At 46.9% G+C, this 142,635-nt stretch overlaps 5 protein-coding genes across 6 annotated transcripts; 3 read left to right on the plus strand and 2 right to left on the minus strand.

Moving 5' to 3' along the window:
* Nucleotides 1-24,314: 24,314 nt before the first annotated feature.
* On the plus strand, nucleotides 24,315-69,501 carry LG05H6orf132 (linkage group 05 C6orf132 homolog). The gene is made up of 5 exons (XM_048495791.1): nucleotides 24,315-24,560; nucleotides 39,027-39,142; nucleotides 55,837-55,912; nucleotides 63,539-66,590; nucleotides 68,150-69,501. Exons 1-5 carry the CDS (start codon nucleotides 24,407-24,409, stop codon nucleotides 68,253-68,255), a joined length of 3,504 nt encoding a protein of 1,167 aa, XP_048351748.1. The 5' UTR covers nucleotides 24,315-24,406; the 3' UTR covers nucleotides 68,256-69,501.
* Nucleotides 69,502-78,004: 8,503 nt separating this feature from the next.
* On the minus strand, nucleotides 78,005-90,925 carry WDR77 (WD repeat domain 77). The gene is made up of 10 exons (XM_048496317.1): nucleotides 90,616-90,925; nucleotides 88,463-88,648; nucleotides 87,063-87,204; nucleotides 86,930-86,979; nucleotides 84,131-84,201; nucleotides 83,876-83,930; nucleotides 82,760-82,831; nucleotides 82,549-82,657; nucleotides 81,031-81,099; nucleotides 78,005-80,074 (listed from the first exon to the last, which is right to left on the minus strand). The coding sequence occupies exons 1-10, from the start codon at nucleotides 90,908-90,910 to the stop codon at nucleotides 79,915-79,917; spliced, it is 1,209 nt and encodes a 402-aa protein (XP_048352274.1). The 5' UTR covers nucleotides 90,911-90,925; the 3' UTR covers nucleotides 78,005-79,914.
* A 111-nt stretch (nucleotides 90,926-91,036) lies between these two features.
* On the plus strand, nucleotides 91,037-99,650 carry ATP5PB (ATP synthase peripheral stalk-membrane subunit b). 2 transcript variants are annotated; one of them, XM_048496318.1, is made up of 7 exons: nucleotides 91,037-91,351; nucleotides 91,443-91,485; nucleotides 93,163-93,308; nucleotides 94,101-94,264; nucleotides 96,422-96,547; nucleotides 97,738-97,917; nucleotides 99,515-99,650. In XM_048496318.1, exons 1-7 carry the CDS (start codon nucleotides 91,321-91,323, stop codon nucleotides 99,584-99,586), a joined length of 762 nt encoding a protein of 253 aa, XP_048352275.1. In that variant the 5' UTR covers nucleotides 91,037-91,320; the 3' UTR covers nucleotides 99,587-99,650. The 2 variants fall into 2 exon arrangements, with proteins under 2 accessions (XP_048352275.1, XP_048352276.1); XM_048496319.1 differs by having other exon boundaries at nucleotides 93,163-93,281; nucleotides 94,125-94,264.
* Nucleotides 99,651-104,668: 5,018 nt separating this feature from the next.
* Nucleotides 104,669-107,186, minus strand: LOC125433380 (adenosine receptor A3-like). The gene is made up of 2 exons (XM_048497883.1): nucleotides 106,864-107,186; nucleotides 104,669-105,248 (listed from the first exon to the last, which is right to left on the minus strand). Exons 1-2 carry the CDS (start codon nucleotides 107,184-107,186, stop codon nucleotides 104,669-104,671), a joined length of 903 nt encoding a protein of 300 aa, XP_048353840.1.
* An 11,000-nt stretch (nucleotides 107,187-118,186) lies between these two features.
* On the plus strand, nucleotides 118,187-121,216 carry ADORA3 (adenosine A3 receptor). Its single transcript, XM_048497884.1, has 2 exons — nucleotides 118,187-118,536; nucleotides 120,601-121,216. The coding sequence occupies exons 1-2, from the start codon at nucleotides 118,187-118,189 to the stop codon at nucleotides 121,214-121,216; spliced, it is 966 nt and encodes a 321-aa protein (XP_048353841.1).
* The last annotated feature ends 21,419 nt before the right edge of the window (nucleotides 121,217-142,635 follow it).

Here is a 142,635-nt window from a genome sequence, read left to right on the forward strand (position 1 = left end):
ATTAAACATCAACTATTATAAGCCCTTAGTCTAACAAAGGAATGGTTAGCAACTATATTGATATGAAAAACACCTTAGTCTTCCAAACTTTTGTTTATGTTACATACAAAGGACTTTCCGCTATATTTTTTCCCTATATTTCCCCCTTCAGTTGGGATTTATATATAAAAAAAACAGAGCAAAGATGGTATGCAAGAATTAAACATTATGTATCACTCCCCTGGTCAAAGAGTCAACCCCATACTCCAGAGCTGAATATATTTTTTTTAAACAAAGAGGAAAACCAAATCCCTTTTTGGGGATAATACAGCATCATGTGAAATTTGTAGGGTTACCAATGGTGGCTTGGAAATTTTTTGGATATTTGAGCATGGAACTTGCAGAGGGCAGAATTTTGGGAGGCAGTAGAGCTTAATGAGGATTTTGTCATAGACTCCACCCTCCAAAGTTGTTATTTCTTCCAAGCAAAACTGGTCTCTTAAAAGAACTTCAGTCCCCCACCTGGTTGGTAACCTGAACCACGACCTTGCAGGGCCATTTTCGACTGGGGAGATGACATAGGGCTGATAAAGGGTCCACCCACCCTTTCCCTGACCTGAACCTGGCACCCATGCTACTGCATTAAAAAAAAGATACAAAGAATGAAAGGCCCCTTTGGAATTCTGAATACAAATTCCCCAACATCTGACAATAAAATTATAAAAACACAAGGAATTATGTACAAAGCTATAAAAAGAAGCTAGGGGCATACAAAAATTCAGCAGCTTAAAATTATATCCATCTAACACCGTGGTGGCGAACCTATGGCACGGGTGCCAGAGGTGGCACTCAGAGCCCTCTCTGTGGGCACGCGTGTCGTCATCTCCCCCTCTTCCTTCCCCCCTCATCCCGCCACAGGCTGCTGCCGGCAGACACATTGGGAGTCACGCTGCACAGGCTGGCTGTGTACGAGGAGCTCTGCTGACTGGGGCTGAGCTTTGAGGAAATCCTTTGAGTCGACCTGATTTGCTGCAAGTACCATCTACTGCCCCACAAGAACCCCCTCTCCCCCACAACACTTGGGAGACTGGAGGCTGGCACACTTTTCTTGGCATGTAGCTTTTGGGATCAAACTAAAACTTTGGGGGTAGGGTTAAGAAGTGGCAGCCCGGGCACAGTGGTGGGATTCAGGTGGCACCAATTGGGATGAACCGTTTGTTAAGAGACCCCCTCCCCTGGGAGAGAGAGCAATGGGGCTTTTAGTGCCTGGGAGCACAGGGCGGGGAGGAGAAATCTTTCAAGGTTCTAGGCTCGCAACACTCAGCAAGATCCACAAACTCAGTTTTGAGGGAGATCTCCTGCCCTGCGAAAAAGTCCAGATCTTGCCCGGAGGAGCCCTCCCTGCAAAAGCAAGTCATCTGCTAGGTTCGCTCCAGTGGCTTCCTCTGATCCGTGCCTGTGGAAAGGTGAGGGGGCAGCCAGCCAAGTGGGCAGAGGGCAAGCCTGCCTAGGAAGCGGAACTATGCCTTCACCCTCGGTGCGCTGATCCCAGGAAAAGTGCATCCTCCCTGCACACACACACACACACACAAAGGATCCCCAGGTCCCTCGCTCCTCTGCAGCATGACTTTCAATGCCCAGATTGCAGCAGGTCCAAGTTAGCAGCTTGGTGGTGGTGATGGGGTCTATGGCAGTGGCTTATGCTGCTAACTACTCTGCAATCTGCTTGGGATTCAGGTTGTGGTATCGATTTTGTGGTGCGCTCTTCCATCCTGCCAGTTTGCAGCCTTGCCTACAAGTTTGAAAAGGGTTCAGCTTCGCAGATTTCTGGGGAAAGTGAAAGAAAGAATCTGTGGGGAAAGTCTTCCCTTCTTCCTCCACCCCCAATCGCGCCTGTGGGCTGAGGTGACGCTGTTAGGAAATGGGAAGCTCTTTCAGAGATCGGGAAGAAGGAAGTTGTTTTAAAGGGGCTGATGTTTGGGTCCGTGTTATCTGTGACTGCAACGAGTTATCTCTCTGTGTGTGTGTTGTTTTCTCTCCTTTGCAATCAGTAACGTCTGAAAACTCTCCTTTTGCAGCTGGGTTTGTATGAGGCTGTCAAACTTTAATCCAAAATAAAGAAACTGTAGATATTAACTATACTAGTCTTTATTGGGAATACTAAAGACCAGGAACAGTAATTGAGGATTCTGAAGATCATAAGCAAAGCTTGGGCTTAAATTCCCTTGTCCCCCCTCCCCCCCGCCAAGTGTTGGTACTTTGCAATAAATAAGTGGGTTTTGGGTCACAGTTTGGGCACTCGGTCTCTAAAAGGTTCGCCATCACTGATCTAACAGCTCAGTAAAGGAAGGCTAAGTTCCGTTTGTTTCAGATTAAGCTGCAAAAGAGCTCCATTGTACATCAAAACCAAATCCCTGTAAGTCTATTAAGTTCTCACAAGACCGAGAAACAGTACTCAGGATGGACCTATGCAGATGAAGGGTCAGAGCTACACAGTCAGGATCGTACATTGTTCTCCATGTATCCTGTTAAATTCAGTAAAACAAAGACAAACAGCTAGTAAATTGGTTTGCAGTTGAGGAAGCGGAATTTCCCCAAACTGGGAGATCTCTACATTCATTTCTTTCCTTTATTTCATGTAAGTGAGGGACTGTTAAGTCCCTGGAGGCATCACCATGGCCACGGGGGCGTGTCCCCTGGCCTCTGTACAGCGACGGCAGCCGAGAGGAAGTGAGAGGGGGGGAAAGCGGTGGCCCCTTGCGAAGGCGGCCCCACCGGCCCCTAGGGCACTGGGGCCATTCACAGAATGGGGTGTAAACAGCCCCAGCGAGTACACCGTCTGCAACTATGTTGGTGTACCGCCACTCGCCCGCCCGTGCAGAAAGGACCATGGATAAACATGCTACCAACTCTCACATAGCATCCCGCAAAGAGATACATTAGTAGGTCATCAGGTTGCTAGAGCTGAATGTCCAGGATGACACTGTACTACAGATCTAAGGTGGGATTTCAATGCTAAAATCAGGAAATGGAAAGAGAAGGTTTAGGGCTTAATTTCAAGGAGATCCCATCAGGTCTATGCCCGTTTTCAATAATCCAGTTTGGTCCTGAAGAATGGGAAGCAACAGTGAAAGCGGTACTTGCTCACACAAGTAACCCACAGCCTATCTCAGCATGCCTGGGAACAGACAATAAGGCTTCAGGTAATTCTGAGACCTGACAGCTCTTTATATAAATATTTTGTTGTGCCAATGGATCTTCTATGTAAAAACAAAGGAGGAGGAACAAGCAATCCTTGAATGCCAGTAAGAAAGCAGATTTCTACAAAGAATATATGAAGGAAAACATTCTGACTGATGAGGTACTAGGTACATCTTGGATTTGTACCTAGGAATCAGAATCACATCACAAATACTAAAAATAAGTGCATGAAACAACGAAAGGGAAGATGTAGTAGTAGTCCAGGCTTTATTGCAATAGGGTTACAATCAAGTGCTTTAAAATCAAGCCTGTTCAGTTTCAGTTGATAGAAAACAGCTGTGATACTGAAAGGCAGCACTTTGGTTTTCATAGGTTTCAGTTTTCATCTATTTTTTCAGTGAAAAATTTGTCTCGGTTTCCATAAATTTGCCTCGGTTTTATGTTTCAAATTTATTTATGTTTCAAATTTATTTATGTTTTCAGCGATTTGCAGTAAGATGCAGGGTTTGTGGAGAAAAACCACCCGGACAAAGCTGTTGCAGCCCGTGTCTGCAACTTGTTTAATGACAATGTCTTGCCCCGTTTCAGACAAATCTTAAAGAGGCGTCAGAAAGAGACCTCTTTCGACAACTTTCTGGTGCGACATTGGTCCACTGGCTCTGAAGCTGGTCCTAGTGTTATTGTTTGTTACTGTTTTCAGAATTAAACACGAAGGCCCTTTCCGCACGAACCATAAACGGTGGCTTGGGGATAGCAAAAACGCCGTCCCCAGGCCGCTGTTCGCACAGGGGGTGCAGCCGCGTCGCAGCCGCGCCGTCCTTGAGCCGCCTGCCCGTCCCCACGCCGGCGTTTCCCCAGTGCGCTCGGAAGCGCACTTGTTGAGGAAACGCCAGCTGGAAGCCGCTGCTGTGCGAACGGCAGCGGCTTCCCGGCACTTCCCCCCCCCCCTCGCTCCCTGTACTCACCTTGTCCCCGGGCCTCCGGCGCGTCGCCGAGGCCTGGGGACACGCCCCCCTGCCCTGCGCCGCTGGAGCAGGCGCGCAGGGCCAGGGGGGCATGTCCCCAAGCCTCTGCGACGTGCCGGAGGCCCGGGGACATGCTCTTTCTAGGTCCGTCCATGCGGACCGTCCATGCGGACCGTCCTAGCGTCGTCGACCCGACCGCTTCCGCATTTGTGCGGAAACGGCCGAAGTTTATTCACCAAAAATATGTTTTTGGTATGTTTTTGAGTGCCTAGAATGGATTAATTGTAATTACATTGATTCCTATGGAAAAGGTTTCCTTGGTTTTCATTGGTTTCGGTTTTCATCGATTCTTTTCGGACGGATTATCAACGAAAACCGAAGTTCCACTGTATTTTCATTTTCAAAGAGCTCTTTTCTTGTTATCTAAAGTTATCTAAAAATTATCTAAAGCAAGTCCAACAGCAGCAAAAGTTTAAATCTTGAATGCCTTATTGTTTTCTGCAAACTCCCTCCCCCTTTTTTCCTGATGTCAAATAGCTCAATAGACTAGTCCCTTGCTCCAACATTAGACCTGCAGCATTTAAAAAAAAACACTCAAAAGTCCTCCAGATCATTCAGAAATGGTGCCCAGAAGAGCCCATCTGAGGAGGTGCCTCTCCCCCACTCTTTTTTCCCCTGGCATCTGATGGCCCAATAGACCAGTTCCTTGCTCCTGAGTTAGACTGCAGCATTTAAAAACACAGACCAGAAAAAAACCCCTCTGATCATTCAGAAATGGTGGTCAGAAGAGAGGGGAAACTGTTGGGGGATGAACTGGATAAGGCAAGAATGAACAACCAAACCTGGATAAAGAATTAAGCTTCCTGTTTAGCTATTTTGCTTCATGGGGAAAAATGAAGCAACAGGAAAGATTGTGGTTTGCCAGCATTAGGAAACCACACAGCTTCTCTGCTCTGCAGAAAGGGCAAAAAACTGCATAAAGAAATCTTAACTTCAGGCCACTCCCAACTGCTTTGAGGAACTATATGCTTTCTTTTTTTTACAGCTTTATTTATAACCGTAGCTTCCCTCTGGATTTAGAAACCTGTAAAATATTTCTCACACAAATACCTATTTCATTGACACATCCTCTTGAATATCCTATAGATGGATGTCACAAGAAGGATACAGATCAAACAGAGAAATCAAAATCTTTTGAAAGCTGTTGTGGGTTTTCTGGGCTATGTGGCTGTGGTACTAGACCACAGCCACACAGCCTGGAAACCCCACAACAGCCAGCTGATTCTGGTCATGAAAATCTTTTGGAAGGGTCTGAGTTACAGACCTCTGCTCTCAACCCCATTTAATCATTTTTCATTATGGGGCTGCAGTTTTAAGGGAGAAATAAATGCAGGAAAGAATATGAGATTCTTAACATTTTCTAATTACCAAGCCCAAACTGTTTTTATCCCAGCTGGGGGAAACACATGTGTTTTTCCTAGTAGAGTTAAAAACAAGTGGGAGAGGTAATAAGGGAAGAGCAGCTTCTGTTCCCAGCACAAACTGTAGCCCTAGTGGCTGCATATTATAAAAAGAACCATCCTAGAATTGGAAAAAAATATTTTGAAATCTAGCACTTAATCACTGCACTACATTTGCTTCCAGCCCATTAACCTTCATTCATACTAGTCTATACAACAACAAATACAAAACCTTTAATGGCATATATACTAGTCTATACTTGAAACCATAGAAACGATCTCTGAAAGTATTGTGTTGGGTCTCATAATGTCACCAACCGAGTCATCTTTATCCCCATTTTGCAGATCGGAAACGAAGACCGAGTGCTACTTACTATACATGCCTAAAGCTACTGTACTTGGTGCAAGCCAGGACTTTAAATGGGCTCCATCCAAGACCATGATGAATAAACATATGAAACTGCTTTATACTGAACCAGACCTCTGGTCTACCAGCCTGCTGGTAATCTGTGACTGAGAAAGGTCTTTCCCAACCTCTATGACCTGAGATCTAAGGAGTAAGCAATCCTTTTTACCCCAAGTACCACAAAAAAACAAAAACAGAAAATGAACAACCCTTCTGTGAAGATGATGATGTCCCAGCAAACAAAATAGGGTGCGGGGAGAGAAGTGTTGAACTTGGGAGACTCACTTGGATCAAGCCAAGCCCTACTAGCACTGCTGACTTCTCAAGGATTCACCTTGCATAGATCTGGAAAGTGATAATGTGCGCAAGCCATGCCTGTTGCCTCCTCCTACACCACTGGACCTTGCAGTGCTGCCAGGACTCCACTGCTTGGACAGAGATCTGGGTTCCAAGCAAAATGGTTTGGTATGCTCCTATTGGCACATATGCCAATACTTGGCCACCTTTGATTTAAATGGAGATACCACTTGGTCAATACAAAATTCAGTGACTGTGAAGAAGCAATGGATTAAATGACAACAAAATGGTTGCTGTTGTCATTTATTTCCACACTAGAAGGGTCAGGGCAGGTTGAGGATGTTGTCCCGGGGACATTCTGGTCCGGCTCCGCCCCTCCCTCTTAAGCCCTCCAGCCCAGTCAGCTCCTACCTCCGAGGGAATCCCCCCTGCGGGATTCTCCTGTAACGTCACCCGGTGGCTCCTCCCCCTGGCCTTGTTCCTAGGCTCCCGAGAAAACCCGGCCGGAGGGGAAGGCACGGCTGAAGGCGGCGCGGGGACGCATTGGGACGCGGGTCTGCCTGACTTTCTGGCGCTGCTGAGGGTCTGCGCTGCACTGCCCGGTCCCGCAGGGCTGGCGGGGTCATTGTGACTCGGGGAGGGCGTCAGATGGAGGGGCGCGGCTAAAGGGTGGGGAGTAGCGGGGCGATGGTTTCGGTCGCCGGTTGGGGCCTTCCGCGCGATACTTTCATAAGTTGCAGCCTCTGAGACTCATTCTGCACAGCATACTTCTAACGAGTTGCAATCGTTATGAATGAACTTGTTTCCCCTTTTGGAAAACCCAGAATTCATTTTTAACGATTGCACCTCGTTGTAAATATGGTGTGCGGAATCCACTTGACCTGAACCCGCGCTTTCATGTGCAGGCTAAGGCAATATGACGCCGGTGCATTTGGGCTTTAGGGAAGCCAGGGCTGACACCTGGTTCCAATAACACTGTTGCCAGCCTTTCTCTTAAAAGAGAAACCACGCCCCCTCCTTGGCATTGAAGCTCCTTTAGGACGGAAGGGGGAGCTGGTCAGCGGCGACAAAGGAGGACAACTGGCAGGCAATGTGATCTGACATTCACGTGTTGCTTTTGCCCAGCAGATGGGAAGCAGTTTTTGGAAAGAAAATCTCTCTCATTCCTGCAGCCACTGCCGATCTCCACCCTGGTCAGGGACCACCCTCAAATCCCCTGGGATTTCCCACCCCTGCTCGGATTGGCAATTAACCGATCCTTCCACAGGAGTAATTTTAACCGGAAGTAAAAATCGAATGAGACCAATGAGGCTTGCTGGAAAGTTTGCACAGCGCTACTACAGTCTTAATGAATTCCTTATCTCTTCTTAGAAGCAGTAACAACAACAACCTTGCATCTGGAAGACAGACAGACACAGACTACTGGTATTAAATTAGTATTTTGCATGCCTCTGGCAGCTACTTGCTTTTTCCAGCTAATGAGGCAGTTTCCACTTTCTTTGTGTGACCGCATGAGAACTCGTGAGATATGATGGAATGTGGATGGCTGGTCTGCCGAGACAAGAGATATGTGGTTGGCACCAAACAAATAGCTGACTTTCACTCCATCCCAGAAGGCTGTTATGAGAATAAAACTAGTTAGCACTGCATATGCTGTGCTGAGCACCTTACATTGGGTGTTTGGTGTATAAGAATCTCTGCACTGCGCTCAATATTGCTGTCACCTTTTCACATCATTATAATAAACAAACAGTGATAAGTCTTGTGGAGTGGTTAGGGTTGACCCCATTCACACTCAAATCTCCACTCAGCTATGGGTGATTTTGGACTCCTCAAAATAGCTGTGAGAAAAACATGGAAGAGAGGACTGCTCTCCGCTCCCCAGAAGAAGGGTGGGATAAAAATAGGATAAACAAAGCATTGATCTGTAATTTTCCATAAAGCTCACTTGAACTTGAAAAAGATGGAGCATGTGGGGAGGGGCAATATAGAAAACGAATAAGTAGTAATCATGATAATATGCTTGCCTCTGGGTGGGCTTGAATTGTAATGAAAGGCCAACGACTAGCTAAAGAACTGGCAGCTGTGATAGTAAACAAAATTGAATAATAATAAACAGGTTGCTGTAGGTTTTGAGTTTATTTTTGCTGCAAGTCATGTTTCTAGCTGTGATGTCACAGCGAATGTTAAAGAAGGGTCATACATATCATTCGTTGGTGAACTGGCTATGATAGATTGTCTTAAATGATCTTAAAAAGAGACTGCACCTCTCTGAGCATGCACCATTTTATTAGCATGCCTAGCTGAGTTTCCTGGGAGTTAGCGGCATGAGTAACTTGCATCATGTCATAACAGATACTTCCTGGCATGGGAGTGTTGTGTTTTCATTATATAACCTTCCTGCTATGTTTCTATCCATTTAGCAAATGACAAATCACAAAGAACATTCTGTCCTTCTTATGAAGGGGTGCACGGCAGTATTGTCTTCATTATTTAGACCATGAATTGTTACATACAGACATTTTGCAGATATTTGAGCTGCTTAACCCTATGCACACTAATCCTGTGTACACAGTGGGACTTACTTCTGCATAAACAGAATGGAGCTGGGTATTTTCCTTCCTTAAAACAATTATTCCTGACAGTAACTTCCAAGACACTTTTATGCTATAGTATGGCTTGCCTCATGAGGCAGGTTGGGTAGGGGTGGCCTACAGTGGTGGCCTACAGTGGCTTTCCAAGGCAAGGACTCATTTTTAATTCTCAGATGGCAGTGTGAAGCCGGAAATGATGTGACATCCAAGGTGTATGATGTGACAGGAAGAGGAAGTGTGGAATTATAAATGCTCTTGTATGGAGGGACTGACTGGTGTGGAGTGGTAAGAAAGAGAAGACAAGGGAGAGCGTCTGTGGTCTGAACCTGCCTATGCTAATAAAGAACACCCCCCCCCCCAACACTGAGTGACTGTCCTCACCTTCCTGCTGCTCCCCTGGTTGTGTGGGCAAGGGGAGGCAAGAGACATCTCTGTAGCATGCACCCTATCATCAAGTCATTCCAAAAAGCAGCAAAAAATGGAAGGGGACTCAGCAACCTGAGGATTCAGACCTATGGAACAGAGAGGGCCACTGCCCTGTCATCCTGCTACATTCCCAGTATTTAGACCTTTAAAACACCTTTCTTGCAATGGCGCTGGTTGTGATTCTTGCCAGTTTCTAGGGATTGTGGTGGTATGTGGAAAAGGATAGAACTAAGTATGAGCATGGAATTGCTGCCAAAAAAAAAAGAAACTGTGTGTGTGTCTCTCCTTCTCTCTGCTGCTTCAGAGTGCTGTGCTTACTTTTTGACATGATGGCATCACATTGTGAGCTTCTCTGCCCCACTCCATTCTGTCCCCTACTGTGCTTGTAACAAGGGCCAATTGGGATTTAGCACCAGTCTCTCTGGTCCTTTCTAGAGAATTGACATCTAGAAGTAAATGTGCCATATTTCAAAACATGTCCATTTCATACCCTAAAACGTTAGGAACATGACAAATTTTGTCTAAGGTGGTCAATGAAATCCCAAGTTGGGGTATATTCAGAAACTCTTTATATGACATACTTTCTTATATGTGTATGCTCCGCATGTGGATTGTCTACACGAAATCACTCTAGTGCAAAAAGCCATACGACTGATCTGTGCATGCAAGTCAGAAGAAAGCAGTAGAGTTTTTGTGACAAATTTTTTAAATGCTTTCATTTCTTGTTTGTATTTGTTGGCACTTCAAGTTTTATGGGATGGAGCAGAATCAAAATCATGTACCCATTTTTATTCTGCAATTTCTCCAAAGGGCTCAGTGTGGCACACATGGTTCTTCCCTCTTCCCTTTTTTTCTTACAGTAACCCTGTGAAGTAGGTTAGCAGAGAGAGAGAGAGAGAGAGAGAGAGAGAGAGAGAGAGAGAGAGAGAGACTGGTCCAGAACAACCCCGGTCTTCATGGCTGAGAGAGGATTTGAATCCAGTACTCTTGCTGACTTAGTCTGACTACCTGCATCATTATGTGTATGCTTGTCCCAACAGAAGAAACAGTCGGCTTTTCTTTTGAAGGGAACTGAAAGTTGCTTACAACTTATTCTCCATTTTACCCTCACAACAGCCCTGTGAGGTAGGTTAGGCTCAAGGTCATCCAGTAAACTTCCATGGCAGTGTAGAAAATTTGAATCTTGGTATCTCAATTCTGATAATCTAACTGCTTTGTGAGATGCTATACCACATTGTTGAGAAATTTTCTGAGTCTAGAATGTCTGAGATGTGTTCTGTTTTTGTGTTCCCATGGAAATGTTGTGAAGGGAGAAATGATGCAGTTCACCTGAATCATGGATAGGCGTGGAACTAACGCTAGGCAAAAGATCAGTTGGGACCTAAATAATAGGAATATTTGTCAAATGGCTTGAAATGTTCTGTTCCTTCTGTTGTAATGTTTATGCCATCCTACAATTGTGCATGAATATATGTGGGGGTTGTCTTATCATTGGACCTGGGTCTCAGCGCACTGAAGCATCAAGAAAAATCTTCTGGTTGCAGTGACTTCTGGCTCATGACAAGGCAAACTGGATGCACAGGTTTCACACTGATTCCATTTTTCACATGCCATCACAAAAGTGGTTGTGAGAGCAGGCCTCAAGCAAAATTGTGAATGTTCACAGAACAGATCTGAAATTATAATGTTTACATTGCATGCTATTTATTACTGTGTACAGTAGAACACTTTGGGAAGTTGTAGTTTTATCACAAAATACATGCTGGAGAATTATTCTGCACTTTTGCTACTAATGAATACTGGGTACTTGCAAATAATATGAACAAATTCCAGAATCAGGCAGCATTTTCTCAAAAGACTTTCCCCTTCTGTTTCTGCAAAGCAGTGTCTATGTGGAAAATAAACATTGCAGCCCTTATCTATTGTAGATTAATTTTTCCTTGAAATGTTGTAATAGCTCTTTTAAAAAATCTTTAGGTTGATCCAGATTTGCTGGAATATGTCTACACTGTCAAAATTAATTAACATTTTCCACTTTGAAAATATGTAGAAAAATTACAGAAAGACTTAATTTATTTTGCTAAATGAATTTACTAGTATTTGAGTCTGGGAATAAAACTGGGGAATAAAACTGTCTATCTTTTGCTTCAAAAACTAAACAAATGAAGATTTTCGTAGTTTTAAACCAGCTAAATGTTAAACCATGTCATGTAAAGCATGCTAAAATATTTTTTTCAAATAGCTATGAACAGTAAAAAAAAAGATCAGTGCAAATTTGATATGTATAGAACTAAGTCCCAAAGTTTAAGTTAACATCACACTCAGAATTAATTGCATAGTGCTAAGAAGCACTGCCTGTGGCAGGTGATTTCAAAGCTGCATAACGTGAGTAATTGCAGCTGTTGGATTATGGGAAATGTCTGTCAGCAGAATGTCAACAGGTAAGTCCTCAAAGAATGAAGGGGTGTTACCTGTTCAGAACATTCTTCCCTATCCTTTGAGTTTTGTTTTGTTTTGCCGTCAAGTCACAGCTGACTTCCGCATGGGCCAAAAACAGCAGTGTGAAAACAGTGTGAAAATGGCATAAAAGGGTTTAAAATGGTGTAAAAGGGTTTATGCTGTTTTCACACCTTTTTCACACCGCTGTTTTTGGCCCGTGCGGAATCAGCCTCTGTTACTAGGTTGGTCTCAGGAAAGGTCTTCATGATAGTCAGGTTTTGTTTTTGTTTTGATCTGAATTATGGGGAAATTTCTCATGTTTTTACTCCTCAGTGTTCAGAACTCTTGATTATATTTTGCTTGGATTTTCTAGCTCCTGCTTCATATCATTCTGTTCCAGTTAACTTCAGTGATGATGGTACCAGTTGCTTTTGGATGCAGTCTGTTATTGTTTAAATACAATGTGTTTATTTATCTGTAATAAAATATATGTGGAGACAAGTGCCCAGATGTTGGGTGTGTGTATTGAAATAATATTTTCACTCCTGTTTTTAGGTCTAGTGATGTATTTGCTTTTTCAACACTCGCGGTGGGAAATGGACTGCATTTGAATAATGATATCTTACATAGAATTTACAATGAGTCCTGAACTAGTAATAGCAACACATACAATTATATAGGTAGGTTGCTATATTTTGTTATATCAAATTCTGCAGGTGGAAATTGTGCTGACTTTTGAACTACACAGAACTCTTCCATCAGGCAGAACAGAAAGGAAGTTTGGGTCTTTGTTGTCTACCAGGGTTACTTTCAGTTTGAAATACATGTAACATCAATCTGACATATGCTATGTGCACTGTAAATATCTGGGATCTGCACAGCAATGCTATAATAAAACAAGTAAATTTTGCTATTTCCATTTACCTTGATTTAAATGTATGTGGGTAGTAATTATTCAGGAGACTCGCTGTGGCCAGTTGTTAATTTCAACTTCAGAATTTCTGGAAAGTGCATCCTATGATGCACTATGGAGACCCTTTAACTATATTCAGTTGTGACAGGTAAGGGTTTTGGCTTCTCATATGTAATGAGGGCACACTCTGCTGATCCTTGGGTGTACTGTTCCCTTGACTACTGTAGTGGAGCATAGGAGCTGCTGTGGAGTGAGTTTAAAGAAACTTCATGCATGAGCCAGTGGTGGGATTCAGCAGGTTCGCACCACTTCGGCAGAACCAGTTGTTAAAATGGTGCTTGTAAACAAACAGTTGTTAAATTATTTGAATCCCACCACCAGAATCGGTTGTTACATTATTTGAATCCCACCACTGGCATGACCCCCATCACCTTTGGAGAACAAACTATTTCTGGCTCTACGTGACTGCCCCAAAACAGCCCTTGATTTTGAGCAGCCAGAACGTGGGCATGCATGACACAGAATGCCCCTTCCCTGCCTTTCACAAGAATGTAAGTATATCCTACTGGATCAGATCAGTGATCCATCTAGTCCAGAATGCTATTTCGCACAGTAGTCATTCAGTTGCCCTGAAGGGTCAACAGATGACATAGAGGCCAGATGCTGCCTCTTGGCACTAATATTCAGAGATTTGCTGCCTCTATATATGGAGACTTTTACGCACCATGACTAGTAGCCATTGATTAACCTGTCCTGGAGATAAAGAAGTGTAAGTAGAGAGGCTCCTGTAAGTAGCTTAGCAGGAAGAAGGCTCTAGGGGTTGCAAGCTAATTTAAAAAACCTTATTGTAAGCATGTACGGATAGACAAGTGATGCAATAGGAAAGTGAAAAATAGAAAATAGTTCGGTTTCTAGGTAGCTCAAAATTTACAAGGACGCTGTGGTGTTTATGCCTTCCTTGCAAGGTGACCAATATATTCCAAAGTTTCCACTAGAAAACTGACCACAACCTTTCTGGCCCAGTTTTTGTTTTCATGACCAGTTAGAAAGGGGGATGCTGGATTATGCAAATATTCCTGAACGAAGGTCCAGCCCTTCCTCCCCCTAGAATCACTAGGTTTTGCACTCAGCTCTTTTGGGATTGTGTGCAGAGTTAGGAGTGGAAAACAAACGCAGCTAAGAATCTTGCAGTATTAGCCAGTCCTATAGCTGAACAGGAAAAGGGGTTTCATTGACTACCATTACGACCTGCTTGAAATGGAGTCCTAGCATTAAAAACAGGCTCCTGGACTGAGCCCTGGCAAGTTCTGGTTCAGATTTATTGTATGCTATCTGGAAAATCAACTCCTCAGAGGTGGGATTTAAATGCTTTAAATAATAAATATTATTTAGGCTTGGTTAAAGCACTGAGCGTGGGCAAAGTCTGCCATGTGCTACTTAATTGTTGACCTTGGTGCCTTGTGATTTGGCTTTGTTCAGGGTTAATCATAGGGGCTTGAAGGAGAGTTTGATTGCACAGCCGTTGCATATAGTAGACAAAACTCCATTGATGGGAAATATGAAACAAATACTTGTTTAAAAGGTGGTGGAATTGTTACATGTGGATGTAGACTTCTGAATTATTTTTTAAAAGGCTGGGAGAGACTCTAAGATGAAAATGGAAAGCCATACGTCCTTCCTCAGGGTGAAACCTAAAGGATAATCAAATATACAATTAGAAGATGTGCTTTCAACAGCATGTTCCACATTAGATGATCATGCTCTTGGCAAAGTGTGCCCATTTGGAATGTGGAAAATATCCCTTGAAAATGCAAGTCCTTTCCCCCTGGTACATTCCTGCCCTAGCTATGGGAAGTACAGACTGATGCCCAACCCACACCTCGATTGGGAGCCATTACAATGTGAAGCTCCTCATATGTGTGGGCTGTGACCTGTGGAATTTGGAAGCTTTTCTCAAAGGCTTACGGTCTCCACAAAAAGTACCATCCATTTCCATTAGTACCACCAGGGAGCACTCACAAGCAGTAGTAGTTGGAAGCTCCCCCACTTTATTCAGTGAGGCTCACTCTCAAGGAAGTGTTCTAGGATTGTAGCCACAAAGTACTCATGGCCACAAAGTACTCATGGTACCAAAGGATAGTTTGCTGCATATTTGGTAGTACTAATTCCTTTAATGGAGTTAGTAGAAAAAATATGCAGCAACCCAAAATGGTATACATGAGATATGGTAGGGTAGTATCAATGCTGATGCACCCCACACTCCCTTACTACTGGTTATATTCAGAACGAAGTAACATAGTGATGTGAATGCATTTATTTCAGACAGTGTTATGATCTCATTGCCGACATCCCATCACCTGACTCTTCAATAATACTCATATTATTATATGAAAGAAAAAGGGGGATGGTACCAGGTCAGTTTCTGAAGGCAGGTTCAAAGAAGTCTCAGTACAAGAATCCCATTCAAGAATGGTGTGGGAACCCTGCTGGCACAAGTGCAGCTTCCCAATCCTCCTTGAAGCAAAACCCAGCATTTCTGATTCTGGGAACGTTGGTGTATATTTCTTGGACTTTCACCATTAGAATGAGAATTTTGTCCCCCAGTGATTCTAGCGAGATGATCAAAAGCTTTACTCCATCCTGTCCAAAACTTCATAGCAAAGCAGGTCTGATAAAGACTGGAGAAAAGCTGGGGAGACCCTGAAAAGTGCATGCATGTCCCACAGTGAGTGTCCCATGATATGGGGATGGGGACGATTCCCAGGGCAGCTCACCCTTGTGGAAAGATGTCACCTGGCCCTAAAATGAGGATGGCCAGAAAGGATGTGGAACCTGAAGCAGATCCAGGGCACAAAAAGCAGCGGGGGGTGGAGGGTGGGGATTGTACTGGCCAACCCTGCAACTGTGGCAAGTGGACGCCCTGTGCTGCATCCAAGCAGCAAGCTCAGGGAATTGCCTAGGGAAGAGCCAGAATGGCTAAATGGCCCATCCATATGCAAAGGCAGTGTGCACTGGAACCTCTTCTAGCTCTGCTCAGAGAGGCTAGCACCTGAGGGAACTTTTCTTTGATTGGATCTAGACAGGATCTGGATCCATTTGGAGTGGGAGCACATCCCCCTATCAGCCTAAGGAGGGGCCCTAGAGCAGAGGTGGGATCCAACCAGTTCTCACCACTTCTCTAGAAGTGGTTACTAATTTTTCTGAGTGCCGAGAAGGGGTTACTAAAGCAACCTCACTGCCCAATAGAGACTGGAGGTACGTGTGTGCGGCAGCGCCACTGTTTGAATCCCACCACCATCGGAACCTGTTATTAAAATTTTTGGATCCCACCACTGCCCTAGAGGGAAAACAGAGCAAATTCAATTCAGTACATAAAATAATTATGACGACTATGGCTAAACCCACTTAGTGTCTCTCAACCAATCAGAGTTCCTAGGATTGCCATACTAAACCCTGGGAACCAATCATTATGTTTCGATCTAATGGTGTTAGGTACTCTGGTAGCTGGGGTGACTGCAGGGGCGAATCTAGGCAAACTGGAGCCCGGGGACAAAATTTGAGTTTGGTGCCACCCCACCCCATGTATGGACGACCACCCTCCCCCACAACGACCAAACAATGATTTTTTGCACCAGCTCACAAAACACCTCCCACCACCAGCAAAACATACATGGCTTTCTCCCCACCAACTCTTTTTCCTAATTGTGTCCTCACACTAACCCTATGAGGTAGGTTGTTAGCCTCAGAAAGAGCTCCAAGCCAGTGCAAGTGGGAATTAACTTTTAAGCATTTAAATCTCTCACAAGTCACCCCCCATCTGAAGGTTTACCAAGCAAACATCAGCATCATCTCTCACAAATCACCTCCTTACCCACAGTGCAAAACATAGCATGGCTCCTCCCCTCTACCACTTTCCTGTAATTGTGTCCTCACACCAACTCCTGTGGGAGGGTGGTAGGCTGCTAGCCTGAGAACCAGCTCCAAGCCAGTGCAAGTCGGCATTACCTTCTAAGCATGTAAATCTCACTGCCAAGTCAGCCACCCCCCATCTGGAAGGCTGGGCTCTTCTACCAAGCAAGCATCGGCATCATCTCTCACAAATTCACCTCCTGCCCCCAGCTAAACATACATGGCTCCCTCCCCACCCACTTTCCTAATTGTGTCCCTACACCAATCCCTGTGGAGGTAGTGGCTAGCTGCTAGGCCTTGAGAAAGTCAGCTCAAGCCCAGTGCAAGTGGGAATTAACTTCTAACATGTAAAATCTCACAAGTCACTCTCCCCATCTGAAGGTTTACCATTAAGCAAAGCGCCAGCATCATCTTCTAGTTCTGCTGCTGCTTCTGGGCTCCTTTCTTGCTCAGCTTGCCTTTTCCTGTGCCTGCCGCCCGGCTGCCAGGGAGAAGGCTTCTGAGAAATGCCACACTTAATTTAAAGCGAATAAGGCATGCTGGGTTAGAGGGAGGGGAGGCGGAGCTCCCCAGTCCTGCTCCTGGGAGCCCAGTGGGACTTCTCCCCCGCCCCCTGGACACTCCAGGCCACCGTACAGAGTGGGTGGGGCTACGACAGGCACTGGGAGCAGTTGGCTGCTTCAGTGCCTGCTTTCTAGGGCTTACTCAATCCCTCGCTGTGTAGGAGGATGTTTTGGCGCCCCCCACGTGACCTCAATCGATGCGCCCGGGGACAAGGGGTACCCCATGTCCCTAGGCAGGAACGCCAGTGGGTGACTGCAGGTAGCAGCAACTTTATAGCTGCATGTGCACATCTTATCTTACTATATATAATTGTCTAAGGGTTTGACCATCCAATGATGAAGCCAGCCAATCACTGTGCAGGATGCATACCTGCCCAAGCCAAGGACGTAGGTAAGGGGGGGGGGTTTCTTGGGTTCAAACCTCCCCATTGCATGTCCGAAGCTCCGCACCCCGTTTGTGTGGTTTGTGTATTTTTTAGTGTTTTTTTGGTTTTTGGCCTGCAGGGGGTGCATTTTTAGGCTAGCAACACCAAAATTTCAGGGATTTGTTGGGGGACTCTCCTGATGATACTACCCAGGTTTGGTGATGTTTGGTTCAGGGGGTGCCCCCATCTCCCATTGTTTCCAATGGGAGCTAATAGAAGATGGGGGCTACACCTTTGAGGGTCCATAACTTTGGACCCCCTGAACCAAACTTCACCACACCTGGGATGTATTATCAGGAGATTCTCTTATTGATACCACCTGGGTTAGGTGAAGTTTGGTCCAGGGGGTCCAAAGATATGGACTCCAGGGGTGCCCCATCCCCCATTGTTTCCAATGGGTGCTAATAGAAGATGGGGCTAAACCTTTGAGGGTCCATAACTCTTTGGGAGTCCCTGAAACCAAACTTTCACCAAACCTAATGATGGTATCATTAGGAAGAATCTCCTAAAAAATACTCCTAAAATTCCTTGGTGCTGCTAGCTTACAACAATACTGCACCCCTGTCGAAGCAGGCACTCCTCCAAATTTCCCCTTAGATTCTCCTTTTAAATCCACCCCCCTAGGCATGGATTTAAAGGGAGAATCTGAGGTCCCCAGTTTAAACATTGAAAGTGATGCTGTTTCAGGGGTGGGGAGAATCCATCCCAAAACAGCATCACTTTCAATGTTGTTTTAACTGGGGACCCCAGATTCTCCCTTGCAGGGGGATTTAAAAGGAGAATTTGGGCTTTCTAGTTTAAACACCATTGAAAGTGATACTGTTTGGCATGGATTCCAGCATCAAAGTGGCCACCCGGGGGGGGGGGGGGCACAAAACTCAGATTTTGCACTGGGCTACATTTTTCCTAGCTATGCCTCTGCCCAGAAGGGGCTGCTGGCTGGGAGTCCAGCTGGTGGGGGGCGGGGGAGGGCAGGGCAGGGGAATCTGCCATCCCTGGCCTTGGAGAGCTGCCTTTATAAGCACTGAGGCTGGGGGCGGAGCTTGGGGAGGCATGGCCATGCCCCCAGGAATGGGTGGGTGCCTGGCCCCACCCCCTGAACCCCCCTATAAAAATCTATACCTACATCCCTGGCCCAAGCTCTGTGTTTGCTGCACACCCCTTGGCCCTCACTCAGTCTGATCTCTCCCAAACCTACCTGCCCCGGTCGAAGACTCGCCATCCCCCCCCCCCACCAAAAACAGCATGCCAGCCTCTGGGCCAGTGCCTGGGAAGCTGCCACTGCCCTAGAGCCTGGTCCAGGCTGCCCCAATTCCCCTCAACCCAAACGGCATACCAGACTCTGCCCTGGAGTTCACTCCACTCCTCCAAGATCCACCCTCCCTGCCCCGAATCCCCCCATCCTCTCCCACCCTGCAGAACAACTGAGCACCCTCCCCAAATGCCCCATCTCGAATCATGTGACCTGCTGAGAAACACCCTTCTCAATTCCCTGCATACATTTTCCCCTCCCAACCCTTACACCAAGCGAACAGCCACTCAAACTCTCAGCAAGCCCCTTGCAAGATAAATCCCTTTACAAGATAAACAACCTGCCCTGTTGAGGAACAGCCTCCCCAATCCCCTGCACATGCTCCCTCCTCACAATCCCCAAAACAAGCAACCAACCTCTCAAAACCCCAGCATCGGCTACCCCTCCCCAAAATAACAACACCCAGGCCACCCAACAACAGCCTCCCCAACTGCCCCATGCTTGCCCCTTCCATCCCTGGACCAAACAACAACCCTCCTGAAAACCCAGCACGCCCTCCCCACAAACAACCCCCTTGGCCAACTGAGGAAGAGCCTCCCAGATCCCCTGCCCATGCTCCCCCCCTCGGTAACAAACAGACAACAACCCCTCCCCTCATATCAACGTCCTCCTTAACACTCACCAAGGGATACTTCTCTTCAGCAACGCAGCCACCCAGGGAACAAAGTGGTGAGTTGGGCCCACCCTCTTCCCCCCTTTACTAGAGCCCATTTTATTTGAAACTAAAATGGGCTTTAGTGCTAGTTATTGAATATTTTGCTATTGTTATGCTATAGAAACAATTCACTCATGGATATTCCTCCATGGACAAGGCAATCCATGAGTTGAATGACTGCAGTAGTCCAGTGATTGGAAGTTTTGCCATCTTTAGTAAATGTGTGGGCACCACCAGTCCTGCTGGTAGAACAGTTCAAGTCCTTGCTGGATTTCCCTATGCTTGTTTGTGATCAGTGCAGTTTCCCAGCAGAAAAACCCCATTATCATGGCATCCGGGGGAAGTGTTTTGCTGCCTTCTTTATTCATACCATGCAAATTTTGTAGATGTGGAAACACCCACAGGCAACACATCATGGTGACAGCACAAACCTCGGGCAGGAGAACGCAGTTTGCAAGGAAATATGGTACCCCTGCATTGAGTCCTACAATACACGCTACTTGCCTCACATGAAAGGGAGGCGATTTAATGGCGACAAAGGGTGGAATAAAATGTGTGTGAGCAATTGGTCTGTATATGTCCTTCTTGAAATCTGCATGAAAGGCAAAAAAGAAGATGGAAATAACAGTTAATATTAAATTTATATGTTAATTAACAGCCTCATCTTATTACTCAGAAATAGATTCCAATGACTTCAATTTTAACTGAAATATTTAAATTACTTCTGGCAATGGTATCTTCGTGGAAACTCATGAGCATACCACGCAGCTTTCAACATAGCTTAAACAGGAGGGAATGTTTCATACACTGAAAGTAGTTCAAATAATTGGCTTAAGTTTTTTGAATCCAGCAGGACAGCATATTTGAGTAAACAGGCAGCTAGGCAGGTTCACTTTCTGGTGATGGAAACTACATATGGCATGGTTTCCTTTTTAAAGACACCTAGATTCCTCATGATCCAATCTGTTTTACTTTTACAAAGCCAGGTATAGAGCTTATTAAGAGTGAACTAATCTGTGTTAAGTAGTTGTTCTTTCTTGAATTCATAAAAAGTGCCTAGTGAGATCACACCAACGTCCATCTCACACAGCAAGTTCAGGGGGGCAGGAGATGTTCTGTGTGGACTTTACTTGGGATCCTCAAGCAAATGGCGGAGGATCTTATTACCCTTATGACACAAAATGTTTCAGTATATGTTTCAATTTATATGTTACCACTTCCTGCCTTAACTTGCTGTATGCTGTTTTCCTGAAAAATTTTCTCCCAGTCCAACTGATTTCCTTTATCAGAACTTGGCAGGGAAGATAATGTTGCAAAGATCCAAGGAAGATGTGAGGTGGGACAGGGTTAATCTCCACTGAATAGTGTGCTCTCGTTTTATTAAAAAATAAACTCTCATCCTGGCTTTACATGTGTATGGTTGGACTTGCCTGTATTGCCCCCCTGCTGAGCAACCAGTGCATTTGTGTCAAGCAGAGGTGTACTGCCTATGGAGACAGCTGGAAGGCCGTCATCCCCCTCACTCACTCTTTACTTTCTCAACAGGCTCTGAGGCTCGGCTTCAAGGAAGCTGCCACTCGGGCAGCCTGTCTCTATGACTTTCTTGAAAGGGCAATGCTCCAAAGATGGTTGGAGGTCACCACAACATGAGGAACTGTATCAAAGGGTCGCTGCATAAGGAAGATTGAGAACCACTGGGCTAAATCATTTTATGTGAAATTACAGATATTAAAAGATCTCAGATTCTAGATCCACAGTTCTCTCTCCTATAGATGCTCTGATCCTTCCTTATCACTGATTTCTTACATTTTGACTGGTAGGATGTATGTGTTTTTACTGTTGGGGGAGGGCAAGTTTCTGCCATCTTCAGGAAACTGCACAGAGAGTGTATTATATATGTATATTAAATACATAAATTTATTTCACTTGCTTATCATTGAATGGAGAGGCCTCTATTCTCCCCTGTCTTTGCACTCCTGCCTGCTTGTCAAACAAAGTTTGTATCTTTGTCCTATGCAGGACCAGCTAGCACTGTCTACCAGATGTATGTGTAAGTGGATGACTTTTGTTCTTCTGTCTCTTGCCTGTATTTATCCTGCTGTCTTCTACAGAGTGCAAGCAAAGCATTTTCTTTAGTTCCCTGCATGTTTGTGAACTGGTTAGTGCTGCCTGCCTATTTCACAGGGAGAAATTCAGTGGCTACAATCAGAGCTTTCTCCTGCCTACCTGTCCAGCATATGCTGCAGCCTCAGATAATGGAATAGCTCAATCAACCAGTTCCTGTGGATCTGTACAATCAGGAAGCCTCCCAAAACCAGTGAGATAGTGCAATAATTGCTGGAAAGTGGAAATGCCAAGCAAAAAATACCAGTCAGGATGATCCTGTTTTCAATATCTTGATCATACATATCTGCTGATGGCAAGTCACTCTTGACTGAATTTCTACTTCCCTCATCAAATAGGCAGTAGAAAAAATAATAAAGGCTTTAATTCACTCTTGTATCAGCAGAAATAATTCAGACGTGGAATATTTACTATATTTCTGAACAGGTGAATTCAGCTCAGATGTTGATTAGTAAGTTTTCAACAGCATATCTCTAATAGCCGGAATATGTGGTTATCCAGATGTTGCTATTTAAAATATGAATTTGCAAATTTATAGCACTGTTTATAAATGGTAATATTAATTCACAAAATATAGCATATTGGATTAGCTTGTTCAGAGGTGAAATCCTGGATTTTCCTATGCTGTTTTCCTTTGTTTTACCTCTTCTTTTTACCACTATGTGGCATTCAGTTCCTGGTGCTGCTACAGGTGTCTGTCATAAAAGTGTTCTGCCTCCTTGTGATACAGGGCCATTCCACACCAGATAAATGGATTTCTGAGGAAAGAAAATAACCCATTTGTTGGGAAGGTAGGATATGCTAACTGATGTTAAATGTTACAGTGGAGATGGGATAATGTAAGCAGTTAGATCCCTCCTCCCACTAAGGAGTTCTACAAAGGCACAGGGAAAAGACTGGCGTAAGAGCAAGACTCTGCTCTCCACAAAATGGTTGCCTCTCAGAGAGTTTTGGGATCCATCTTGTGTGTCAAGCCTGGGCAGGAAAATGGTTGGCTGTTGAACTTTTCCCCTGTTCCTAAGGTGTGCCTGACTGGACAATGGGGCCAGCTAATCTCCATTGTGTCACCCTAAGGTTATTAAATCAGTGTTCAGAGCAACCATTAATTATCCTATATGCACCCATCCCAGCAATCAATCAGTATTCCAGAGGATAGTCCAGCAATTTCTTGGGTCCTAATGACTCATCAAGCCTCTGCTATCTTCTGGTGGAATCCCAGAAAAGCAATCAATTCTTTGTATCTGGCTTTTCTGCCAGTTTACCTCATATTGCCTCGCCTCGGGACTCATTTTGAGGTGTAAATATTGGTCCTTTGGCCATTCACTGTGTATGTGTCTGTATGTATTTATTTATTTTATCAAATTTATATGCCGCTCTCCCTCATAAGGCTCAGAGCGGCTTACAATCAGGATGAAACAAAATACATTAATAAAATACATTAAGATACAGATTAAAACAAATACAATACAATACCATAAAATACATTAATAAAATACATTAAATACATTAAAATAAATTACATTAAATACATTAAAATAAATTACATTAACCTGAATCCGGCAGCATTCCTCACAATGCTGTTTGTAGGTGAGTTGGATCTATGCATGCACCCTTACTTGTGTGTTGGCTCTTTCCTTTGCTCTTGGAAATTGTGGTTGTTTTCCTGAATAGACCGTCAAGAATGGCAACTATCACCCATCCCTGAAACTTATTCAACTTCCTCTCTTTTTCTTTGAGTCAGCTCTTGAATGCTTGGGGGCATATATTCAATGCTTAAAATATACATTTTTGTTTTATTATTTTTTATTCTTTATTCTTTAACAAAACCATATTTCAATTTTACAAGTGCCTTTTCAAAAGTTTTCATCCAGGACTATCCTGGTATACATAGGTTATCAATCCCAGTTAGCCCCTCTCACTCTGTCTCCAGCTAATTCCCCCAGCCAGAGTGGAAACTGTCCACTTAGAGTAGCAATAAGGTCACAATCTCATTAGGGGAAAAAGGACTTTCTTACTGGAAAACTGACCTCTTCCACTCATTATGATCTCAATATTTGCTGGGAGCTGTTTCTTGGAACTACCCTCTATGTCAAGTGTTCTTAATGGCTATTTCCTATCTATGGGGAGGCTCACCAAAGTCCATATCTGCCTTGAAATTTTAGGTGGGTGGAATTCCATGGCTATGTATGAGGAGAATGTTAATTTTAAAATCTGTGTACATATATTTTCTACCTTATATTGAAACATATGTTTTTAGAAATGCTGGTACCTTTTCTGAGCCTTAAACAATGATACATGCTATGAGCTGAAAGAAATCAGGAACTGACATGATAGATTTGGAAATTCATGCAACACACACCAGTGTTTTTTGTTTGACTTTAGCTTTGAAAACCTGGAAAGAGCCTTTTGACCAGGAGCCTTTGTTAGCCTTTGGACGTGGCAGTGCTTTGGGGAAGACCTTCAGAAGTCCCTGGGCTTAAAAAAAAAAGTCTGCTGCTTTTAACAATGGCTTATTGTAGCAACGAGAAAAGAATGTGACCGACAGAGCTGCTGTGGGGTGTGGCTAGGTAACAGAAGCCAGCCCTCTACCTGCTCAGGTGGTTTACTTTTAAAGCAGCTGAAAAGGTAGCTCAGAAGACTAGCACCTGCCGGAGCCTCTGCTGGCTGGTGGTGAGCAAAGTGAAAATATGCCTTGCTAGAGGGACCATTTGGTGACACGAAGAAAGGCAGAAGTCAAAATGAAGAAGCATCACTCTGTGCAGGGGACTATTAGCAGACTCTTTGGGAAAAAACATAGCAGCAGCAGCAACAGTTCCACCACCTCCCTCTACGTCACCAATCCCCCCTGGATCTTCACACAGGAGGTCGCTTCAGACAGCCTGGCACGTTCTGGTCAGTATGGCTTCTCTTTTGTTTCTCCTTTGGCGGCTTGGAAGGGAGGGAAAGGACCACTTGAAGAGATTAGTTGTTTCTTAGTGTTCAGTTTCACCTGATCAGGCTTCAGATGGAAGAACATTCAGCCCCAGAAATAGCTGGAAAACTCAGAAGTGAACAGCAGTGACACTGTTTGGGGTGCTTGTTTTGTACCACTTGAGAGAGCTCTGTGAAGTAGCTGTTACAGCTGGGAAGCTAGAGGAAGTCTTTCATAGGAATGACTGGATTAAACAGAAGCATGTTGGAACCTGTGAAAGTACACTGGGAGCCTGTGATCGGTTCTCTACAAACAAAGCAATGATAAAAGACTAGGAGGAATCCAGCCTAAAGCAGGGAATAGTGGGTTGTGGGTGCAGAGGCCATAGCATATGATGAGAAACAGATCTATCAGACAGTTGAACAGAAATGTCTTCCATGGTTTTGTGAGAGAATAGAGTTGCACTTATATCAGCAGTAGGGAAGCCATAAGGAAGATATTTATCAGGCACTTCTGGTGTTGGGGGCTATAGACTTGTTTATTTTGTGGCTCTAATTCCTGTCCTGTAATTTGTAATTGTGCTGTAAAAGCCCAGGTGTTGAGATGTGGGATGGTGCACTAGGTCAAATGTTGGGCCATCTAAGAGAACAGGAGTTGTTGCAGCAAGTTCAGGGTGCGGGCTACAAGACACAGCTGCTGTTCAACCTCTGCTTGCTTCAGCCTAGGATTGTGTGGGAGTCCCACACAAGTGCTATGGGAACAATCTGGAGTTGTGTCGTAGAGCTCTCCACAGATGGCATTCTTTGTGTTAACACTTAGTTATGTAACATGTGCCTGTGTGTCAGGCTGTGGCGCTGACGGTCTCAGAATTTAGGACAGTGAAATTTTGGATGAAAGGGAAACCCAAGCAGTGAGAGAAGGGGAAAATGTCACTGAGATTAAATGAAATGTGAAGCTATGCCCTTTGGCTTGCTTTTAGTTCAAAAGAATGAGTCAGTTCTTTGCTATGGAAAAATGTTCCTCATTTCTTAATTGCCAAATTTATGCCCCCGTATCTGTTGACACCAGAGTTCTTTTGGCAGTAAAGACAGAAGTAGACCTCCTAGCTTGGCATGATTGGCCCTCTGTTGTTCCCAATTTGTGGGATCTTAAAGTGAATAATCATGATTGTGCTGCTGTTGACTAAGTCTTTGAGGATGCATCTGAAAGCCCCCCTCCCTCCAAGTTCCAGTCTTTTACATTCTCATCTGTACTGTTCATCATGTTTCCTACCCATGCTTTTTGTCTTTTCTCAGTATGGCCTTTCTGGGGCTCAGATGGTGAATAGATCAACAATATATAAAAGCAGTAAATAATGTTGAGTAATCATACTCCAGTATTTACCCATGTCATTAAAAAACTTAATCCATGAGCAAAATGGAAGTAGCTATTTTTCTTTACCCCAGATGTGAAATTGTCTAAGAATAGCACTGTGCTGTACAAGTATACACAGTCATGCTTCCAATAATTTTGCTAGAGTGCAAAAGATGGAGCAACTCCATCTCTGTGGAATTCAGAAGCAGTTGGGACTATGCTATGTGTGCTATGCCAAGTGTCCCTCTCTCCCTGGGGAAAAACCTGTGTAAAGTGGTAGAAAGATGGAAATGTAAATATTTGGCATTGTTTCATCTAAAAAGAAAGAAAACTTCAGTTATGGGGAATGAGGAACAATGTGAGAGGTTACAAGCATAGAAAACCTCAGAGGGTTATATATCCAGATCAAAGTTTGGATATTTTACAAATGAATCGTAAGGAACAGTTTGTGGAGGGGGGTCTTGTTAGTAAAACCGCTCACTCGATCTAACAGTCTGAATGACTTGACAATGCCCTCCACCTCCCAAAAGTATGTTCTTTGTCGAAACTTCCCTATAGTCTGTTTACATATACAGTTGTATCATTTTTTTATGTTGTTCCTCCCATGTATTTCCAACTCAAATTACATCTGTTGCACTCTGGCTGTTTTTAACCAATAAAAACATTAAGCATATACTCTTCTATTTATGTTGTTTTTTATGTGTATATACATCATTCTATTTACATTATATTATATTTGCTTCACCCCCCAGGGTTGAGAAAGATTGTTATGTATACTTGAAGGGGGTGAAGCAAATATAATATAATATACTGTAAATAGAATGATGTATATACACATATAAAAAACAACATAAATAGAAAAATATATGCTTAATATTTTTATTGGTTAAAAACAGCCAGAGTGCAACAGATGTAATTTGAGTTGGAAATAGTTTACGCACTGCTATTCCTCCCATGTATAACACTTTAAGGAGAAATCAGCTGCACATGGGCACCTCATACAGACATAGCTTGCACTAAGCAGCTGTCATTGTTGTGACTGCTGCTGGAATGACTGTTGCAATTTTGGAAATGCCTACAGGTCACCGCCAACCTAGCTTGCATGAGAAAAAAATCCCATATGTGTACCACTGTACAGATATTCCCAAATCAATGTATTTAAAGGTCTATTCAGCTGCTGTAGTCTGACAAATGGTCACTTTACTGTCCATTCTTTCCTTGTGTTCTCACCATTTGCTTCTTGTTCTTTCTTTTATGCTGCATCTTCTTCAGAATAGACAACTTCGCCTTTTTGTATCTTCACATGACATAACATGATCCTGATCTGTGACTGTGACCCTAGGCGCTGCTGTAGAGAAGCTAAACAGAATTAGCCCAAGTCAGCTCTTGCCTGCCTTACTATTGAGAAATACAGCGCTCAGCTTGATGAAATGTGGGAGATCCTGACTCCTTTTTGCTAAAAAGCAGCCACTGGGTAGGTGTGTGATTTGGATTAGGTCCACTGTACTGGGGCAGCTGGGGTTAACTGTTCCCTCTTGCACTGTTTGCCCAAGAGAAACTGGCACTCCTTTGCAGCTTGAGAGCCTGAAAAAGAGAAGAGACAGACAGATTGCTAATTCTGTTGTCCCAAGATATGGTTGGAAGATGTCTGATCCCCAACCATGTAAAAGTTATGCATGTTTTCCTCTGCTAATTACCTGAGTCTGAAATCTCCTGGGAACCCCATGTGCATGGCTTTGATTTCCATGAGGTAAGCATGGCACGATATTAATGTAATAAATAAACATTTGAGGTGTAACACTGAAGATATCCCAGGGTGAATAAGTCTCTCTCCTTGGATATTTGCAGCATATTTCCATGCTGCATGTGCTGGAATACATAAGCTAGTCCCCACCTTAGTTTTGCATCGGATGAATTGCTAAGTAAACACAGGTTACCCAACCTGAAATGGGTGTGGGCTTGTGGGTGTCACTGACTCAGAGATTCTTGAATCCTGTCCCTGGTGCCTCCCTTCCCCCTACACCTCCCTTAAAGCTATGGATGCAGTTAGAATAAGGAGACAGCTACACCTCTCATGAGTAATTAATGACACAACGTTGTTAGAAATGTTTAGAAATCGCTCACTAACAAATCATACAAATTATATCTCAGTGTTTGAGAGGGTAAAATTCAAGCACTGGTGGAGATGCCAGTGAGTGTCTTCATTACACACAGATTTTGGTGTCCTTTCTTTCAATGATGCACTCTTCACTGTTTTAATTATTGTTTATGATTAATGAAATGCTGTTTTTCTTGGGAATAAAAAAAGATTTAGGCTTTCTTTTTCACTTTTAGTCATGGTGACACACTGAAGAAAATCCTTTTTTGGGGGGGGGGGTTCTGCCATTATGATGACTTTAAAAGACAGGTGTTTGTGTGCTAATGACTGTTCAGGAACATGGGCTTTAAAAATCAGAAATATTAGGATATTAATAAATGGCTCTCGACTAACAAGATCTATAAAGAATAATGCCCACCAGGTTCAAATCATTTAAACCAAACATAAGCAGCCTTTCCTAGACCATGTGGTGACTGATTTTTAGGAAAACCATATGTGTATCTGTTGCTCTTCTAGAACCACACAACAATGCCTTCATATCTCACTGGCTCCCTGACTTGTCTGTTATAGAGATAGTGATGCTAGAATAATGTATTGCCATTTTGTAGGGAATAAGCTATTGCCATTTTGTGGGAAGTTGCTTCGCTGACCTCTGACACTTCTGATTTAATGCACAAACATCCAATCCTGAGCCCAAAGTTATCAGCGTCATCACAGGGAGTTCTCAAAGCATGAAGCACCATTTCCTAAGTTAATGGATGCAGCAATCCTCTTTGTCTCTTTCTGAGAGATTCTATTGGATCAAAAGGGAGGAGCTGAATAGGCTATATTGGCTGGCGTATTGATTGGGGGCTACTATGATATCATTTCTTTTTTAAAATGATGGCACTTTAGGTTCTTTTGAGTAGATTTTAGAGCACCCTGTGAATTCACATTGTTTTGAAGCTTTTAAAATATACCGGATATGAGAGGACAGTGGACTTTACTGATCATGCTTATCAATCTACATGCAATTTACACAAGGTTGTATTTTTCAACTCCAATAAGATTCAATTTGCAAAGCTATGCTTAAAACTCTCTGTGTGTTAAGTATCGCCAAGTCACTTCCAACTAATGGTGACCTTATGAATCAATGTCTTCCAAAACATCCTAATTAGCAGCCTTGCTCAGGTGTTGCAAGGAGGGCCATGGCTTCCTTTGTTGAGTCAGTCCATCTCATGTTGGGTCTTCCTTTTTTCCTCCTGCTGCCTTCAACTTTTCCTAGCATTATTGTCTTTTCCAGTGAGTCTTGTTTTTTTCATAATATGACTGAAGAAAAATAGCCTCAGTTTGACCATTTTGGCTTCTAGGGAGAATTCAGATTTGATCTGGTCTGGAATCCACTGATCTGTCCATTTCATGGTCCTTGGTATATATTCAACTCTCCACCAGTGCCACATTTCAGAGGAATGAACTTTGACTGTTCGCTTTCCTCACTGTCCATAGTAACATGTAACAATTTTTCTAGCTCCTTCATAGCTGCCTTCCCCGCTCTGTCTCCTTCTGATTTCTTGATTGTGTTCTCCCTTGTGGTTAATGATTAAGCCAAGGAATAAAACTGTTTTAATTTCTTTATCATCAACCTTAAAGTTGTATAATTCATTACTTTTGTCTTCTTGATATTCAGGTGTAATAAAGCTTTGGCACTTTCTGCTTTAACCTTCATAAATACTCATTTCAAGTTTTCACAGTAATGAGGTGTCATCTACATATCTCAGAATGTTAAAAGTTAATGCTAATACTTAAAATTATATGCCCCGAATCCAGAGGAATTAAATGGGCTCCATGCACTGAAAATGTTTCTGGCACAGGAGACTTTCATGACACCCCAACTTTCTTTTGTTCTGTCCAGTGGATTTGATTTCATGTTTGTAAGGATTCTTTACAATTGAGCCTTATCCTCTGCTGTCCTTACAGGATTCGGTCCTCATAAGAGTCATCTATCAGAAGAATTCAAAGTTTTAAATTGCATCACTGGAGCTAAGGCTGACAAACATTTACTTTTCTTCAATCTGTGGAGAATTTCATTGTTATTCTTGAATAGGAGTGGTAAGAGAACTCTGTGGGGATAGTCAACATTCTCCGCAGTGTTATCAACTGTGTAGTCATCTACCTGTAGGGATCTCAGCCTAAGTATAATCAGACCAAGAGCAAGACAACTGTTTCTCAAGATGGCATGTACAGCTGACTCAACACACCAATCTCAGACATGCCTATATGGATGTCAGTATAGATATCATGCACTTCAGTTCACCAGAGTGCCCTGACTCAGCCTCCCATCTGGTCAGCCTTCTTCACATTCCACACCAGCTGCCTGGCACCAGCCCAGCTTATAATGAAAGATTTATGTATGCATTATGAATTTATACCCAAAAGTAAAATAAAAAATAAAGCATTGGGGCACTCTTGAATACAGTTAGCTGCTAACTTTAATTAGTTTTTTTCACATATCTTGCCTTTTGGTTTCATGGACGGTTAACCTCTATCTATCTTCATTGTTGTCCGGAATGAACAGAGGTTTACTCTGCACACAAGATCACTGATTCTTCAGCATGGAAGTCACATCATTCAATTGCAAGATGAAATACACTTTCTTTATACATGTGAAGCTAGCCAAACTAATGGCATTGACTGCATAACACAGTATATATGGATCAAACTATGTGCCTATCCTGGCTAGTGTGGTGTAGAAGAAAAGAGAAGAAGAGTTTTGGATTTATATCCCCTCTTTCACTCCTGCAGGAGACTCAAAGGGGTTTACAATCTCCTTGCCCTTCCCCCTCACAACAAACACCCTGTGAGGTGGGTGGGACTGTACGTAGGTGAGGTAGGTGTAGGTTAAGAGCAGGTCGATTCTAATCTGGAGAACCAGATTTGATTCCCCACTCCTCTACCAGAGTGACAGAGGCTTATCTGATGAACCAGATGTGTTTCTGCACTCCTACATTCCTGCTGGGTGACCTTGGGCTAGTCATAGTTCTTTGGAACTCTCTCAGGCCATTTCTGCATGGCCAGCTGAGCGGGCGTTCACATGGATGGTCCCCCAGCCTTTGCACAGGCTGTGCTGCTCCCAAATGACTCTTACCTTCTGCCGCCTTCCGTTGTGTTGTGGAGGCCAGGGGACACGCCCCCGTGGCCAGAGCGACAGCTCTGGGGTTGAAGGCCAGGAGACGTGTCCCCTGGCCTCCACAAAGTGACAGAAGGTGGCAGAAGGTAAGAGCTGTTTGAGAGGGCTGTGGGAAAAACACCGACTTCCACCCAGTGCCGTTCGCGAGGTTAAAAAATGCCATTTCAGGGGGAAGAGACAGCCGCTGCATTGATTTGGCAGCAGCACCTGTGCAAAAGTTCCCCCCCCCCCCCAAAAAAAAACCCCAGTGTTTTATCTGGCCGAAATAGTTGATTTTGGCCCTTGTAGAAACAGCCTCAGCCCCACCTACCTCACAAGGTTTCTCTTGTGGGGAAAGGAAGGGAAAGGAGCTTCTAAGCCACCTTGAGTCTCCTTACAGGACAGAGAGGTGGGGATATAAATACAAACTCTTCTTCTTTAAGTATATTTTAAATTTGCCTAAATGTGCTTTTTCAGCAAAGCAATTTGCTGTTGGGAAACTCTGACCCAGTGCGGTTGACGTGCTTCTAGAGACTGAATACCAGGTTACATCAGGGTTTCTCGAGCTCCTCAGTTTCTGGCAGGGGGGGAGCTCTGGCATTGGAGGTGAAGGCATGTTGGTGGATACTGCAGCTGCTTGGCTTTCCCACGGCACCATATACCTGCCTGTGGCAAGCAGTTGCAACATTTCAGCAGTCAAGCCATCTGAAGAGAACCTGTGTGGGCAGAGCACACTGCAGGGGTGGAGAGAGCAGCAACTTGCAGAGAATCTAAAAGAGGAGAGTAACAAAGTTTAGAAGCCTGTGCTCTGACAGGCTATGCTTTATATTTGATTTAAAATGAGCCAGAATAGGCACATAGTGTGATCCATATACACTGTGATGTGAGGTCAATGCCATTAGTTTGGCCAGATTCACCTGTACAATTTTTCAGCACATTTCCTGTTTTGGGCGCATGTGTGTGAAAAACAGAGAGGCACATTCACAAGCTTAATAAACAGATCTTTAAATGGATCTGTATTGGTTTTCTGAACTGATGGGTGGGTGTGGATGCAGATTGATCCACAATTCTATTTCAGCTTCCCAGTACATACCGGTATTTGATTGAGGACCATAAACATTGGCTTTATACCAAGTTAGAACATTTGTTCCTCTGGCTCAGTATTTTCTACCATATCTGATAGCTGGTTTCCAGGGCCTTAGGCAAACAAGGGCCCTTGCCAACACTTGTTATAGAAGATTCGTCAAGTAGAGGTGCTAGCCATTGAACCTGCAGCATTGTGCCGGCAAACCTTGACCACTGAACCATGATCCTGCGTAAATTATGGTATAGTCTCTGGCTGGGATCTCAGAAGGACTTGGACCAGTTTCCATTGTGTTAGAGAGAAAGAAGGAACTTTTTCTATATCACCTGTATTGGTGAGTAGACTTAAATCTAGATTATGCAGGTTGAACACCGAGGATCATTGTCTGGCTTTGGGCATCTCGTTTTTTCTTCTGCCTTAGTTGTTCCTCTATTAAATGAATGGCTAGTAATATATATCCTTCTAGTAATTATCAGGGTAACGCTTGGAAAATACATAGAATAGGTCCCCACCTATTCCACCAAGGCAATTTGACCCCAAGAGTGAAATATCAATCTTGCTGGAGCATCCTTAAAATCCAGACAGCCATTTTTGATGAATAATGGAATCAGCTGCAACGCCCCAGTTGCAGAAGGGCTTGTGGGTAAGTGGTCAAGCTCATACTTTCATTATAGAAGGTTCCACTTTGGTCCTTAGTAACCCTATCTTAAAAGTTCTGAGAAGCAAATGTTAGGAAACAACTATTTGTTAGGAAAGAACTGCTTGGGTCTCTAAAGAGCTGCTGCTGCCTGCTGGTCACAACAAACATACTGAACTAAATCATCAATGGCTTGCCTTTGTATAAGGAAGATTCATGGGTATTGATATCAGTGTAATATTTTCATGCCTATCTTTCTGAGCTATTTGACAGACAGACATCCAAATCACATCTTTTCATCGTCTTGAAAGGCTTTAAAAATGAGTGGAGAATAAAGTGAATTGCACTTTGTCAGACACAGCCAGTTTCTTACGTGGTGGTTTGGGTTGACTTTTTTCTCCTACGTAGTCCATTTTGGGGAACTTTTTAGGGTGTGCTTCAAGTTGTGATGCAGATATTTGTCGAAGCAATTTCACCCACCCACATCAAGGTTAGCCTGATTAACTGCTACTTTATTTAGCTTAATTTTGTCATTAGAGAGAGAATCCAGGCAGAAGAATCACAGATTAGGAGGATAGGTGAGTCTGAGTGTCAGTGGAAGCTCTCAGCACCGTAGACCAGACAACCAAGCATCAAATTGCAGCTACAAGTTGGGTAGCAAAATAAACACGAACTCAAATTAGTATCTCTTTAAGAGCCCAACTAGATGCGATGTTGGAAATCTATGGTAATCTTGCCCATATCTTTAAGTTTCTTCTCTCCCCCTTTCTGCCCAGAACTACTGCTTGCTCTGCTGGGGAAAATGTAGTGGATTATAATATGACTCATCCTTTTGCCTTGTGCTGGTGAGGATTATGTGCTGGATTCTCTGTATCTACCGAAGCTAAGTGGTTCGCAGCTACATTTGCTCTTGAGCTTCTGATTTTTTAAAATCAAGGATGATTTAAGTAACCTTTTCACTCTTTCTTACCTTGAACTAGTAATGAAATGCAATGGATTGAAATGGGTGCGGGCCTTTTCTTGTGGGAATGCATCTTGTTTTATTGCTGGTACTGCATTTTCTGTGCCTGTGCCTTCTTCCTCTGTACTTTGCTTTAATGTTTGCTTTCTCAATAGTAAGTCACTATAGAGCAGCCCTTCAAGCATAGGTGGGGTTTGCAGACTTTGAGTGTCTCTACTGATCATACCTGTTAATTCATTCTGCTCACCTGAGAACCTTATTAAAGTAAATTATAGGCTATGTTCACTGCTAGAAAGGACAACTCAGAGAGGTGTGACCTATTGCAAGAACTTAGGACTGGGAGCTAGGAAGTCCCAGAATTCTATGACCAGTTTTGCCACCGAATTTATCATCCTGCTTCCTTCCTGTCATTTTAACAGTGCTAATAATTATATTTAGCATAAAAAAGACTGCTTGTATCTACAGAAAGGACTGGCATTTCAAATAGTTGCTCTTCTCAAAAAGGCAGGGTCCAGAGGGTGGCATGATTGACAAGGGTTCAACAGCTGTGCTGTTTTCCTGTTGCAGGAAGCACACAGAGCAATCACAGTCAGGGAGCTGAAAGAATCCAAGGGCTAAGCAAGTGAAAAGGGTTGGGAACCTCTGATCAAGAAGGTATTGAATTATAAGTTTACAGTGGGGTCTATTGCTGAAAACACCAAAAGCCACCACTCTGTGGTTCTTTTTGTTCCTAGAAGAATGGAAATAAGTAGATACTATTATGGCCACACCACAACAATCCGTTTAGGGTAGATGTTGGATAGCCAGAGGAAAAATCTGTTTGGCTATGAAATTAATTGGATGGTTTTATAAATCTCCGAGCGTCATCTGCTTTACCTCAAAAAGATATAACTTTTTTTAATGGGCTTTACATTTTAAAAATGTTTTGTAGTAGGTCACTTTGTTATAGGTGAGAAAAAGAGAAAACAGAGAGAATTTTGTTGGAGAATGGATTGATCTTGAATCTATTGTACATGGCCTACGTGAAAACACCATGTAAGAAAAAAGATGGCAAACCATGTATAGATACTGGTTCTGGTGGGTTTTCCAGGCTGTGTGGCCATGGTCTGTTGGATTTTGTTCCTAACATTTCGCCTGCATCTGTGGCTGGCATCTTCAGAGGTGTATCACAGAGTGAAATCTGTTACACACTGTGTCCAGAGAGAAGGAAAACTTCTATATATATACTAGACCACCAGGAACCAACACTGTATAATATGTATAATACTTTTGCCCAATCCTAATGTACTTGCTTTCAATGCATTCTGTAATTGCATAGATATTATTAGAGAGTGGTTGTTGGTATGCCCTGAAGGGGAACCAAAGTCTGCGTAGTGTTGCCCAATCATTAGGCAAGGGAAGATGGTTGGCCTCAAGTAGCAGATCTGGAGTGCCACATATTGGCCTGGATCCAGCCTCATTAAGAAATTTCCAAGTGCCCTTAAGTTTTCTTAAGAAGCAACAGTTTCAGAGAATACCTGTGTTGGTCACCTGTGTAGAGCTGTTAGATCTGAGACCAGTTAGCAGAAACCCACAACATGTTCAGGGTATAAACCTCTGAGAATCAGAGCTCCTTTTACCAAACATGGGTAGGAATGGAGGTCTTGAGTCTTTTTATCCCTGTCATAATGTGGGAGTGGTGTTGTCAAGAAAGTTTTTTTAAAAAAAAATTGGGTTTATAGACCGCCCTCCCCCGAAGGGCTCAGGGCGGTGAACAACATATAACAGAGCACAATAATAAATTAAAATCCAATAAATATAGGTTAATATGGCTCTAATAATAAACCCTATCTTATTAAAAATACAACATTATTAAACTTAGCATTAAACTAACATTAAAACAAGATGGCGCCAGCTTCAGTTCACCCAGAGCCCCAGAGGGGGGATGAGGCGGTGGATCCACTTGATGTTATAATAAAGGAGAGGGAGGAGAAGAGGAGAGGGAGGGGGCCCCTATCAACGGCTAGGCTCCCCAAAGGCCCGGTGGAACAGCTCTGTCTTACAGGCCCTGCGGAACTCAACCAGATCCCGCAGAGCCCGAACAGCTGGTGGGAGAGCGTTCCACCAGGCGGGGGCCAGAGCTGTAAAGGCTCTGGCCCGAGTGGAAGCCAGCCGTATCATTGAGGGGCCAGGAATCACCAGTAGGTTGGCCTCTGCCGAACGCAGAGACCGATTCGGGACATATGGGGTAAGACGGTCCCGCAGGTACGTGGGTCCCAAGCCGCGTAAGGCCTTAAAGGTTAACACCAACACCTTGAAAATGATTCGGTATTCTATTGGCAACCAGTGCAGGCGGCGGAGCACAGGCGTGATGTGTTCTCTCATGGCACCCCCTGTGAGCATACGAGCCGCCGCATTCTGGACCATTTTTAATCTCTGAATCAAACGCAAGGGAAGGCCCGCGTAGAGCGAGTTGCAATAGTCTAGCCTGGAGGTGACCGTTGCATGGACCACAGTGGCCAGGTCAGCTCGGGAGAGGAAGGGGGCCAGCCGTCGGGCCTGACGAAGATGGTAAAACGCGACCCGGGTTATATGGGCCACCTGGGTCTCCATTGAAAGAGACGAATCCAGGTGGACCCCCAGGTCACGAACAGAGGGGGCCGGTGCCAATATAGCCCCCTCCCACACCGGCGGCTGAAAACCCCCCACCTCCCCCTCGCGCCTCAACCAGAGGATCTCCATCTTCGATGGATTCAGTTTCAACCTGCTCTGTCTCAACCAACCAGCCACGCCCTCCAAGCAATGCTGGAGAGCTGCAGGGGCGGCGGTCGCTCCCCCCTCCATCAACAGGATGAGCTGGGTGTCATCAGCATATTGATGACACGTCAGCCCAAAGCTCCGCACCAACTGAGCAAGGGGTCACATGTAGATGTTAAATAACAGCGGGGACAGCAGCGCTCCCTGAGGCACACCACAATGAAGTGAGCACCTCCGGGATGCTTGGTCCCCACACCACACTTGCTGAGTCCGGGCCCGGAGAAACGAAGCAATCCATTCAAGGACAGTGCCTCGCACCCCGGAAGCGGCCAGGCATGATCGAGTTTGTAAAGATGGCGCAGTGATTTTTTGCTGGCTTCACTCTTCCATTGCAGATCTCACTATGTTGTTCCTACTGGTATTCTGGTCACTATCTACCAGGACAAAATGCCATAGGGCTAATTTGCCATACCCCCTTAAGAAAGGAGCATTTAAGTTTTCTTATGTACATGGTTGGATCTAGGCCATTGTGGATTACTTAGTTCATTTTCTATTTTTGCTGTGTTGGAGCCATTTGGATTTTCTGCTTCAAGTGCCAAAAGGCCCTGAAAGAGACAACAGCAGCTTTCTGCTGTGTACCTCCTGGCATCTGGCACCACTGGCGTAGCTCCAACGGGGACATCCGGGGCGTTCCGCCCCGGGCGGGCTCCTGCCAGGTCACGTGGGGGGCGGCAGCGTCGGCTGCTGGCTGCCGGTTATGGCTGGGCTGCTGGGGGCGGATGTGCAGCCCAAGCAGGCCTCCTTGTGGGCGTGCTGAGGTTGCTTGAGACGCGCGGAGTTTGAGGGGGCGGGCCCACAGCTTGAACAGGCACCACATGTGACCTGTGTCTAGCATACGGCTTGAAGAGGAGCAATGGAAAGGCTGCTGTAAAGGGAGCCCTTTCCACTTCTGTGAGTCCCTAAGCGCCTGCCTGCCGGAGCCTGAAGACAAACAACAGGTCAGGTAAGCAGCACGCAGGCACTGGCTGGCAGGCAGCCAGACTGGCCTTGGATTGATCCGGCCGGGCGGGTAGGGGCGGCAACGACTACCCGCTGTTTGGGAGGGTGGGGGCTGTTTGGGAGGGTGGGGGGTGGCCTGGGTGACTCTCTTCCTCCCCTCGGCTGCTCTGGGGGTGTTTGGCGCGCTCCCTGGCCGGCAGGGCCTTTTGCAAGGATTTTTCTCCTGTAAAAGAGCCTGCAAGAAAGTCTCCAGCTCTCTTACAGGAGAAAAATCCTTGCAGAAGGCCCTGCCGGCCATGGAGTGCGCCAAACACCCCCAGAGCAGCCGAGGGCAGCCCCAGCCAGGTCTTGATCCGAGGGGGTGGGGGGGCGGGCGAGCCGCTGTTTGGGAGGGTGGGGGGTGGCCTGGGTGACTTTCTTCCTCCCCTCGGCTGCTCTGGGGGTGTTTGGCGCGCTCCCTGGCCGGCAGGGCCTTTTGCAAGGATTTTTCTCCTGTAAGAGCCTGCAAGAAAGTCTCCAGCCAAAGGCCAAAGTTTGAGTGCCACTGGCAGAGGCTGAGCTAGTGGCAGAATCAGTTTTATATAGGGGTATGATAAGGGTAGAAAGGGAAAGGCTTTCTCACCGAACTTGAAGGAACTTGCTCATGCATTTGCCACAAGTGACTCATCAAAGTTTTGAAAATATGGGATATTCCGAGCTGTACTGGCAGGCCTGCTTCTTATTTTGCTTTTTGTTCCTGAGGACCAACACCTAGTAGGAAAAGTGCTGCATTTCATCTGGAGGTACATGACTTGGAATCTTTGTTCACCTACAGATCCCAGCTCACTGGATGGTACTGGCCAAAAGGATTGTTTTGAGGGTGACCTATGTTAGTTCCAAACTTCCTTGCTGTTGCTTGAGAATAGATACAGCATGCATTGAAAGCAAGTTATTTAGGATTGGGCAAAATTGTACCCATGATAATGTAAAAATTGCAGTCAGAAAAATACACAAAAAGGGACTGTTATTGGCATGGGAAAAGTCGCAATTTAGGTCTGAATATGTCATTTGAAAACAACTTTTACTTTGAATCTTATATTTATAAATTAGGGCAACTGAACACATTATGTTTTAAGTGTACCACCTAAAATGTCCAAGTGTGAAGTATGAACATGGCAAATGCAAGTATCAATCAGATACACTTCTCATGGAGCTGTGATGGTAAAGACCCTGTCAGGGATATACTTGGTAGCAAAATCTATGAAATGTGACCCGGAGTTCTCCAATCCAAAATACTACAAATGCCTCAACATTGTCATACAGTTATTCTCTTGATTTTCATCTTATTCATTAATACTCCCCCCCCCCCGCACCCAAAATACAACTTCACACATTTTGAAGACATGTTTGCATTTGATTATCTTTTATTGCTTACGTGTTCCTGTTTTGGTTTAGGTGATGCAGAAGGCATCTACCATGGGGATAATCGCTTTGGGACAGTAACAGATTCTGGAACAGCAACACTTAAGCCACGGCCAAGAGTCCGACCTCTGCTGACTTTCTTACCACTTGTGAGTATTTTCTGTTTGATTTGGGTAGGGCCTGGATTAAGTTTGCATGATGTGTATGAACCCTTAGTGCCATGTTACTTCTATAAAATGAAACACAAAGTGAGAGGAAGGATAGCATGATACAGACCTGCAGGGCCTGTGAGACAAAGCTGTTCCATTAGGCCTGTGGCTGAGGCAGCAACAGTTTACCATTGAATGGCGTCACTCTCTTTTCCCCATCCCTTTCCCTTCTTGTTTTTCTGCTTATGAAAATAGAAATGTACTCTTTCCTTTGTCCTGAGAGTTTTAGTTGCTAAATAGTTTTTTAGGTAGCTGTAGATTGTGGGTTTTAATGTTTTATTTTATTGTATTTTGTATGTTGGAAGCCACCCTGAGCCTATGAATGAAATTAACAACAACAACATATTTGTACTGACTTTGCCTAGGAGCAATATTCAAAATTCTTCTCTTCACAGAGCTCCAGGGAAAACATCAATAGAACCAGAATTACAGACCTGTATCTTAAAGTACTGTCATAGGGTTGGCAATTCCTGGTTGGCAAATTCCTGAATTTTTGGAGGGTGGATGGGTGGGGGGGGGGGTGGGTGGGGGGGGGGGTGGGTGGGGGGGTGGGGGGGGGGGTGGGTGGGGGGGTGGGTGGGGGGGGGGGGGGGTGGGGGGGTGGGGGGGTGGGGGGGTGGGGGGGTGGATGGGGGGAGGTGGATGGGGGGGGGGGGGGGTGGGGGGGGGGGGGGGTGGGGGGGGGGGGGGGTGGGGGGGGGGGGGGGTGGGGGGGGGGGGGGGTGGGGGGGGGGGGGGGTGGGGGGGGGGGGGGGTGGGGGGGGGGGGGGGTGGGGGGGGGGGGGGGTGGGGGGGGGGGGGGGTGGGGGGGGGGGGGGGTGGGGGGGGGGGGGGGTGGGGGGGGGGGGGGGTGGGGGGGGGGGGGGGTGGGGGGGGGGGGGGGTGGGGGGGGGGGGGGGTGGGGGGGGGGGGGGGTGGGGGGGGGGGGGGGTGGGGGGGGGGGGGGGTGGGGGGGGGGGGGGGTGGGGGGGGGGGGGGGTGGGGGGGGGGGGGGGTGGGGGGGGGGGGGGGTGGGGGGGGGGGGGGGTGGGGGGGGGGGGGGGTGGGGGGGGGGGGGGGTGGGGGGGGGGGGGGGTGGGGGGGGGGGGGGGTGGGGGGGGGGGGGGGTGGGGGGGGGGGGGGGTGGGGGGGGGGGGGGGTGGGGGGGGGGGGGGGTGGGGGGGGGGGGGGGTGGGGGGGGGGGGGGGTGGGGGGGGGGGGGGGTGGGGGGGGGGGGGGGTGGGGGGGGGGGGGGGTGGGGGGGGGGGGGGGTGGGGGGGGGGGGGGGTGGGGGGGGGGGGGGGTGGGGGGGGGGGGGGGTGGGGGGGGGGGGGGGTGGGGGGGGGGGGGGGTGGGGGGGGGGGGGGGTGGGGGGGGGGGGGGGTGGGGGGGGGGGGGGGTGGGGGGGGGGGGGGGTGGGGGGGGGGGGGGGTGGGGGGGGGGGGGGGTGGGGGGGGGGGGGGGTGGGGGGGGGGGGGGGTGGGGGGGGGGGGGGGTGGGGGGGGGGGGGGGTGGGGGGGGGGGGGGGTGGGGGGGGGGGGGGGTGGGGGGGGGGGGGGGTGGGGGGGGGGGGGGGTGGGGGGGGGGGGGGGTGGGGGGGGGGGGGGGTGGGGGGGGGGGGGGGTGGGGGGGGGGGGGGGTGGGGGGGGGGGGGGGTGGGGGGGGGGGGGGGTGGGGGGGGGGGGGGGTGGGGGGGGGGGGGGGTGGGGGGGGGGGGGGGTGGGGGGGGGGGGGGGTGGGGGGGGGGGGGGGTGGGGGGGGGGGGGGGTGGGGGGGGGGGGGGGTGGGGGGGGGGGGGGGTGGGGGGGGGGGGGGGTGGGGGGGGGGGGGGGTGGGGGGGGGGGGGGGTGGGGGGGGGGGGGGGTGGGGGGGGGGGGGGGTGGGGGGGGGGGGGGGTGGGGGGGGGGGGGGGTGGGGGGGGGGGGGGGTGGGGGGGGGGGGGGGTGGGGGGGGGGGGGGGTGGGGGGGGGGGGGGGTGGGGGGGGGGGGGGGTGGGGGGGGGGGGGGGTGGGGGGGGGGGGGGGTGGGGGGGGGGGGGGGTGGGGGGGGGGGGGGGTGGGGGGGGGGGGGGGTGGGGGGGGGGGGGGGTGGGGGGGGGGGGGGGTGGGGGGGGGGGGGGGTGGGGGGGGGGGGGGGTGGGGGGGGGGGGGGGTGGGGGGGGGGGGGGGTGGGGGGGGGGGGGGGTGGGGGGGGGGGGGGGTGGGGGGGGGGGGGGGTGGGGGGGGGGGGGGGTGGGGGGGGGGGGGGGTGGGGGGGGGGGGGGGTGGGGGGGGGGGGGGGTGGGGGGGGGGGGGGGTGGGGGGGGGGGGGGGTGGGGGGGGGGGGGGGTGGGGGGGGGGGGGGGTGGGGGGGGGGGGGGGTGGGGGGGGGGGGGGGTGGGGGGGGGGGGGGGTGGGGGGGGGGGGGGGTGGGGGGGGGGGGGGGTGGGGGGGGGGGGGGGTGGGGGGGGGGGGGGGTGGGGGGGGGGGGGGGTGGGGGGGGGGGGGGGTGGGGGGGGGGGGGGGTGGGGGGGGGGGGGGGTGGGGGGGGGGGGGGGTGGGGGGGGGGGGGGGTGGGGGGGGGGGGGGGTGGGGGGGGGGGGGGGTGGGGGGGGGGGGGGGTGGGGGGGGGGGGGGGTGGGGGGGGGGGGGGGTGGGGGGGGGGGGGGGTGGGGGGGGGGGGGGGTGGGGGGGGGGGGGGGTGGGGGGGGGGGGGGGTGGGGGGGGGGGGGGGTGGGGGGGGGGGGGGGTGGGGGGGGGGGGGGGTGGGGGGGGGGGGGGGTGGGGGGGGGGGGGGGTGGGGGGGGGGGGGGGTGGGGGGGGGGGGGGGTGGGGGGGGGGGGGGGTGGGGGGGGGGGGGGGTGGGGGGGGGGGGGGGTGGGGGGGGGGGGGGGTGGGGGGGGGGGGGGGTGGGGGGGGGGGGGGGTGGGGGGGGGGGGGGGTGGGGGGGGGGGGGGGTGGGGGGGGGGGGGGGTGGGGGGGGGGGGGGGTGGGGGGGGGGGGGGGTGGGGGGGGGGGGGGGTGGGGGGGGGGGGGGGTGGGGGGGGGGGGGGGTGGGGGGGGGGGGGGGTGGGGGGGGGGGGGGGTGGGGGGGGGGGGGGGTGGGGGGGGGGGGGGGTGGGGGGGGGGGGGGGTGGGGGGGGGGGGGGGTGGGGGGGGGGGGGGGTGGGGGGGGGGGGGGGTGGGGGGGGGGGGGGGTGGGGGGGGGGGGGGGTGGGGGGGGGGGGGGGTGGGGGGGGGGGGGGGTGGGGGGGGGGGGGGGTGGGGGGGGGGGGGGGTGGGGGGGGGGGGGGGTGGGGGGGGGGGGGGGTGGGGGGGGGGGGGGGTGGGGGGGGGGGGGGGTGGGGGGGGGGGGGGGTGGGGGGGGGGGGGGGTGGGGGGGGGGGGGGGTGGGGGGGGGGGGGGGTGGGGGGGGGGGGGGGTGGGGGGGGGGGGGGGTGGGGGGGGGGGGGGGTGGGGGGGGGGGGGGGTGGGGGGGGGGGGGGGTGGGGGGGGGGGGGGGTGGGGGGGGGGGGGGGTGGGGGGGGGGGGGGGTGGGGGGGGGGGGGGGTGGGGGGGGGGGGGGGTGGGGGGGGGGGGGGGTGGGGGGGGGGGGGGGTGGGGGGGGGGGGGGGTGGGGGGGGGGGGGGGTGGGGGGGGGGGGGGGTGGGGGGGGGGGGGGGTGGGGGGGGGGGGGGGTGGGGGGGGGGGGGGGTGGGGGGGGGGGGGGGTGGGGGGGGGGGGGGGTGGGGGGGGGGGGGGGTGGGGGGGGGGGGGGGTGGGGGGGGGGGGGGGTGGGGGGGGGGGGGGGTGGGGGGGGGGGGGGGTGGGGGGGGGGGGGGGTGGGGGGGGGGGGGGGTGGGGGGGGGGGGGGGTGGGGGGGGGGGGGGGTGGGGGGGGGGGGGGGTGGGGGGGGGGGGGGGTGGGGGGGGGGGGGGGTGGGGGGGGGGGGGGGTGGGGGGGGGGGGGGGTGGGGGGGGGGGGGGGTGGGGGGGGGGGGGGGTGGGGGGGGGGGGGGGTGGGGGGGGGGGGGGGTGGGGGGGGGGGGGGGTGGGGGGGGGGGGGGGTGGGGGGGGGGGGGGGTGGGGGGGGGGGGGGGTGGGGGGGGGGGGGGGTGGGGGGGGGGGGGGGTGGGGGGGGGGGGGGGTGGGGGGGGGGGGGGGTGGGGGGGGGGGGGGGTGGGGGGGGGGGGGGGTGGGGGGGGGGGGGGGTGGGGGGGGGGGGGGGTGGGGGGGGGGGGGGGTGGGGGGGGGGGGGGGTGGGGGGGGGGGGGGGTGGGGGGGGGGGGGGGTGGGGGGGGGGGGGGGTGGGGGGGGGGGGGGGTGGGGGGGGGGGGGGGTGGGGGGGGGGGGGGGTGGGGGGGGGGGGGGGTGGGGGGGGGGGGGGGTGGGGGGGGGGGGGGGTGGGGGGGGGGGGGGGTGGGGGGGGGGGGGGGTGGGGGGGGGGGGGGGTGGGGGGGGGGGGGGGTGGGGGGGGGGGGGGGTGGGGGGGGGGGGGGGTGGGGGGGGGGGGGGGTGGGGGGGGGGGGGGGTGGGGGGGGGGGGGGGTGGGGGGGGGGGGGGGTGGGGGGGGGGGGGGGTGGGGGGGGGGGGGGGTGGGGGGGGGGGGGGGTGGGGGGGGGGGGGGGTGGGGGGGGGGGGGGGTGGGGGGGGGGGGGGGTGGGGGGGGGGGGGGGTGGGGGGGGGGGGGGGTGGGGGGGGGGGGGGGTGGGGGGGGGGGGGGGTGGGGGGGGGGGGGGGTGGGGGGGGGGGGGGGTGGGGGGGGGGGGGGGTGGGGGGGGGGGGGGGTGGGGGGGGGGGGGGGTGGGGGGGGGGGGGGGTGGGGGGGGGGGGGGGTGGGGGGGGGGGGGGGTGGGGGGGGGGGGGGGTGGGGGGGGGGGGGGGTGGGGGGGGGGGGGGGTGGGGGGGGGGGGGGGTGGGGGGGGGGGGGGGTGGGGGGGGGGGGGGGTGGGGGGGGGGGGGGGTGGGGGGGGGGGGGGGTGGGGGGGGGGGGGGGTGGGGGGGGGGGGGGGTGGGGGGGGGGGGGGGTGGGGGGGGGGGGGGGTGGGGGGGGGGGGGGGTGGGGGGGGGGGGGGGTGGGGGGGGGGGGGGGTGGGGGGGGGGGGGGGTGGGGGGGGGGGGGGGTGGGGGGGGGGGGGGGTGGGGGGGGGGGGGGGTGGGGGGGGGGGGGGGTGGGGGGGGGGGGGGGTGGGGGGGGGGGGGGGTGGGGGGGGGGGGGGGTGGGGGGGGGGGGGGGTGGGGGGGGGGGGGGGTGGGGGGGGGGGGGGGTGGGGGGGGGGGGGGGTGGGGGGGGGGGGGGGTGGGGGGGGGGGGGGGTGGGGGGGGGGGGGGGTGGGGGGGGGGGGGGGTGGGGGGGGGGGGGGGTGGGGGGGGGGGGGGGTGGGGGGGGGGGGGGGTGGGGGGGGGGGGGGGTGGGGGGGGGGGGGGGTGGGGGGGGGGGGGGGTGGGGGGGGGGGGGGGTGGGGGGGGGGGGGGGTGGGGGGGGGGGGGGGTGGGGGGGGGGGGGGGTGGGGGGGGGGGGGGGTGGGGGGGGGGGGGGGTGGGGGGGGGGGGGGGTGGGGGGGGGGGGGGGTGGGGGGGGGGGGGGGTGGGGGGGGGGGGGGGTGGGGGGGGGGGGGGGTGGGGGGGGGGGGGGGTGGGGGGGGGGGGGGGTGGGGGGGGGGGGGGGTGGGGGGGGGGGGGGGTGGGGGGGGGGGGGGGTGGGGGGGGGGGGGGGTGGGGGGGGGGGGGGGTGGGGGGGGGGGGGGGTGGGGGGGGGGGGGGGTGGGGGGGGGGGGGGGTGGGGGGGGGGGGGGGTGGGGGGGGGGGGGGGTGGGGGGGGGGGGGGGTGGGGGGGGGGGGGGGTGGGGGGGGGGGGGGGTGGGGGGGGGGGGGGGTGGGGGGGGGGGGGGGTGGGGGGGGGGGGGGGTGGGGGGGGGGGGGGGTGGGGGGGGGGGGGGGTGGGGGGGGGGGGGGGTGGGGGGGGGGGGGGGTGGGGGGGGGGGGGGGTGGGGGGGGGGGGGGGTGGGGGGGGGGGGGGGTGGGGGGGGGGGGGGGTGGGGGGGGGGGGGGGTGGGGGGGGGGGGGGGTGGGGGGGGGGGGGGGTGGGGGGGGGGGGGGGTGGGGGGGGGGGGGGGTGGGGGGGGGGGGGGGTGGGGGGGGGGGGGGGTGGGGGGGGGGGGGGGTGGGGGGGGGGGGGGGTGGGGGGGGGGGGGGGTGGGGGGGGGGGGGGGTGGGGGGGGGGGGGGGTGGGGGGGGGGGGGGGTGGGGGGGGGGGGGGGTGGGGGGGGGGGGGGGTGGGGGGGGGGGGGGGTGGGGGGGGGGGGGGGTGGGGGGGGGGGGGGGTGGGGGGGGGGGGGGGTGGGGGGGGGGGGGGGTGGGGGGGGGGGGGGGTGGGGGGGGGGGGGGGTGGGGGGGGGGGGGGGTGGGGGGGGGGGGGGGTGGGGGGGGGGGGGGGTGGGGGGGGGGGGGGGTGGGGGGGGGGGGGGGTGGGGGGGGGGGGGGGTGGGGGGGGGGGGGGGTGGGGGGGGGGGGGGGTGGGGGGGGGGGGGGGTGGGGGGGGGGGGGGGTGGGGGGGGGGGGGGGTGGGGGGGGGGGGGGGTGGGGGGGGGGGGGGGTGGGGGGGGGGGGGGGTGGGGGGGGGGGGGGGTGGGGGGGGGGGGGGGTGGGGGGGGGGGGGGGTGGGGGGGGGGGGGGGTGGGGGGGGGGGGGGGTGGGGGGGGGGGGGGGTGGGGGGGGGGGGGGGTGGGGGGGGGGGGGGGTGGGGGGGGGGGGGGGTGGGGGGGGGGGGGGGTGGGGGGGGGGGGGGGTGGGGGGGGGGGGGGGTGGGGGGGGGGGGGGGTGGGGGGGGGGGGGGGTGGGGGGGGGGGGGGGTGGGGGGGGGGGGGGGTGGGGGGGGGGGGGGGTGGGGGGGGGGGGGGGTGGGGGGGGGGGGGGGTGGGGGGGGGGGGGGGTGGGGGGGGGGGGGGGTGGGGGGGGGGGGGGGTGGGGGGGGGGGGGGGTGGGGGGGGGGGGGGGTGGGGGGGGGGGGGGGTGGGGGGGGGGGGGGGTGGGGGGGGGGGGGGGTGGGGGGGGGGGGGGGTGGGGGGGGGGGGGGGTGGGGGGGGGGGGGGGTGGGGGGGGGGGGGGGTGGGGGGGGGGGGGGGTGGGGGGGGGGGGGGGTGGGGGGGGGGGGGGGTGGGGGGGGGGGGGGGTGGGGGGGGGGGGGGGTGGGGGGGGGGGGGGGTGGGGGGGGGGGGGGGTGGGGGGGGGGGGGGGTGGGGGGGGGGGGGGGTGGGGGGGGGGGGGGGTGGGGGGGGGGGGGGGTGGGGGGGGGGGGGGGTGGGGGGGGGGGGGGGTGGGGGGGGGGGGGGGTGGGGGGGGGGGGGGGTGGGGGGGGGGGGGGGTGGGGGGGGGGGGGGGTGGGGGGGGGGGGGGGTGGGGGGGGGGGGGGGTGGGGGGGGGGGGGGGTGGGGGGGGGGGGGGGTGGGGGGGGGGGGGGGTGGGGGGGGGGGGGGGTGGGGGGGGGGGGGGGTGGGGGGGGGGGGGGGTGGGGGGGGGGGGGGGTGGGGGGGGGGGGGGGTGGGGGGGGGGGGGGGTGGGGGGGGGGGGGGGTGGGGGGGGGGGGGGGTGGGGGGGGGGGGGGGTGGGGGGGGGGGGGGGTGGGGGGGGGGGGGGGTGGGGGGGGGGGGGGGTGGGGGGGGGGGGGGGTGGGGGGGGGGGGGGGTGGGGGGGGGGGGGGGTGGGGGGGGGGGGGGGTGGGGGGGGGGGGGGGTGGGGGGGGGGGGGGGTGGGGGGGGGGGGGGGTGGGGGGGGGGGGGGGTGGGGGGGGGGGGGGGTGGGGGGGGGGGGGGGTGGGGGGGGGGGGGGGTGGGGGGGGGGGGGGGTGGGGGGGGGGGGGGGTGGGGGGGGGGGGGGGTGGGGGGGGGGGGGGGTGGGGGGGGGGGGGGGTGGGGGGGGGGGGGGGTGGGGGGGGGGGGGGGTGGGGGGGGGGGGGGGTGGGGGGGGGGGGGGGTGGGGGGGGGGGGGGGTGGGGGGGGGGGGGGGTGGGGGGGGGGGGGGGTGGGGGGGGGGGGGGGTGGGGGGGGGGGGGGGTGGGGGGGGGGGGGGGTGGGGGGGGGGGGGGGTGGGGGGGGGGGGGGGTGGGGGGGGGGGGGGGTGGGGGGGGGGGGGGGTGGGGGGGGGGGGGGGTGGGGGGGGGGGGGGGTGGGGGGGGGGGGGGGTGGGGGGGGGGGGGGGTGGGGGGGGGGGGGGGTGGGGGGGGGGGGGGGTGGGGGGGGGGGGGGGTGGGGGGGGGGGGGGGTGGGGGGGGGGGGGGGTGGGGGGGGGGGGGGGTGGGGGGGGGGGGGGGTGGGGGGGGGGGGGGGTGGGGGGGGGGGGGGGTGGGGGGGGGGGGGGGTGGGGGGGGGGGGGGGTGGGGGGGGGGGGGGGTGGGGGGGGGGGGGGGTGGGGGGGGGGGGGGGTGGGGGGGGGGGGGGGTGGGGGGGGGGGGGGGTGGGGGGGGGGGGGGGTGGGGGGGGGGGGGGGTGGGGGGGGGGGGGGGTGGGGGGGGGGGGGGGTGGGGGGGGGGGGGGGTGGGGGGGGGGGGGGGTGGGGGGGGGGGGGGGTGGGGGGGGGGGGGGGTGGGGGGGGGGGGGGGTGGGGGGGGGGGGGGGTGGGGGGGGGGGGGGGTGGGGGGGGGGGGGGGTGGGGGGGGGGGGGGGTGGGGGGGGGGGGGGGTGGGGGGGGGGGGGGGTGGGGGGGGGGGGGGGTGGGGGGGGGGGGGGGTGGGGGGGGGGGGGGGTGGGGGGGGGGGGGGGTGGGGGGGGGGGGGGGTGGGGGGGGGGGGGGGTGGGGGGGGGGGGGGGTGGGGGGGGGGGGGGGTGGGGGGGGGGGGGGGTGGGGGGGGGGGGGGGTGGGGGGGGGGGGGGGTGGGGGGGGGGGGGGGTGGGGGGGGGGGGGGGTGGGGGGGGGGGGGGGTGGGGGGGGGGGGGGGTGGGGGGGGGGGGGGGTGGGGGGGGGGGGGGGTGGGGGGGGGGGGGGGTGGGGGGGGGGGGGGGTGGGGGGGGGGGGGGGTGGGGGGGGGGGGGGGTGGGGGGGGGGGGGGGTGGGGGGGGGGGGGGGTGGGGGGGGGGGGGGGTGGGGGGGGGGGGGGGTGGGGGGGGGGGGGGGTGGGGGGGGGGGGGGGTGGGGGGGGGGGGGGGTGGGGGGGGGGGGGGGTGGGGGGGGGGGGGGGTGGGGGGGGGGGGGGGTGGGGGGGGGGGGGGGTGGGGGGGGGGGGGGGTGGGGGGGGGGGGGGGTGGGGGGGGGGGGGGGTGGGGGGGGGGGGGGGTGGGGGGGGGGGGGGGTGGGGGGGGGGGGGGGTGGGGGGGGGGGGGGGTGGGGGGGGGGGGGGGTGGGGGGGGGGGGGGGTGGGGGGGGGGGGGGGTGGGGGGGGGGGGGGGTGGGGGGGGGGGGGGGTGGGGGGGGGGGGGGGTGGGGGGGGGGGGGGGTGGGGGGGGGGGGGGGTGGGGGGGGGGGGGGGTGGGGGGGGGGGGGGGTGGGGGGGGGGGGGGGTGGGGGGGGGGGGGGGTGGGGGGGGGGGGGGGTGGGGGGGGGGGGGGGTGGGGGGGGGGGGGGGTGGGGGGGGGGGGGGGTGGGGGGGGGGGGGGGTGGGGGGGGGGGGGGGTGGGGGGGGGGGGGGGTGGGGGGGGGGGGGGGTGGGGGGGGGGGGGGGTGGGGGGGGGGGGGGGTGGGGGGGGGGGGGGGTGGGGGGGGGGGGGGGTGGGGGGGGGGGGGGGTGGGGGGGGGGGGGGGTGGGGGGGGGGGGGGGTGGGGGGGGGGGGGGGTGGGGGGGGGGGGGGGTGGGGGGGGGGGGGGGTGGGGGGGGGGGGGGGTGGGGGGGGGGGGGGGTGGGGGGGGGGGGGGGTGGGGGGGGGGGGGGGTGGGGGGGGGGGGGGGTGGGGGGGGGGGGGGGTGGGGGGGGGGGGGGGTGGGGGGGGGGGGGGGTGGGGGGGGGGGGGGGTGGGGGGGGGGGGGGGTGGGGGGGGGGGGGGGTGGGGGGGGGGGGGGGTGGGGGGGGGGGGGGGTGGGGGGGGGGGGGGGTGGGGGGGGGGGGGGGTGGGGGGGGGGGGGGGTGGGGGGGGGGGGGGGTGGGGGGGGGGGGGGGTGGGGGGGGGGGGGGGTGGGGGGGGGGGGGGGTGGGGGGGGGGGGGGGTGGGGGGGGGGGGGGGTGGGGGGGGGGGGGGGTGGGGGGGGGGGGGGGTGGGGGGGGGGGGGGGTGGGGGGGGGGGGGGGTGGGGGGGGGGGGGGGTGGGGGGGGGGGGGGGTGGGGGGGGGGGGGGGTGGGGGGGGGGGGGGGTGGGGGGGGGGGGGGGTGGGGGGGGGGGGGGGTGGGGGGGGGGGGGGGTGGGGGGGGGGGGGGGTGGGGGGGGGGGGGGGTGGGGGGGGGGGGGGGTGGGGGGGGGGGGGGGTGGGGGGGGGGGGGGGTGGGGGGGGGGGGGGGTGGGGGGGGGGGGGGGTGGGGGGGGGGGGGGGTGGGGGGGGGGGGGGGTGGGGGGGGGGGGGGGTGGGGGGGGGGGGGGGTGGGGGGGGGGGGGGGTGGGGGGGGGGGGGGGTGGGGGGGGGGGGGGGTGGGGGGGGGGGGGGGTGGGGGGGGGGGGACTTTGCCTCAGACCCCTATATATATTTAAAAAGTCTAGAAACTTTTTTTTTAATGAAAGATGGAAATTCAGAGGAGCTGGAAGATTATGTCAACAGATTGCTCTACCATTATTGCAACTGCAATTACAATTGCTATAATGTTATTGTAATGTATTTATTTAATTCATTTTATAGTCTGCCCTTTCCCACGAAGGCTCAGGGTGACACAACATCATTAATAACAATATAAGCAATAAAATCCAGTGTATCTTGGTGCCATAAACTCCACCAAAGGCTAATAGTTGGATTAAAAACCATACCCCTTAAACCACCATTCACACCAGTAGTGAGAATCCAAGGAAGAAAGGAAGGAGGAGGGGAAGGAAAAGGGGAAGTCCTCTGATAGTACAGGGAAAATTGCAGGAAAATGGTGCCAATCTGGGCAGGATTTTCAATAATGCACACTTCAATGGCAATCTTTTTTTGTTTTAATCATATTAAACCAGGTTCCAGAAAGATTGCAGAAAGCCCAGAAGGAGGATGGTAAGGGGATAACATGATGTGGATTACTAAAAATAAATACCGGTTCCCCTTGCTCCAAACCTGAGCAAAGCCTCTGTGTGGAAATAATGTTAAATTGTCCAAAGCTTCCTAATCCTGAAGTGGCAAGAAAAGGTGCTTTGTATTATAAGGAATGAAACAGGGCTGCTGATGTACACATTGATAGATGAATGCATGATATGCATACATCCCGCATGCTAATGGTTGAAAACTATATCCCAAATGCTAATTCAGCAGCCTTGATGAAGATCTGCACAGTCTCTGTGTGGTTTATGAATATCAGGTGCTTGGATTAAGCGTGTGTGATACTCTCAGATTTCTTTTTTTGGAAGTTCTCAGCAATATAGTGTGAATGAATGTGTGGAGCTACTGAGCCAGAAGTCAAAGAGCACAGTGGTTTGACAAATTGGAGGAGATTCATAAGACTATACGATCCCTTTGGATCAAATCAGTGGTTCAACTAGTTCAGGGGTCGGCAACCTTTACCACCCAAAGAGCCATTTGGACCCATTTTCCATGGCCCCGAAGATCTACCGAGCAAGAGAGGTGGCTCCACTCTGGTTCGACCCCTCCACTCACCTTTCCTTCCAACCCTGGGAGGCAGCGGCGCCGGGCAGAGAAACCCCCTCTGCCCAATGGAGCAGGCAGCTGCCTGCTCCGTGGGGCAGAGGGGGGATGGCAGCTGCAGGGATGGCAGAGGGGGGATGGCAGCTGCTCTGGAGGGACATGCCCACGCTACCCTTCGACCTCCAGGGGGAGGGCAGTGTGGGTGTGTCCTCCAGCCCTCCAGAGCAATGCTAAAAGGAGAGGTGAGTGGAAGGGATGTGAAAAGCAGCGCCCTCACGCACAGAGCCACCTCCAGTTCGGCCCTCCACTCACCTTTCCTTCCAGCACTGCTCTGGAGGGCTGGAGGGACACGCCCACGCTACCCTCCAACCTCCAGGCCGCGCAGAGCCACAGTATAAGGCTGAAAGAGCCGCGTGCGGCTTTGGAGCCGCAGGTTGCAGACCCCTGAACTAGTTCATTATCCTGTTTTGCACACAGGCCAATGAAATTTTCTAGAGGGCACAGTTTCTCCATATTGTCCTCATCCCCCAATAACTAGTATTCATACCTCTGAACATAAAGTTGTCCTCTAACCATCATGACTAATAGCTGCCTCTGGAATTGTCTGCCATGAATTTGTCTTAATTCCCTTTTAAAATCCTCTAAATCAGTGAATTCACAAGGTGAATGTGAATTATATGGATATAACTTTTTTCTATCTTTCTGGCATTTACTGCCCCATCAACCTTTTGTGTATTTTGAGTGTGAGGGAAGCATTTCTCTGCTCCCATTCTCCATGCCATGTACAATGCCATAAACTTTCTCAGCCAGAGTCAACTGTAAGTAGAAAAGCCCCAAACACTTTTATGGTATGGTGTGGAGGAATGTCAAGAGAGATGAATGGGCATCTGTGTGCTGAAGGATGGGCTTGTAGATAATTCAGATGTTTTCTGAGGGGGCCTTTCAGGGATCAAAGCAACTTTTGCGTGGAAGTGGCTGATATTTAGGAGAAAGAAATGCAATTAAGAATGCAGAGTTGTCAGGACATCTGTTATGTAGCTGTATCTGTGAAATATGCAATTATAGATTTATGTGGCACAGCTAGCAGAAGTTTCCATGCCCTTCCATGATGCTATACATCTGGTATAGACTAGAAGAAGACTCTCCCTGGGTTGAGGAGTTGTAGACACAGTCTTTCAAGGGCAGGATACAAGTCTAAGGTGGATGCATGTTTTTTAGAGGAATGGTTGTGAAACTGCCCCTTATTGTTATGGTTTGAGCTGTGTCACGTTTTCCATTCAGTTTAGTAATCTCTGGGACTATTTTGGCACTGGCACATGACAGCATGTGCTCAATGAAAAGCACAGGTTTCTATGTTATTCATTATTAAAGGTGTGTTCATACTTGAAACCTTTCATATGAGGGAAAACACTTTAATTGACCATAAGAATTCACATTTCCTGATAGTTACATTTTATTGAGATTGCACAGAGCAAAGCATTTTCGGTGAAAAGCACTGTAAGTTCAGGCCCACTTGTTTGCTTTGAAATAATTGCTGTCTTTGAATGTGCAACGTGCAGCACTTTTGCTGGTCTCTGTCAATTCCATGTGCATCAGAAGAGATCAACATCAAAACAGTCTGTGGCACATGGCTTTGATAGGCATGAGACTATAGGGATATGTATCTGCATTTTTCATGCAACAGTTACCGCATTCCCAATTGTGTGTACGAGTATGGCAGTGCTGGCCGTACTGCTGAGTTCTAAAGATTTAACTAAGATGATGTGCCAGTCTTAACAAAGACCCCTTAGATACATGCCTACTTTTTCTTGATCATTTGTGTTTATAAAAATTACAGAGAATGCTACTTCAAATAGTGGAGCATGAACCTAAACAAAACCTCATTTCTCTAAAGGAATTATCTGATGTAAGTCTGTTGAACATGGGTGAGGCAGAAACTCTGTCTTGCTGAATAAACCACTGCCCCAGAAAGTAGGAAGCATGAAGTCTACTTCTGGCAATGGCTTCCCTATAATTGTAATGCATTAGCATATGTTCAGAGGGCAGCAGGACACAAAATGCTTTCTTTGCAATATCATGAGTGAATCATTAGCAGAGGAGCAGGTTTGTTTGGGGATGGAGTATAATGCAGGAGTTCTTGTTCAGCATTTCACCTGTTTGAGAATGGCAGGAGCTTCATGCAAAAATAACATTCTCTAGTGCCAAGGGGGGGAAATGGACACCCAAAATAATCCAGTATTGGCTTGACAGTTTTACAAGCTTGAAATATGGATAGTCATCTTTAAGTTCCTGGGGCACATCTTTTGTTTAAGATTTCTCATTATATATATCCACTTCAGTAATGTTTAGAAATAAAAAAAAGAATAGCATAGACCAGTATTGCTCTGAGCCTTGCGAAGGAACAGTATCCCAAGCCCACAGAGTGAACTTTGTAAGTGCTGTGTGTCTTATTGAACAAATTGTTTTATAGCCTCTCTGAATGGCAGGCCCTCTAAAGAGATTTCATGTCATTGTTCTTGTTCTTACCTAACTCATGTTGAAGGTGGGGATCCAGGGAGCAATTTCAGCCTCCATGCCAAGCTGTGCTTCTTATCCCTTGAACACCTTCTCTCCATTCCATGTCACAAACAGCTTTCAAAAAATTCTGCCAGTTTTCAGAGAAACTGGCTACATGAGGTTGGTGGTGGAGGGAATATAGTTTGAAGAACACAAGTCCCAAGCCCCCTTGGGCACACAAAACTAGTGCTATCCTTTGGATCCTGTCTAAGGTATGCTAACATCTTCCTGATGCTTAATGAGAGTGAAAATGGTACCATCTTGTTTCTACAAGATGGGAACAATGGCAAAGAGAAGTGAAGGGATTCAGCACATCTTATCAGATTTTGAAAACTGGATCAAACCACAAATATGGAATGGCAAACTGTGCACCTATTGAAGTATTCGCAAGACCTGTTCAGTTTACCAAAATCTGTCTCGTTGACTTCATGTAGTTGGATGAATCAGACTTAAATGAGTGACGAGATTCAGTAGCAAATCTGTGACATCAGGAAATTGCATCTGAAACTTCTAATTTAATGATTTTATCTACCTTCTTTAACGCTCAGGCCACAGAACAGGTACATTGCTTCAAGGAGCTTGAAGTGGTTAACAACTTAAAAGTTTACTGTGGGACAGCTCTGGGGACAATCCTGTTGTAGCCTGCAGCCAGATCAGTATGTCAGGCATTACCAGTTGCCCTACATCACTCCGTATTTACAATTAGCTGCTGTGTGAGAACAGGGTAATACTAGCCTCACTTGGTAACAAGGGATTGCAGATGACCACTTCTCAATACCTTTAAAACGGCCATGAGCTAAACTTTCAAGAGACTGTGTGGTTAGTAAGCATCTCAATTACGGTTTTGAATGTATTTCACATTGCTGTGAAGCTAATATTTTTGGAAATGTCAGATGGACTTGTAATGTAAGCACCTCTCCATGTAATGTAATGTAATGTAAGCACCTCTCCATTCTTCTTCGGCCCATGGGGATGTCATTAAGTGGAACCATGCATGTTATCAGCTGAATAAGAACTGCATTCGATGAAACTATTTTAGTCCATAGGTATGCACCTACTATTGTGAATAAAATTATAGATCTGGGAAGGATTCAAACCCTGTTTACTCACGAACTGGACATAAGTATGGCAAACATTCCACAATAGTCTCATTAATAGATGAAAAGGAAGTAGCTTCCTATTTATTTTGTATATCTTCTTCCTGTCCTTCCTCTAAAAACACTGACCAAAAGGAAACTAGCGATCATAACAACAAAAACAATTAAATACTAATCTAATTTAAGTCAGATTAAAATTTGGCACGTTTATGCCTTGTGGAAGTGTTTTGGTGAACAGATATGACCAAGTAGCCATGATCTGCCTGCTTGGTTATTTTCTACCCATGTATGGAGTTTGTCACTCTACAACCTCTCCCATTCCGTGCACCTAGTTTTCCTGCATCCTTCTCAGAGTAACAGAGGCATAGTGTCCAGGAGCTGGCATCTGGATCCCCCTCCCCCATTCACCTATTTTTACAAATACTTTGGGATGATAACAAAGTGCATAATTTTCAACCTCTGTGGCTGGAGTATTCAACATTAGCAACACCAAGCCAAGCATCTCTGGTCCTTCTATAAACTGTGGTGTGGTCATAGTCTACCAGCACTATTCATTTTGCCATCTCAAACAATAAGAGAGTAGCATGAGAGGAGGCTTGCCTCCGCAGTGGTGGGGGGGGGGCTCCCATGCACTCCCTCAGCTCCAGGCAGCAGCAAAACAAATACTGTGGGGGCACACTCTTCTTCTCTGTGACCACTGCCTTGGCTGCAAAGGGCTGCAGAGATGTTCTGCAGCAGACAAACTGGGCAGTTTGGGAGCAAGTGCCCCACCCTCTCCCATGGTGCTCCTGCTGATTTTGAACACCAAGTGGCCTCTTGGATGGTGATCTGGGCCTAGTGTTGCCACGTACCCCATGGCCACCAGCATGGAATGAAGCGGCAGCGGGGGGGGGGGGGGGCAGTTTGCCAGACCCAAGTTAAGAAACTCCTGGATATTTGGGAATGGATCCTGGGAGGAGAAGATCCTCAGTGGAGTACAATCAGTGGTGGAATTCAAATAATTTAACAACTGGTTCCAGTGGTGGGATTCAAATAATTTAACAACTGGTAGAAGTAGAGAAAAGCAGGGTATAAAAACCAACTCTTCTTCTAAGGAGTCTTTTCCCTGACTCAAAGAGGAAAGTACCACTGCTTGCAGAAGAGATCCATGTGATCCAAATCGATATAAAAGGAAAATGTGATGCATAACAAATGCCAAAAAATGTAAAGATTACTAGACAATGTATGAAAGCAATGATCCCCCCTTGTAATTTAGCATGCTGATTTATTTGAATCCAAAATCTGATATATATCATATTCTGTTTTTTACTCCCAGCACTTATTATTTTTTATCTTATACTCCATTTTTCAAACTATTACAGAATGCTCAAGAAGCACATGGAGTAGCTGTTCCAACACCATCTGTGCCAAAAGGCTTTGAAGAGAAAGCAGCTCCGGGTAAGATGCTAGTTTTAATTTTAATACAATGGTTTAATACAAGACTTTGTATTTGCATACGATTCATTACAGTTGGCTATCACCTTATCTCAGACTTCAATCTTTTGTACTAATAAGCTTCTTTCAACATCATATAACATCTTTGCATCATCAGCTCAATCACATATGTCATGTTACAGTGGTTGATAGATCCCACTTGTATCATTTATTTAATGGCGAAGCAAGTCTGATCATAGGACTGTACGGCACAGGCACACCAACAACCATGTGGTTCAAGAATACATAGTATGCCTGGAAAGCACATGATGAAACAGTGATGTTGCTGAAGCAAAGAAGGTCTGGTTTTGGTCAGTACCTGGAAAAGAAACCTCCTGGGAATTTTTAAGGGCAGTGCTTTGATCTCTGTGATGTAAGAAAGAGGGGATATAAATGAAAAAAAATCTGATTGCATCTGTTCAAGCACATGATGATTTGTTCCATGGTAGAACAATGTAGTGAAAGCCAGCCTAGTTGTAATACTGTCCTTGAATACTGTTAGCATAGGTTTTGATTGTACCATTCTGCAATGCCAGTAGTTTTGCCTAGTTGTATATTTGATATGTATTCAGCAATCAGCTTAATGCAGATGGAATGGGTTATTCATCCAATGCATAACCCATGCACTGATTAGCCCTAACGAAGATGCAGCTTTAGTTTGCATCTATATACTGTTCTTTTCTAGCACAACCAGTGTGGTGTAATGGAGAGAGAACTAGATTTGGGTTAGAATGATCCCGAAACTCACTAGTTGGCCTTGGGCAAGTCATAGTTTTAGAGGCCAGCTTATTTCTGTTGAAAAGATAAAGCAGAATGAAGCAGGATAACATCAGGTACATTATTTCCATAAGCTGCTTGGAGGAAGGGTTGGCGATACTGATGAGCATTGCATGTGATCCTGCAATCCATATGCTGAGATAATATATCTAAGATGCTTTGAGCATTTAAGGAAAAGCACTATGTTAAAATATATTTCAGAATGCCAAAGTTGTTCACTTGAGTGAAAGAAATTTCAGTCCAAATCCCAATTCAACCATGAAACTCAATGGATGGTTTTGGACAAGTTGCTCTCCTTGGGTTTTGTGGGATAGATTGAGAGCATCTTGAATTTAAGAATGTAGACCTGTATGCCTTCATCCTGTCATAGCCTCCTGTCTGTCTTTATAGCATTATGGCAACACCTACATGCCCAGTTATGAGTATCTATAGCAGGGGTCTGCAACCCACAGCTCTGGAGCCGCATGTGGCTCTTTTGTCCTTGTACTGCGGCTCCACGTGGCTTGGGTCCTCTCAGCCTCCTTCGGAGAGTCGACCTAAGGGTTAATAGGAAACAGTCCCTGTTCCTAGAGAGGCACAGCCTGAGACGGCTATCCCAAGCCACTTCTGACTTCCCTGTCTCAACTGCCTGGTTGGCTGATGACAGTGATGACAGTGTGGGGCAGGGGCGGAGCACCACTGGTGGATCCACTTGAACAGGTGAGCAGCGAAGGGCTGGAAACAGGAGGGAGTTGCAGGAGCACAGATTTTCAGCGCGATCCTAACCTCAGTCCGCCCCCCTTGAATCGGGGGTCAGGGATTGACCCTGCTTTGGGTGGCCTCAATTCCCCCTCCCCTTCTTGGAGGGCGGGATCACATGGGCGACCCCAGCAGCGCCACCTTGGGTTGCAGACCCTCCCCCAGCAGCCCCACTGAGCTCCAGGGGCTTTCCTGGTGGATGGCAGCCTGGCTGAGTCCAGGTGAGAAAGATGGTGTCAGGTTTTAAAGGAGTTATTACCTGCAGCCCTGCAAGGTTGCACTCGTTGGGGATAGGTGGGAATTGTTTGCTTCTGTATTGCCAAGGAGGGCAGGAGCACACGGGGAAAGCCTTGCACGTGGATCTTGGAAGGTTTACTTCAAAGTAAGTCAATGGAGGGTAAGCTTGTAGATCGTGGAAGGGAGGAAGGCCAAGATCATCCTCAGCCATGGTTGTCGCGGGTTGCCAACTCCCAGCGGGCAAATCCTAGGACATTTGGGGGTAGATTTTCAGAAGCTGTGGCTTTTGGGACCAGGGCAGGGGGCATGGTCAGTGAGGAATATGGCTGTTGAGTCCACCCTCCATGGCAGACATTGACTGGGGGGGGGGGGAGAAGTTCAGCCCCCCCGGAAGTTGACAACCCCATTAAAGGCACCAATTTTGATCCACCATCCAAGAGGAATTTGAGGGGGATCTTTTGGGGAGGGGGAATAATCAGTGTCTTTCAACACAAGAAAAGAGAAATGTGTGAAACGGGGGTTCTATTGCTGGTCATTTGAATCATGTACAAAACAACAGGCTTTTGAACCCCCCCCCCTTTTTTTTTTTTGCTTTGATAGGTAAAAATGGGCCCCAAAGAAGGGAACTTCTCCCTGCATGAGAATATACACAGTGTTATCTTCATTTTAGATGTCAAAAAGTATTTGCAGCTCCAAATATATTCTTTTCCATGGAAAATGGGTCCAAATGGTTCTTTGGGTGTTAAAGGTTGCCGACTCCTGATCTATAGTATTCAGCCCATGGTGAAAGTCTATGAGACTGATAGTTAAGCATGTGGTTACATTTTTCCCACTGAAATCAACAAAACTATATACACATGCTTAGCATGTGCATATATGCCCTCAACATGTACACACTTTTATGCCAGCAGGCAGGGATCTCTAACCATTTTGAGCCTGTGGGCACTTCTGGAATTCTGGCATGGCATGGAGCGCACAGCAACAAAATAATTTCCACAAAATGATGGCCACAGGAGGTGGAGCCAGCCACAAAATGATTGTCACAGTTTAACTTCAGTAACATAGTTACTGAAGATCCTTATACTGAAGATCCTTATACTGTTCACTGTTACTGAAGATCCTTATACTGTGTTGGCTGTTGCACAGCCAATCAAATCTCCAATAGTCCATCAGAATTCTTGATGAGCAAAAGTCCTACCTGGACCCACCCACCTCCTAAAAACACTTGGCAAGCACCAGAAAAGGTGTCAGTGGGCACCATGTTGGGGGGCCCTGTCATAATGTATTAAGTTGCTATATATCTTTTCCCTAACTACTATGTGTAGGCTGCAGTGAAGTATGTATCAGGGACAGAGGCATAGCTGGGCCAAACTGCACCCGGTGCGCATTTTATATTTTCTGCCCTTCCTGGCGCCCCCCCCCCCCGAGCCCCCCTTCCCCCCTTCCCACACATACCTTAGTTCTTTTCCTTTTTCAGAACTTTTTCAGGCTGCAAAAGGCCTGTTCTCAGTAAAAACAGCCTGATGGAAACTATACTTCGCAAGGTCTCCTGGGAACTGTAGTTCCTCAGACCATTTTTACTGAGAACAGGCCTTTTGCAGCCTGAAAAAGTTCTCAAAAAGGAAAGGAACTAAGGTAAGTGTGGGAAGGGGGGGCGCCGTGGGGGGCACTGTGGGGGGGGAGAGATCTGGGGTGATTTTCTGCACCCCAGACGTGCACCTGGTGCATGGCGAACCCCCTGTTTCCTTGTAGCTTCGCCACTGATTAGGGAGCTTAGGCTAAACAACATACCACACACTGCTTTTCTGATGTGTAAAAGCAGCAGAGGAAAGTGATATGCAGTTCTTTCACATATTACAGAGTGGTAAACCACCAAAACAGGTGGTTTGCTCCTGAATATTTTCATTAGTGTTCATTCCTACTTTAGAGGTTAAAAAAGGTATGTGGTTACTTTACTCAAAGATGAAGTGAAACAAAATCTGTGTAGCTGGTTTTAGAGATGTGTGCTGATTATTCAACAATACTTTATTATTTTGGTTATCCCAGAAATCCAGTTTAGCGACACAAATGGTTATTCTTTCATTCCAAAGAAAAGGCAAAGGTGATGTCAGAAGTGCATAAAGAGAGAATATTGCATAAACATTTTTTATTTGGTCAGAAATCCCTCCCCAATGCAGACTTTCATGCAGCTAAGGATCCTTGCTTTCCTACTTTCTTGAATTAGCTTGTGAAATATGTTATCAGAAAGATTAGCCTAGAAATAATGGCCACCATTTCAAAGAGACATCCACATGTGGAGTCCCTGCTGAAACTCTGCAGAGCTTCTTGTGTTCTTTGCAATGAATCTTGTGCAGGAGAATTTCCAGAAGGATTATACCCAGTGTGTGTGGAGTGAAGTCCACAAAGTTACAATGAATAATTATAAGTGGCTTCCAGTAATTTTTCACTGTTTACTTTTTTTTAAGTCATTTTCTTTAAAATAATTGTTAATAATAGTTTTTAAAATATTAATTTTTGATAACTAGATTCTCTGTTCATTCTTGAATGGTTTTATAGGTGTTCTATTTTAGACTTGCCAAAAATCTTAAATGTCACTACTGGGAGGGCTTGGCATGGAGTTATAGATGACTATCACTCAGCTGAAACGACCTCTTCAAAAACATGTTCAGCTAGTTTCTGCAGTGAGGCAACCATGGCCATTATCAAATATTTAGACAAAACACATAAAGTCACTTCCTTTCTTGAGCAAATCAGGCCTGCAACAGTCCCCAGTTCTTTGGGAAGATGGAATGTAAATTGGTTTTGCTTATCCATTTTGCTGGTTGATGAATGTTGATATGGTTGCTAGTTTTCTGGCTCTGGTATCCACTCCAATCAGAACATTTCCTGAGCATCGACTCATTTGATACAACAAATGACCATTTTATTTTTAGTCCATTTGGTTGAGGATTCCAAAATATGCCAAACTAGACATCAGGGCACCAGATTCTTGCATAAAAGCTGGGTGGCTACCTCATTTATATAGAGTGGAGAGTTGTTGGGGGGTGGGGCAGAATTGAAGTTCAGTTTATACAGAAGCAACTGAGTTTCTATTCATCCCAATGAGTTTCATTCTTTTCTCCCATTAACCATATGAATTTGCCTTCGACTAAGTCAGAAATTGAATTCATGTAGCTCAGTAGTTACCCCTGATTAGTGGTAGCTGTCCAGTATCTCAGCCAGAGAAAGATCTTTCCCAGAACTTGTTACCCAGGGCCAAACTAGACACGATGGAATCCTTGTTTCTGCCATGGGGAACAAGCTATCATTTTAGAATAATTTAATAATGCCAAGAGGGTCTGATCTGTAGTGTGACCAGCTGAGGTGCTCTTGTTTCCCCCCTCCATGTCTTATCAAGTGCTAAAATGGCCACACACACTCCATACACAACAGTTTCAACACTTAAAAATATATGGATGTGGGGGTACAAAATCACCTTAGCCTACCACACTGTGGGCCTAATCAAGATCCGGTAGTCATGGCATCTTTAAAACACTTTAAAATGGTGGTGAAGTCCACTGGCGGACAAAAGGATGCCATCACATCCAGTTTGGCCCTGAGATACTGTATGTTGAGAAGCCATGATTTGAACCTGGGAAAGGCATGCAAAACACTTGTCCTTCTAGTGAACATAACTCTCTTCCCTAAGAGGAATACCCCCCGACCCAAGGGAGAAAAATGGCTGGGAATAAACTGTTCCCAGAAGCAAAGCTCAGGTAGAGTGGGAACAAGTTAGTTCCCCCATCCGGCTTACCCAGACTGTGGTTAATATCCTGTTCAGGCTGACAATGATGCTATGTGAATTTAATACAATGTGTATTGCATTACATTGTAATAGTTTGCCCCTTAGTCTACCCCCAAAGGCCACCAATCCAGTCACTTTTTTAAAAAGAAATTCTCTAAATTTAAATGGAGATTGTCTTGTTGCAAGAGGTTTCTATGCAGATCTAGTATTGCAAACAAGTCTGGAGAAAAAATAACATGTCCTAATGTGTGGAAATGGGTAGTTTAATTTTTTCACAGCATGAAGGAAAATAAGATCTATTAATATCTATTAATATCAGAGAATAATCTATATATATATAAAGCTAACAGTGACTTTGTTAGTCACTCCCTAACGCTGAAACGGCTGGACAGATCGCCCCCAAATTTTCACATGATGTTCCTCCCTGTTGTGGGCAGGTAATCGGACCTTCAAATCGCCGAAAGTCCATACCTGAGCCAGGTAAAACGTCTTTTTCCTGGCGCACCAGGCCATGAAGCTGTTTGTGTTTAACTGTCACCCTTAGAATGTTCGTAGTAGCTCTGTCTGTCTCAGGCCTGAGGGTTTAGAATGCTCTGCGCAGATGGGCAGAGATGAGCAGCAAGTTTGTGCCAGTAACAACACCTTATGCACACGAGTGGAAGTGAAACACATACACACTTTGCCGTGTGAGACACCAGGTGGGGTTCCCCCCCCCCACATGCAGGTAACTTTCACTCTCTGTGCTTCACCCACTGCTACCACACAACACAATACTCTCATACACATCCAGCTCATCCTCACACACCTCACTCTACCCTCCCTCACATCCAACCACCACTTACCCACTTCCTCACCCATATTCACCACAGCTCTCTTTTACTAAAAGCAAGCTGGAGTTTGCCTTTTTCTTCTAAGAAAATCCACGGGGTGGGTGGGGGCGAACCAACACTACTGCCTCCGCTTCTTTTGCACATGGCCCTTTAAGAACCCAGGGAGCTGGCCTCGATCTGAGCGCCTCACCACCCTGCCTCTGCTGCCTGTATCTGTGGGATAGCTTCCCTGTCTCCAGTTCTGCCTCACTCTGCCAGGACTGCAGTGTCAACCAGCCCATGGACAGCGGGATTCGCACTCTGGACAGTTCCGTTGTGGAATGGAAAGGGTTACATTATACTAAAAAAACAAGACACCACCATATAACAATGTGAATCGAAAAGGGAAAGAGGGATTCCATTTGACCACCCCAAAAGGCTATGCTGGGGATCATTGGACCTGCATGGACATCTGTGTGGGTTGCAGACTGTGATGAGAAGGACAATTGCCACAGCAACATGTGGCCGGGCCCCGCTAGTATCTATTAAAACTGCATTAAAGGATGGAACAGTTGTACTCCAGGAAGCTGGCAACCATATGCATATTGGAGTGTATATGGCAAAGTGCTGTGTAGTTTTATGTTGATGCTTTCTATTGTATCCATGTTTCAGTTTCTTTTGTTTAAGGTACTTGCAGCCCATCTTGAGTCTCAGTAAGAAAGGCGGAGGATAAATGCAGACAATAAATAAGCTAAGCAGAATTATACCCATCTATGTCCATTGAATTTTATGAGCACAGAAGTCTGTAGCCCTTATTTGGATGGCCCAGTCTAGCCTTCTCTCATAATTTCTAGGAAGCTAAGCAGGATTGGCCCCTGACTTGTACTTAGATGGGAGACTACCAAGGAAGTCCAGGATTGCTATGGAGAGGCAGAAAATGGCAAACCACCTCTGTTTGTATGGGGGTACCATAAATCAGCTGTGACTTGCTGGCACTTTTCACAACCAAACATATGTTCTTAGTATTGCACTATAAGCTAAGTACCATAAATTCTCCCATACTTATTAATTAAAAAAATTATTGGGATTATGACTGACTAAACATTTATTATTTTTTTCAGCTCTATTTAAATGTTTGTTGTCACTGCCTGATCATGAAAAATGGCCAACCTTATGTCCACTGATTTTTGCAATTTAAAATTAAAGGAAAGTTTAATACCACTATATATTCTGTTTTCTCCCTAGGGCTTGGTTCTCAAATCAATGGTGGTTACAGAAAATACAATTCAGTTGTTGATCTGAGACCTAAGGCATTTGAAGATGACTACTTGGCTGATGATGAGATACCACCGCCACCATCAGTACCTCCTCCTCCACCACCACCATCAGTACCTCCTCCTCCTCCACCACCACTGCCATCTTCCATTGACCTACCAGCACCTCCAACTTCAGTGGAAGGTCCATTCCTACCTTCATTGGAAGTTCCACCTCCACCTCCAGTGCCTCCTCCACCCCCACCCCCACCAGCAATGTCAGCTCCTTCTCTTTCATCATTGGCTCCGCCTTCATACCCATATTCTAATTTGTCTTCTCCTACCACTCCTTCTCCACCAGACTTCATTCCTCCTCCTCCTCTAGCTTTTATGGATAGTGTAGCCTCTCCTACAACTCAGTTTCCAGCACCATGTCATACTCCACCTCTTTCAAATGGTGTCTACAAATGGAAATCTGAGTGTGTTCTAAATCTGAGGGAGCCATATGATGGCTCTCACAATCCAGATTTGACTGTTCCACCCAGCCCTACCCAAACCAGCCCAGATCCTCACCAAACTTTCCCTAGGTCATTAAAAGTACCTCCCCCAACCCCTGTGAGATCATCATCTATTCCTTCAGGAGACAAAGAACCAAGTCCAAGAGATGAACAGGCTCCTAAGATTGTTCCTCACAGCCGACCTGCATTGCCACCTAACTGTACAATCCGGACTGCAGCCACAGTTCACTTAGAGGGAGAAGCTGGACAGAAAACTCCTCTGGAAAAACAAATGATGGAAAAACCTGTATTCATCACCGAACCTGGGACTCCAAAACCAACACCAAAGTACAATGGCTTTTCTGCCTCCCCATTGAAACATGAGGTACAAAAAGAACTGGTGTCACAACAGGCAATATTGAAAGACTGTTCTCAAAAACCAGTGACTCCACATGCAGAAGAACCAGAGCTTCCTTCTCCAGACTGGGCACCCTCTGATGATGAAGAATGGAAGGAACGCAGCAATCTGGACAAACTGAAGCATGAACTGTCAGCCCTGCTGTCCTCGTCCTACAGAAAGGAAGACAGACAGCTGGAGAAAGCTGTAGTTCCCAAGAGTAAAGCCAGCATTACTGATAGTGGCCAAGTTAGTTTAGAAGAATTAAAACAAGCTAAGCCTTCCATAACTAGCCCACAATCACCTGCAGGGCCAGACAGTGAGAGGAAAGAAAAAATATCAGGCAATGCACCATCTGCAGGCAGAGTTTTGACGGATAACATTAACTCAAATCCAGATAATAAATCTACCAGCATGCAAGTGAATTGTGTTCTGAAATTCAAAAATGAATTGGAAGCTTTGTTGTCTCCAACCAAGGATGGGGGACCACCCTTGGCTCTTGCCAATCTGAAGCACAACCCAGAACCAAAGAAACAAATTACTCTTCAATTTGGTGGCAGCGAGTCCAAGACTCCAAAACCCACAATAAATCAAAATACACCAATATCTGAAGTGACAGAAAAAGAGCCTGAGATTTCTAGTGCTTCTACAAATAATTCCCCAGCTGAAAACATTTGTAAGCCCCCAGCCTCCCCTCTGAAACTCAAGCCTGAACTCTTGGTTCCAGCTGCATCTTTGTCAGCCTCTTCTGGAACTGCCTCACCTGTTCGACCTTTCAGCATGGACCTTTCTCACCTACAGTACAAGACACATAGGACAAGATTTGCCTCCACTGATAGCCTGTCCTCTGTGACTTCTTCTCAAACTGCAGAAGATGGAGCTATCAACACAAATAATAATGAAAACCAAAGAGACTCTATTAACCACAGGTATTCAGAGACACCAGCAGTCATCAGGAACTCAGAGCAACTGAACAGTAATGTTTTGATCCATCCTGTAACAGGAGAGGAAGTTGAGAGAGGCTCCCCTATGGCTCTTCTCTTAGCTGCACAACAGCGGGCCCAAAGAGGCAGGCGTTCTGCCTCAGCTTCACGACAAAACAGTTCTTCATCTGAGAGGCCTCAGTTCAAATTATCAGAAAAGCTGCTCAACAGCAGCCAATCAGAGACTATGTCATCCACCATTTATTACAATGATTCCAAGCCTAACACTGTCAGGGTTGTTCCAAAGGGCTCTCAAAGGGAATCCCTTGCAGCCTCAGAAAGTAGGCAGTCTAATGGAGTAAGTCCATCTGATAATAAGGTTTGGGGCTTTTCTGACTTAGGGCAGAAAGAACATAAGCTACAGTTGTTCTCCAGCACCTCAGAACAGTCCAGGGATTTGCACACATTCAGGGAGAGCGAATCTCAGAATCTTCCTCCATCAAATGAGTGTCATGGTTCCGTTTTGGTTCCAGAACGCTTGGAGTCCAGTCACATTAAGCAGCAGGGCTCTTCCAGCATGTCTGACACTCCCCTCTGCTCTCTTACTCAATCCCAAATCCACACCAGTAACAATGAGGTAGAAGGTGGCTTCAGTTATGAAATAATTCCGCCTCCACCAGAGTTTAGCAATGATGACTGTGGAGTCACAGAAGTTTCTTCAAAGGGGGAAAGGATGCCCAAAGACTTCCACACCTCAGTAGATGATCAAGCTTCAGATGAACAAGTCCATTTCAATAATTCAAGCTATACCTATGGCAACAGCTATTCCCGCAAATCGAAGCCTGCTTTAGAAAACAGTGGGCGGCCTAGTGGATATAGTCACCATTACTTAGGTGGAAGTTACCCTGCTAGCTACCTCAGTTCCTACTCTGATAGCCGCCCTCTGATTAAGAAGCGCCTTTATGTGTCAGAGCCTGATGGATCGTATGACAGACAAGCCATTTCCACTCGCATTGTAAACACACCCAGTTCCTACTCCCACAATACAATGACATACAGTTCCCAGTTCATGGACGGAATGCGCCGGAACTCTACTCATAGAAACAGCAATGCACAGGGCAGGAGGATGTCACTGGAAGTGCCTGGGAAAATGGTGACTTATAATAATGCTGCCAGTGATGCCAAGTATAAAGGGCAGAATGGAGAGTATTCTACCAGTACTGGCAGGTAAGTTCCACTTATAAATTTAAACATTGTGAGCCAAGAGCAGCTGGGAAATGCTGCTGGTGCCATCTTAAAATCTTCTACTTTCTGCTGCCTGCTAAACAGAGCGATATTTCTATGTTCCAGACTAGAGTGGGAAAATCTTGTCTCTCTACTTTTATTGGGGTTCAAGTCTTTTTAACACAATGTTCTGTCTCTGATTATTGCAATCCATAATGACCTAGAGCAGGGGTAGGGAACCTGCGGCTCTCCAGATGTTCAGGAACTACAATTCCCATCAGCCTCTGTCAGCATGGCCAATTGGCCATGCTGGAAGGGGCTGATGGGAATTGTAGTTCCTGAACATCTGGAGAGCCGCAGGTTCCCTACCCCTGACCTAGAGAAACACCGCTATATGGGCAAGCCAAAGACAAGTGCACATACCTGTTACACAGTCCATGAACTGATGGATTTTCTCTAATTCTTAGAAGTAGTTAGCAGAAGTGACTGCCATATACTCTTTTTGTCTAGTAAAGTTTCTCCTCCAAATATATCACCTTGCATTAGGAGTGAAAACTGAAGTGCCATATTTTTCTTGCTTCCTTCTGGCCCACTAGCCAACCTACCTTTATCACCACTCCCCATTCCACTTCAGGCCAAGCCCAGTAGTGAGTGGTACCTCAGATTCCCCTGTATCTCTCTCCCTACACTATTTCACTATTTCCCTCTTCCTAGCAATCTGCATATCCACACCTTCCCTTGCTCTCGTCTCTCCTTCCCATTCACCTACCAACCAACATTTTATCTGTCCCTCTTCAGCTGTATTTTATTTACTTCAGTTATACCCTGTATCTCTCCACAGTGAGGACCCAACTTTGTTTACATCATTCTCCTGTCTTCCATTTTATCCTCACAACAACTCTGTGAGAGTGGTTAGGATGTGAGACTGGTACAAAACCTCCCAGTGAGCTTCTGCACTAGAATGGGGATTCAAGCCTGGGTCTCCCAGAGCCTAGTCTGAAACTCCAACTGCTATACTAGCCTTCATGGGTTGGCTGCCATTGATCAATAGCAAACATCCAGGATTAGGTGAGTCATTGCGTGCTAGGAAATTGTGTGGTAGTTGCTGGTGGACCTGAAGAGTTCTCACAAAGTCCAGAACAGCTCTGGAAAAGACTGCCTTTTATTGACAGACACCAAGGCTTCAAGGCTGACCATGCTATTGTGGATGCCTAGGAGCCCCCATAATGGCCACTGAGAGAACATTAGTTTCTTAAAGCTACCAGGTACTGCTTCCATTTTGGGAGGAGTTAACCCCCCCCCCATGACCCCCCATGTATTTTTTAATATTTCAGATTTTTATGCAAACTTGAGGTTTTTCTCATGTTTGTATAAAAATCTGTCTTTTTTGTCCATGGTTCAAATCATAGGACTTAAGTATCCACAGATGGCCCCATTTTGACACTATATTGATGATACACACACACACATTTACTTCACAGGCTCACTGGCTGAATTGTACAACCCAGAGTTTCCATTCATTTGATTGTAATTTTTTTTGCCTTTGTTTCCCCCTTATTCAGACCTTCCCATGAAAATCTACACTATGGTGGGACTGCAAATACATTTACAGTCAGGCCTGGAACAAGACAGCCCATTTCTTATGCATACCAAGGAGGTCTTCGATAAGGAGTAAACTCTGCTGTTTCACACGCAGCTTGGACAATGCATCACAGAACTCTTCTCCTAAGCTTTGCAGGGTCTCTTCCTTAAGTAGTTCTTTAGGGAGATACAAGAGCCTGCAAAGAGGTCTCCAGTTTTCCCAGTACCTTCTTGTCAATAGAACTGTTGTAAGTTATTGGGGCGAAGGGTAAGTCTTCTGAACTGATAGCCTGCTTCTAAAGTCTTCTACGCATTATGAGTTCTGAGGCAAGTGACAGCATGCACTGATTCATCAGGACCAATTACTTAATTTATATGCTTTAAGCAATTAAGCTTCCTTGTGTCTAGGGCTAGCTAACAGGTTACTTACCTGTATGCAACATTCTTGCATCGCCTTCGTAAATGTGCTTCACTTATTCCAAAAATAGAGCAAAGGAAGACTGGACATCCTAATCTCAGGCAAGGGACGGACAAGGGAGAGTCCAGCAACAGAAAAGTGTCTAGTACAGGGTCCAGGATGAGATGGACAGCTGAGGGACATCAGCCAATTAAAACACAAAACTGAATCCTAGAAAATCCCAGTGTGAGGAAACTGATAGCACAGCTATGAGAATGGAGAAGGGTTAAGGTACAGGTCAGGCAGAATAGATGAAGGGGACAAGGGTTGCCTACATTTTGGATCATTTGAGTTTTTAAAATGATAAATTATTATACAAAAAACAATTTAGCAGCTGAAACCTGGTTGTATAGGCCAGGACTTGACTAATGTCCTGTGGTTCTAGAAGCTAGGCCAAAAATTTAGAAGCTAAACTACTATTTCAGTCTTCAGCCATATGTTTTAGCTGTCCTCATGAAATTTCTAGTTGTCAAGGGATTTGTCAAGGTCTGGCCGTGGCGTAGTCATCTTCAAGCCCATAAGAGCTTCTGTTATTGAATTTGTGCTTGTTATGTAGCTTAAAGATACAAGAACCCTGACAGAGGCCACCCTAGGTGATTAAGCCAGCCAGTCATGGATCTATTGGGAAATGAGAGAGGGCTCCTTCCCTAGTTCTCCACCAATCTCTTAATTCCTGCTATGATGTAAAACTAGTCCTACTTGTAGGAAAAGGCAGGTAGCACAAGGCAAAAGGGCAGCTCAAGATAGAAGATGAGAGGGGAGTATCGTGTCTAGATCAAGGGATGTAATGGTACCTCTCTATTCTGCATTGGTTAGACCTCACCTGGAATATTGTGTACAGTTCTGGGCACCGCAATTCAAGAAGGACATTGGCAAGCTGGAACGGACCCAGAGGAGGGAAACCAAAATGGTAAAAGGTCTGGAATCCATGCCCTACGAGGAGAGACTTAGGGAGCTGGGTATGTTTAGTTTGGTCAAGAGAAGGTTGAGAGGTGACATGATAGCCATGTTTAGATATTTGAAGGGATGTCATGTTGGTGAGGGAGCAAGCTTGTTTTCTGCTGCTCCAGAGACTAGGACCAGGAGTAATGGGTTCAAGGTGAAGGAAAAGAGATTCCACGTGAACATCAGGAAAAACTTTCTGACAGTAAGACCTGTTCGACAGTGGAACGCACTACCTCGGAGTGTGGTGGATGGCGATCTGTCAGGAGTGTTTTGATTATGTGTTCCTGCATTACATGGGGTTGGATTTGATGGCCCTTGGGGTCTCTTCCAATTCTATGATTCTAGTCCCATAGACAAAAAACAAAACAAAAAAACTCCTCCTCAGACCTATTTTGACAGTTTATCATCTTGCAGAAAAATAAACCAGGGATCCCCCCACCCCCTGTAAATATTAGTGTAAATTTACAAACCCCATGCAGTCTCCCCTTGTCCCTTTTCCTGGCATTAGGTCTCTTTCATGTAAAATAATATTTCAAGAATGTGGCATAATTCCAAAGAGGTCATTTTTTTAGGTTGCTAGTATTGTCCGTGAGGCCTATTTTATATGTACATCAAACAAATTTATTTTGGACTATTAAGCACAGTAAAGAAAATGGTATTATAGAAGCTCCAACTTTTCCCATCCCTGCAGCATTATGACACGACAGGCTACCTTTTAAAGGTGGTAGGGCTCTGTATGTGCATCTGGTCACTATTGAGGTTGCCAGCTCTGGGTTGGAAGTTCCTGGAGTTTTGGGAAGTGCATACTGGAAAGGGTGGGACCACAGTAAGTCACAATGCCATAGATCTGACCTTCCAAACCTACCATTTTATCCAATTTTGTGGCCTGGAGCTCAGTTGTACTTCTGGGAGATCTTCAGGCCCTGCCTGGAGGTCAGCAACCATAGTCCTTACACTTGTTTATAGGCATGTGTGTCCATAATATTTAGGGCTTGCAGAGAGGTTAGCTCTCCATTATGGAAAAAAAACAGTTATCCTACTGAAGTTGGGTAGTTGTTTTGTGTATAACAGGGCACAAGAGTAACCTCCAAACATTACAGAAAATACATAATATGTTGTGGCATGGGAAAAATATGAAGTGGTCATCTACCTTATTGAAAGGTAAATGTATGTGTAAAGGAAGTGGCTTGGAATAAAAAAGGAATTTGCACAACCAGCCTAACTTTTCATCGCATTTTAACTGTAGAAAAGCTATGTGGCATCCATATGTAAGTGTAAGGACTGAAAAAATAAATGCAAGGCCTGCAAAGGATGAAATCGTCTATATAAAAACACACTTTGAAACATGCCTCATTTTCTTTTGCTTTTATTTTCTTCCATAAACAGCATCTCCACTCTAGCACATGATTGCATGTTTAGACAGGCATTACCCTTAGCTTCTATGTCCAGTCACTTGACTGTCCAGGGCAACTGCCAGGCCACTGTGTGAAACAAGATGCTGAGCTAGATGAACCACTGATCTGATCCAGCAGGGCTCTTGTATCGACGCAAACTAGACTTAAACCTACATTAAAGTGGGGGAAAACTATGCTATTTTGGAACAAAGTATTTTGCAATGAGTGCTGATGGCTGTGCACGCCACAGTATGGTCACCTGTGACAGCTGATAATATTTGATTGTGTCAGATGGTGGAAAAGAAATTTCCGATAATAGGTTGCATCCCTTCTATCCCAGGGCTAAGAGCAATACTTTCCTGCAGCCCAAGGAGGCTTCTGCTGATGGAAGAAACCAGGGGAAAGGACAGCTGTTAGTGGTCTAGATCCACAGGGGGTATCCAACGTGCAGCACATTATACATTACTGAGAATGTAAAGGGTTTGTTATTAGCTTTAATTTTAAAAAATTACTTGTATCGTCTCTCTCTTGCTCCTGAAGTGGCTTACATTGTTCTCCTTTCATCCATATTATCCTTACAGAAGTAGGTTAGGGTTAGGTTGGCTTCCACAGCAGAGTTGGCATTTGATCGTAGGTCTCCCAGATCCTACTAGTCCAACACTTTAACCACTACACTACACTGGCTGCTACTGACTGTGAGCTAAAGAAAATTTTTGTATATATTAAAAGAACTATATGCTGTTCTCTGACAGAAAGAACAAAATCGATGGCCGTTTCCGCATGGGCATTAAATGGCGGCCTGGAGACGGTAAAAACACTGTCTCCAGGCCGCCATTCACACGGGGGGTGCAGCTGCAACGCAGCTGCGCAGCCCTCGCGCCGCCCACCCAGCCTGAAGCCGGTGTTTCCCCAGAGCGCTTCCCAGCGCTCTTTTTGGGGAAAAGCCGCCAGAAGCCGCTGCCGAAATTTAACGGCAGCAGCTTCACGGGCGCCTCCCTTACCTCGGGAATTACTTTATTTCATCCCGGGCCTCATGCGCGTACCGAGGCCTGGTCAGACGCTTCCCTGCCCTGCGCCGCTGGAGCAGGCACTAGGGCCAGGGGGGCCGTTCCTAGGCTCCCGCGACGCACCGGAGGCCCGGGGACATGCTGGGTCGGCCGGGCGCCAGCGCTCCGTGGCGCCGGCTGCCCGGCTGTTCCCAGGACCGTCCGTGCGGACAGTCCCAGTGTCGTCGGGTCGGCGTCGGAAACGCCGACCCGGCCGTTTCCACCTTCGTGCGGAAACGGCCATACTGATAGCTGTAACATCCATATTGAGGTTGGCAAGACAGTTTGTAAACAGAGTTGGGTACTGAAGCAAAACTAGCTCCCAGCCATTGAACTTTAAACATATAATTTATTCCCCATACCAATCGAGCAGGTGTCTTATGCATTTCTGGGAATGCAATCAGGATCAAACTCCAGCTGTTTGCCTTTGGTAGCATAAAGCAGCCACAGGGATTTAAGTACAGTCACAGACTGCTTTAACCAGCCCAGCGCAAAAGATATACTTTGTATAGCTATTTTTAAACATTCATGAACTCCAAAGGAATCATTAACTCACTAGGTAAATTATCAGCACAACCTGCAATAGGCCTGAAGGCTGGCAATACTAACTATATGCACAATTTCAACTTGTTGGAAGGAGCTCTATTTATGAAAATGCCTTCAAATGCACGTCTTTGCTTGCAGGGCTAATTTACAGATTTTTTAAATACTTAGATGAACTTTCAAATTGCTAGGCTTGCATTAAAAAATACATTCCTCATATTAGTTCACTTTGGGGCAGAATAAGCAGATTTGGCATTGTGGTGCACAATTCTTTCAAAAACTGGGCTCCTGAGAAGTACTTCTCCATTTGAAATGCAAAATTGTTATGATATGCAGCACCAATCCTCAATAGCGTGGAACCCATATTATTGGAGCTATGTGAGATCGAGTCGGGGGAAAACAGCCAGTAATCTATGGTTTCATTACATTCCCCCATGTGCATGCTGTGCAATTAGTTAAAACGCCATGTGAGCAGATGTAGTAGGATGGAGAGCCTTTTTTCACATTATGAAAGGAATGTGTAGGCATGATTGCCTTACTGTATACAATGGACATATTCTAACATAGGTAACTGCAATACAGACCATTTTGTGTGTTCTGCCAAGTTCAACTCTGATTTCACTATTTAACTATGGTGCAGTCCTTGTACCTCAACAGAAGGGCTTGAGGAGATTGGCTAGAACAGGGGTCTGCAACTGCCTGCTCCATTGGGCAGAAGGGGTTTCCCTACCTCCGCCTCCCAGCGCTGGAAGGAAAGGTGAGTGGAGGGACCAAACTGGAGGTGGCTCTGTGCAGAGCTGCCTTCCGGCTCGGTAGATCTTCGGAGCCATGGAAAACGGGTCCAAATGGCTCTTTGGGTGGTAAAGGTTGCCTACCCCTGGGCTAGAAGGAAATGGAATCATGAAAGCACATAAAACCATTTTCCGAAGTCTCGTTTAAAATGGAATTTTCAATAGATGTCTAACGATGGAAGAATCTTGTTTCACTTCCTAATATTCAAGGAACTAACACCAAAATTCTACATGAGGCATTAGATCAAAATATATTGTGTGTGCTGCATCTCAGGGCAAGTTCATGGATTACTGCAAAGGCAAAGCCATCACTTCCCATGCCTTTATACCCACAGTAACATGCAAACAGGAAGAATGCGAGTCACGCTTATGACAGGTTTTAACACACACACACACACACACACGTATTACAGCCAAGTGAAAAGTCTCAAGCTTCCAACTACCAGGCTGGTTTGGTAATGTATAAATATGCCCTTATATCCCACTGGCTTGCCTACTGTTGATTCTGTATTAAGTCAGCCTCTGCCTTCTTTATAAGCAATATTGAATGAACCATCATGAGAGACGCATACTCCTGAGAGCCGGATAAGGCATACAGGCAGCAAAGCTGGTTCTGCCACTTACCAAGGCTCATGCTATAAATAGGACTCTTCAAAGCTATCCATGCAGCAACTTTCAGCAAGCCCCAACATGAGAACCTTTTAAAACTGCACACAGTTCCATTAATCTTCCGACAAACCACTAACAAAAACAATGGCAAAGTATAATGAATACCGCCATACGTGGGGTTTTTTTTTTACAATGGCCTCCTTAAATGTACCATATGTGCATAAACAACATTCACAGAATCTCTCTCCACTTCTAAACATTTTTATACAAATTAAAATTCTAGAAAATGTGTATTATATTGCAATACAAATTGAATAAGGTCAAGAACAGAAGACATTATGATGCTTGCATCTTCTTAATTTCATAATTCTGCGCAAAGCAGAGATGACAGAAGAAGTGAATTGAGCTCCAAAGGGAACAGAAGCCTCACCCACCACTCCTAATCACTGGAAATCCTGTCTTTGAAAAACTGCCCACTCTGAATACTAATCTTAGAAGCCACAAGGACTAGAACAGGGGTAGGGAACCTGCGGCTCACAAGCCGAGCCGCTGGCCCCATCCTGCAGGCAGCAGGGCAAGCGCATCCATGCGCTTCTCAAAATGAGCGGAGTAAAAGGTAAAAAAAACCCTATATATATAGTGTTATCTTTATTTTAAATGTCAACAATTATTTGCGGCTCCAAATGTTTTCTTTTCCCGTGGAAAATGGGTCCAATTGGCTCTTTGAATGTTAAAGGTTCCCTACCCCTGGACTAGAAGCTTGAAGAAAGCTGCGATTCTCACGATGTCTAAATTCTGAGCTTTGCTACGCTTGTACTGAATTCACACATCTATGGGTAGACACAACATGTCTGCACTTTTTTTTCTTCTGTTTTTGAGGCTTTTGAGAATTGCATTTGCAACAGACCTCTGTAAGCCTTAATATTTGCCATAGTTTTCATTGTGGCCCTGCTACACAATCTTAAGGGAGAAATTTTTAAGCTTTCTACATTCAAAGTTTATATATCCTTTTTACAGCAATCTTGCCACAGAAGTCACACATACTAGCAGAAGACTGTAGAACATAAGTGTCAAACTCACAGCTCTCCAGATGTTATGGACTATAGTTCCCATCATCCCCTGACAGCTTGCTGGTAGGGGATGATGGGAACTGTAGTCCATAACATCTGGAGGGGTGCGAGTTTGACACCTATGTTCTAGGACATATGCTATGCAGTACACATTATGTACCAAGCCTGGTGGGCCTCACACCTGCCCTTGAGGAAATTTGATTTGCCTGAAATATCCTTAGAATACTTCTACAGATATACATTGGCATCAGTGATCAAGCTGAGTAACTATCGGTGATCTTCTCTTTGAAGACTCTTCTTGAAAAGAGCCGGCTCTCCTGAACACAATTAAAAACTGCAGGAGAGGAGCCCAACTGGAGAAGCTTGCTCTGCCACATATAATCTGTGTGACCGTTCTCTATCCGGTAGACAGAGATAAGGCCCTCTTGCTATCTTACAGCTTGTAGATAAGAATAAAGTATCATGGAAGATACATGCATGCTGCAACAGCAAATAGTAAACTTGAAGGTCACCACAGATCCATTTCATAAATAGCAATGCTTCACCCCGTGGTGAAGGACCTTATACTTGGGCACAATGAATTCATGCGCTAAGACTCCTTGTCACTGGACAGTTTACATTGTAGCTCCAACACGCTTTAAAATTTAAAGAGTCATTTTCTATGAGAATAAATCTAGCCGCATGTAGCCTCCCAGAAGATGACCTTTGACAATGAAAGAGAACAGGTGCTCTCAGATGAAAAGTTTGGATTTATACCCCTTTTCTCAACTGTAAGGAGTCTCAAAGTGGCTTACAAATGCCTTCCCTAACCCCCAGAATTTCAAGAGTGTTTTGAATCACTTTTCAGTCACCTTGAACTGACCAAAAACACCAACTTGGGGACATGTTTTTAGCTTGAGTATATCTGAATGCATACCCCTACAAGTCAAGGAAAGTTTGGCAAGAGCTGATTCTACCAAATATCCCCTACACAATATTTCAAAACTATATAGCATCCTGTTCTTTCAGCAGTAGCCTTCAGAACAATGGAAAAGTCATGCTACCAGTACAATATACGCTTTAGATAGAAATATTTTCAAAAAGGTTAGTCCAAAAGCTGAAGCCTGTATTCAGCCATGAGGCTTGATTAAAGATAAGCAACTTCTGCCCCCATGTGGCAGAACAGCATAGAAAGCATAGACCAGGGCAGTGTTTTCCAGCCTTTTCAACGTCACGGTACCCTTGACCGCACTCTTCATATCTCACGGTACCACTGCCATCCTCACCCCACCTTCCCCTCCCAGTTTCCCTGCTTGCCACCCACCACCTTCCCCTCCCAGGCTGAAGGGAAGCACAGGAGTGGGTGGGAAGTGGCTGCTGACCTTGTGGCAGGCCCTGCCCCCTGGGCCAGCTCCATGTCTTTGCTGGTGCCAGTGGGAGACACCACAAAAGTGAGGGGGGGGGGCAGTAGCATTGCCACAGCACCCCAGGGTACCACAGAACCCTGGTTGGGAATCGCTGGATCAGGGCATCCAAGTTTTTCCCACAGTGGGCCACATAATCAGAAACCCATGTAGGATGGGTACATGATTTTTTTTATTGATAACCATAGTGGCATACAACCTCTTAGTTATTAAAAATATGAACTTTAGGAGAAATGTAAAAGTAGTCCACGTCTGCCCCTTGGTTTAATCAATTGTATTCATACAAAAGGGCACAGTTACAGACATACTGATCACTGATCAATTTTGATCAAGTCATTGAGAATAAGGGTATTTAACGTGCTAAAGTATACTTAAGAACTGTGGGATAGAAGCACAGTCAGGACATGCCTCAATTCTGAAGGTACCATTTTTCAAATGTGTAGGAACATTGATGGTGGCTCTCAGCTTCCGTTTCAGCAGTTTCACGAACAAGAAAGTTACTCCCACAGGTAGACCAAAGCAATGCCCAGTTTTTTTGGTTAAAAATCTCAGGCAGGATGCACCCCAGGTTCAAGTAGACTGCATGTAGCCTGTGGGCTACATGTTGGAAAACTTTGATGTAGACAAAACTATTGACATGGATCTTTTAAAAGCAATTCCAGGCCTACCTTTCCCCCAGACATCTAATATCTTTTCCCCAGACATCCAGTTCAGATACCTATTCAAGGAGTGCTCCAATCTGTGAAGCAGAAGATGTACAGCCCTGCCGCAGCAACTGCTATGCCCACTGAATTGCATAAGCATACAGAATCTGCATAAGCATGAGGAAACTCTTTTCCTCACCAGCTGCAAGCTTAAGTCAAGCCTTAAGAAGGCAGGTGGCACAAAACGCATTCACCTGAAAAATGTTAACAGGTAGCTCAAAACCACTCTTATTGGTATGGACACTGAAATCCATGGGCAGCCACTATTAGCCTGTCAAGAGTCTTAAGAATATTTTTGGGAGCTTAAAAATTGGGGCTCTGGATGTCTCCTTTGTGACTGATGTCCTGCCAACTGGACAAGAGGACAGAATGCACTGCAGGGATAACTGGGAGCTGAGAAACAGATCTTGGATGCTTGGCAGTCATTCTCACCCCCTCCACTGTGAATTACTTCCAATCTATGGCGAACAAGTGTTGTATGAGCATTATTTCTAAGTTAGTGTAAGGAAACACCAATCAGTCTAGAAGTGGTTCAGGTCTGTGAGAGGTTCTTCAAATGAATGGGAGTGCATCATTTCCTCCCCCAATCATCCTGTGCAGGGCTGCAATCAGTCAAACCATCTGTTTTCTGAAACTGGAGTAATACCTGACCACTGACTCCAGATAAGGTTTTCTTTAGAAAGACCACTTCATCGTCCATCATGTTTCAGAGGTTTGCACATAGGTAAGTGACTGGACACGTAAAATGCTACAACAACAAGCCTAAAAAGAGTGGCACCTACATACAAAACATGATTCAAAGCAAGCAGAAATAAATACACTGCTGAGTAAAAGGCAGCGGCCAAATCAGTGAAAGAGTTACATTAAGCATATACCTGGTTAAAAATGAAAAGGGGTTTATTTAAAAAAAATCTTCCCGTTTCCCCGTGGTCATCTCTATTCCTGTCATGTGACACACACGTCTTGGATTAGTGCTTGTTACCAGCATCAAATTAGCATAATGTTAAGTCCCCCTTTGCTCCAGAACATCACCACAGAAGAAAAACACACATCCCCCCATAAGCTGTTCTACAAGTATCCATGACACAACATCTGACATCTGCACACCCATTCTAAATCTCCACCATGGAACTGTGGAATGAATACAATTAACAAAACAAAACACGTACATTAACAAGTTAGCCTACCTGCCCAGAAATGGGCTGAAGGGCACCAAAAACAGTTGGGATTTCATAAAGCAGTTCCACAGGAGACCTACAAAAACATATATGCTGCCAGATCTCCTTTTATTTTGAAATGTTAATAACCACATAGAGCAGGAGAAGTGACTATCAACTATCTGCCTCACAAAGGGTTTACACATCGTCCAGTTGGGTTGGCACACACAGTCCTGCATGAGGGTTTCTGAGATCCACAGGGCAGTCTAACACTCCTCCCACACCCAAAATAAAATTTCACATGATTTAGAAATGGTCTGTAGTCTAAATAAAGCAACCAGATTCAGAGGAGTGCTTTGCTCTCACTTTCAAGGATGTAACATTAAAAAAATAAAATAGTATCTTCTCCAAATGCCTCCATAGTGTAGTAGCAGGTGAAGGCAGACACCTTCAGTAGTAACCAAAGTTCAAGGATTCCATGAAGACTGTTAAGACATCAGCAAAGCAAGACTCGGTTGCTCAGTGCCTTAGAAATGATGAGGACATCCTTTCCTTCATATTACACAACCAAAGCAAAAGAAACAAATGAAAAGGAAGTTTCAGTCCTTGTAACTGTACAGTAGGCCAAATGGATCCTTCTCCCCTCTCACCCCAGACAGTACAGCATCCTGAACAAAGCATGGACTCACCAGAGCAATGGGCTGGGATCCAGAGACCCAGACAAAGGTTTGGGTTCAACCTAGCAGAGGTTTTTGCTTCTCTCCTGCCCAAATTATTTGAATAGCATGTCCCTCTGCCATTGCTTCCTAAGCATTTTGCCATGCAGCATGGGGACCTATAAAAGGAACCCAAGTCACAGGAACTTTTTGGACAAGGAGATAATTCAGCCATTTTATGCACACAGGCCACTGACATCTAGTATTTTAGTACAGGAGTATTCAAGGGTTGTTGTTTTGTTTTTTAATTACACAATCTGATGGAGAATTTTTCCTCCCTAGGGCAATTGTTTCTCTTGAGCAGATTAAAATCTCTAGCATTACAATCATGGCCAATGAGTGCTATGAAGTCTGTCTGGAGCACACTTACATGGCTCATATTTTTAGGACTGATGTGGACATTCCACCCCTGCCAAGAAATGTTGTGAATCACAAAGCACTGCATACTTAAGACAGCACACTTTAAAGTAATGCCCTTAACACAGATAGACCAAGGTGGATGCCGTCATCAGCCAAGTCTTGCGAAGTTCCTTTGAATGTTCCTGTGGCTGGATTACTTTCTCATCTCTTTAATTTAACTCAAATCCCTATCCAAAGTTGGCAGGAAAGTTCAAAAGCTTTCATTTCTTGGATGTTCTAAGAAATACAGTGAAGTTAAACAGACAACAAATGCTTGTCTTTCCAAGAGCAGATGCCAAAGGGAGATTGAGCTCTGCCAAGAAGCTTCTTACAAGGAGATCCAGACTGGTCAACAAGAAGCTGGTGTAAGGCTAGTCCTCATCTAACACAAAACTGTTACAGGACTTTTTTTCTAAGCTGCAATGGCTACATTCAAACCCCCCAGACATGACAACACAAAACAAATGCTATTTCAGAGAGAAGGATTCAAATATATATAGATATATATAAAACTATGCAGTGATGTCATTATTTGCAGAAGGATGGTTATTCTGTGTTGGGACTATATGATGTAGAACTTGATGGTCCCATCCAACCGTTGTTAGGCAGCCTTTGTCTGACGGCAACCATGACAGCCCTTTCACAAAGTCTCGATGGGAACGGTTTCTGAAGCTGAGAAAAGCACAAAGTGTTCCATTGTTATTTGTGAAACACATAATGCCTCAGTCACTAAGAACAAACAGCCCTCCTTCTTAAGCAATATGCATTCTTGGGAGTTACTAGAAATTGAATTTTCCTAATGTATGGTACAGCTTAGGAATTCAGGTGGCTACCATTGTAACAATCAGGCGGTTCTAGCTCTAGGATCAGGGACTAACAGGATCTTTTCTGGGATATCATCAAAGTAAATTCCAGTCCATGATTTCTCCACCACCATGCAATCGATCAACACGGAAGTCAATGTGCGGGGGACAGAGACTGTCTTCCTCACATGGCTGCCCAAGTAACTACCTTAGAAGACAGTACACTACTGAGGTTATCCCTGCAAAGAGGGAGTCTAAGGAATCAGCCCCAGGCTCTCTTCCTCCCTCCTTGTAGACCAAGCAGTGGGTTGGACAATGGGATGCAAAAAATGTGACCCTCACTACGTCTCTTCGCCTATCTAGCAGACTTGGAAATGGACTCAGTGAGAAATGGGCAGCATAACCTGTTTTGCCTTAAGTGGCAGATGGGTTGGTAGCCCTCTACTGCCTTACAATCTACCTCTCTTTCCACCAACACATTGTTGATACTTGGCTACCTAGTGATACTGAGAGCCACGTGAAAAGAAATTTATTGTGAAGAGCGTCTTTTTGGATTTGTAGAAATTCAGGCCACACCCACAGGATACATGTCAAAACAAAATAATCCGCAGGGGAACTGAAAGTATAACCTAGACTGATTCAGAAAATTAAATCTCCATTTAAACGCAATGCTGGCTAGTGAAAAGCACTTTCCTGCTGCCCTTTCCCCTTATGAGAGAAGCTGATTTAAACTGGACTGTTATCCGAATCAAACAGCTACAGGTTCCATCTGAATCATGCCTAAGATATTAGGCAGCAAAGGGAGTTGCCCTATTTTGTACTTACACTTCTGAAAAGTTGGAGTCAAGAACAACTACGGAGCAGTCTTCACTGATGGAAGCCAGAAGGGGTGAACTACCGACAGAAGAAAAGCTCATGAATATATGCAGAGACTTGCAATTAACCCTGACAAGCCACATAAAAACAGATGCCACAGATGAACTCAGGTGACCCACTGCTACAGTTTTTAAATATTTATGTAGTGGTACCAGCATACAGGGGATGAACAGAGTAACATAAAACAAAAATAGATGGGCCACAGTCCAGTGGGGGTTGGGGCAGACTCAAACCAACATTTTGACAAAGGGGAAAAAAGAAGGAAGGGACAGAAGTGATAAATACGTGCAAAGATTGCACATCATCTCAGTTGCAAACAGGATTAAATCCTTAAGGCGAAGTCTTCACAGACTAAGTAGGCCTTGACACACACAGGAGTTCTAGGTAGGTGGCAGCAAGGGAAAAATGAAGGAATAGTTTAAGGCTAGAGCTGCTGGAATGTCTACGGTGCTTTCCTCCACCAATCTATCCATAATCTACTGATTGCACTGCAAATCAGGTGCTATCGTTTAAAACTGAGGCTGCAGGACAATGAAAAGACATACCGGCAATGGATAAAACCAAAGCTGAAAATACTAATTACGGGTTCTTAGTGAGATCAAGCTTTGATCCTCCCAAAGCCTTTGTTTCAAATAACACTATAAACATTTTCAGTGGGAGAAAAAAACACACATAGGATCTGGAAAACACATGCTTCAGTTCACTACAATTTCCCAAGAAAAAATGTAAATGGACATTTCTGTTATCCCCGACCCTCAGCACAGAACACTGCTTCACCTGGCAAATAACTTAGGTACTTTCAACACACAACCAAACTACCTAAAGCAGTGATCCCTAACATGGTGTCTGTGGACACCTTTTCTGGAGTCAACCAAGGGTTTTAGGAAACAGGTAGGGTTCTGATTGGCTATGCAGATTTTTTAAAAATGTTGCTTTAGAAGCAGCTGCCACCACAGCACAAGGATCTCCGCCCTATTACTGAAGTTAAACTGGGGAAATCATTTGGTGACTGGCTCCATCTCCTGTAGCAGCCATTCTGTGGCACCACTTTGGTTGATGAGCTCACTATGCAGTGTCAGACTTGCAAGTATGCCCAGTCTTGAAACGGCTCGGAACCTCTGACCTGAAGCATACAGCTTATCTAAGGCCCCTTCCGCACATGCAGAATAATGCATTTTCAATGCACTTTGCAGCTGGATTTTACTGTGTGAAACAGCAAAATCCATTTGCAAGCAATTGTGAAAGTGGATTGAAAGTGGATTATACTGCATGTGCAGAAGGAGCCTTAGTAATTTCATATTGAGGATAATCATCAGCACACAGAACTGAATTTTACAAGGGAAAAAAGAAAGTCCTAGCTTAGGATGAACACAGGTTACATGGACCTACCCATCAGAAATGATGCTGCCTATTTAGAGTAGGCTTTAGGTTGCAAAGGGAAATACCTGCTAATATTATAGATCGTACCTATGTGCAGAGAAAGCAAATCCTGTAACACTTCGAGAGTGCACAGCTGTGCTGAGCGCAGAGTCAGGCTTCTTTGTGTCTACAAGGACAACAGTTCCATTTTCGTCACCTTGGAAAGGGCGACAGAGAGCAACATTATTGTCAAGTCAGCTGAAGAGAAATAAAATTCAATTGTAATGATGATGTAGAAAGAATCAAGAAGTACTCTTACCCAAAACAAAAGTGTCATTTTGATGTGGATGCCACACCAGTGAGGTAGAAAGATTATTAGAGGCAGTATGGACTATGTGAGACAAAAAAAAAGCAATCACTTTATTTTTAATTATACTTCCTAGCATAGTTGATTAGCTAATGATTTAAACAAGAGAGGAGGAAAGAAGGACACAAAAGACTGGTTGTTGTGGAGTTCCTCAGCCTTAGAATTTATAACTATTATCTTCTCAATATTGTCCATCTAGTTCTATTTAAGTAGTAGTACTTTGGGGAAGGTCTGTGGCCAAAAAAACTGGCATCTTGCCTATTTCATTCTGTTGAGAATCAAGAGATCTCACTCTCTGGCCAGCAGAAGTTCAGGAAAATACAAGATCCTTTCATTGGGCAGCAGCTGCCTTAATTTTTTTGACTTGGCAGACACTAAACAAACTTGTATGTATGTGACTAGGCTGCTCACCTGCCTCAGTGGCACTAACTACCAAAACAATCACATCTTCTCCAAGTTTTAGAACTGCACAGTTTGGACAATACTAAGACATTCTGTGCATATAATGAGGCTGTCAATAACAAACTGTTTCTAAAATATAAAGGATTTTGTTTAAAGTACAGAATTTAAGTTGTTGAAGTAGATTTATCTATGCAAGCTACTGCTGTAAGTAACGCAATGCCACCTGATTGTGGGCCCTGGTCCTGAAGGAAATAGGCTTTTCAAAGGAGTTTTTTAAATCACTGGGTTCCAGCACAACACTCTTCATTAAGAGCAAGGCTGAAGTTCATGCACAAACTTGCACATAATTGCCCCTTTCCCTTCCATGACTTGCTGTAACCTTCACTTAACCTGCACCGGCACGAGGATTAAGAGTAAGCAAGATGGCCTGAAACCATGACTTAAGTTGCCAGCTGTGGTTTGGGGCAATTCTGCTTAGCCTTAACCATTGTCAGCACAAAACCTGGACAATGATAAATTCGGATTATGGCAAATTGATTAATTATAGCTCTCTAGGACACTCTCTGGTTAGAAAATGTGAAATTTCTGCAGGGCAACTAACTTTGAAATCGACAAGTTGCTTCCTCCAACTTCTAGTCACAGAACATTTGGCAACAAAAGACGTACCAATGCGAGTTGCTGGTTTTGGAGACCTGGTATCCCAGAGTAAAATCCTGCCATCCTAAGAACAAACAAAACAAATGAAAGTTATTTTTAAAGGCAAAATCATAACTGCCAGGAACTATACATTCTTTTTCAGAAGTAGCTGTTTCAGCCTTGCCATATTCTTCCCTCTCCCCTATGAAACTCTGATGGCAACATTAAAGAGATCAAACCTTGCATTCAGATCACAAAGAATCAGAAGCAAGAAGATGGTTTTACCTCAGCGCAGGACAAGAACACCATATCCTTTCCAGGACAGGATGCGACACATGTTACTTGACCGGAATGAGCTAGCAAAAATAAAACAAACAGAAATAAAGCTTTTATGTTAATATGGACACCTCTGGCTGGTCAACCAAAACTTGGAGCTGTATAGGCCTTGGAGCCGTATAGGAAAGAGAATGGTTCACTGTACATGCATAGGACAAAGGGGTTTCTGATCCTCACAGTAGCTTAAGGAAAAGAAAGGACCACTGGCTAGAAATGTGAATTAAGAAAGACATCCCAGCTAGCATCATGGCTGCTAAGAGGCCCTGAGCACTGGCAGCACAGACTCAAAACTTAAGGCAGTTAGAACAACTCAAAAACAACAAAAATGTGAGAAACACAGTTTTCATTTAGAATCGGAGCAGGAAAATGGGAGCTTTGGCTGCTTTAGCAAATTCCATTATGAAAATTCAGGTGTGATATACTCAGGGCAGAGTCATTGGTGGTAGTGCGGGGGGTAGGACTGTAGGGGCTTGCTTGTGTTCCTGCTAATTCAACTGCCAGATGATTCATCTTTGATGAAATCACCTTAATAGTCTTCCCCTCCCTAAACTGAATGAGGATCAAGCTAGAAAGATGAAGATGAAGAAGATTTTTACTCAGTCAACACAACAATTCTAAGTACCAGGAAGCAAAAGAACTCCTCTTCAGGAATTGTTTTATAATGGCAACTGATTTCAGAAAGATCAGAAATTTCAGTTCAGAAAACCATTCGTCCAACACATTGGAAAGAGAATTTTTTATCATGTGGGGTGCTGTGTGGTTTCTGGGCTGTATGGCCGTGTTCTAGCAGCATTCTCTCCTGAAGATGCCAGCCACAGATGCAGGCGAGACGTCAGGAGAGAATGCTGCTAGAACACAGCCATACAGCCCAGAAACCACACAGCACCCCAGTCCGGCCGTGAAAGCCTTCGACAATACATTTTTATCGTGTGGTTTGCTCAAATGTCAACCACTGAAAAATAAATAAAAAATAAATAAAAACTAGGCCTTCTTTAATCAGAATACAATGTTTGTCTTTCATGTCTTCCTCCCCACTTATTGTTCTTCTTTCATCTATCTAGCTCTCAGAAGGGAATAATTTTATTTAACTTTCTGATGAGTGTTGCTTGTGGAATTCAGAACTGTGCACATAAGAGGTAGTGTGGAGCTTATATCTCCTTCACATCTGGTGTATCATTAGAATGTTCAATGTAACCAAAAGGCAGAAGAGCCACAGAGCATCTGTCAACACGTTATTTGTTGGCCCCTCCACACTGAATGCAGAAAGAAAGAAGACCATACGAGCAATGCAGGGTTGATGGGCTGGGACGACACAGCTCCAGCACTGCCTGCTCCATGGGGCACTAATCTAGCACTGCCCGCTCCTGCAGGGTTATCCTGCAGTGTAGGAAATCCGAAAAGTAAAACAAAACATTCTGAGGAATCCCCCATAGGGGAGAATAGAGATACCGTATGTCATGAAAATAATGGAGTATCTCTGCTGGCACAGAAGCCAGAAAGGTGCTGGAGGCTAAGGTTGGCCCCGCCCTCCAGCCACATTTTGTGCAGATGGGCCTGGGCAATGGAGGTAGCTTCTGGGTCAGGTGCTGTGGAATTGCATGGGATAAGTTACCCACCCCCACCAGCGCATTTGCCCCTGCACTGGCTCCAGAGAAAGATCCCCCCCCTCCCCACCCCTGGATTGAGCTATTAATCTGTTTGGGGCTACGTTGGCCAACTAAGTTGGCCAATTAATCTGTTTGGGGCTAAGTTGGCCTTCCTTTAAAAGTGAGATCTGACTGCAGTTATTTGTGCTCTGGTCATGTCAAAGTTGAACTGTTGCAGTGTGCTGTAGTGAGCCTGTTTATGAGGATGGCTGAAGAGTTCTGAAGTGTTTCACAGGCGGTCCGTTTGTTTCTGGGTTGAGTTCAAAATGCTGGTTTGTTTCAGGTTTTGAAACCTTAAACAACCTAGTATTGTGAAACCAAAAGGAGTGTGTGCCTGCTCCCACTCAAGCCAGACTGAGCTCCAAGTTCATTCTCTGAGGCCCTGCTCCGTGGACCCGCAAGTCTCAAAAGTATCAGGGTAAAAGCCTTTTATCTCATGTTGAAGAATACCTTGTCCCAACCTTCCTTTGGTAACTTTCTGGTACCAGGCAAAAGCTTTATTTATTGATCCAGGCATTTATAAATTATTTGTTTTAGCATTCTGGGGGGAGTTGATGAGTCCTGCTCTTCAAGGTGTTAAGATCTCATTTATATTTGCTGTTATTCTATTTTAGATCAATATGTCTTCCTGTGCTCAGAAGCTTCTCATACAAAGTAGGCTAATGACAATGTTTACTGAACAACAGTAATACATTTTAAAAACAAAACAAAAGCAAAACAAGGACTGCAGTTTGATCAGAAGGCCACAGCTTGATCAAAAGGCCAACTGAAAGCACTGCTTCAGTTTTAATCCTACTTCAGAATTTAATTCAGTTTTAATCCTTCAAACAGACAAGTTTGAAGAGCAGGCAGAATGCAAAGCTAGTAGCCAATGTAATGCCATGCTTGGACCTCTGTAGTTGGATGAAGAAGACCTGAGTGCAAATCACTGCTCAGCCATGATTCAAACTAGGTGATCTAGAACAAATCATTCTCTTGCAGCCTAACCTACCTCACAAAAAACTGCTGTGTGGGTTGTTCAGGGTAATTAACCCTGAGATACTTTGGTGAGAGGATAACCTAAAACAATACATAAAAAGATGGAAGAAAGCTTAGCACTCACCTCTGTAGGAATTCAACACTGTTTCTTGAGGGATGTCCCAGATCTTCACACTAAACATAAAATCCAAACCATGTTAAGAAGAAGAACAGATACTTTTACATAAAGCAGAAAACATTACACCACAAAGAATAACCTGAAGTCTTTGCTACCGCTGACAGCCTGTGTGTTGTTGGCGAGGACACTCACTGTGGTCACAATGTCGTCGTGCTCGTACTTACAAAATTTGTTCACTATCAGGGTCTCATTCTCATCCAGCTCCCAAAGCTCCAGAGCACCTGGACAAGATAACACCAAATTCAGCAGATCAATTCCTATGAAAACTCAAACATGCATTTAAAAGATGTGACCCTCTGTTGTGTGATATTATTGGTGTGCCTACCTCAACCTGGTCCACTAGATTACATCAACAATCCAAATATATTAATGGCCCAATCCAGTGGGCTGCAGCAGATGGAGATGGTGCCGCCCTACACCGCCTCCAGAGTGGATCCAGGCATCACAGTGAGGCAGCGAAAAGAAGAAAGTCCCTGGCACTGGAGAAACTGACTTATGCTGCCCCTGCACCAGGGATATTCCTGGGCCAAAAGCCCAGTGAAAGCCAACTAAGGTTGGCTCTACCCCTGGGAATACCGATAGCGTGCCCCAACTGTGTAAGCAGCCAAGTTTAGGCTGGCACAGGTCTGGGGTCAGAGACTGCTTCTGGGTTGGGCACTGTGGAGCTCTTCCCACCTCCATTTGCCCACCCTGCTGGCATAAGTGCTACATACTCTGGCAGAGTGGGCAAACACCCCAGTGTGGCCCTATGCTGGTCCCAAGAGCCAATTATTTTCCCACCCCCACCCCGACCCTAAGGTGGGCTCCTGACCCCTATTTATTAATAGGTTGTATTCTAGAAGTTAGTTTGAATAAATTGCATTCTAGAAGTTTGTTTGAAAGTCAGCATACATTTTCCCATAGAGGTACATGAATGTGTGCAACAGGAGAAATCAATAATGTTGTAATTCTATGAAGTAATTAAATCAGAAAAACAATAGAATAACTGTAGGATAAGGTTTTTACCATTTTCTTTCAATGCATGGGTGCTTTACTTGCAGTAAACAGGTCTACAAATCATACTTAAGAGGAAGGGAGGGATTTCTTGTATTCGTGCCTGAACAGCTAACAGAAAATACATTTAAAAGGGAGAAGGGCTAAAAATACAAATCAGTGCCCCTCCTTCTCCCCCCACTCCTCATCCTTTTCCCCACTGCTTTCCAAGCTCACTTCTTGGTCTCTGCTATTTGCAAGTATAGACTATTTGTAAGTCAGGGGATGACTGTACCATAAGAACTCTGAAGAAGCTAATGTTCCTTAAAGGAAATAACACCTTTTGAAATAAGCACAGCTTTTGAAACAGTTTACAGTGTGCGTTTTCTCCTGTAATGTCCAACTAAAGTCTTTGCAGAGCTAAGGGCAAACACTAATTCACTGCTGGAAAAGTAGAGAAATATTACCTATAAGACAGTTCACTAGCAAGAGGGCCTCAATACACACCTGAGTCAGAAGCAACCAAGATGCCTTTATCATCCACCCATTTCAGATCTGCTATTCCTGCTTCAGTTTGAACCCCTGCGGCGCAAAAGCCTTCATTCGGAGCTTTTGTCGGATCCTTGAATACCCAAATGGAACCAACCCAGCACCGTCCACTTAAGCTGGATGCTCCAAGGAGCAAGACACCATCTGGAAAATAGAAAGTTACATCAGAGTTAAGTAGCGATGAAATATCTGCAATATATTTTTTATCCTCTAATATTAAGAAGAAACATTACCAGTGATTATTCAATACCCAGGCTGAGCTAAGGAACACAGTAGCTTCACTCTACATTGTATAACACTAGACACAAAACCTCATTTTGAGCCTTTCTGAGAACGGAAACAATAAATTCTATCAAAATCAAATCAATTCAAGGCCAAACTTTGCCTGGAATTGTTCTAGAATCCAAAATTGCCAGAAATGGTATGCATTTTTAATACCAAAGCCCTAATCAGTGCCATTCATCAGGATGATGCTAAAGACAAATAACATCTGAAAACCAGTAGAAAATCTTACATGAAGGAGAACCTGCATCTTCATGACTGTAACTGAATTTAATAGTTTTTGAAAAACAATACTGGGGACAGTATTAAGATAAGCAGGAGGGAAAAAAGAGGAATTTTTGAGGATGCAATGGAAGAGACCAAACAAAGACAAGCATGCATATCACCATATCCAAAGATGTGGGGTGGGACTACATATGGATGGAGCATTGCTTGCCATTCAACAAAAATCAGACTGCTTCAGCATAATAGTTTCTTTGCAGGAGTACTGAATATGCCTGCTTACTGGGTAGGATGCCTTCTGCCTAATCACATGCCCACTAGAATTAGCAACATATTTGTAAAGGATCACTTTTCCTTATATGAGCCCATGATGTGCTGGCTCTGATCAGCAACTGCTCCTGGCATTGCCCTCATCACAGGTGGCTCCTTTAATTCATTCAAGAACCTTCTTTGTTACCACACTGAAGAAACAGGCTTCCAGAAAGGTGAGGAATGCTTCATCCTTCCTCTCAGCCTTTAGAAAAGCTTACAACTCAAGAGAGCAATTGGCTGAAGTTGAATTTTGATGGTGGTCACAGATCAATTCTTTCCACATTTCTCTTTCCATTCTTTTCCCCCATGGTGGACTGGGACAGAATGATTGGCTGCTTGTTATACAAACTTGATTTGAGGGTTTCTATATTCTGTTGGGAGGCTGGGTTATGATACAACAGAAATGGTTGTGTTGTTTGATGGGATTTGTATGGCCACAACCCTTTCAAGCAAAAGGATGCTTTGAAGAACTTTAGCTCAAGATGCTAGGCTACAAAGATATTGCAACCACAGACTAATATGACTATTGATTCAGCATATACGACAATATGTTACTGACAGGCTTTACCTGGGGCAATCAAGCTCCTATTTTTGGTTTTAAAATTTTACTGCAGAAGAACATTGCACCCTTTGCTCACATAGCAATTGCCCAACCACTGAAAATAGAAATGAAGTAAGCGTGTTCTCTGTTGATAACCAGTGGACTGAGATTTAGTTATGAAATCGAATAACAATTCACAGGCATTCTAGGCTCTGTGGCCTGTATTTTGGATCTCAGATTGTCCTCTTTTTAAGTAATCTATGGAATATGCAAGAATCTCTACCACATCTGATGCATGCTCTCAGTGTGTTCCATTTCTTCTCCCTACCTTTTGTCCCTTCAGCTCTATCAGGTGCACACTATCCACCCATCTCTTACTATCCCTTCAATGCTGCCACAATTGGCCTGATAGCAGTAAGTCTGACAGGATGTCAAGCTCGTGCAAATTAAGGAAATCAGGACATGTTGACAGGTATGATTCAACAGCTGTGTACTAGCCGATGCTATCCTGTCTTTCGTCCAGTGTTCGACTCTACTTCAATTTAATTCTCACAATCCTGTGAGGTAGGCTAGACTTAGGGGAAGCAACTAGCTTAGGGTCACCTCACTGAAATTCATTTGCTCTAACTAAATGAAGATAAATCATTCATTCACAGCTGGGTGTGCGTGTGTGTGACCATATATCTCCCTTCCATCCAACTTCTCCTACACCGACTCGCTATGTTTAACAACGGGGTGCGTTAGAGGCGAGTACCTGCCCGGTAGTGGGCCCCGTCCAGGTGCCGCTCCATGCAGGCGGGTGCGTTGGGCGGGATGCTCCACTCGGACCCGGCCTCGCCATCCACCGTCTGTCCGGTATGCGGCTTCGCGGAGTCCATGGCGGCGGAGCACAACTCTAACGGAGCCAGATCAAAATCGGAGCACACCCACGTGCTCCCACAACACCTTCCAACAAATCTCGGTACCCCTATCCTCGCGAGAATGTGTAACCGTTCACTCATCGCCGCCGCCTCCTCCTCCTCCTCCTCCTCCTCCTCCACTCCAACCATAGAGGACAGGAAGCTTTAGGGCAGAGCGGGCGGTCATTAGTCTCATGATAGGAACCCCTGAAGAATTTTTTTTCTGATCGTCACACATATCGCAACGGAAAAAAACAACTTCTCGTTTCTCAGTGAGACGCTTCATATTAAATTCACCGACATAGTTTGCCACTGGCTGAAGCGGTGTCAGGTAACCTTGGCGGAAGTAGTCATTCACCGTGTTATGTTCTCGCGTGGCTCTGTCAACACTCGCGGGATCGAAGTCTACTCCGCTCGTGACTGCTGCCTGGTGAAAGAAAGCTAATCTAACTGAACGGGAGGAGCATCTCGCGAGACTTACCTTGGGAAGGGGGCCATCTTGTTGCCTCAGAACCGGCGGGGGTCACAGGGACAGTGAGGGCAGCGGTGCTGGTGACGCGATGCTGGCCCGGTTGGCTTTGGGCGGCTTGGGTAAGCGAGGGTCCTACGAGGTGGTGGGCGGCGGGCGAGCGGGTGCCGTCTTTCGGCTGCCCTGTGACAAGCTGTTTTTTGCTTCCTGTAGCCCCCGCCGCATTGAGGAGGTTGGCGCCCGCTCTCTCTGCTGGGTGAGTACAGGTGCCAATGGGACCGGGAGCGCTGGGCCTGTTGAGTTTGCTAGAACCTTAGGCTGGGGGTGGAGGAATTTAGTAATTGATGCACTTCGCATTCCTGCTGGGTGACCTTGGGCTAGTCACAGTTCTTCGGGCCTCTCTCAGCCCCAGCTACCTCACGAGGTGTTTGTTTTGGGGAGAGGAAGGGAAAGGAGCTTGTAAGTCACTTTGAGTCTCCTTACAGGAGAGAAAAGGGGGGATATAAATCCAAACTCTTATAAATAATAAGATTATGCCAGCCAGGAAGTCTTTATGTAGTAAACCATGATTTAAATCACGTCTTATAGACTGTTTTGATTTAAATCAAATCCACTCTGACAAGATGAGCGTCGCTGTCAATTCTGTCCTGATACAACTGTAACACTTTCTCATATTCTGCTCCATTGTTCAAAGTACAACAACATCAGAACCAATTTGAGAACTGTGTTACCAACAGGATTTATGCTCCTCTCTGATAAAACAAAAATGGCTAAGCTTCTAAATAGCTCTAGTGTGGAAATATCTGAAGCTGTTGCTATGTTTTTGCTCGGTGTAGTTTCGGGGAAGCAGTGTAAGTAACCCTATTAAGCGCTGTTAAACCTCACCGATTTTCATGGGAGGAACTAAAGCATGATCCTTTACCTGTCAGTAAGCTTGGTTGCTGACAATGGGGCTTGCTTCTGAGTAAACCCCCCCAGGGTCATGATTCACCTGTTGGAAGAGTTGCACGGTTGCTTCAAAGCAAAGTTACTGACTACCACCAAGCTTACTCCTGAGTGGCCTTGAAGCGCCACCGAATTAGCTGTTTTCTGAAAACTAAAACCTCAGGTTAAATTGCCGTGTTGGCACTTTGCGATAAATAAGTGGGTTTTGGGTTGCAATTTGGAAAAGGTTTGCCACCACTGGTTTTGGGAGGATAAACAACCAGGGAGTTGATTTACGCACCACAAATCCTGATTTCGCTCACTGTGTTATCAATAGAGATTCAGTCCACTTTGCTATACGCCGAAGTAGATATAATGCATAAAGCTTCCCTGTAATTGAATACAAACCTGTATTTGTTTATAATCACTAGATTTATTCTTGGAGCCTCTTTTGTAGATAGGAATGGCAGTGTATTTTTTCCAGACTACCAGCATTACTCCTGAAGAGTTTATCAGGGTGAATAAATGGGCAAGTAAGGGAATCCATCTATCTTTGAAAACCATTAACAGTTCAGTAGGTATATCAGTATCTCCTGTCACTTTGTTAATTTTTAGCTTAGTAATTATTTTTTTATATGAGATGTTGGAACTGGAGGCCACTCTGGTAACTTTACTGCAGTCATAGCAGATCTAACTTCTTGTATTTCAGTTGAAAATAAAGCAGTATTTCTTACTTTGTGATTTAAGATGTTGTACATCCCTCATGAATAACCTCCCGAAAGAGATGTCTGTAATTTTGTTTGGTATTGTAGATAACTTATTCCATCTTGCTTTCATGTCTGTATTCTCATGGTTTTCTTTCAGTTTCTGTGTAATCATATAATTATGTTAATCTTATAATATTCTTTAACCAGAGATTTTTCTCAGCTCTATTGATTTGTATTGGACATTCAATTAAACTTCTTGTATAAGGGATTAATATCACATCACTCTGTCTTTGTTACTGCAGAGTTGTTCATATATCAAGACCACTTCACACTAGTCAGCAGCACTTGGCACCTGTGCCACCTCTGCCTGAGACAGGAGGTAAAGTCCGCCATGGGATAATCCCTGAAGAGTTTTTCCCGTTCCTGTACCCTAAAACAGGAGTCACAGGTTAGTATTCCTACCACCAAGTATTCTTACATTATGGAGGAAAGCCAGTTTGTAGCAAATGTACGCTTGTTCCCAGGATTAGGTCTAAAGCAGGGGTAGGGAACCTGCGGCTCTCCAGATGTTCAGGAACTACAATTCCCATCAGCCCCTACCAGCATGGCCAATTGGCCATACTGACAGAGGCTGGTGGGAATTGTAGTTCCTGAACATCTGGAGAGCCGCAGGTTCCCTACCCCTGGTCTAAAGCATCACCTGTGGACTTAAGCTGGTAGAATGGGAATACCCTGCTCTTCTTGCTACAGCCTATTGAATCTCCTGAAAGTCTGAGTATCAGAGGTATGGGGGGCCGTTAGCAAAAAATTACATTTTTGTCCTTAGTTTACAGAAGTGCTGTGTTTTGGATTTCCCCTACAGTTTTATTGGTGGAGATTTAGCATGCTCTTCTGAACATATGGGATTAAATATTTACAGTTGATGAAGCCAGTGTAGAGGAGAAGGAGCTCTGAACAGTCATTCATTGTTAATGACCAACACCTTTTTCAAAATACTGTTAGGGTCGAAAGCTCCTAGCACAATCTTAAGTAAAGGTACACCTGTGTAAGTCTATATAAGTCAATGGAGTTGGAAGAGTGTAGGCATTGCACTGTGCGCTGTCTTTCCTGACAACTCTATATGGATTTGGATGGTAGAAATTCTCAACATTCCTGTACAATAACTTCCTTTTAAAAATTCTCTTTCTATCATGCAGAGTATCTTGCTTGTGTATGTAAGTGTTTATTTGCTTACTTATAGGCCCCTACGTGTTGGGAACTGGACTCCTGTTGTATCTTCTGTCCAAGGAAATTTATGTAATTAATCATGAAACAATTGCTGCGATCAGTATTGTGGGAATCCTCATCTATGGAATTAAGAAGTTTGGTGGTGATGTAGCAGCTTTTGCTGACAAGCTCAATAATGTGAGAAAACAAGTTTTTTGTATTGCCAAGGGCTAAAAGTGTATTCTGCAATATGTTTCTGCTGGTATTTCTGCAAGAATATTATAGCCTGCATGATGCATAATACATCAGAATTATGTAATCAGCCAAAATATGTCTTCTTTTTTGTGTTTGTAAGTGGTTTGAACTGAACATGCACATCTCTAATCTTAATTCATTCCCCCTCCCATGCACTTAATTAGGCTTATATTAGTACAATAATACTTTTTCAGTGCTATTTAATACTAACATTTTAGTTTAAACTTTGATTTCTAAGTTATTATGATGCATTCACAGAATATCCAGAGTGAAGTGAGTTTTATTGTACATTACAGTAATAAGAATTTTTAAATCATCAAAACTATTGAGCCTTCAGGATTTTGAATATTTTAGCACCACACCACTCCCCACCCCAGTTCAGTTTGTTTTTCATGCTGTACTAGAAGTGCTGTTCTGATACAGGGTGTATGTCACATAACACATTGTAACTATTATTGGTTCTGTTTATTTTTCACTGGGACTGAAGGCAGATTACAAGTATGGTTGACTGCGTAGTTCTATTAATATGCTGGTTGCTAAGTTTCCTAGTAGAATATAATAATGCAGTGGAGCTAGAATTAAAAACTGTAAGAAAGGTTACACATTATCCCTAATAAAGGTCCCTTCTTGAGTTGATTCATTATAAAATAGTTTTAATTCTTCTACAGGAATGTTGTATGGAAAAATTTTGTTTTGCACATATAACAATAGAAGTGTTGAGGCCTTCTAATAGCCACTGGGAGACTGTCCCATAATATGGCAATTGCTAATTTTATCTGTTTGCATGGTGGCTCCTTCACAGTGCTTTGTTGTGATGAGCAGAGCTGTGACAGCGGCATGTAGCAAAAGAGGTGGTCCTCCAGGTATGTGGACCCAATGGCATTAAGGGATTTGTAGTTATAGTTAGAACCTTGAATTGATCAGTAACCAATGGAGGATTGCAGTAGAGTTCCCCAGTGAGGGGTTTGTGGGCACCATAGTAAAAATGGTGCCCTTTGATACCTTTCCGGGTACCTGCCAATTGGTTTCAGAAAGTAGCCAGAGCCAGGTGAGGCTTTTGCCCAGAACGGTTCCTGATTGGCCATAAGAGATTGGTTATGCAGATTTTTTAAACATTGCTTTGATGGCAGCTGCTGCCATAACACAAAAATGTTCACTGTATGACCAAAGGTAAATGGGGCAGCCAGTTTATGACTGCCTCCTGAGAGGGCCATTTTGTGGCTGCTCCCACCACTCTTTGTCAGAATTTTGAAGGTGCCATAGACTCAAAAAGGTTGGGGAGCCCTAGTCTACATAATAGGAGTAATATGAAGATTCTGCTTAGAAGAGAAGAAGAGTTTGGATGTATATCTCCCTTTCTCTCCTGTAGGAGACTCAAAGGGGCTTACAATCTCCATTCCCTTCCCCCCTCACAACAAACACCCTTTGAGGTAGGTGGGGCTGAGAGAGCTCCGAAAAGCTGTGACTAACCCAAGGTCACCCAGCTGGCATGTGTGGGAGTACCCAGGCTAATCTGAATTCCCCAGATAAGCCTCCACAACTCAAAGCGGCAGAGCTGGGAATCAAACCCGGTTCCTCCAGATCAGAGTGCACTTGCTCTTAGCCACTACGCTACTGCTGCTCTCTCTTAGGTGCCTGATAGTAGCCAGGTTGCAATGTTTTATACCAGCTGGAGTTGCCAAGAGTTGTTTTTAATTTAACTATGAGAAATCAAAATGAAAAAGATATTTAGAGGTTGTAGTCCAATATACTATTTCTCTATACAGGTGAGAAAAGAGAAAACTAGGTTGGGTGTTTGAATCTGTTCCTCTACTGGTGCTACTTCCCTCCAGCCCAAGAGACCCTTTGGCTGATGAAGGTCCAGGTTTCTTATATCAGAGAAAAGCATCACTGTTAGCAGAATGGATCCATAGGATGTACCCATCTGGTGTCGGGTTGCTTGTGCTCACTTTGCATACTGCTAAAAAAATTCAAATCAAATAGCAGTTCTGTGACTTCTAATGTTTCCTGTATTAAGGTATAAAGATGTGTGGAAGTTAATCTGTAAGTGCAGAGTTGGAACTTTTTCAGATTATGCTGGTATACACTTTCTGTTTCTAGGAAAAAGTTGCTTCTTTAACAGCTATAAAAGATAGTATGATCAGCAGCTTGGAGACGGCAATTGCGGATGAGAAGAAAGAGCAATGGAGGGTTGAGGGTCGCCACTATCTCTTTGATGCTAAGCGGGTACAGTATCACAAATATATAAGCATTGTCTGTAATTGTACAATCATTATGGAAAGTAATTTTGAAAGATCCTCTGGGCCTCATCCAATCCTTTTTTTTGAACAAAAGGTTCTATTGTGTTGCCTATTCTTTAAACCCCGTGTGGCTCTAATTCCTAAATTTGTCCTTGTGTGACTTTGACCCTGTGATAACACAATACCGGAAACTCTTGGGAAAATCATTCTAAAATTTTGTTGGGACAAAATTATCTTGAAGTGCTTTAAAAATATCTCTCTTCATACTGCCTTCTAAATATAAAAAAAGATTGTGTTGTGTCAAAATGTCAGCAAAAATTTTGAAATACAAGATTTTCTGATGTTAATGGTAGGACATCATAACTATGAAATTAATGGTAATAAAAGTGGGTGATATGAGCTATTGGGAGAATACTGAAATTCTAACTTTTTGTGATTTCCTATGAGGATGTAGTGGAAAAAATGGGTAATAAAATTCCTGTCTCTTCTCTGTCTTCTCTCAATTTGTTTTTTTTCAGCTTTGGTTTCTTTTATTCTGTGTTAGGAGAGTTTCCAGTTTTCAAGAAAATATAATGTTGGAAGTACTGGTTATGGATATTTAGAAAAATCTTTTGGGATTACTAATAGTGAAGAAACAGCTATCATAGGATAGCTGTTAAATCACAGGACCCTTTATTTTTGGGATTGGAACTCCTGTGTTCCTACTGAAGCTGGTCTCCAGTTTTAAGACTCCTAGCTTTATTTTCAGATGAGTTATGTCTTCCACAAAAGGACAGGTGGACACACGTGTGGATCCCTTTATTACAAATTAATGGTAACAACAAACCAAGGGTATATCTCTCTCATTAGCTTAGATCACAGTGGGAGCAATTTTGATGGCATTGTAGAAGCAACTGATATGGAACATTATGGGTTAACACTTAAAAAAAGTATTGTGTACTACAGGACAAAGAGACATACACAGTATGAGATAGCTATATCTGAATTTACCAGTAATGTTTAGTATTAATGTGTTGCCAAGTTGAATTTTAGTAGACTAATTTTCATTTATGCTGTTTGTTGATAATAGGTGTTTGATGATATGTAAGGGGGAGGAATATTCTGTTTATGTATAGCATTGTTGTGAAACAAACATTGGAAGCACTGCCATGGAATATTATTTATTTGCTCATCTAGAACAATATTGCTATGCTGCTGGAGACCAACTATAGGGAAAGGCTACTCAGTGTATTTACTGAAGTAAAGAAACGGCTAGACTATCAAGTTGCTATGCAGCATTTTGTGCGGCAGAAGGAGCAAGATCACATGATCAAGTGGGTGGAGCAAAATGTTAGGAAGAGTATAACAGCTCAACAGGTAATTACAAAATGTTTGTTATCATATATGTCTACTTGTGATTGATGCTTTATCCATATGAATGTTACTTTACCTCAAGAGTAGAAGCAGATTGCACTTGGCCTAGTCAAGAGAGGCGATGTTATTTATACTATTAAGGCTAATGTTTGGGGAGTTGCATACACATTCTTTAAAGTTTTGCTGTGAAGGAGATGACTAATATTGACTCAGATACATCAGAAGCTGATGTTCACATTTCCGCATCTATTCATAGCCTCAGACAGGAAACTGGAGCTACAAAAGCTACAAAATTCTGAGCTGACCAGATTACCACAAAATAGAAAAGGATTTTATAGTAGCTATAAATGACAGTTATCCCGTCCTCATTGCAACTTTACCCCTTGCTGTTTGGATATATTGTGGGTTGGCATAAGAAATTAAATGGAAATTTTGGGGAAATTTTGCGAAAGCCACAGACGACACACAAAGACTAGCAGCCGACACAGAAAAAGTTTAGAAACTCAGAAATACATAAAATGTATGTACAGTATTGTATCATATCAACATATTTTATCTTTTCGTGCTATAAATATGCACAATTTCTTTTCAAAAGCCAAGATAAATGAATAAGAAAAATTGAGATTTATTCTCTGGTACAAAGGGAGGACAAAAAATGTTACATGAATTTCCGGATCACGAGGGCCACCACACCCCTAACCCCAGCAATGTGGGAAGGATAGCTGTACAGAATTTGAGCACTAATTACACTATATGTGGACAAATGAAATTTAAGTATTACTGTAAAATACAGTGGTTTTTGGATAACATTGTTTAAAGCTTAACAAAAGAAGACCACGGTGAAACGCACCTTCAATCCTTAGTTCATTTCATTGGAATTAGGTGTGCCCAACAGATTTAGATTTTAGGCCAGTTGCATACAACTTTACAGAATATATCGATCTGGTTGCAGGCCAGTATTTTTATGTATTTTGGCTTTCTCAGATCACAACATATGGGAAAGCCACAAATCTTTTACAGAACAGAGGTGCCAAGTTGCTTTTTTCACTTACTGGGGAGATAGTAAATGAGTCCACAGAAGGACTTCAGCTGACTGGGTTTAAACCTGCCTCTGGTCATTCCTCTGCTACCTGCTCAGTATGGTTGAACAGCTTCAAGGTTTACCCCTTCTGAGCTGCGGGTATCACACTCCTTCTAGTTCCCTGATTCTAAAAGGGAAGATTTGGATGCACGGCCAGACCTTGCCCAGGGTTGCTTTTAGAGGACTGGGCTAATTAGTTTCCCTTTGTCTTCATGATACTTGAAAATTGCTTTGTCATTTTAATATAATTGTTGGGTATCTTAAGTAGGTGCTCCTACCTTAAGTAGGTGCTCCTGGATTTGCCTTGCCAAATAAATTTTGATTCCTTGTTTGGCAATTTCATTCTTTTAGAATTGTTCATGTACAACTTCAAAACAGTGTAGCTTCAGACTAGTTTGCCTTGATTTTTTTACTAGTTTCCTGGTCTAATCTTATGCTATACATTTTTCTACTGAAAGCCTCATCTCTTCTCCTCCTTCCCCTTATGTCTCAAAGTGTTCATTTGCTTCTTTGTTGCAGGAGAAAGAGAGCATTGCCAAGTGCATCTCGGATCTGAAGGTGTTGTCAAAGTCTGCACAGGCAGCTGTCTAAATGCAGCATTTACTTCCAACCTGTTAAACTGTATGATATTCTTAATTAAAACATCTGTACCATTGTTGTGCTCTCAGTCTTGTTGCTATACAAAAAGTTGCATTCCTCCCAATTGTTCATCCCACGGCAGTTTAATTTTGGTTTAGGAGTACTCAGCAAAGTATCTGAGCCATGAGCGAGTGATGCCAAGAGGTGATATTAATAAAATTGTTTTTAACCTCCTGACCCTCCTCTGCTTCTTGCAATATGGAGTTTGGCACACCTTACGATGTTGCCAAAGTGATGGCTAATGAAGGACAGATTAGCCTCAAAAAAGTTTTTGCTGTTTTCTCACCCCAAATTGTATTTAGTATCACTCTAACAGAGTCTAATCAATGGCTACAAGCATAAGCTGTATTTTTTTCCCTCAAATGGGGCCCGCTCGTGCTTGGATTCTTCTGACACCAACAGTCATCCTCCATTTGTGCCTGGCATGAATCCTTCCCTAACTTTGGGAAGTTGACTGCTCTTTTCCCAAGCTGGAACTTGAGGAGCTACATAAGGGTTTTTCTGGCACTTGGAAACTCATCTCTCACTTTTGGATAGGAAGGTGCTAATCAGAATAAAAGACATGCTTGTAGATCCAGAGGTGAAACGACCTTGTGATTAAAGTCTTGCTGTTATACAATGCAGTAGGGTATCCAGCAAACTTGGGCCCCTTCCGCACATGCAAAATAATGTGTTTTCAAACCACTTTCACAATTGTTTGCAAGAGGATTTTGCCATTCTGCACAGCTTCAAAGAGCACTGAAAGCAGTTTGAAAGTGCATTATTCTGTATGTGCGGAATGAGCCTTGGTTGTTAGCAACAAGTGATCTGGAGTCCAGACCCATTCTTGCCTCAACATAACAGAAGATTTGTGCTTTTCAAATCTTCCATTTGTTATTTCAGGAGGGGGTGGGTGGGGGGCACATTCATTTATGACTTTCATCTTTTTTTGGACAGAAAAGAGAACAACCAAATATGAAATGGAATTACTCTGTAGAAGAGGCTTGGATTCTTTAGTTTGCCAGACCTGAACCTTTAGTTTGCCAGACCTGAACAAGGTTGTTAATGATAGGATGTTTTGGAGGACATTGATTCAAAGGGTCACCATTAGTCAGAACCTACTTGACAGCACTTAACACACACATTCATGACAAATTCATCAGAATCAACATTCGGTGGGGTGGGGAGGTGACTCAGGTCTCAATTTCCGATGCTATGTGGTCATGTTCCCAGTGCTATTAAATTGATTACGTGATCTAGTTTTGGATCAGCGGCCAGTCATGACAAGCTTTTTTCCCCTTGCTGAAGGGATGCACACAGCCTCCTAAGATTTTTGCAATCTAGGTTTGTTTTAAACTATAAACCTTCCCCTTAGTTTCATGTGTTCTACAGGTAGCAAGTGTGTAGGCTTTGGGTTTGCTGCTGTGAGGTCATTTTTGTGGTGCACAGAAAAATGATTGAGATCATTGAGATTGGATTACTATATGAGCAACTAAGATTTATTTACGTACAGGCTGGTTTTCCAGAAGCAAACCAGCAGCACAGGTCTCCAGATAGGCAAAGTAGAAACCTGGCTGAGGCACAAAAATTTAAACTGGCTATGACTTCAGAAAGTAGTTAGACTTTTCTACGGTGCTTTCAGGCACATTGATTAGCCAGTAGGTTGGATCCACTTTCACACACTGGATTCTACCCACACCAGCTTGCCCTTTCTCCAGAGTCAAACTTAATTGTATCAGGTCTACTCATCACCAGAGACAGGCCTAACAATCTAGCATTCTCCTCTCCTAGAGATAGGGATAAGCCAATACTGCCCTTTACTCTGCTGTTTTTCCTGAGCAGCCACTGTTCCCTCCATGAGCAGAACTCAACTCCCATGATACTGCTAACATCTCAGCACTCTTAAGGGGTCATCATAGTGGATTACTTTCCCTTCAGAGGCAGGACAGTCTTCTGTCCATTACACAAGTGATCTAGAGGAGTGCAGATCCTTGCTTCCTTGTTCCTTTCAAAGCTTCCATTTGGACAGAAAAGAGGAAGACCCAACTGTGTTGAACTGGGATTAATGACTAGTTCATGGCAGAGGAAGGCGACTTCAAGTTGAAAGGGATTTATTTCCTCTCAAGGACACCTAAGCTTCCCAAGCCCACCATTGATGCCTTTAATATGGATGGTTGCCATCAGTAGGACCCCCTTTTTCCCCAGAGCAGAACCAGCAAGAGGCTGCCGGATGGTTCCCGTTGATGAGCATGACTCCACCACCCCAAGTAGAAGAAAAATCCCACTTGCCTTTTTACATCCACATGGCCAAGATTGTGGATGGCATAAGGAAGTTAAAGGACTACTCTACCCACCAATGTTTATGTTTAAAAAGAAGGTAACCAAAGTATGGAGGTTTTATTCAGACATTCAATTTAGAAATTTTTAAACATCTTCACCTTTCAAGCAGAACCAATATAAGTGTAACCAAAACATAAGGGAAACAACCCTGCTATACTGGATGTCACACTTTGTCAATCAGGCATGAGACCTTAGAACCCCAAAAACCCAGTCGGGGACCCGTGGGGGGAAGAAATATATACATTTATTTAAGCTGCAGCAGAAACAAATAGACAATCTGACTCGAAGGAAGAAGTAATATTACAATCAAAATCGGAAGGTTTTATAGAAATACATATGCCAAGCAATTGTTACATCATTGTGCCACCATCTTTTACATGAAAAGACAGGTGAAGCCTCCTACAGTCAATTTCCTAGGATCTATGATCAGAATATGGAAGGGAAAGGGGGCTTGAAATTACTATTCTAAAGAGACTCAGACTCACTTTCTCACTTAGTTGACACAGTTTTCTTATTTTGGGAGGTTTTCCTTATGATTGTGAATAGAACAATGGCCCAAACGATAATTCACGCCCTTATCTCTTGAAGTGAAGGAAAAAGATTAGTTCAGTTGTATTGTCAAAGGCTTTCACAGCCGGATTCAATAGGAGTTGTGGGTTTTCCGGGCTGTGTGGCCGTGGTCTGGTAGATCTTGTTCCTAATGTCTTGCCTTCATCTGTGGCTGACATCTTCAGAGGTGTTTCACAGCAAGAAGTCTGTTACACACTGATTTTGCATAGCAAGTTCCACCCAAACACTGGCTGTTTCCGCACGGGCGGAAAACAGCTCCTTAGGGACGGTTAAAACACCGCTCTGGGGCGCTGTTCACACAGCAACGCCATGCTGGACCCGCCCAAGCGGGTAGCGAAGAGCGCCCAGCTTTTAAAGCCTGCTCCGCCTCCTGGTGAGGGTTTTTTTAAAAGCAGGCGATCTTCCCGCTCAGATGCGAATCGCGAACTGCACTGGCGTGAGGCCTCCGCCTTTGGCCCTTCCAGTATCTGCGAGGGACTTACCTTGCCTTCCTCTGCAGCTCCGGGCAGCTGGAAAGACATGCCCACGTTGCCCTGCTGAACAGAGCCTGAGAGATTATCGCAGGGCGAAGCGTGGGCGCTAACGGCTGACCAAAGCTGCAATGGAAGGCAAGGTAAGTCAAACAACAGGCTACCCTGGGCAGACTCCAGTGCAGAGCCGCCACTGTGGGCGGTGTTGGCATCGGAACTGCCCGCATGGGACCATGCAAATGGTCCTGATGCTCCACCGGTTTCATTTATGCCGGTGGGAAGCCACTGCCTCTGGCTGTGCGGAAACAGCCTTTCAGATTGGTTCCCCACCCTGGGACATAGACAATATATACCCCATTCCCAATATATACCCCATATATAAACATTCCCTTTACACTAGACACAGTGCGTAACAGACTTCTCGCTGTGATACACCTCTGAAGATGCCAGCCACAAATGCAGGCGAAACGTTAGGAACAAGATCTATCAGACCACGGCCACACAGCCCGGAAAACCCACAACCCCCACTAATTCAGCTGTTTGTCAGAAGTGCCTAATGTTCTTAAAGCATCTTCGAACGCAGGGAACGAATTCAACTCCTTGCTATGATGCTATTCTTTCAGGGGAATAATTCACATTTCAGCACATTCTGTATTGACAAATTATGAGTGCGAACTCCTTCCCTGGACAGATAGTCAAGCTCTAGACAAACACCAAAATGGAATGATATTTTCAGTTGACTGAGCAACAGATCATGTAAAAATGTTGAAGTGCATCAAGTCTTTATCAATTAAAAATAATTATGCCTTGGTTAAAACTATCAATAAAATAACTATGAAAGCATCTCCATATCCTAGCAATTGCTGCATACTAAAACCCCTGATCTTTTCCCAATCTGCCAGAGTCTGTCAGCCAGAGCAACTGCCAACAACTGACTACTGTCTTAACTGTTTCCAGCTTCCTCCTAATTGGTGAAGAGCTGACAGTAAAAGAATCTGGAGTTTCACCTTCCTCCTTTATCAGAGTGGTTGCTGTCCATACGGATTCATACCAGCAGTTGACCCATCAAAGTCAACAGAGAAAGAGAATTTGGGGTTTCGTAAAGCTATCGTACTCACATGAGATTAATTGACTCTATAAAGGAAGTCATAGTTTGCCAAACTTAGTGGACATGATTAGGAATATTCATGGATGTGCAGGAGACACATTTTGAGCATCTGCAATTTCCCACAGCTCCTTCTGCACTGTTCATTGTGTGGTGACTTCAGTTAATTGTATACATAACTGAATTTACTCTGACCTGACTTCAGCTGAATTATTAGTTCACATTTGAGAGTTTCCTTTGGTCATCGTGCTGCTTACAATCTGGGGTATGTACATGGAAAACAGACCAGTTAAAAGGGGATAAAGGACATGAGTTAATACAGTGGCCAGGGCTTTAAACTGTAGCGCTCATTCCTACTCAGTTTTGTTTCTTGCTGTAACGTCCTGGGAAGAGACTAGCACACAGGTAGCATATTTTCACAGATCAAGTCCCAAGGTCAGATTCGTGACATCCAGTTAAAAATAAGTTCCCGGTAGGGCTCTTGCCACTTCAGAGAGCCAAAATTGCTCGGGGTTGGCAGTACTCAGTTTACAGGATCAATGGTCTGAATTAAGATGGCAGCTTCTCATGTTATGATGTACTGTTAACTGCATAATCTTGATCTCTGCAGAAGATGTACGTTCTTAAAATCTGAGAGCATGTTTCCCTAAATTTCTTTATCTTGAAAGCATAGACAATTGGATTCATGACTGAATTTGAGTGGCTGAGAAGGATGCCGATGTACCACATATACTGGGGGATCTTAATACGAGGGCAGAAATTTTGAATGCAGTTCATGATACACAGAGGAAGCCAACTCACAGCAAATAACAAAAGGACCAAAGTCAAATATTTGACTATCTTAAACTCCCTTCTGTAAAATGTTCTTGTTCCTCTGACATCTTTGGACCATTGTCTTAGCTTTGTTTGGATAATGCAGAAGACACTTCCGTAGAGAACAATCATGATGATCAATGGGATAAGGGTACCAACAAAAAAGCTGAAATAAACCATGTACTCCATTTTCATAATTCCGGTGAAAGTGCAATTCTTGTAGCTTGATTTTTTTTCTGTCCATCCAAAGATGGGTGCAAACCCCATCATCACAGACAACAGCCAGACTATTCCCAGAGCCACCAGAATTCTTTTTTGACTGGTTATTATCCTATACCTGTTTGCAAGGGATAAACATAGAATTCCATATAAAAAAAAGATTCGCTTTTTAAAAGCTATAAAGGTTCCAGATCACATGCATTCATTTTTATGAGAAATTCTAAGCCATATTTTATTTTATTTTTACAAAATCCTGCCCTCCCACCCTCACAATTACCAAATTAAAACTGACACAATAAAATCACATTTAAGAATCAACTGAAAATCATTAACACAATTAAACCCTCATCTCCTTAGTTTGCAAATTATTTCCCTATGTAAAAAGAAAAAAGAAAAGCTGCTCAAACATGACAAGGGCCATCATTTAACATATGGTGATAACCTTTTGTCAGCATCTTGTTAAGATCTATTAAAAGTTGTGAGCTTTTTTCCTGGTTCTTGCCATGAGACTCTGGAGTGGCAACATGGGAGCCCTTGGCTTTTTTTCTTCTTTGGGCATGCAGTTACTTTCTCATCTTTGGCTTGGCCAGCACCTGGCTTACCTCCAGCTAGACCAGGGGTAGGGAACCTGCGGCTCTCCAGATGTTCAGGAACTACAATTCCCATCAGCCTCTGTCAGCATGGCCAATTGGCCATGCTGGTGAAGGCTGATAAGTCCTGAACCATTGGAAAACACTCAACTAACTAGACTATAGGAACTCTGCACTGCTTGAGAATGCTTGTAGTGATTTCACTCTGCTGAGATCTCAAGGGTGGGGATTGGAGGAATGTTTGGAAGAGAGAGATTAACCAAGAAATGCTGTAGTGGAACTCAGTTCCATTAAAGCTCGCTTTCATGCTGTGTTACCAAACCACCCTGGCATGGGTGGGTGGAATGCTTATTCACGAGTATCCTTGCCCTCCTGCCAGCCTAAAAGGGTGATGCTGGTCTTGCAGAGATGGGGAGCCCCAAACGTAAAAAGCTGGCAGGTGTAGATCCTACAAAGAGCTTTCAGGAATTGTGATTCCACTGTTTCTCATGCTCTCAGCTTGCTTGCCATATCAGCACATTTTCAGCTCCACAGCCAAAGAATGTGTCCTCAACATGATACAGTCGCCCTGCTGAATGGATTTCCAGCTACAAGAAGACTCTCCTGATGTCATTGCCTCCCACGGTTCATGCTTAAACCTTAGATACTACTCCCTTCTGTAACTAACTTCTTCTGACCACCTTACAATGCAATGTTGGGGTGAGAGATGGGACAGGAGGTGGACAGAGAAAGAGAGTGTGAGGGGTTGGGGATCAGAAAGAGAAAGAAAAAGTAATGGAGTTGAGAACAGAAAGTGAGAAAGAAAAAGTGATGGGTGGGAATTAAAAAAATAGAAGGAACAGCCGTAGTTTGACAGAAAGTAAGAGAGCAGTGCGGGAGTGAAAGAGAAACAGCGAGAAAAGTGGGGAGGGGGAGAGAGGAATCAAAGGTGGGAGAATGGCATGACTACTCCCCATACATATGCGGGCTCCTACTTGTATGCCATATTGGTTTCATAATAGGAAATGGAAGCCCATCAGTTCAAACGTTCAAATCAGCATTTGCCAGTAGTAAATACAGACAGTCTTATGCATATAAGCCAAATGTTTAAACCCAAGTTCCCAAACTGTCCTTGAACAATTGGTATCTTTAACAATGACTCACCGGGTAAGGAACCTCACTCTCAGGTATCTGTCAACAGCAATAGCAAGGAGTGACATGATCGAGGTTTGAGTGCAAGCCACCAGCAGGCAGCACATGAAGAGGCAGGCTTCGAAAGGGAGTTGGACTTTTAAATCCACCATGATGGCCACTGGCAACACGAGTCCAACTGCAATATCTGCCAGTGCTAGTGAGAGAATGAAGTAGCAAGTTGTTGTCAGACTAGCTGAGTTCTTCTTAACTACCCAGATGACTAGGATATTACCCAAGGTAGCAAGCACTGCAATTACAGACTCCAGGAAAGCATAAACTTCCTTGAGTCCCATCTTGGAAATGAAGAATATCTCCTCAAAATGCAGAATTATGGAAATTTCTTTCAACATTGATGACCTGAAAAAAGCTTGGCATATCAGGGATCCTATAACCAAGCACCCAGTGATGCCCACATCCTCATAAATTCACAAAAATTACATTTCCCTGCTAAGTGTACATTTCCCTGCTAAGTGTTTTTGTATGCTGAGCCAGAAGTGAGTAAGCTTCATAATGGGATTTCAGTAAAGAAAAAGCTAGATAAGATTTTAAAGGCTCTTTATATTTTAATTGCAGCAAAGCCCATTGAGGGAAAGATGCAGTGAGCCCTAGCAAAGGGTGACAACGTGTGGCTAGGCTGGGGGAGGGTTGGAAGGTGAGGCTTTGAGTGGGGGAGGGTTGGAAGGTGTGGCTAAGGGTGGGGGGAGGGTAGAATGTGAGGCTTGGAGTGAGAGGAGGGTTGGAAGGTGAGGCTTGGGGTGGGGGAGGGCTGGATGCAGTGGTGGGATTAAAATAATGTAACAACCGGTTCCAGTGGTGGGAATTCAAATAATTTAACAGCGGGTTGCTTACAAGCACCATTTTAACAACCAGTTCTGCCAAAGTGATGCAAACCTGCTGAATCCCACCACAGGTGTGGCTCAGGGTGTGGCTAAGGTGTGGGGGGAGGGTAGAATGTGAGGCTTGGAGTGAGAGGAGGTGAGGCTTGGAGTGGGGGGAGGGTAGAATGTGAGATCTGGATGCCATTGGGATATGTTTTATTGACAGGACAGGTTGCTAAATCTGTCTATTGTTTTAGAGTATTAAATTGTATTTTTTAATGTTGAAATTGCCCTGAGCCTATAAAGAGTAGGGCAGCCTACAAATAAAATAAAATATCCTAAAAGTCTGTGGCGTGAGTACAGTCTGCCTCCAAACAAGGTAAATTTAGACTTAGAGATGGGAGAAAGTATTCCTGCAAGGTAGGATTTACAACCAGTTATGGATACAGAAATCCCAACATGTTGGAGTTTATGATCAAGAGGCAGTTGAGAATGTAATATGCTTCCCTATCAATAAGTATTCCAGAGAGGGAGAGAGAATTCTCCCTGGGATCCCCAGTGGAATCATGAAGTTCTGAAAGGATCTATTATTTACTGTAAGACTTCATTTCATTTCATATGACATGATTGTTAAAAGTACTTTTTGTTGTTGCAGCTGTGAAAATAAGAACTGGACATGTATTATTATTATTATTATTATTATTATTATTATTATTATTATTATTATTATTATTATTATTAGTAATTAGTGCAGGTTTATAGACCCGCCCTCCCCGGAGAACTCAAGAGGCCCGATGTGAACAACATGTATAAGTAAGAAACACAATATCAAGTTAAAACCAGTAAGTAATGCATATAAATTAGAATGCAGCTCTAATAGAAAATACAGCCCTACCCCCCATTAAAATACTACATTATTAAGAGTACATTAATATAAAGATGGCACCTGCTGCCAGCTCCCCAAAAGCCAACCCTAGGGGGGGAGGCGGTGGGATCAAGCTAGATGTTATAAAAAGAGAGAGAGGGAGGGGCCCCAATCAGCTGCCTAGGCCTCCCCCAAAGGCCCAGTGGAACAGCTCCGTCTTGCCCAGGCCCTGCGGAACTCAGCAAGAATCCATGGCAGGGCCCAGACAGCACAATTTTGGTGGGAGGCGAATTCCACCAGGAGCCCAGAAGGCCAGAGCTGTAAAAGGCTCTGTAGCCTGGGTGGGAAGACCAGCCTTACCGTATCCATTGAGGGCCAGGGATCACCAGTAAAGTTAGCCTCTGCCGGCCATGAAGACAAGATTTAGCAGGACATATAAGGGTAGGCATGATCCGGTAGATGCGAAGGAGATCCCGGGCTCGCCAAGGGCCTTAAAAGAGTTAATACCAGCACCTTTTATGAACATGATTCGGTATTCAGTTGAAGTAGCCAGTGCAGCGGCCGAAGCTTACAAGGTGTAATATGCTATGTTCTCTCATGGCACCCCTGTGAGCATCACGGGCCGCATGCATTCTGGACTTAACATTTTTCAGATCTCGAATCGAGAGCGCCTTAAAGGCCTGCGTGAAGCCAGAGTTGCAATAATCTAGCCTGGAGGTGACGTTGCATGGACCACAGTAGCAGCCAGTCAATTGACGGGAGATGAAGGGGAGCCAGCTAGCCGGTTTGGCGTAAGATGGTAAAAAAGAATCAGGACCCGGGTTATATGGGCCACCTGGAGTCTCCATTGAGAGAAGAGAATGAATCCAGAGTGGACCCCCCCGAATGCTAGAGACAGAGGGCTGGCGGGTGCCAATGCATAGCCCCCCCTCCCATCATCAGCGGCTGAAAATCCCACCCCCCCTCACACCCCAAGCCAAAGGATCTCCGTCTTGGGTGGATTCAGTTTCAACCTGCTCTGAGCACCAACCAACCCAGCCACGGCCTCCTAAAAGCAATGCTGGAGAGCTGCCGAAGCGTGACTGCTCCCACTCCATCAACAGAGATGAGCTGAGTGTCATCCCAGCATATTGGTGACCACGATCAGCCCGAAGCTCCGCACCAACTGAGCAAGGGAGTGCATATATAGATAATAATTGAGGCAGCAGAAGCCCTGGAGGCACACCACAATGAAGTGAGCACCTCCGGGATGCTTGGTCCCACACCACACTTGCTGTGTCCGGTCCCGGAGAAACGAGGCAATCCACTCAAGGACAGTGCCTGCTTTTGCACCCAGGCGGCCAGGCGGTGGGTCAAAGGGTAGGTGGTCGACCACATCAAGCGCTATGTTAGATCTAACAAAACCAGCAAGCGCCGATCCACTATGAAGTCTGGTTGCAAAGGGCAAATCCGTGTGGCCAGTGAGGCGGTCTCTGTCCCATGCCCAGCCGCCGGAACCCGGTTGAAAGGGATCAAAAGCGATGTCCTCCAGGAAACTGAAGCTGCTCCAACACCACTCTGTCAATTACCTTCTGAGAAACCTTCCCAGAAGGATTTTGTATATCAGAGATTTATTTATCCTGTAAAGATGATCACAATTTAAGTTCTCCATGATACACTACACATGTAACTAGAGTTTCCCATGCTGGTAACTGATGTAATGTCTATGTATATATTTGTTTGTTTGTTTTTGTGAATACTGTTTTGCTACTAGTTAAGTTTTAAACAGATTTCATCACATATAGTGCTGGATGACAGGATGGGAAATCTATGGCCCCTTCCGCACATGCAGACTAATGCACTTTCAATCCACTTTCAATGCATTTTGCAGCTGGATTTTACTGCGCAAAATAGCAAAATCCACTTGCAACACTGGCGTTCCTGCCTAGGGACAGGGGTTACCCTATGTCCCCTGAAGCCCCATTTAGTGGTCCGTGGAAGCCAACATTTCGAATTAAGTTTGTGCAATCTTTTAAAATTTTAAGTGTTTTTTTTCACGTTTCAAAGGTACTGCAGAGGCGTATTTTAAGGCCTTCATGGAACCAACATTTCAGGGTACCATCCAGAGACTGTCCTGATGATACCACCCAAATTTGGTGATGTTTGGTTCAGGGAAGCAAAAGTTATGGACCCCCCAAAGGGGTGCCCCATCCATTGTTTTTCAATAGGGAAGGGCTAACCTGAGATGGGAGCTACTCATTTGAGGGACCATAACTTTGGCCCCCCTGAACATAACTTCACCAAACTTGGGTGGAATAATAAGAATAGTTAACAGATGATACCCTGAAAATTTGAGTGTCACTAGCTTTACAAAATACCCTTCCAGAGCACCCAAAGAAAATTTGCCCAGGATTCTTTGTTTTGCAGTGACTTTGCTCCATTGTAGCCAATGGGAATTTCTGAAGTGTGTAGGCAGGCTGCATTTTTTTTTGAAGATAGAGGCACCAGACTTTCAGGGTGGCTCCAGGAGAACCTCCCTGGTAATAGCATCCAGGTTTGGGGCAACTTTGCTTCCTGGAGGGTTCAATTTTATGGGCCCCAAAGGCTTATTTTGTTTCCCAGCTCCTGCACATGAGAAGCCTGTGGGCTGAGTTCTCTCAGAACTCTCTCAACTCCCCCCGCTCCAGAAGCAAAGCTCACCAAGCTTGGGTGCTGTTACTCAAAACCTCTTGGAGCCACCTTGAAAGTCTGGCACCTCTATCTTCAAAAATGTGCAGCCTGCCCCAGAAATTCCTCATTAGCTACAATGAATTAGCTACAAAATCACTGCAAAACAAAGAATCTTGGGCAAATTTCTTGGGGCGCCTGGAAGGGATGTATTTTTAAGCTAGTGATACCAAAATTTCGGGGTATCATCTGTTAACTATTCTTATGATGCCACCCAAGTTTGGTGAAGTTATGTTCAGGGGACCAACGTTATGGTCCCTCAAATGGGTAGCCCCATCTCAGGTTAGCTCCGTTGAAAACAATGTGGATAAGGGCATTTCCATTTTGGGCGATCCATAACTTTGCTTCCCTGAACCAAACATGATGCCAAACTCGGTGAATTATCATCAGGGCAGTCTCTGGATGATGCCCTGAAATCATGGTGCCGCTAGCTTTAAATAAACTGGCTCCTGCGAATGAAAAAACTATAAAATACCCCAAACCAAATGATACCTTGCATTAGCATTTTGTTCATATTAGGGCAGGGACATAATCGGACAATTTTTTGTCCGAATATTGCTAAATTTGCCAGTTTCCAGCCGAATCTTCTATTTGTTTCATCTGAATCTCCAACCCTCCAAAAGTGATGCTGTTTCCAGGGAATTTGGGGAGAATCCCACCCAAACAGCATCACTTTCCCAATTGTTTTAACCGAAGGGACTCCAGATTCTCCTTTAAGGTGAATTTAAAGAAGAATCCTGAGCTCCCTAGTTTAGAAAGCACCATTGAAAGTGATGCTGTTTGGGGAGTGGATCCTGGAGAGTGTTTTGTGAGAGAGATGATGCTGACATTTGTTTTGGTAAATGTTTTGCTGGGGGTGATTTAATGAGAGATTTACATGCTTAATACCCACTTGCACTGGCAGGTTGTTGTTTCTCAGGCTAACAACCTACCTCATAGGGTTGTTGTGATTAGGAAAATTAGGAGGAGAAGAGTTGGTGGGGAGAGGCATGTATGTTTTCTGGGAGTGGGAGGTGTTTTGTGAGCTGGTACAAAAAAATCATTGTTTGGTCATGGTGGGGGAGGGTGGCGACGCCCTATGCCTTGCAGAGGCATGAAACTCAGGTTTTGTCCCCGGGTGCCAGTTTGCCTAGGTATGCCCCTGCTTGCAAACAATTGTGAAACTGGATTGAAAGTGTATTAGTCAGCATGTGTGGAAGGAGCCTATGGCTTATGAACTGGGGGGTCATATCTTTTTAAAGACTCTTATCACAGACCATTTTCCTGAGCCCTCACCCTTAGGAAAGTTTCATTATCGAACTTGAAGATAGTGCAAATTGATAAAGCAGATGTGGTATTAACATCTTCCTTGTGGTATGTGATGTAGCTAAGGCAGCATGTTAAAAATGATTTGATCTTCACTTGCAGATTTGGCCTATGGAAAGTTACTCAACTGAATTCTCAGAACTCCACAAACAGTAAAATGTTCAACAAATGTCTCTGAATAACATTACCCCAATTAGCTACTTCTCTGCTTTAGATTCTGTACCCCAAAATAAGTTATGAATCACTCCAAATCATGGACCTCTGGACTCTGTAGCGCATACAATGCAAGCCACCATACAGGGGAATCTATTCCAAATACCTTTTTTTGTGTGTGTGCGAAGTGAATAGCGGAAATTTTTGCAAAACACTCACACATACTAGGTTTTGGACAAGGGAATAGGTTATGTTAATTTTAGGGAAATCATCAGAATTTTATTAAAAAAAGACTTTTCAGTCATTCAGTAAACAAATTACTGATTGACTGATGTCATCATATTCAGTCAACAGATTACAAGACATGAAAACCACATTTGAGTCTAACAGCCAAGGTTGCTAGCACGAGAGGAAAAAGCAAGAACAATGCAAGCAAATGTATCTCTTTAAGGCAAGAAGACAACCATTTCAGAAAAGACTATCCCGAAGAAAAATCCTCTCTTGGGCTGAACCATTACACCACAGCTTTGCTCCTTCTGCAACAATGCCCAATCTTGTCAGATCTCAGAAGTTAAACCAGGTTGGCCCTGTTTCATGTCTTGCAAACCACCACTGAACATTTCTTGTCTTGAAAAGCCTGTGGGATTGCCATAAATCAGCTGTGAACTGATGGCAAAAAAAAAAAAGGACAGAACAGCAGCACTTTGGGTGTCCTTCACCACTGATTGTAACTGAGGATGAGGCCACGAGATGGTAAACATACTTGCTCTGGTGCAAATCCATATCTGACCGTGTGAATTAGTTATCTGTTAGCTGAAACCATGAAGAGGGATCGGGTAGAATAGATTATAGAATTCACTGCTACTAAATCCAAACAAAAGTGACCTCCACTGGGACCCATCACAGATATACATTTAGTAACGATAGATAATAGGAAACCTTAAAATTACATTTTTAGCACTTGCATTATTGTGGCTGCTGGCGAAACTAAACAGCTGATCAGTGGTGAGATCAAAATTTTTTAGTAACAGGTTCCCTCGCCAGCTCCCCCTCAGCAAAGGGGGCAGAGGCATACCTAGGCAAACCTGAGCCGTGGGCAAAACCTGAGTTGGATGCCCCCCTCATGGGCAGCCACCCCACCACGACTCCCCCCAATTCTTTTGCACCAGGTCATTTCTAAATCATCATCACATTATAGAAAATGCCCCAACGCACAAATCTGAACACAGCAATGGTGAAACACACAGGTTCTTTGATAGAGACTGGTGAGATAAAAGGTATGAAAGGCTGAGAATCAATGAATTGTAGTACCTGAAAGGGATTAACCCAGTTCAGGGAGTTACATTATTAGTCACAAGTGCTATATGGAACCTTCACATTCAAAGGCAGTATGCCTCTCGGGGAGGCGAGGGCATGGAGATGGAAAAGCGGACCCAATTAGTAACCCCCTCTCGGCACACACAAATAATTAGTAACCCACTCTCTGGAACTGGTGAGAACCTGCTGGATCCCACATCTGCAGCTGATGTTTCCTCAGTGGGATATAATTGCTAGGAGAGTCTCCCTCCCTCCTGGTTCTATTGAAGTACGCATTTCAAGTACCCAAGGGGACTTGAAAAAGGTGTTCCCCTCCAGCTGAAGTGAAAGTGGGTCCACGTGTATGAAGAAACAGAAGTAAGTCCTCTCTCCCTCCCTCTGTTGCTCTCTGGATGGGGTGTATGGTAATGTGTCTGCTGCCCTGCAGAAATGCTTCTTTGCCTCCACCTGTGTTCTGCATGTATATTTGTAAATGAAGCAAATGTCACAAAGATTCTGTCAAAATGCCCTGTGGTAAATCCGGGAGTGTACTTGCCACAGAACTTTTTGCCCTGCTTCTCTCTTCATTGCTCCCCAGTTCTTCCTGGGATTTGAGGCAGGGCCAGTGCATTATGCCCCAACTGTTTCTTCATGAGCCTGGTGCTTCTCTATTTGCACCGTGAGCTCTTCTGCAATGTCTTCCATGCATGCGCAGACAACCTCCATTTCCCATGTTCTGATTGGCTGAATCCCTCCATATTTTTCCACTGAAAGGGCGGGCACCGATTCTCAGTGCCTGTTCATTTGTGAGGTGGGCCAGAGCAGCAAGGAGGGGAAAATGCCCCCGGTTCTGCTGCTGTGGAGATTTTCATGGCAGCAGAAGCCACCGGAGCAACAAAGGGGCATTTAAAAAGAACCTCAAATTTGATGGTTTTGGAAATTTGCAGAGCAAAGCCAATGCTGCGGGGCAGCACCAGGGCAACAACGTGGCAGACATGCTGCAGCATCTGGGAGCCGTAAATAACTTCCAGCTGCACCAGAGTGAATAGAATAGAATAGAATAGAATCTTTATTGGCCAAGTGTGATTGGACACACAAGGAATTTGTCTCCGGTGCATATGCTCTCAGTGTACATAAAAGAAAAATACATTTGTCAAGAATCATAAGGTACAGCACTTAATGATTGTCATACAGGTCTAGTAAGCAATCAGGAAACAATCAATAGTAATGAAAACATAAAATGTAAAATCATAAAATAAAATAAAATAAAATGTCAGCTGGGCTATAGTCATACAGTCCGCCGAGGTGGGGAGGAGATGGGTAATAGGAATGATGAAAAAAAGTAGTGCAGTAATTATATAATAAGTATATAATAAATAGTTTAACATTATCCCGAGGAATTATTTCTTTTAACAGAGTGATGGCGATTGAGGAAAAAAACTTTGATGTATGTCTAGTTGTCTTGGTGTGCAGGTGCTCGTGTGGCGGCGTTTAGAGGTAAGAGTTGAAACAGTTTATGTCCAAGATCTGCGGGGTCGGTAAATGTACCACTGCCCTTTTTTTTTGACTTCAAGTGCAGTATACAGGTCCTCTCCAATGGAAGGCAGGTTAGCAGCAATTGTTTTTCTGCAGTTCTGATTATTCTCTGAAGTCTGTGTCGATCTTGTTGGGTTTGCGGGGCCAAACCACACAGTTATAGAGTGCAGATGACAGACTCAATAATTCCTCTGTAGAACTGTATCAGCAGCTCCTTGGGCAGTTTGAGCTTCCTGAGGTTGAGCAGAAGAACATTCTTTGTTGTGCTTTTTTTTGATGACATTTTGATATTAGGTGACCATTTTAGGTCATGAGATATGATGGAGCCCTAGAATTTAAAGGTCTCTACTGTTGATACTGTGTTGTCTAATTATTGTGTGAGAGAGGAGGTAGGATGGGAGGTTTCTCCTGAAATCTACCACCACCATTTCTACGGTTTTAAGTATTGTTCAGTTCTAGATTGTTCAGTGGCACCACGAGGGCTGGATTGTTCAACCTCCCGTCTGTATGCGGTTTCATCGTTGTCTCGAATGAGACCAATCACTGTTAATATCATCTGCAAATTTCAGTATTTTAACAGATGGATGCGTTTGAGATGCAGTCATTGGTATACAGAGAAGAGAGAAGTGGTGAGAAATTACACAGCCTTGGGGCCCACCAATGCTCATTTACAGGTGTCTGATGTAATTTTCCTAGCTTCACCTGCTGTTTCCTATCTGTTAAGGAAGCTTGTGATCCACTTACAAATATGCTCGGGTACTGCTAGCTGATTTAGTTTGGTTAGAAGAGGATGTCGGTCTGATAGTATTGAATGCTGTTAAAAGTCAACAAAGAGGACCCTTGCATAGGTCTTTGGCAATTCAAGATGCTGGGATATAGTGCAAAGCCATATTAACAGCATCGTCTGTCGATATCTATTTGCTTTCGGTATGCACAGAATTGCAAGGGTCCAACAAAGGATCATTGATGGTTTCAAATGGTACATCACTAGCCTTTCAAAGTTTTCATAACTACAGATGTTAGAGCAACTGGTCTGTAGTCGTTCAGTTCCTTGATGGAAGGCTTCTTGACTGGGGCGATAATTGGAGTGTTTGAAGCAGGAAGGAACATATAGCACCTCTCTAGTGATTTGTTGAAGATTTGGGTGAAAATGGGGGGAAAATTGGACAGCACAGACTTTTAAGCAAGAAGGTGTTATCTTGTCTGGGCCTGAATTGCTTTTCAGGCTTCTGTCTGTGAAATAGATCTTGCACTTCCTTTTCACAGAGATCACCAGGGTTGTAAAGCCCAATGGGAAATGGAGTTCAGTTGTGGGAAGGTTGGCGATTGTTGGTGCGTCTGGGATAGAGGGTGTGGAGCACGGTGACTGTAGATTGTTTTCAAACCTACAGTAGAACACATTCAGGTCATCTGCCAATTGCTGATTTCCTTCAGCTTGGGAAGGTGGTTTGCTGTAACCGGTGATATTTTTGAGAGTTTTCCACATGTTTGCTGTTTCGTTTGGTGAAAACTGATTTTTTAGCTTTTCAGAGTCGTTTCTTTTTGCTGCTCTGATCTCCTTTGTTAATACATTTCTGGCCTGATTATACAGCATTCTATCACCCTTTCTGTAAGCCTCTTCTTTGGAACGGCGTAACTGCTTAAGTTTAGCTGTGAACCAAGGTTTGTTGTTACTATATATACGCAAGTTCCTGGAGTGTTCTCCATGATAACAACGGGGCATTTTTACTGTGAAAAATCAGCCTATGTTTCTAGTGTGCTCTCATCCAAAGGGAGTCAACCCAGGTAAATATCACCCTCAGAACTTCTCATGGCTCAGAAAAGGGAACAGGTAACAATTTCTTACTTTTAACTTTTCTCCTTGAGCTAATATTATTTCTCAATAAACTAAAATATTTTTACATGATTTTGGCTCTGAGTGCGTGTGTTAACCAAATCCAGAACCCATGTAAGGGGTAATGATTCCGACTCTTACACCACAGCTTCGTTTTTAAAAGAAGCTTGTAACTTCCTATGAGGTTAGATTACAAGATTGAGTTTTTGCAAGACACCTGGGTGTATCTCAGAACAAGTAGGATAAGATTTTTATTTTCGGCACTTCCTGCATAGAATGGTGCTTGTCTGTGTGCATAAATATGCCTAAGAACCTATCAAGAGAAACATCTAGAAAACCTTTCCTCATCCAGATTGTAATAACTGTTACCAGAAGTAGTGTATTTTACAAGAAGGAAATCTATTGACCACGCTTAGGTAATTGCTTCCTCTTAAGGATTTTCAGTCTATGTTTTACTTTTGCTAGTTTAATATTTTCTTGAAGAGGCTTGACTGATATGCTTTACTCATATATGTTGTTTGTTTCAGGGTAATATACCAATATACCTGGAATTAGGAGTACTTGGACAAATATAAGCCTCTAAGAGCAATTTGATTCTGCAGATTCCCCCACAAAAACTGCTTTTTGAGAGACAAAAGGCAGAAGGGGACAGCTCATCTAATTCTGTGTGAAGTAAAACTCTGAGGCTGGCAAGATTTCTTAAAGTGGATTATCATCACTACGTCACGCTTCTTTGCTGGGCTCTTCTGCCTGAGGACTGTGCTTGAATTTCAGTGGAAGATGACCAATAGCAACCTGTCCAACGACCCTCTGCTTATTGTCTACATAACTATTGAAGCCCTGATAGGATTGATGGCCACCCTGGGAAATGTTCTGGTAATCTGGGTAGTGAGACTGATCCCAGCCAACCAGAATACTACTTTTTACTTCATTGTGTCTCTGGCCCTGGCTGATATCGCTGTTGGGATTCTTGTTGTTCCACTGGCCATTGTAGTGAGCTTGGGACTTAAAATGCACTTCTATGCTTGCCTCCTCATCTGCACCCTGTTGATGGTTTTTTCTCATGCATCCATCATGTCCTTGATGGCCATAGCAGTCGATCGGTACTTGAGAGTAAAGGTTCCCACACAGTGAGTATCATTAATGTAGTGCCAATGAATTTCATTCCAGTATGATCTGGCATCAATCGTGTCATGGCTCCTGTGGCTATCTCTCCTTTCTTTCAGTCCATACTTACTCAGAAAATAAGCTGTCTACTATCTCAGTAACTCGGGCACCAGGTTTAGGGTTTGTGTCAGAAATTTACTAAACGGAACCTGTCCCCTTAATATCCCTTCAAAATATTTTCAAATTGAACAGAATTATTTCTGACGCTTGGTAGCAGTTGGAAATCTGACAACTATTCTAAACTCAGTTTAACTCAGACAGCAAGGGGGGAAAGTCATTTAGCAGATGTATGTTGACAGTGATGACACATAATCAGCAAGATTAGCCAGATGAACAACATGGCCACAATTGGTGGGTTGTGTACAGCATTTGGACTTTCTGTTGGTTACTATATGTTCTCAATGCCTTTGGGACAGGTTTGTGATACCATATAAACCTAGGTCCTGTGTTTATTTGAGATGTTTTGTTCTCTGAGGCTGCATGCACCAAGCAGCTTTAAAGGTTTTCCTTGCTACTCCCTCCCCTACATGATAAGCAATCTCCTGGGGCTTTCTCCCCCCTCAGTAAGAGAACACACACAAGAGAGATTGGTGATGACACAGGATCAGATAATCTCTCTGTACAAGAAGGAACTGCTGATTCCTGATGTTGATTTCATTTTACAGCTTTATGGTGATCATATTAACAAGTTTGTTTGTATGTGGGTGATAAGCCAAGAAGATTGTTTTCAAGTTTAAAAAAAACAGAGCACATGTGCAAGGGAAGCTAACCCTCCCCATTTTTCCTTGCTCTATGTCACAAAGCATAGGTTTCCCTAGGCAGACTCCAATAACTAAGCTGAAAAATGAAACAGAGTGAGGCAGAACACAGCAGAGGATAGGACTGAGCTTGGGCCTGAAATGGGGAAGGAAAGATCCCTTGGGTGAAGAGCGAAGAAGACCTGTGGTATTTCTTCCAAATGCTGGTTGTGGCGGTAGAGTTATACATGGAAATGTTTCCTTTGAAACTAGGAAATGTTGAATAGATTAATTTCACTATTCAACTAGACTTACTTGCAATTTTGAAGTAAAGTGAAATAATATCATAAGAGTTAAATTCAAAGCAAGGTGTTTTTGGACAGCCCTAGTCAGTGCTGTCTGACCCATTTGTTTCACCTTGCTAGCAATCAGAAACCTTTCAAAAGCAATCAAGCGACACGATGCCTTTCCGTCTACAAATGTCCCAACAATCAGCTAAATAGTTATTGCTTTAGATCAAAGCAGTCTATAATCTAAAATATGTATATCCCATCCTGCCATTAAAATGCATTGGGTGACCTTGGGATGGTTATTCTCAGTCAAACCTACCCCACATGTTAATGCAAGGATAAAATGGAGGAAGGAAAGGATGTTGTAATTGTTGTGGGTCCCTAGTTGGGGGAAAACTTGGTATAAATATCTAAATTAATTAACAACAGCCATTTAAATCATTTTTTCTGGTTTTGATAATAAATTGGCAAAAGAACTATTATTCTATGTATGTTTAATCCATCTATGCCTAGAAGGAGTGACCTAAATTCCAAACTGCCTTTGGCTTTCCCACTAAAAACTAAGACTAGGCAAGGCAATCCTTGCTATTTCCTTATCCTTCCTTCCCCATCCACTGCTATCAATAGTCTACTTATGCCAAATTGCTATATTTTCTCATTCCCATCCTGCTATTTCCTCCCCCCATGTTATTTGCCCTTAGCTCCTTTTCTACACATGAGTTTCTGCTTAAATCTCACTGGCTAGGGATCAGCAAAGAAGAATAGGCAACCTCGAGCCCTTCGGGGAGGAGGTGGCCTATAAATTTAATTAATAAATTAAAAAAAATAAACCTGCCATTTGATTACACTGGGGGCAGGAAACACAGGGGTTTAGTTGAAGCTTAGGAACATCAAGTCAGCATTTTAGTATAATCAATACAATAATTGTGCATGAAGGTGTTGCAAAGAAAGACCTGACTATACAAGAACTGCAGCTAACATGTTTTTTTTTTCAAAATAGGTACAGAATAATTGTTACCCGGAGGAGAATCTGGGTGGCTCTGGGAACTTGCTGGTTCATGTCTTTCTTGGTGGGTCTTGTGCCCTTGTTTGGATGGAACCGAAGGAACCCCCAAAACCCCAGCTTCTTGGAATGTCATTTTCAGAATGTGATGAACCTAGATTATGTCGTGTTCTTCAGCTTCTTTTCCTTGATCCTTGTTCCACTGCTGATCATGTGCATCCTTTACGTAGAGGTCTTCCGTGTCATCCAAAGACAGCTAAAGCAAACTGCAACATCCGTCCAGGGAACAGGAATATTTTATAGAAGGGAATTTAGAACAGCCAAGTCTTTGGCCCTGGTCCTTTTTCTGTTCATTGTGTGCTGGTTGCCTTTGTGCATTCTGAACTCAATCTCACGTTTCTGCCAAACTTGTAGAATACCTCCGTTACTGTTCTATCTAGCCATTCTGCTCTCTCATGCCAATTCAGCTATGAATCCCATTGTTTATGCCCTCAGGATCAACAAGTTCAGAAAAACCTATATTCTCATTTTCAAAACGTTCATTTTGCACATGAAACGAGAACCTGATGCTGAGAATTCATCAATAGATCAGTTGTCAGAAGATACTCTCTGAAAGTACAAGTGTTCAATTCTTCAACCATAGAGAAAGCCCAGTTCATATAATGCTAGTACAATCTGGGACCTTCATACTACTTGAATTGTATCTTCCAATATACTCTGTGCACTACTGCATTCCTCAGACAGCTTTTTCCTGGCAGCATCATTACCTAGGATGGTCCATTTGGCAATGGTTTTGTCACAGGCATTCTCTGTCATAGGTCTATTCCTCTGGAATGGCCTACCAGAGGGTGCAAGTGTGGTGGGCCCCTTTACTTGCCATGTACAGGAAGGCAAGCAAGAGTGTTCTGTGCTAGAGGGCAAACTGTTTTAGTGGGATCATCTCTGTGTGCTGGTTTCTAACACCATGTTTTAATTCTGCATTGGTTTTAATTTGCTGGACACCTGTGACTGCAATAACTATCCTCAGGATTGCACTGTCTATGTCTTTTTTTCTACAATCAAAAAGGATCCTGCAACTCTACAGAAAGGCACTTCTGCCACTAGCATCTTTAATACCAGCAACCCCCCTTTTACAACTCCTTCTTTTTCTCTGTTTTTGAAGGGAACAACCAGGAACCCGGACCATGCCATCAATAGCCATGGGCTGCATGCAGTGGCGTACCACTCAGGGGAACATATGAGGTCAGATGTTCCCGGGTGGAGGCCATTTAGTCACGTGGGGCATGGAGAATCTCTTCTGCATGTAGGGAGTGGCGGCAGCGGCTGTGGGGCTGTTGCGGGGCTGCCCTCACCTGGGTTCAGTGGTGCCGCTGCACTTAATGGGTTGCAAGGCAAGCTTGTGCTCTCCCCTGCCCAGCGAGAAGGCTTGGGTGGCATAAGGCTGGCTTGCTGGGTTCCTGGTCAGCCAGGAAGTATTTAAGTCAAGGCGAGAGGGAGCTGCAGCCCACCGGGGAAAGAACTAGCCAGCCCGGGCAGCTTCAGGCCAGCAAGAAACCACCTGTTTGCTGGTTGCTCCAGTGTAGTTGCACAGCGAAGATGCCTGTGCCTTCACCTCAGCCAAGCAGGCAAGCCTGGGGGAAAGGGTGGCCAAGCAGCCCTTTTGAGCCCCCTCTGCCTGAGGAAGCCAGAGGGGGCAGCTCTAGAGCTGCAGCTGGGCAAGCTGTAGACTGCCGAAGGCCCCAAAGGGGAGCGACCGGCAGTCAGCACTTTAAGGTGTGTGTGGGGGAGCTGGTGGTAACTTTTGGGTGACCTTGGAGGATCTCCATCGAGCTGCCCCCGTGCAAAAAAAAATTGTTTGGTCGTGGTGGGGGATGGTGGCCACCCATATGGGGGTGGGACTCAGATTTTGCCCCGGGATGCATTTTCCCTAGATCACCTCTGCCTGCCCTGCATGCACATGTGTCACCCAATGTTATGCACATTTCTGTGTTGGAAGCCATACAAGGAAATAATCTATAAATCATTAATGTATAAATACATAAAGAAAATAAAATTACTATACTAAAGATTTCATTGCTTTTGGAGATCCTGCCCTGAAGGGGGTAGAAGTCTAACTATAATAGAGACAGAAGAAAGATCCATGAGTAGCCACATTGCTGAAATGGCTGATGCAAAGCAGATTGAGCCCATGTGGTCAAAGCAGAGGTTGGGGCTCTCTCCAGGATGTAGAAGCCTAGAGGTGTTAGAGGGCAACCACAGTTTTGTGGCCAGAGTATAAACCTTTGTCAAAATATCTAGCCAGGCATTTCACTAAGAGAACATGAATTGTCAGAGTCTGAGAGTACCTCAGTCTTGAAAATGTAGCAGAGGAATTCAAATGTGGTTTCCAGTGATTTATAAAACTGCTGAAACTTCTAGGAACTGCCAGTGGTATGACACAAAGATGGGTGTGGCATGATGGTCCAACTCTGGTGTTTCAGTTGTTCATGGACTACAGTTCCCATCAGCCCATGCTGGCTTCACCAGGGGTGTCCAACTCTGGCACTTCAGATGTTAATGGACTACAATTCCCATCAGCCCCTGCTGGCATGGCCATGCCAGCAAGGGCTGATGGGAATTGTAGTCCATGAACATCTGAAGCGTCAGAGTTAGACACCCCTGTCCTACACAGTTCCCGCAGTGCAGACCTTCAGAATGTACTGGAGACTACTTTCCTCTCACTGTCTCTTGGAGAACATGGTGCTTTTCCTTTTCTCTCTTTTTTTTGGGGGGGGGGGCGAGGGCGTAATGAATAACACCCTCAAAAGATTGTCTTTGGACTTGTGCCCCCAAACAGCCTCCTGCTGTAATCCACACAGTAACGATTAGCTGTTGCTCCTCCAAACGTTTGTATCCTTTGTTCATCTGAAGTTTTACTAGATGTCCTTTTCAGAGTAAAATTACTTCATAGTGATTTGCTTAAAGCAGACTTAAGTGTTGCAACCAGCCGCAGGATTAAGCAATCTATGATTTCAAAATGATATGTTCTACTAACATCGTGTCTTTCCGACTTGCTGCAAGTCTAGCAAATGCTGCTGGGTTTAATTTCTTTTGGATGACAGAACATGAGGGACTTACAATATTGTTCTAATATTTGCTTTATGTACAAATTTGTCAACAGAGCATAATGAAGGCAAATAGGTTGGCATAAATTAGCAAAACAGCTGTTTTCAGATAGCAGCTGAGGCAGCTGGCTCCAAAGGTATACTGATTAGATTCCATGAGCCACTTTTGCAAGACCTGGGCATCTTCATGCAAGGATTACAGATCTTCATGTTCCCCTTTTCTTAACAGCCATTTCCATCCCTAGGAAAGTTGATTTCTGCAGTTTTGAGCCCAAGAGCAGGTTGGTAGACTGCAGTTGTGGTAAGGGGTGGGGAAGGGAGTGAAATTGATCCTTCCTCTGTCAGTGTAGTTCTGCTCATGCAAGAGGCAGCTCTGCCAATGAAACAGGCAGGAAGGAGGATTTCACTCCTTCCAACTCCTCACTGCAGCCCAGTGTCTTCTGCTGACAGATCACTGGATTTAACCCAGTAATATTCTTTTGCCAAAAGCTATGACCATTAATTCACAATGAACTCTACATTTTTATGTTTCAGTCAATATGTTTGAACTGACATATGGGAAAAATGTGCTACATGCAATCCTCCTCACATGTGCAATCACTGTTCTTCTGAAAGTGACCGCACATGGATTTTCAGCCTTGGAGCGCACATACCTGACACCACATTAAACCGGTGTGTGTGTATCAAGACTGAAAAATACATAGTAGTTTCAAACAAAATAATGATAATAAGATGGTGTGTAGTGAGTTTGTTCCATACATGCTGTCCCATGAAAAGGCTGTTTCATTGCATTGTTCTCCATTCTTGTAATGCTGCCTGTGGTTGGCTCTGCATATTGCACTGTCCTTACTGCATTGTTTTACATCAGTCTTCTTTGTGTCCCTGTGAGAAAAGTGGACTACAAATGAAATCAATCAATCAATTATTGTGATTGGTTGCCTTCAGCTAGACAGAATATGTTTATTTTAATAAATAAATAAATAATATACACAGTACTGGGGATAGCCTATGCTTTAGGCCTTAGGCATGTTCCCAAAGCTAGAGTGTCTGCTGCCCAGACAGAATTGCTCTCATGGCCTGGACTGACATGAACCACTACACCACATTGGCTTTTCTAGGGTGACAGCAGGACCTCAGTGAGTCATGCAACTAATGTATATTAAGTTCTCTGGTAGTTGCTACAGGGCCAAAAGCAAGGCTTGATGGCCTGGAAATACTGTTGTGGTTGCCCAACAATGGCACCTGAGGGCATTTGTTTCATAAAGCTAGCCTACAGGTGCTGCTTTTATCATTGTTGTTGTTTTTTTAAAGCATACCTTTTATAAATTTCATATTTTTCTACAAACCCAGGGCTTTTCTTAAGTCTGCAGAAAGATCTGTCTTGTATGGCCCAGTTATCTGATTTAAGTATCCACTAAGAGGACATGGGGAGAATTATACATATTTGTAAGCAGTCAGATCCCTCCTCCTGTTAAGGGGTGCCATGGAGGTCAAAGACTGGCATAAAAACAAGACAGTGTTCACCACACACAGAGTTTTGGGATCCATCTTGTGTATCAAGCCTGGTCAGGAAGGAGATCAGAACTTTTTCCCTGGCCCTTAAGGTGTGCTTGGCTGGACAATGGGGCCAGCTAATTCCCACTGTGTCACCCTGAGGTTATTTAATCAGTTATCTGAGCAGACCATTGCTTACTTTGTCTGTACTCATCCCTGTAATCAATCAGTATTCAAGAGAATAGCTCAGACATTCTCTTGGGTCCTGACAACCCATCAAGTCTCTCCTACCCTTTGTAGGAAACCCAGAAAAGCAATCAATTTTTTGTCTCTGGCTTTCCTGCCAGCTTAATTCATACCACCTCAAGACCCATTTCTGGGTATAAACACTGGTTGTTTGGTCATTTATATGTGTTTGTGTCTTGGATCTGGGCATCTGCTCCTACTTGCTTGTGGGCCCCTTTGGCTCCTGGAAATGCTGGCCATTTTCCTCCTCAGCACTGCTTCCCTGGATATTCTTCAAGACTGGTAACTATCACCCATTCCTGAAAACCTATACAACTTCCTCCCTCTCCCCTAAGTTAGCTCTTGTATGCGTTGTGTGTATATGCTCTTTGGCTGAAATATACTTCTTGTATTATTATTTTTATTCTTTAATAAAAAACATTTCAATTACTCTCTGTCGCCAGCTAATTCCCCCCAATTTAAGTAAAGACTACCCACTCAGGGTAACATATTGAGTTTTTACAGTTTTATAGTTTGCATTATAAGAGTCACCAAGACAGCTAACAAATTAAAGACATACGTAACAAAATTAAATGTTAAAAACCATTAAAACTAACAAAAGCACACCATTAAAACAAAACCAGAGCTAAAATATGCATAGAAAAACATAAAAACAATATTTAAAACACTGGGCAGTAAGGAAGGATCATAGCGGGGAATGCCAAACAGTGCAAAAAAGTCTTCACTTGCTGATGCAACATGGCCAGTGAAAGGGACAGTTGAGTCTCCCTGGGGTCAGAGTTCCAGAGTTTTTGTTGCCATGACCAAGAATCAGGGGTGTAGTGAGAGGGCACCTTCCCCCTCCCCACGGCCCCTGCCCCCCCCCCCCCCCGGGCCTTTAAAATATATCTCACTTTCCTTCTATCTGAGGAGTGCCAATGCCAACATGACACATAAATATTGCTAAGAATTTAATTTGTTTCAATTGCAATTTGTTGAGAAACAACATGCTAAACTCCGCTGCTTCATATTGATGTATTTGGGGCTGTGTAGGGATGGGGGAGGAAGGGGAAAGTGAGGATGTTGTATGAGTCTGAAATTGTGTGCATCGAGGAATGCTGCTGTAAATTTCGTTGTGCGTGCACAATGACAATAAAATGCTTATGCTTATGCTTATGCTTAACATGAGGTTACAGGCACAGCTAGAAATATGTGTTAAAAAAGAGTAAAAAAGAAATAGTACAATAAAGAAGAAATAACAACCATGTGCAAAAAACTCAAATAGATTCCCCCCCCCCCCCCCCACCAATAAGTGTGGTCAAATTTTTGAGAACTGGAATCTGTCATCCATCTACCTCACCTACAAAAACCCATCTACGTCAGCCAAAGGTTAACTTCAATGTATCACTGGGACAATTATATTCGGCAAGGCCACAAGATGGCAACAGCTTCATACAGGAAGCCCAGAATTTGTATCTTTTGTGCTTAAAGAAGTAACCTATAACTGCATTTTTGCTAAGAAAACCTACAAATCAGAAGCCATATGATTTTTTCTTTGCCATCAAGTTGCAGCCAACTTATGGTGACTTTGAAGTGTTTTCAAGGCAAGAGACCTTCAGAGGTGGTTTTTTCATTGCCTGCTTCTGTTTAGCGACCCTGGTATTTCTTGTTGGTCTTCCATTCAAATACTCACCCGGGCCTTGACCTATTCAGGTCACCTTGTAGGGCAAGGCTAGCCACTTTCTTGCCCTCCCTTTCATTATCATGACCACCACCCTAAGTAAAATCCAACCCCTTTCTCTCATGGGTCTCCTGAGGCCAACACCACTTTAGCATGCCAAAAAGCCAAGGTTGGTGGTTAAGATTCATTTATTAAAACCAATTTGAATGACCCCAAAAAGTGTGCAGGGTTTTGAGTTTTGCAGAACTCTTCATCAGCCTGTCCTATGCCTAATAATCAATACCAGCCTAACAGGGTTTAATAAAGTGTATTTTTGTTTTAAGTGTAAATGGTGGTAGCAGAATATAAGAGACCAGCAGTAAAGGCAATTGTATGCACAAATGTATAGACTCTAGCAAACAACAGTGCCCACCGAGAGGGCCAACCCCTCCTGCCAGCTCCCTCATCATCATCTTCTCAGATGCCTGCATCAGTTAATCTGTAAAGTGTCACAAAGCTATTTTGATTTGCCTCAGGCTAGCAGCCAGTTTTCTCCTAAGGTTCAGCTACAGCAAGAGTCCCTGGAAAAAACAATAATGCTGAATGTAGGTGCCATCAAGTCGCTTCCAGATCGTGGTGACCCTAAGAATCAATGTCCTCCAAAATGTCCTATCATTAACAGGTCTTGCAAGCTAACACTAATGCTAGGAAAAGTTGGAAGCAGCAGGAAAAGAGGACACCCCAATATGAAATGGATTAACTCAGCTAAGGAAGCCACAACCATCAGTTTGCAAGAACTGAGCAAGACTGTTAACAGTAGAATGTTCTAGAGATTATGAATTCAAAGGGTCATAAGTCAGGAGCAATTTGTCTTGATTGCCCTTAACACACCTAGAGCTAAATAGGCTCCACTGGAGAAGGGTCTGCCTAAATGACTGAATAACTTTCTCTGGAGAAAAAGAAACTTAAGTTGGAGGAAGGTTCCTCAGACTTAGAGGGAGGCTTCATGGAAGTCACACCCTGCTCCCTGTAGAGCTCAGTGCTAGGCTACAGCTTGTTAAGAACTGGAAGTTGGTCCCCATTCCTTATTCGCATTTCCTAGCTCATTATTTGTGAATCCATCTGGAAATACTGAGGATAATTGCACAAACTGGAAACCAACTTCAGCCTCGTCAGCTTGTTGTTGTTGTTAACTACCATCCTTTCCCCAGCTGCACCCTTTGCCCTCTGTTTTGGCTAGGCCTCCTTTGGGCTCTCCCCACCGAACCTTATCCTGGCTTGGCCTTCCAGGCTGTCCTGTTTCCCGGCTCTGATTACATTTAACAATGTAGTTCTCAAGGAAACAGAATCAGCAGAAGAAAAACCAAGGCCCATTAGGAAATAATTACCCTATAGCACAATCAACACACTTGAGGAATTGGTCAAAGATGAGTCCCTCGTGATTAAACCAGCTGACAAAGGTGGGGAATTTGTCGTTATGGTCTCTGCAGACTATTTTAAGGAAATTAATAGACTATTGGTTGACACTAAATTTTACCAATTAGAGGGCAACCCTACCTCTCACATTAAAAGCATGGTGAAAATAGTTATAAATGATGGAAATGTAATAGGTTACATTGATGACAACACAGCTACATTTTTGCATAATGATTATCCCAGAGTCCCCATTTTTATTGCCTTCCCAAAATTCATAAAGCCACATGTCCACCTCCTGGCCACCGCATTGTTTCTGGTATTGGCTTTATTATGGAACCCATTAGCCCATACTTTGAATTTTTTTACAATGTTTTGTACAGGACATTTCCACTTATATAAAAGATACTACAGATTTGATTGAAAAGATGACTTAAGATTCCATCTGGAGTTGTCACATTAGACATTGCCTTTCTATATTCCAACATCCCTCAAGATGAGGTGAAAATTACAACAGAATGCTATTTAGACTACATATCCCGCCCCATCCCCCACTCATTTTTTTGCTGGAGTTCCTGGATTTAATTCTGGATCACAGCTGTTTCAGTTTGGTTGAATCCCCACTACCGTCTTAGCCAGGTTTCAGAACACAAACTAACGAGGTTTGAGGGACGACCTCCCCATTGCTTGCAAGGCAGATTCCGTTTCTGGTGCTCGTTCTCCCCGTTAATCTGAGTTCTGGCAGGACCTGGTTGCAAGTGGCATAGACCCCATTAACACAGTTCAGAGCTGATCCGAGGAGAGGGATGAGGGTTGAAACCCTGACTCGTTTCCCGCCCTGGAGTGTGATGCAGAATTTGGGCAACCAATCAGCACTGCAATGCACACGCAGCCTTTCCTTGGTTTCATTTCCGCTTTTGTGATTGGCCAGCAGAAGGGGATGCAAACATTAAACAGTCAAATGCGTAACTTTGAATCGTTCATGGTTTACACAGGTAACAATTAACTGTTTGCACAGTTAAACGGTTAAACGTTAAACTTTTACACGCTGGTTTTTTTGATCACACCCCTACAATGTACGTTTCCGCAGTGGGAAAAGGTCCCACCCCATCAAGGCACGCCAGCCAATCAGGGGAGACCGGCGAAGCGAGTTCACTTGGCAGTGGGGATTGCTAAGAGTTCTGCAACCTGGTGTGTCTGCTGTGTGCTCACTGTGGTGGGGAGGGAGAAACTCCGATGAAAGAAGGACCGCGGTTTCTAGTGAACAGAGGTTTGGATCTGCGTGCAAATTTCAAGTGGGGATTCGACCTTTGACTATCAATATTATTTGCAAATCAGCGGCTTGGCTATGGGGTCTCCCCTTGCTTCCCCACTCACTAATCTATAAATGGCAAGATTTGAAGACAGCTTAATAAAAGATTCTGCTGTCAATCTTTTCTTTGGAGATATATTATTGTATGAGAGGTACATTGATGATCTGTTTATGGTGATTAGAAATGGGGGGATAGTTGAACCCTTTGTGCAGTGGCTTAATTCCTTACATCATACTATCAAGTTTTCAGCCATCAAAAATAACACTCAAATTCCCTTTTTAGAAATCAATATAATCATCACTGAGAATCATTCCTTAGTAGTTTCTTTATACAGGAAGGAAATTGATAGAAATGCTTACTTTCACTACCATTTACACCAGGGGTCCCCAAACTTTTTAAACAGGGGGCCAGTTCACTGTCCCTCAGACTGTTGGAGGGCCAGACTAAAAAAAACTATGAACAAATTCCTATGCACAAATGATTGTAAAATGTTTGATTTCACCTTTCAGCCTTTCTGTCATGGTCTATTTTTAGAATAGTGACCAAAGTATGTCAAGTACAGGGTGGGCTCCAAATATTGTTGGGGAGGCTGTGGAATACCTTCCCCTGTAAAAAAAAATAAAAGCAGAAATTTCCCAATGAAGCATTCCATCTAACCCAGGATCAGGTATCTTCCTGGGTTCTTTCCTCCCTAGCAGCCAGCGAGCAATTCGCCAGCCTGGCTGATGCCAATGGGAGTGGGGCGGAACAGAAAGCCTGAGAGCAACACATGGAGTAGTCGAGAGGGAAGGGTGGAGCAGGCGTTGCCACATGTAAGGTTTCCAACTCTGGGTCAGAAAATTCATGGAGATTTGGGGATGCCATCATGTTACTGCAATCAACGGCCATTGGGGCCGGTTCCTCCTCTCCCTCGAGCCCCCACTGCACATGAATGGAGCCATTGCCGCCATGCCTGGCGGGCCGGATAAATGCCTTCAGGGGGCCACATTTGGCCCCCGGGCCGTAGTTTGGGGACCCCTGATTTACACCATCCATTCTATTTCAGGAATAATATCCCTTATGAGGTTTTTTCTTAGAACTAAACAAAATAATACATCTAAAAGAGATTATAAGAAAACAGTAAACTCCATCCAGGTATAGCTCTTAAACAAGGTCTTTCCCTGGCCAATCATTAAAAAAAAAACAGACTCAGGGATGATAGTGCTAGTAGGGAAGATTTTCTATCCAACAGGCAGAGAGAGAAGAACAACAGAATAGTCAGCTCCATCAAATACTCCCATATGAGCAAAGGAAATTATGGTAGGCAAATTATTTACAGATCCCATCCGATTATACAAGAACTAGCAGGATGTGAACGACCACCTTTGCTAGGGTATAGAAAAACCAGACAATTGGAAAACATTGTTATTAGAGTAGATGTTGGAAAACACAAGGTACAGCCATCCTTATTGGTTTCAGGACATAAGTGTGGAATGTGCGCAGCATGCCCACTAGTGCCTGAGTGCAAGGAGATCAGAATTGCCAGGGAAAGCTTTTATAGAGAAATTAAGCAATTCACCAGTTGTAATACCAAGAACACTGTCTGTTTTCTATATTGTGACAATTGACCAGACATGCAGGAGGGTGAAAGTTAGGGTGCTTGAACTCTTGTCCTGGATTCAAAACAGGGTCATGAACAGTAACACTTTGTGCAAAAACAGAACAATTCTGTATCCTTTTGCTTCTTCGTATTAGCAACTGTGGAGGAAAGAGATACATAAACTTATACAATAATAATTGCATGGAATGGAGGCGTTCTACAAGCACAGAATATTGGGCGATTCCGCACACGAGTAAAATAGGTTCGACCCAGTTCCCTGAGAAGGGTACTAACCTAGGTCAAAGCCATTGTTGTTCCCCACTGCAAACAGCTTGATCCCAGCTCGGAGGGCGGAATCATCCTGTGCCTCTTCGCCGCTCCATTCCGATTGGCTACTGTTCTACAGCCATGTTCCGTCTATCCCCACACGTTATAAAAAAAACCTGCCAAAGGAATGGAGGGATGAAGGTGGCATTTTTGGATTGGCTGCTTACATTGGTACAGGGAAATTGTGCGCCGTCTGTGCGACCAGCCACCACTTCAAACGCAAGAAAGAAGAGGGGGGAAAAATTAGGCGCGATTTTCGCCACGGTGGTTCTCCAACTGTACACTTGCCTGAAACACTCAGCTGTGATTGGCTGAATGGGGAACTCCTGGCACCAGAGATTCTGCACTTTACTGGAATCGAGAGCTGAGTTCGAGCGTGGTTCCCTGAAAAAGTAGTAGTTCCCAACTGGAGTCAGAAATTTGACCGTTACATGGGGCGAAGCTGGTACAAAACCACATCGATCCCAGTGGTTCTTGTGAACACTTAGGTTGAGCACTTGGGCAGCTCTCGAACTTAGGTTCGAATAGCTTGCCAAAGTGTGGAGGATGCGACCATGGAATACATATCCACTGTAACTTAATTCCAACTTGGATTTTTCTGCTTTTTAATGAACTATCCCACTTTAATTATCAACACCTGTGAGGTGGTGTGCTTGCAACGGTCTCAAGGACATTTTTGTCTCAAGGACATTTTTGCAGCAAGAGAAAGTATTGCAGAGACAAATGAAATCTGACTTGGTGACTGCTCCATTTCTGATTCTTTATTTGCCTTTTAAGATTCATTCAGTGGTGGTGAACCTATGGCACTCCAGATGTTCATGGACTACAATTCCCATCAGCCCCTGCCAGCATGGCCAATTGGCCATGCTGGCGGGAGAACTAATAAGAATATGTAGTCCATCGGAAGCATCTGGAGTCTCATCAAATTAACGCCACCATGCTCGTTTAAATAGGGACTTGCTCACATATATGTATTCTATTCCAGATTTTTGTAAGAACAATCTTATAAGTGATTTAGTGACCAACATTGAAAGTAAGTAAAATGGAAGCCCTACCTTAAGATTTGGAATTGTGATATGAGTGTAAACAATACTACATGTATTTACATTGTAGACACCACACACTCACAAGCCTCTGAAAATTTTCAAAGCTAGAACTTATCCAGAAGCTGGTCACTTGTGTTGGGTTTTCAATTTTAAGTTAATAGCTAACCCTGTGGATATTAGGGAAGCAATTCTAGATGTGTTGACTAGTACTTATGAATGTTCTTATTTCTGTATGAGAGCGATACTTGAAGGTGTACTGGGGCATTAGAGATACAGTGTATATACTGTAGACTTTGTTGACTCATAAATTATACAGTCTATGACTGCTAGCCTTATTGTGTACAAATGACTGCTTGCTTGGTAACTTCAGTTGCACAACTGCTTTTTGTTGTACACACTATAGATGTCCTGTTTCCTTGGCAACAGGAGAAGCATGCAGGCCACTCTTGCAACTGCTACTGCCACCTCCTTGGGAAGGAGTGAAAAGGGAGGGGTTGGGGAGAGCTGGTCACTGTGGCAGGAGGGGAAAAGGCTGCTGGAGTTGCCAGGCTCTTTCTCCACTGCAGTGAGAAGAATCCCAGCTGGGGAAAGAAGAGCCAGGTGGTTCCAGCAGGTGACTCTCCCCTTTCTCTCACTTGCGGAGCTTAGAATGGAGGTTCCAGGGTTCATGGCTTCGTGGAAGTCGCATCCAGTGCTCTGAAGTCTAAGCGGTGTAGAAGCTAGCTGTGATTCTTCAGCAGCGAGACACTGTCAAGTGAACTCCTTTGTGTATGTTCAGAGGCATTCTTTATCCACATACTCAACTCTAGCAATGAACTTTTACATTTATTTTACTGAAGGGAAGTTTCAGGGTTTAAATGTAGCCCACTGAACCATCTTTCTTCTCCTTTTAGTCCCAGTATTATTTAAAAGCATTGTAGAAGGGTACTTTCTCACCTTTCTACAGCTCAAAATGCCCCCCCCCCAAGTTATACTTTGGGGTTACCTGGGGTGCACTGATCTCAACAGTCCAAGCTAGCCCAGTCTTATCGGATCTCAGAAGTTAAGCCGTCTGCTATGTACAGTAAGTAGCCATCACATTTTGCCATTTTCTTTGCTTTTTTGCCCATTCTGTGCAAGCCCTGCCCCCATGTTATGTGTGTATGGCGATTGACTCGAGGTGAGTCATCGACATCACAGCTAGCCTTTTATATGTATATGCCCATGCTCTACCCATCACAGCTTTCTCACCCTTTTCCTGCCTGCACACCAGCCAAGCTGGTATTTGCCCCTAACTCCCTTTTATCTCAGCAGGGTTCATCCGCCCTGGGAACTCCCTTCTCCAGCCAACTAGTGGCTCATAGACTGTATGTCGAGCCCTGGCCAGCCTGGGGTTGGCCTTTCAGCTTTCCTGGCCCTCCCCCTTGATTGTATCTTTGGTCGAATCCTCAAATTTGCACGCAGATCCAAACCTGTTCGTTGCGAAACCGTGTCCTCTTCATCGGAGTTTCTCCCTCCCCACCACAGCAAGCACACAGCAGACACACCCAGTTGCAGAACTCTTAGCAATCCCCACTACCAGACAACCTTGCTTCGCTGGTCTCCCCTGATTGGCTGGCGTGCCTTGATGGGGCGGGACCTTTTCCCACTGCCGAAACGTGATCAAAAAAACCCAGCATGTAAAAGTTTAACGTTTAACTGTTTAACTGCAAACAGTCAATCGTTACCTGTGTAAACCATTAACTATTCAAAGTTTCACATTTGACTGTTTAACGTTTGCGTCCCTTCTGCTGGCCGATTGCAAAAGCGGAAACGAAACCAAAGACTGCACGTGCATCGCAGCGCTGTTTTGTTGCCTGAATTCGGCGTCACACTCCAGGGTGGGAAACGAGTCAGGGTTTCAACCCGCATCCCTCCCCTCGGATCAGCTCTGAACCATGTTAATGGGGTCTATGCCACTTGCAACCAGGTCCTGCCGGAACACAGATTAACGGGGAGAACGAGCACCAGAAACAGAATCTGCCACGCAAGCAATGGGGAGGTCGTCCCTCAAACCTCGTTAGTTTGTGTTCTGAAACCTGGGTAAGAAGGTAGTGGAGATTCGACCTTTGTCAAGGCTGTGCTGGCTCCACCCTATTCTCTGAGATGGCTGAAGACTGCTGATTGCAGCTTGGCTAGGGCTGTGCTGGCTCCACCTTTCTCCAAGGAACTGCTGAGGCCCTCCTGTCAATTCTCTGCAGTTTCTCCTGGCTTCCTGAAGGTCCTTGCTCTTGTTGGCAAATCTGAGGGTGGGGCTGCTGGTTGTGAGGTGTCTTGCAGTTTCTGGGCCTGCTTCTGTGATCGGGAGGAGGGTGGAGTGGGCTGTCAGGTGCTGAAAGGCAGCCCTGTCCCTGGATTTAAAAAATATGTAAAATAAACCTAATGGACTAACTTTGACTTCGGTTACTGATTCTTGAACAGCTGGAAGTAAGTGGTGGGATTAAAAGGGTGTCTGCACTTAGTTAGTAGAGAGGTGAGATCTTAAATCCCCCCCCCCCACTCTTTTTGTCAGACTGTGGCTGGCAAAACCTTCCATCACAATAAATGCTTTCCCATCAATATGTACTCCACTCTTGACTAATTATTGCATTTGATTGGAATTGTTAGGTTTTTTACATAGATCTTTCAGAAGACAGCCTCCCCCACAATGTCTTTCATTTTGATAATTGAAATAGAAACTCGGTCCTCTGGAAAACATATGACTTTCTCTTTCTGGGATGTTATTTACCAACTGATATCCTGAAAACTTCAGCTGCCTATTTCCACACATTAAGCCTGTGTTAACAGGACAGGACATTTCTCTCAATGTGTGGTGGCAATTCTACATATGTTTTTCATTGTGAATGAAGATCCCTTTGACCTTGTTATCCCTTCCTCTTTTGGATTATATTTAAACAAATGACTTGTCAAGTTATTGTTTTGTTAAGTAACTAACACTTGTTACATAACCAAACAGTAATCTTTGTACTAAGCAGTAAGGATGTGACGGACAGAAACGAAGCTGATTCTAAAAGCTTACCAGCTCAGTAAAGCCTAAGTTTGCCAGTTCCCAGTTGGGTGGAGAATAAAGTTGCCAACTCCAGGTACTATCTAAAGATCTCCTGGGATGACAACTGATCTACAGACTGCAGAAGTCAGTTCCCATGGAGAAAATTGCTGTTTTGGAGGGTGGACTGTATGGCATTATTCCTCACTTTCTCTCCTTCTCAAACCCTGCCTTCCTCAGACTTCATCACTAAATCTCCAACCTGGAGTTGACAATATTATGGATTTCCTACCATTGACTCCTGATTCCTGCTGTTGCCCAAAGCACCAGTGGGAGAAAAAAAAATTAAAAATAGCCACTGCATCCAAAACACTGTGGCTGATTACCCACGGCAGGCTGTTCCCTGCCCTCACCCCGCTCTGGCAGGAAAATCATGCCAGAAGTACTCTCGCTTTCCTGGCAAAAAGCCAGAAGCACACACAGACCAAGAAGAAGTATGTCGGGACAATAAATCTTGCCCTGACAAGCCTCCTCTCTTTGTGCGCTGCAAGATATCTTGCTCCAACATGCTTCTGGTCCCACAGTGTGGCAGAGCACTGGTGGGTAATTGACTTGTCATTTCACCATAGAGGTTCTGGTGATTCCTAGTGATAAGCAACATCACTTCTAGGTGAACTCCAGCGGTTTCAATCATGCCATCACTGACAGCTGTCCTTGTATTCGTGCCCCAGTCGTTTTCCACTCCCACTTGCTGACAGGCAGGGCCTGGCAAACCAAGCTAGAGGTGATGATGGGAGACCTTTGAATGTAGATTAGAATGGCAGTGTGTGGAGAGGGGGAAGAGGGATTACTGAGCTGTCGTTAGCCCTGGATCGGGAAAAGACAGGCACTGAAGGAGGGCAAAAGGGTTAGTTTTGGTAAGGAAAATGGCAATGGGGAAAGGATTACATCTCTTTTTCTTCAACACTATAATCCTAACCCAAACTACAACTCTACCAGGTTGCTATCTTGCTTTTTGAAAAACACTGGGAGAATGAACTCATGCATCTGTCATCATCACATTTGGTTTGGCCTGAAGTCTTATTTTTAGAGGTGGGATTAGTGCAGATAATGCTATTGTACTTCCAACAGTGTTCAAAACACGTGACCAGGTCATGGTATTAAAACCCCAGGTACGAGTCTTCCATCCCCTGGCAATCTGGTAAGCACAATTCAAACTGCCTGCCCTTTGTACAGATGTTTCCTCTGTCAAGGAGCATACATTTCCTGCCCAAAGCCAAACAATCAGGTTACTGGATTTGCACAGTACTGCAAATTAGATCTTTTAAAAAATCCTGCTGGGGATCTCCCCTGTAACCATTGGCACTTTCCATTACTGACAGTAAAGCCATTGTATGAGAGTGTCAAGCCTCCCCCTCCCACAAGGCATACTCTTCCTGTTTCAAAAGGCGCCCATTCCTCCTGTTTCTACTCGACTTCTGGAAATAGTATGCTTGCAAAGCAATTTTAAAGAACTCTCCCAGCCAAAGCAATGGAGTTGGAGCAGGCTTGATTCATTACACAGTTTGCCTGTCTCTCATTATTTATTTAATCAGTTGGGCCCTTTAACTCAATCAGGTGGTTGGAAAAGGACTCTCTTTTTTTACTGACTTCCAATTAAATTAATCTTAAGATGGAACTTTTTAAGAGCCAGGACAACATTTGTAACGCATGTAGATAAACTAGGAATAGGGTAGAGACAGGTTGCTTCTGCTAGGAGTGGAATTACTAAAGACGCTCAGATAGCAGAGGGCAGGGTGGCCAACCTCCAGGTGGCAATTTCCTGGAATTACAGCATCTCCAGAATACATAAATCGTTTATTTATTTGAAACATTTATTCCACTTCTCCTGGAGAAAATGGCTGTTTTGGAATGTAGACTGCACATAATGTCGTGACGCTATTATATTTTAGTACAGCCCAAATGGGAGCCTGGTTACAACACAGGTGTCTTCTGACTCCAGCTTGAGACTTAAGCAGAATTGGAACTCGTCCCAAGAGAGTTTTCACCCAGGAATATATCCTTTTTATATCCGTTGCTAAGCCTTGCCCTGAGCACAGGCATACCCTAAACACACTATGCTTCTCTAATTCATGACATGAGAGTATTGTATAGTGGTTACAGTACTGGACTAGGACCAGAAAGACCTGATTTCAAATCACAGGGGCACAATCATATCATGAATTTAACTATTTCCATGATTTTTACTATTTCCATGGGACAGGTTGCATTCAGTCCATGGGACCTGTGCATTCAGTCAAAAAATAAAATGAAAGTCAGATGGGCTGGTGCTAGGGTTGAGGACACCAGATTGGGAAATTCCTAGGAATTAGGTAGGTGGACTCTGGGGAAGATGGGGTTTGAGAAGGGGAGGGACTTTGGCAGGGTATAATGCCAGAGAATTTACCTTCCATACTGGTAGTTTTCTTCAGGAGAACTGATCTTTGTAGCCTACAGATTGGTTGTAATTCTGAGAGATTTCCAGGTTTCACCAGGTGGACCCCAATACTGACTGGCTCAGGATACATGTGAGGATCGAGTAGACAGGAAACCATGCCATGGAAACATTACCACCTTAGTTAAAACTTTGGTAGTTAATCTGAATCCACCATAAGTGGTGGGAAAGTCCTGAACTATAACTTCGCTAGAGGAACTTAGGCTCATTCCGCACATGCAGAATAATGCACTTTCAAACTGCTTTCAGTGCTGTTTAAAGCTGTGCGGAATAGCAAAATCCACTTGCAAACAGTTGTAAAAATGGTTTGAAAACGCATTATTTTGCGTGTGCGGAAGGGGCCTTAGATTACCAGAAACCACAGGGATAGTTTTGGCTTTCTTTCCTTGGTGCCACAGGTTTCCCAACTATATTGTAGAATGCTTTGGTCTAACAAGGCAAGAAGGGTTGTAGATGATTAAACAATTTCTGTAATATCTCTTTGTTGTTGCTGGCACTCTGCCTAAATTCACTCATCTCGGTTCCTCTTGTCATTTCCCTTAACTCCTGCAAAGAATTACTACTTCCCAATTCTCCTCAAGCCAAATGCATGTCCAGCTCACACAGCAGACTGCCAAGGATGCTAGCACAAACTGCAATCAACAGAAAATCAGAGTGGACACTGGATCATGTATTTCCTTCCTTCCTCTTATGCAACATCTCACTAACTGTTAAAATTGGGAGGGGAGCTCCTGTCTTTTGTAGCTTTGAAAAAACACAGTGACTTTCAATTACTTTCATGAAACATTTACACTAATGTCTTTAAAATTCTGCTTCCATACTTGAGTCCAGTCAGAATCTACACAGATGAATTATGATTTAATTACTACTGATTTTCATGTGCCATTTGTTCTGAAGAAGCTTTTCATACTGAGAACAGAGTTTGGCTACTATTGTGTTCCCAAAAGAAAAATGAATGATTCTGAACAGAAAAGAAGAATGAACTCTGGGATGATTTTAGTTATAAAGACTGGAGGGACAGATGCAATAGTTTTGCAACTAGTCGAAATCAACAGGTCAAATTAAATTAAGCTACAGTGAGAAGTAAGACTTACATTCTATGGAACTCTAAAATACAGTTACTCTAAAATACAAAAGTGTCTACTATATTATCCTTCAGAAACATTCCTTGCATCTGAAAGAGTGAACTCTGCTATGCAAAGGGTATGGCACAATAGAAAACAATCCTAAGCAGGTCTTTCCAAAATCTTACTGAAGTCTACTTGATGGGGCTCACTTCCAGAAAAACATCCTTAGGATTTTACTGTAAGTCTTTTACGTGACAGGAGGCTTTTTGCTGTTTTGAGGTAACCGACACAACTTTTCCTCTGGAATATGTTCCTTCTGAAGTCTGTGTATTTTGCGTGATGCACACTGATATTTATTTTTCACTTTAATATTATGCAAATTTTATCTTGCTTTTCAGTAAAAGTTACCAAGGAAGGTTGCAAGATAAGATTTTAGAACAAGTCAATAAAATCATCAAAATACAAAAAACACATCTATTAATAACATAACAAAAGACAGGCATCAGCAAGAATGTGTGGGGTAGAGAAAATCTCATTCCTCCCCTTATGGCTGCCGCCTGCTTTTCTGGCCTCCATCCCCAGTTCTCCCTCCTCTTTGGCATGCTCATCCTTGCTATGTTGGCACATGTCTCTTTGTCTGTATTGCCTTTCCTGCTCCCCTGGCCTGTAACTCATTTCTTCCCATGTGGTATGAGGGGGAAGAAGCAGAAAGGGAGACTCTAGTCAAAATCAGCTCCAACATCCAGGGCTGCTGTGAGGAAGACCTAGAGAGACAAAATTCTCAGGGCTCAAGTTAGCTGGAAGACCCCTGAAGTTGCATTCATTTCAATTTATTTGACTTCTAATGTAGTTTTGCACTGCAGCCACTAGGGGTTCAGGGAAGGCAGAGTACAGTAAACAGCAAGCACACTGACTCTGCTGACTGGGCCTTTCTATGACATTTACCAGGAGGATGAGGGAAGCCTTGCTTCTCTGATCCTGTTAACCCATCAACCAAGCCAGCGCTGGAGAAAGGAAAAACCAGCAAGCACGGATGCTACAATCATGGCAATAATGCAGCCTCCTAATGAGGTCATTATTTCAACAGTGTATAGTTTTCCTCTTCCTTTAGTTCCACCCAGCTCTATAGTTTTGTCTGTGTAGTGTAGGCAGATCTTGCAAAGGGGCAGCCCTGTTAGTGTGTGGTAGCAAAATAAAAATTTTAAAAAAGATTTCATTGTCTTTTTTAAAAAAAAATATTCTTTTTTTCCAAATTTTCCTCTTTTTCCATTTTTCCCTTTCTGGGGTGCTGTGTGGTTTCCGGGCTGTATGGCCGTGTTCTAGCAGCATTTTCTCCTGACGGTTCGCCTGCATCTGTGGCTGGCATCTTCAGAGGATCTGAAGATACATACAGCCTGGAAACCACATAGCATCCCAGTGATTCCGGCCGTGAAAGCCTTCGACAATACATTTCTCTCTTTCGTTCATGATCCGTCTCTCCCCACCCTTTATTTGTCAGTCCTGGCCTCGTCTCAATCCTGGTTGATACCACAGAACATACTTAACAGTAATATAGCAACAAACCCCCTGTTTATGAACAGAAGGGGGAGGAAATATTTCCTTATAATTGATCAAAGTAGTAAAAAGATGCTCCCTTCCCCCATTTTTTACCTTACTGCTAAAGTAATGTTAATCTGTTTTAGTAGTTATACATGTGGAACAGAAAATAGAACTCTACCTCCCTTAAATGACACTTAATTATGTTTTTAAACACTGTTTAGGCAATGGGTTGTTATTTGGTATTGGCGGGACATCTAATATCCCTTGTTAATGCTACTTTTCTACTATAGACATTCATATTACATGACATATAATCTTTTTAGAAAACATATCAGCCAAATCAGTCCCATTTCCACTACATTGATTATTATTGAAATTTGCCCCTGCTTTTGTGCTAGGTAAAGGTACAACAATGAACTGAAATAGATTCTTACTGACTGTCTTACTAAAAGATTTCTTATGACATGGACTTTTTGTGAACTAGAACCTACTTCATCAGATGTCAGAAGTATATCTCATATTGATAAGTACAAATATATGCATACACATATAAAATTGCAAAATTAGACGTGTGGTGTAGATCGGGGTCATACTGTAGGGGCAGGTCGAATCTTTGTCTGTGGACCCATGGTGGGGGCTCTCAGTAGCCCTACCAGCTTCTCCTCCTTACCTGCTACTTACAATCACATTTTTGAAATCCATGTGAGGTTGCTATGGCAACTCAAGATGCAGGCTTAAACTTTTTTTGGTGACATCAGTGTATGCATACACAAGTGTTGCTATCAACTTACAATTTTGTGCCCGCTAAGATTTTTCTGCAAATCTTCTTTGCACAACCCCCACCCATTGTAGAATTCTCATAGCTGTGACTATTAAATCTGGGGATTAAAACTGTTATCAAAGCCCATTAAAAGAGTTCTAAAGATCAGATTTAGTTGTTAAGAATCTTCATACAATGTTCACCTTAAAGGTTCAGAACACATACATACACACAATGAACAAGCAAAAGCAGTTTTAGCATTCTTAACTTCTGTAGGATATAGCCCAAATGCATATCTGTGTTCATTTAGAATATTTCTATGCTGCCTCTTCAGAGTCACCTGCTCAAAATGTCTTACAATTAAAAAACACAGTATATATATTAAAAGGCAATTTATTAGATGTAAGCAGCATAAATACCATCCATCAAACAGAAGCAGAACAATAAAAATTGATAAGATAAAACCTCTAACTAAAAGCTTTGGGTCTGATGCCTTAAAGAAAGTAAAGTAGAAACCAGGCAAGCATCAAGAGGGAGGGAATTACAAAGGCAAGGTGCCACTACCAAAAATGCCCTAGTTGCCACTCCCCATACCTCTGAAGGTGGGGGCACAGAGAATGGGTCTTGAGAGGCAGAACTTAACAAGCAAGCTGGATTATGGGACAGTTCTTCATGAAGATGGTCCTCTTCCTGGCAGAGTTCTAAAATGTTGGTATTAACATCAACAGGACCCTATTAGTCACGTATACTTATCATCTCTGAACATCTCTCCAGCTGATCTGAGCTCATGAACAGGATCATACTAGAGAGGACAATTTTTGAAGTACTGTGACAGAACTGCTTGTTTTAATAATTTTTAAAAATTTATTCTCATACAAACCAACCCTCACCATCCCCCTTTCCCTGCTCCCATACTGGGGATACCACTTTTAAGGACTTCCTCGGGGAAAATACACCTGGATTTAGCATATTCTCTGATTAAGGAGGGACATTAATAGGTTTTATAA

This window comes from Sphaerodactylus townsendi, linkage group LG05 (genome assembly GCF_021028975.2).
Source record: "Sphaerodactylus townsendi isolate TG3544 linkage group LG05, MPM_Stown_v2.3, whole genome shotgun sequence".
In the NCBI taxonomy this organism is placed as follows: domain Eukaryota; kingdom Metazoa; phylum Chordata; class Lepidosauria; order Squamata; family Sphaerodactylidae; genus Sphaerodactylus; species Sphaerodactylus townsendi.

What these genes read in the sequence shown, in the direction of transcription:
- LG05H6orf132 (XM_048495791.1), top strand. Translation starts at nt 24,407, where the DNA reads ATGAAGAAGCATCACTCTGTGCAGGGGACTATTAGCAGACTCTTTGGG. An exon ending in AGACAGCCTGGCACGTTCTG is followed by an intron (nt 24,561 to 39,026) that starts GTCAGTATGGCT and finishes GTTTTGGTTTAG; the next exon opens with GTGATGCAGAAGGCATCTAC. An exon ending in TATTCTACCAGTACTGGCAG is followed by an intron (nt 66,591 to 68,149) that starts GTAAGTTCCACT and finishes CCCCTTATTCAG; the next exon opens with ACCTTCCCATGAAAATCTAC.
- WDR77 (XM_048496317.1), bottom strand. Translation starts at nt 90,910, where the DNA reads ATGGTTGGAGTGGAGGAGGAGGAGGAGGAGGAGGAGGAGGCGGCGGCG. An exon ending in AGTGTTGAATTCCTACAGAG is followed by an intron (nt 84,202 to 86,929) that starts GTGAGTGCTAAG and finishes TATTTTTGCTAG; the next exon opens with CTCATTCCGGTCAAGTAACA. An exon ending in TGTTCTTGTCCTGCGCTGAG is followed by an intron (nt 83,931 to 84,130) that starts GTAAAACCATCT and finishes GTTTGTTCTTAG; the next exon opens with GATGGCAGGATTTTACTCTG.
- ATP5PB (XM_048496318.1), top strand. Translation starts at nt 91,321, where the DNA reads ATGCTGGCCCGGTTGGCTTTGGGCGGCTTGG. An exon ending in CCCTAAAACAGGAGTCACAG is followed by an intron (nt 93,309 to 94,100) that starts GTTAGTATTCCT and finishes GCTTACTTATAG; the next exon opens with GCCCCTACGTGTTGGGAACT. An exon ending in AGAGTATAACAGCTCAACAG is followed by an intron (nt 97,918 to 99,514) that starts GTAATTACAAAA and finishes TCTTTGTTGCAG; the next exon opens with GAGAAAGAGAGCATTGCCAA.
- LOC125433380 (XM_048497883.1), bottom strand. Translation starts at nt 107,186, where the DNA reads ATGGGACTCAAGGAAGTTTATGCTTTCCTGGAGTCTGTAATTGCAGTG. An exon ending in AGAGTGAGGTTCCTTACCCG is followed by an intron (nt 105,249 to 106,863) that starts GTGAGTCATTGT and finishes CCTTGCAAACAG; the next exon opens with GTATAGGATAATAACCAGTC.
- ADORA3 (XM_048497884.1), top strand. Translation starts at nt 118,187, where the DNA reads ATGACCAATAGCAACCTGTCCAACGACCCTCTGCTTATTGTCTACATA. An exon ending in AGAGTAAAGGTTCCCACACA is followed by an intron (nt 118,537 to 120,600) that starts GTGAGTATCATT and finishes TTTTCAAAATAG; the next exon opens with GTACAGAATAATTGTTACCC.